This window comes from Molossus molossus, unplaced genomic scaffold (assembly GCF_014108415.1).
Source record: "Molossus molossus isolate mMolMol1 unplaced genomic scaffold, mMolMol1.p scaffold_m16_p_18, whole genome shotgun sequence".
Taxonomy (NCBI): Eukaryota; Metazoa; Chordata; class Mammalia; order Chiroptera; family Molossidae; genus Molossus; species Molossus molossus.
In genome coordinates, this window is record NW_023425353.1 from 59,673,366 (window position 1) to 59,812,770 (window position 139,405).

General features: G+C 52.8%; 6 protein-coding genes across 6 annotated transcripts in view; 3 read left to right on the top strand and 3 right to left on the bottom strand.

Moving 5' to 3' along the window:
- Window positions 1-4,138: 4,138 nt before the first annotated feature.
- Window positions 4,139-13,737, top strand: ZBTB47 (zinc finger and BTB domain containing 47). Its single transcript, XM_036266805.1, is given in 7 exon segments — window positions 4,139-4,192; window positions 7,600-8,025; window positions 8,028-9,149; window positions 10,777-10,924; window positions 12,014-12,129; window positions 12,637-12,781; window positions 13,306-13,737. Coding segments are annotated over 7 exon segments (2,319 nt in total). The 5' UTR covers window positions 4,139-4,189; the 3' UTR covers window positions 13,665-13,737.
- A 9,191-nt stretch (window positions 13,738-22,928) lies between these two features.
- KLHL40 (kelch like family member 40) lies at window positions 22,929-28,582 on the top strand. Its single transcript, XM_036267332.1, has 6 exons — window positions 22,929-24,153; window positions 25,383-25,543; window positions 25,858-25,965; window positions 26,093-26,278; window positions 27,589-27,735; window positions 28,452-28,582. The coding sequence occupies exons 1-6, from the start codon at window positions 22,996-22,998 to the stop codon at window positions 28,561-28,563; spliced, it is 1,872 nt and encodes a 623-aa protein (XP_036123225.1). The 5' UTR covers window positions 22,929-22,995; the 3' UTR covers window positions 28,564-28,582.
- A 628-nt stretch (window positions 28,583-29,210) lies between these two features.
- Window positions 29,211-38,045, bottom strand: HHATL (hedgehog acyltransferase like). Its single transcript, XM_036267333.1, has 12 exons — window positions 37,841-38,045; window positions 36,075-36,193; window positions 35,655-35,722; window positions 35,085-35,198; window positions 34,767-34,961; window positions 34,201-34,410; window positions 33,791-33,962; window positions 33,254-33,398; window positions 33,102-33,137; window positions 30,087-30,288; window positions 29,600-29,741; window positions 29,211-29,432 (listed from the first exon to the last, which is right to left on the bottom strand). The coding sequence occupies exons 2-12, from the start codon at window positions 36,178-36,180 to the stop codon at window positions 29,308-29,310; spliced, it is 1,515 nt and encodes a 504-aa protein (XP_036123226.1). The 5' UTR covers window positions 36,181-36,193; window positions 37,841-38,045; the 3' UTR covers window positions 29,211-29,307.
- Window positions 38,046-43,049: 5,004 nt separating this feature from the next.
- Window positions 43,050-88,165, bottom strand: CCDC13 (coiled-coil domain containing 13). The gene is made up of 16 exons (XM_036267240.1): window positions 88,080-88,165; window positions 79,206-79,432; window positions 77,197-77,345; window positions 73,075-73,217; window positions 71,292-71,381; window positions 67,667-67,783; window positions 66,447-66,551; window positions 63,223-63,384; window positions 60,575-60,751; window positions 60,261-60,467; window positions 58,175-58,287; window positions 57,659-57,742; window positions 55,328-55,450; window positions 46,155-46,306; window positions 43,727-43,841; window positions 43,050-43,209 (listed from the first exon to the last, which is right to left on the bottom strand). The coding sequence occupies exons 2-16, from the start codon at window positions 79,424-79,426 to the stop codon at window positions 43,050-43,052; spliced, it is 2,118 nt and encodes a 705-aa protein (XP_036123133.1). The 5' UTR covers window positions 79,427-79,432; window positions 88,080-88,165.
- An 8,601-nt stretch (window positions 88,166-96,766) lies between these two features.
- HIGD1A (HIG1 hypoxia inducible domain family member 1A) lies at window positions 96,767-104,990 on the bottom strand. Its single transcript, XM_036267465.1, has 4 exons — window positions 104,923-104,990; window positions 100,087-100,201; window positions 99,312-99,446; window positions 96,767-97,776 (listed from the first exon to the last, which is right to left on the bottom strand). Exons 2-4 carry the CDS (start codon window positions 100,181-100,183, stop codon window positions 97,727-97,729), a joined length of 282 nt encoding a protein of 93 aa, XP_036123358.1. The 5' UTR covers window positions 100,184-100,201; window positions 104,923-104,990; the 3' UTR covers window positions 96,767-97,726.
- Window positions 104,991-130,368: 25,378 nt separating this feature from the next.
- Window positions 130,369-139,405, top strand: part of ACKR2 (atypical chemokine receptor 2) — a 13,300-nt gene continuing 4,263 nt past the window's right edge. The window contains exons 1-2 of the mRNA XM_036267007.1: window positions 130,369-130,543; window positions 134,341-134,428. The gene's annotated coding sequence lies outside the window, so the exon portion shown is untranslated. The remainder of the gene's footprint in view (window positions 130,544-134,340; window positions 134,429-139,405) is intronic.

Here is a 139,405-nt window from a genome sequence, read left to right on the forward strand (position 1 = left end):
TCAGTGAGCAGCCTGCACGTTAGGCTCTGCGGCCAGGTGAGGGGTCTGGAAGAAGGAGGCCGTTGACTGCTGCCGCCCGTGGTGACAGGCCAGAGCCTGAAGTCCCTGAGAAACTCGTGATGGAAGGAGCTGGGAAGGGTGCCTAGAGGACCCCGCTCGCTCGGCAGGGAGAAGTTCGGTGATGCTGTGAAGGCGGCCTGCAGGCGCCGTGCCCTGAGAGGTGGTACCTGTTTGCCCCAGGACAGACGGGGCAGCTCCAGTCCGTGCCCGAGGCAGACAGGCAAGCAGAGCTGCACAAAGGGGCAGGAGGCTGGGATGGTCTTGAAAGATTTCCGTTGAAAGGGGCAATGCCTCCTTGCCCATACCTCCTCCTGGTGAACTGGAAAGCTCCCAGCGGGGCAGGGAAATCCCAGCTGACCTGGGCCCTGCTGGGTGGGGGAGCCTAGTTCTCCGGGTGTGGAGCTGGAGGGGGGTGGCTTATGTTCTGCCTCCACTGAGCTTGGCATTAAAGGCTACAGCTGCTGGGGGTGGGGCCCTAATTCAAACCAGCAGGTTGCTGTTCCCTCCCAGATCCCTCCCGCAGCACAGACGTCATGGCCTTGGCATTCGAGGCCTCCCTAGCTGCATCCAGGATCCTCTCCCACCGGTGGGGTCAAGGGACCCCAGGCTTCGTTAATGATTGAGCCTGGCCCTCCACGTGAAACCGCGGGCCTCCTCCCCTCCTGGAGGCAAGCCCAGGGGCCAGCGTCCCTGAACCCCTTGGCCCTGTGCTTGGTTCTAAGCACTGAATCCTTAGCAGGTCTAGGAGGGAGGAGGCCTTAGTATCCCCATTCTTCAGAGGAGCTGAGTTATAAAAGCCAAGCGATTTCTCTAGTTACCCAACTTTTAAAAGTGACAGAACTTGAACCCAGGCAGTCTGGCTCTGGGCCAAAACCCTTAAGGCCTGCCACAGAATAGCTGCTCTTCGGGGTCCTTTATGTCTTCAAAATAAAACCAAATTAGGCCAAAGGCATCGCGGCCAGTGAGATCCCTTCTCAGGGAATCTGGCCTGGTGGTAGGTTTCAGTTGCAGGAGGCCCTGGATGAACTGGGCTGAGGCGCCAGCCCAAATGGCCACTCTGCTCCCTCCTTCCCTCACCTCAGCCGCAGCAGCTACACTGCTCCAGGCTCCCCAGGGAGGCTGAGCACAGACACACACACCCCCGCCCTGGCCTGGTCTTTCCAGGTTCAGTAGGGGTGAGTCTCGTTTCTGAGCCTGGGAGGCGCTTGTTTGGGTCTGTTCCTCCTCCCCAACATGGGAGAAACTTGGGACTAAGGGATGTTGTGAGATAACCTGACTTGGCCTTAGAGGCGGGGGCGTGGCTGCTGATCTCACCAGCCCCCAGCCCCCAGTATTCGCTCCTCAAGCCCTCATCCCCATAAACTCCTGGCTCCCCACTGGGGCATGCCATTCTGGCCCACGATCCCCCTCCCCAGCAACCCAGTCTCACCCCACCCTCCAGAAAGCCTGCCTTGACTGGGCCTGAGGTGAAGCGCCCATGGCATGGCCCTTGCCATGGTCCAGAGGGCAAAGCTGCCTGTCTTCATCGGGCCAGACACTCCTGCCCGACAAACGTTTGGACTCCATGGCGTCAAATCACCGCTAGGCCCCTGCAGATGCTAACCTGCCTCCTGGCCTTTGCCGGTGTTCTCGGCCTGGAGTGCCCTTCCTCTCCCTCTGCTCTAGCTCATGTCCATTCGACCTGGGCCTCAGCTCTGAGCAGCCCCATGGGAGCCACCAGGCGAAGCTCCTCACGCAGCCTCTCCCTTCCAGTTCTAGTGTGACCCAAGTGCCAATAGCCTCTCACAGGGCTCAGGCTCTGCCCGGGCTCCCCCAGATGGGCAGGGGCCAGAGAAGCAAGGGGAACTGCTGGGGTCTTCATGGAGACGGAACACCCCGCCTCATTCCCTCCCTTTTCACCCAACCTCTTGCCCCTCCTTCGGCTTGATTGCTGCAACCAAGGCCAATCCCAGAGGGGCCAGCAGCCCTACCTTGGTCACGCTGGCCTGCCAAGCCATGACTGGGAAGTGGGCCCAGGAGTGTTCCTGGTCTTCTCTGCCAGGCTCCTCCCAGCCGTGGGGGAGGACACCTTGCCCAGCCTCCCCTTTCCTTGGCTCCTGATACTGGTGCCTGGCTGTGTGATTTGTTCTGCTCTGGGCCTCGCTGTTTTTATCCAACCAAAGGCTACATGATCCCTCCCTTGCCACCTCCCAGGCTGGCGCTGGGACCCACTGAGTCAGATGAGGAAATGGGTTGGGAGGGAAAAGGCAGAAGCTGATGGGCTAGTGTTGCATGAAAGCTGGTGTGGTCTGGCCTTTGCCTGAGACCTCTGGGAGCTGAGCCGGCCTTTATGCACCTACCAGGACCACAGAAGTGCAAAATGTTTGCAGTGACTGCCTCTGGGGACACGTGCCCATCTGTGCCCCTTCCTCTCTCCCCCTCTCTTTTCCCACCAGGTCTCTCCTGACCCTCCATCCGGCTGTGTGCATTCCTCCCTCCCCTTCCTCTTGGCACTTTTTAGTCACCCACATCTTTGCCCTCAAGGTGTTTTCTCCCGGGCTCTGGGATGCCCTCGTCATAAGAGCCTCCCCATTCTGGTCTTAGGGGAGGCCCATACAATCTTGTGTGACAGACCATCAGACTACAGGATGGTGCCTGCCTGGGATCTTGGCTTCTGCTCCATTTTCCCTTGGCACCCAGAGCCAAGTTACTCTGAACAGGCCCCAGAGTCCCTGCCCACCTATGAGTAAGGTGCATACGCAAATGGACACTGCTGCAGCTGGGCACGGGCTGGTGCGTAAGCACAAGCGCGTGTGTGTGGGGGGAGGGGTGGGAGACTGGGTGGTACTGTCAGGAGGGGGCAACAAGAGGGTGATGGAATGTGGGGCAGCAGTCAACTTGGGGTGAGGTGGGGGTGGTACATTTGAATGATGACGGCCACATGAGCGACCCGCAGAGGTCCCCTCTCCACAGTGGTGGCCCAGACACCATCTGGGTCCTGCCAGGCCCAGCGCCCTGTGGTCTGCACTCTGCTGCCTGCTCAGCCTGGCAGCATTCCTTTGTAGGCTCCTGCCAGCCCCGCCAGCCCCCTGCCCCCACTGGTGTCCATGCCAGAGCAGCATTCCGCAGGCCTGGCTGCATCTCCCCAGCAGAGGCTGAGCAAGGAGGCTACTGAGCAGCCGTCAGGTCACAGGGGGGCTGGGGGCACAGGGGGGCCGGGGCCTCTGGACCTCACTCCTCTTGTCTCTCCACCGGGTCCTGGGCCGCTCACGTTAAAGGGTTTGATCACTACAGCTGGGGTCCGGTTGTTGCTCTCTCCTGACCTAGGTGGAGCTGTGCAGCCGGAGGAGGCCGCCGGGTAGGTACAGGTCGGCCAGAGAGCCAAGTCCTGGAGGCATAGAACAAAATGAGCCCTGGGCTGCCCTGGGATGGGGTAAGGGGCCCGGCCCGTTGGGGATCCCAGACTCACCCTCGGATTAGAGCAGCCCAGGCCAGAGGGTGGGGGCGATGAGCCGGCTGGGGTGCCGGTTCTGTTCCTCAATGTGGGATCGCTCAGGGGAGCAGGTGGGAGCTTTCTGCAGCTGGTTGCGGGGGCGGGCACGCCCAGCCTCTTGATCTCGGGGCCGCCTCCTCCGCCGACCCCGCCTCTGTGGCGCAGCTGGAGGGCACCGAGGTTAGACTCCCGGACGAACTTCCCGGCGCAGGAAGGGGGCTCAGCGCGGGAGAGTGAGGCCAGAGCCCACCCGCTAGGATGGGAGGCGCGGGGCCTGGCTGCGGGCCCCGGCGGCCCGAGGCAGAGCGGGCAGCTCCGGGACGGCGTACACCACGCGTGTCCGCGCCCTCAGCCGGCACGCAGGGCGGCCTGGCCCTTTAAGCGTCCAGACGGCGGCCCCAGCTGACGCGCGGGCTCCAATCGGCGCCCCGCGCCCCCCGCCCGCCGCGCCCGAGGCTCTGGGGCCGCAGCTGCTCGGCGGCTGGACTCGCCGCGGCCCTGCGCCTCCGCCCGCCCGGCCGCGCCCCCGGGGGCCATGGTCGCGGGGCCCTGCGCGGGGGCGGCCCCCAGCGCGGCGCTTCATGGAGCGGCCCCGGCCCGGCCGCCGGGGGCAGCGCGATCCCGCGGGGCCCTGTGAGCCCCCAGCGCCACGGCACCATGGTACGCAAGGCCCTGCCTGTCCCCCCGCTTATCCGCCCACCTGCCCGCTCTGCCCTCCCGAGCGCACGGCCCGCTGGCAGGCGGTGGAGGTTGGAGGGCTCTGCCCCCTCGCCAGGGCTCCCCGACCCGCTTTTCCTGGGTCCCCGTGGGCCTGGAATGCGGCGCTCGGCAGGGAGGGGGTTAAATTCCTGGGGTGGGGGCCTGGGCGCGAGAGGCGGAGGTCTTGCTGGGCACTGGCGGAGGGGGGCGCTTCCCTGAGTCCGGAGAGCGCCGCCCTCAGACTGGGTGATGGGGGGAAGTGGGGAGGTCGGATTCCCGCCTGGGCCTTAAGCCACGTGGGCGCTGGAGCCGCCCTGCCTGGGGATTCGGGGTGCCTGGGCCAAACGGGGTGTGCTGGGGGCCGTCAAACTCCTGTGTGACCTTGGGCCGGTCTCCCGCCCTCTCTGGGCCTGTTTCCCGGGAAGGAGGGAGGCATAAGCAGAGGAGATGGAATAGACAACCCCCTCTCCAAAAGGAGGGGCCTGGAAGTCCTGAGCCTGTGCCCCTTGCTCCGATTGGGCCCACCCACTACAGCCGGGCCATGGAAAGATTGGCGTGGGGGTAAGGGGTGCCGATGGAGCCCTGGTTTCACTTAGGGCCTCCAGGAAGGCGCTGGGGCAGGTTAGGAAGGCAGTGGCTTCCTGGCCATGAGGCAGGGTATCCCTCAGGTGTACAAGCTCTGACCTAGGAGAGCACCTGGTCAGATTTTCCTGGCACCTGGCTTCCCCCCAGCCTGACTTGGGGGCAGGAGTTTGAGGGTATGAAACCCCCTGGCTGCAGGAGAACCTGCCCACTCCTCTAGTCCTGCATCTTAGCCAGGCTGGCTTGGCCTCGGGGGTGGAGTGTGTAGCTGCAGCTGGCACAGCCAGATGGGGAGGGGCATCTGCAGCTTCGGGGAACGGGCACATCTGGCTGGGGAGGCGGCACAGCTGGTGGGCCCTGTGTGGAAGGTGCCAGCCTAGGGGGCAGCTGTGTCCTGCTGAAGGGCTGCCAGTTATGGACTCAGGCTGCATCTGTGTGCCTTTTCAAAGAGGTCCAGTCACAGCGCCTGGCCCTGAGGTTCCTGGCCCCTCGGGAGACAAGGATGGTGCTGGCTTGGCGGGGGTACTGCCTGGTGAATGGAGTCTTTGGGGCAGCACTACCCACCAGGCTAACCCCTCCTCCTCTGCTGAAGCCAGAGGGCCCTGGCCAGGCATTGCCTGGGCCCTGGGTCTGGCCCTGCACACAGGAAGATTGGGCACTGCCCTTTCCCCATGGCAAGCAGACACTGGTGGGCACTCTGTGAAGGGGGAGCAGGTGGACAGGGGCCTAGTGGCCTGGATGGGCTCCCCACAATGGGCCTGGCTTTGACGAGCCTTTATCCAAGTCACTGTCTCTGCCACTCTCTGGCCACTGGAGCCCCTAAGGAGCCCCTGTTACTATTCATGTTGTTCCCTGACCTCTCACCTACAGATAGCAGCAGCTCTGGGGAGGAGGTTGTGGGGGAGTCTGAGGAAGCACAGCTGGTCCCCTGGAGGGAGGGTCTCCAGATGCCTCTTCCGGTGTTTTAAGTCATTCAAGGTCAAGAACTCTGTCTACATGCTGCAGTGTCCCGCCCAGCAGGGAAGGCAGCCTAGGCAAGGTGGGAGGCCAGGGGCTCTGCTCCTGCTCACTTTGAGACGCTCCCATCCAGAGCCTCAGTTTCCCCATCTGTGCAGTAGGAGTTGGTCCCAGGAGATGAATCAGACTGAGTCCTGGGAGGGGACTGAGAGGGGCTTGGCACCCCATCCCAGTTAGATTGGCCAGGCAGCTCTAAGACAGAGGGGCAGATGGGTGGCTTCTCAGCTGGGGACAGGAGGCACGTAGGAGAACTTGAGGAAGATGGTGTCCGTGGCCAAGGGCCTTGCCAGAGTGGGCTCTGAGTGCGTGAGTGCCGAGTGCTGCCCTGGGCTGCTGGGTGTGAAGGGGGGGGCCCAGGGCAGGTTGTCCCTGGTAGCAGCTTGAGGCCCATTCTGAGGCCCATTATTCAGATGACTAAGAAATTGAGAACAGTCACCTCTCACACATCTCCCTGCCCAGTCTAGGCCCACCCTCTGCTGCCCCAGCAGCGGAAGGACTGGCAAGGGGGCTAGAGGTGAGCTGTGGATGGATGGGACCCGGGTTTCATCCCAGGGCCTCCATGGAGGTGCTTGGGGGAGGGGAGCTGATCGCTTTGTGGCAGTGGGACAGGGTTCTCAAACAGAGGGTGCTCTGACCCGGCTGGACAGGCCTGGGGAGGGCCGGAACCTGGAACATACGGGGCTGGTCCAGCCAGGCAGGTAGCCAGCAGATATTAGTTGAGCATCTGCTGTGCGCTGGACCCATACAAGGGACTGGGCAGCCTGTCTGTGCTGCCCACCTGAGGGGAGGTCACTGGTGGAGCCGGGAAGGATGCAGCCAGTCCCCACTGTAGCAGTTCACAGGCGCTAGATGTGGTGCAAGGGCTTGACAATCCGACCGTCAAACTTCAAGGGCCCCCCGAGACTGCAGCGGCCCCAGATGGTGGCCTTCCAAGATGGGGCCATCTCAGAACCTCTGGCCCTGGACCATACCTGGCCAGCGGTCTGGGGCAGGCCTTGGGGCCAACACCCCCACAGAACCCCCGTATGAGGGGGAGGTGCAGAAGGCCAGGCCTTAATAAGGGGTTGGCTGGATCTCACTAGCCTCCTCTAGCAGGCCACCAGGACCGGTGGGGAGAAGTCCCAGGCCCTAGGCATGGATTTCTTCACAGAAGGTTTTACCTCTGCGGCACTCAGCCCCGGCAAGGCCCGCTGTTGGTGAGGTGAAGGGTTCCCTCGGGGGCCACTCCCAGGGGTACAGTAGCCAGAGGCTGGGCAGTGAGTGAGTGAGCCTGACTTCTCTTTTTGGGTGTCTGGGGTGAGCCAGGCTTGGTTCTATTTGTACGAGTGAGAGAACCCACGGAGCTCAGGAATGCCTGTGTCCCTGCTGGGTGACCCCCAATCCTGGTTTGCCCACGATGGCCCTAGTTTTAGCACTGAAAAGTCCCACATCCCAGGAAACCCGCAGGTCCCTGGCACACCTGGACAGCTGTCACCCTAGTCCCTCTCTTCCTTTTCCCTTCCCCGATGACTTCCTGTTTCACAGAGGAAGAGCTGGAGGCCCAGAAAAGTGAACTGATCCTTGGCCTCAGAAAGCCGTGGTCAGAGTTCGAGCTCTGAGGGGCAGCTGACTCGAGCTTGCATCCTGGTTTTTTCCTCCTCTCCCATGCTGGAGCTTTGGCTCCTTGTCTGCAATGTGGAGCCAGGAGTGATGGGTGGGCTGCCTCCGGGACAGTGGGTGCCACGGGGACCCTGCTGGCCTTGACCTGACCTGTGTCCTCTGCGCTGCAGTTGCTGGTTGAGAAGACAACCGACTCACCGGCGGCCGAGTTCTCGCTGGTGGAGGACGTGGCTCTGCACTTCGCCTGCTTGATGGGCCGTCTGAATGAGCAGCGCCTCTTCCAACCTGACCTCTGCGACGTGGACCTGGTGCTGGTGCCCCAGCGCAGCGTCTTCCCAGCGCACAAGGGCGTGCTGGCCGCCTACAGTCAGTTCTTCCACTCGCTCTTCACCCAGAACAAGCAGTTGCAGCGCGTGGAGCTGTCCCTGGAGGCACTGGCGCCTGGTGGCCTGCAGCAGATCCTCAACTTCATCTACACGTCCAAGCTGCTGGTCAACGCAGCCAACGTCCACGAGGTGCTCAGTGCCGCCTCGCTGCTGCAGATGGCCGACATCGCGGCGTCCTGCCAGGAGCTGCTAGACGCTCGCTCCCTGGGCCCCCCCCCGGCCCCAGCGCTGTGGCCCTGGCCCAGCCGGCCGCCAGCTGCACCCCAGCCTCGCCACCCTACTACTGCGACATCAAGCAGGAGGCCGACACCCCGGGACTGCCCAAGATCTACGCCCGAGAGGGCCCTGACCCCTACTCCGTGCGCGTCGAGGACGGGGCAGGGACTGCAGGTGGCACAGTGCCTGCCACCCTTGGGCCAGCTCAGCCCTTCTTCAAGGAGGAGAAGGAGGGTGGTGTGGAGGAGTCCGGTGGGCCCCCGGCCAGCTTGTGCAAGCTGGAGGGGGGGGAAGAGCTGGAGGAAGAGCTTGGGGGATCTGGTACCTACAGCCGCCAGGAGCAGTCCCAGATCATCGTGGAGGTGAACCTCAACAACCAGACACTGCACGTGTCCACCACACCCGAGGGCAAGCCGGGTGCTGCCTCGGGCCCGGCCACCATGGTGCTGGGCCGGGAGGATGCGCTGCAAAGACACTCAGAGGATGAGGAGGAGGAGGAGGAGGAAGAGGAGGAGGAAGAAGAGGAGGGGGGTGGCAGTGGAGGGGAGGAGGAGGAGGAAGAGGAAGGTGGCAGTCAGGGAGAGGAGGACGAGGAGGAGGAAGGGCACAGTGAACAGGAGGAGGAGGAGGAGGAGGAGGAGGAAGAAGGACACAGTGAGCAGGATCAAGAGAGCTCAGAGGAGGAGGAGGAAGAGGAGGAGGGGGAGGTGGGGGCCAGACAGGGGCCAGCGGGGCGCAGGGGCAGCCGGGCAGAGCCCCCTCCCCACAGCCGCATGGCCACGCGATCCCGGGAGAACGCCCGGCGCCGGGCCCCGCCTGAGCCCGAGGAGGCTGGGCAGCGTGGTGGAAAGAGGCCAAAGCAGCCCCCCGGAGCAGCCCCCGCACCCGCTCGAGGGCCCCAGGCCACAGACGGGTTGGGAGCCAAGGTGAAGTTGGAGGAGAAGCAGCACCACCCGTGCCAGAAGTGCCCGCGTGTTTTCAACAACCGCTGGTACCTGGAGAAACACATGAACGTGACCCACAGCCGCATGCAGATCTGCGACCAGTGTGGCAAGCGCTTCCTGCTGGAGAGCGAGCTGCTGCTGCACCGGCAGACAGACTGTGAACGGAACATCCAGGTGGGCCTCAGGGCGGCTGCGCGGGCTGGACGGGCAGGGCAGGGCCGCAGGCCAGCTGGGCCACCTGGCCCACCAGGCTGGGCCAGGCCACACTTGGGCCCTGGGCGCCCAGGGCCCTGCCGCCTCGTTGCCCAGACAGTCTGGGGAGACCAGACTCAGCCTCCTGGAGAGCAGGACAGGCCCAGCACCAGGCCCAGGTTGGTGAGAACAAGAGCTTCTGGAGGAGACACGTAGAGACGTGCTGGGCTTTGACATGTAGAAAGACTTGCAGATAGTATCGGGACAGACAGTCCCCTTGGCCAGAGGGGCAAGGGAACATGGACTTGGAGGGTGAGAGGAAGACTTGCCTGAGCACCGGAGACCGGGGACAGCCAGCTGTGAGGAGGGATGAGTCAGTGTTTTAGCAAATGCTTACGCTGTCCGAAGGCCAGCGGGACCGCGGTGTATAGTCTCACAGACTGGCAGGGCACCGAAGCACCAGATGACGGGAGGAGGAGAGGACCCAGAGGGGGGCGCTGCTTTCCACTTGCCGCAGGCTGAGTAAGGGGCTGCTGGGCAGGAAGGAGTCCCTGCATTCAGCTCTTTGGAGATGCCAGCTGGCCTGGGTCTGGGGAAGAGGGACTGGATGAGAAATTTGGGAAGAGCAGGGGCTGCGGGGACCAAGCAGGGAAACTCGGCTGGCTGCCAGGCCTTGGGCCAGCCTGAGTCTGTGCCAGTCTGGCCTCTCAGGATGTGGGCAGCGCAGGGCCAGCCAGGCTGGTTTTTACCTTTGTGGCGGAGAGGTGGTGAGGTGAGGGCAGCAGGTAGGCAGGTGCTAATTGCCTGAACTAATTGCTAATTGCAGTGCCCTGTGGAGAAAGTGTTACCTGGGGGTGACCTGGTCTCCTGCCCCACCCTCGCGTACCTGTTCCCACTTGCCTGCCTGCTGGGCTGCTCTTTGACTCTCCACCTGCCACACACTTGAGCCTCCCTTCTGAAGGGGAAAGACACTGATGCTCCTTCTGACCTGGGCAACCTGACCAACCTGACCCAGTTTCTGCTCGAGCCTGGCCTTGCCTCCAGGGCTCGGAAGTGTCCTGCAGGGATGGGCAGGACAGGGCCCAGGGGGAGAGGAGGAGGAGAGTATGACCTTAAGGTTCGCACCACCCTGCTCTGCCTGATGGGACCTGGTACCTCCTACAGCACCCCTGCCCCCAGCCAGCCCTGGGAGACCTATCTCCTTGGTGATCTCCACGGTGTCAGGGCATGGGTCCCAGCAGGGGAGGCAGCAGAGACAAGAGACAGTGCCCCAACTCTGCCCGGACCTGTTACCTGAGAAGGGCTTCTCCACATCCACTGTGGCCCCTCAGCCAGCCATGTGTCCCCCCTCTACAGAGAGATGCCTTGTGGAAATGAGTATGGAGGAGGGCCCTCCTGGAGGAGGTGACCCCTGGCCCTCGTCAAGTGCAAGGAGGAAGCGGGGCCAGGCTCCAGCCCTGGGTAGTGGGTGGGTGTTCGGGGAGGTACCATCCCCAATTCCCAGAACATCAGACCTGGCTGGTCCTTGGACTCAAGGGCTCTCTCTCCAGCACAGTTCAGGTGAGGACAGTGAGGCCCAGACCAGGCCTAACGTCCTCTCACCCCACAGTGCGTGACATGCGGCAAAGCTTTTAAGAAGCTGTGGTCCCTCCACGAGCACAACAAGATCGTGCATGGCTACGCAGAGAAGAAGTTCTCGTGTGAGATCTGCGAGAAGAAGTTCTACACCATGGCCCACGTGCGCAAGCACATGGTGGGTGAGTCTAGGCCATGGGGGATGGAGCCTGAGGACGGAGCCGGCCAGCTGTCGGTGTGCTGGGAAGGACCACCTCCAAGGGCAGTGTGAGGGGGTGAGAGGTCTCGGCAGGCAGGCCTGGGCAGCTGGCTGCAGTGGCAGGGAGGCCCTGGGGCCAGGGCTGTCATGTTCAGTTGGGCAGGTCGCACACTGCACAAGAACTCCTGGACATGATGGCAGGTGGAGACCAGAATCCAGATGGCACAGGCCCTGTCTCACTTTGACAACAACTGTGCCTCTGATTCGTTCTCACCATCGGGCCCTCACAGGACTTCATGCCCTTCTGAATGCAACCTTTCCCCTAGGGTCGCACCTGCATACAGTAAGGAGGCACCCTAAGCCCTCTGCCTTGGCATGGCCGGCCCCGCCCTCTAGGTGGGCTTGGCTGGGAGTCTTGAATCTCTGCAGCCCTCCCTTCCTTGCCTGCTCATGGACTTGGGCTCAGGGAAAAGTGGCCAAGGTGGGCCTTACTCCCTCTTCCACCAGACAGGGGCCTCCAGCGTGAACTTCCTGGGAGCTGAGACCCGGGGTTTAGGTCTCAACCAGGAGATGCTGGGCAGCCCAGGATCGGGGGTCCTTCCTGGGTTCAGGTTCACCAGCCCTGAGCTCTGCGGGGCCTCCCTGCCTCCAGCTGCTTCCTCCCGGTTCTTCTCACCTGCCGGTGGGCTCTGGGCAGTGCAGCTAAGCCCTCCACCAGCGAGGCACAGCACCACTCCTGGCCGCCTCTTGCAGGAGACACAGGCCCGCAGAGTCCGTGCAGGGAGCCAGTGGCTGGGCCAAGCTTTGCGTTGAGGCTAGTCCCGTTGGGATCCATCTCTCCCAGAAATTTTGGGGGGTAAGGCGGCCTTTGCTACTTCTCTTGGCCAGAGGCTAAAGAACCACAAGGGCCCCTACGCTTGTCTGACCAGACTTCAGAGCAGACAGACCTAGCCCCCGGGGAAGGAGGCCTGCCTAGGAGGCAGCCCCAGGTACTGGGACAGAGACTGTGAGGCAGGCCCCAGGGCAGGTGGGGTCCCCCAGAGCTGTGACAGTCATGGTGCATGCCCTGTAGCTCACACCAAGGACATGCCCTTCACCTGTGAGACCTGCGGGAAGTCCTTCAAACGTAGCATGTCTCTCAAGGTACACTCGCTGCAGCACTCTGGGGAGAAGCCCTTCCGATGTGAGGTAAGTGTACTTCTCCCCTGCTCCAGGCGCCACCCAGGGCAGGTCAGGGGTCAGGGACAGCAGCTGTTTACCAGCCAGGGGGTAGGAGGAGTCGGGCACAGGGTTCTGAAAGAGAGGCCCTCCCTCTGATGTCTGTGCCTTTGCCTCCCACTCCATTCTTACCTGGTCATCAGCTTGCCCCCGCCACCCGACTAGCCACTCCACCCCTAACCCCAACCTCACACATTCCGGGTAGGAATCTGCCTGGGCTGGGACAATGGGACAGGCTTTCTGGAGAGGTGGCCCGAGAAACATCTCAGGCAGAGGCATGGAGCTGGAGGTGGGGCAATGAGGGGGCCCTGACAACCAAGAAGGAGGGGGGCAGTTGGCTTTAAGCACAAGGCCTGCCTCCACTCTGTGGCCTTTTCCCACTTCCTGGACCCCATTCCCACCTGGGCCCTGCGCCCCGTGGTTCTTCACCTCTGCTCCTACACCGCTCCCCGGCCTCGCCCCTCACCCCACCCCCAGAACTGCAGCGAGCGCTTCCAGTACAAGTACCAGCTGCGCTCCCACATGAGCATCCACATCGGGCACAAGCAGTTCATGTGCCAGTGGTGCGGCAAGGACTTCAACATGAAGCAGTACTTCGACGAGCACATGAAGACGCACACAGGTACGGCCGCTCAGGGTGCCTGGCACCGCCTGCCCCTTCCAGCCCTGGACCTCCGTTTATCCTTTTCTTTAATCCTCACCGAGGATATTTTTCCTTGATATTTTAGAGTGGGAGGGAGGGAGGGAGGGAGGGAGGGAGGGAGGGAAGGAGGGAAGGAGGGAGAGAAACATCAGTGTAAGAAAAACACACTGATTGGTTGCCTCCAGCACTCACTGGGAATCAAATCTGCAACGCAGGTACGTGCCCTTGACTGGGAATCTAATCCGAGACCCTTCAGACCGCAGGGCGACGCTCTAACCGCTGAGCCAAACCAGCCAGGGCCTCAGTTTACCCCTCTAAGGCTTGGGGCCCTTCTCCCTGCCTCCCAGGCGGGGCAAGGCTGATGCAAAGCGGCCGGGGTGGGGAGGGTCGCAGCGGCCAGGGCTGAGCGCCCCTGTGGTTCCCGGCGCCGGGGCGGCCCTGGGCTGGGGTGTAGCATCTCCCCGCACACCCACCGCCCCTCCACCGCCCCTCCCCCACCCCAGGGGAGAAGCCGTACATCTGCGAGATCTGCGGCAAGAGCTTCACCAGCCGGCCCAACATGAAGCGGCACCGGCGCACGCACACGGGCGAGAAGCCTTACCCCTGCGACGTCTGCGGCCAGCGCTTCCGCTTCTCCAACATGCTCAAGGCCCACAAGGAGAAGTGCTTCCGCGTCAGCCACCCGCTGGCCGGCGACGGCCCCCCCTCGGCCGGCCCGCCCCCCACCCCGCCGCAGGCCGCGCTGCCGCTGCTGCCCGGGCTGCCCCAGACCCTGCCCGGCCCGCCGCACCTGCCCGGCCCGCCGCCACTCTTCCCCGCCTCTGCCAACAGCAGCGGGAGGATGAGCGACAACCAACCCTGACCCACGCACGCCCGACCTGGAGCCCGGGCCACGGGGGGCACCCCCCTGCCCGCCCCTCTTTGTGGGAGGGCCCACCGGCCTGGCACCGCCGCCCCACCCCCAGAGGTGACTGGACTTGCTCTGCTTGAGGCCCCTGCCCCTGGCAGCGGTGCAGGCGGGCGGCCCCCAGAGCTGGTGGAGGACACCTCACTCCCAAGTGCCCCCTTTCAGTGACTCCTGGAAGCCTTTTTTGGGGGGACGTGAAGGAAAAAGAGAGGAAACTATTTGCAGTGCCCCCCTCCAGGCGAGGGGGGCGCTGGAGGCAGCAGGTACAGTGGAATTGGTGGCCTGGAGACAGGTGTGACGGGTCACTCTGCCAGGCCTGAGCTGGAGGGGCTGTCCAGGTGGAGCCTGGGCCAGCCTCAGCGGCTCATCCCTGCCTCCCCTGTGCCCCCTGGCTTGCCCCCTAGTCCCGGAGGGCTTGGGGAGAAGGTGGGATGCCAGCCCCCTGGGCGCAGCTGTGCACTCAGTCTGAGGACTGGACACCAGGGCAGGGGCTTGGGACTGAATGCCCACGAGCATGCTGGGTGGGGAGTGGCGAGGTGTGAAGACTTCAGACCCAGCTCTGCACCATGTGGAGTGGGCCAGGCAGGGGCTGGACCCCAGGCGTTTGCTTTCCCCACCCGCAGCCCTGCCAGCAAGCACAGGAACCCCAACCTGCAGCGGGCGGCACCGCGGTCCCTGGGCCTCAGGGTGCTGTGGGCAGGCCCTGGGTGGGCAGATGGGTCAGCTCCCTCAGCACCGGCTCCCAGGGGCTACGGTCCAGGAGCCTGCCTGTGGCAAGGCCCTAGGAGGAGACTCGGGGAAGGGTTCTGAAGTTTCAAGGTGCTATCAGTGGGGCAGGGGCAGGGCTGGTGGCAGCCCCCACCCTCACCAGCTGCCCTGGCCATATCTCCCACACCAGAGGAGATGTGTATGTCTGTGTCCGTCTCTGCTCCCTGAAGGCAATGCCAGGCCTCACGCTCTCCTCGCCCCGCCACAGCCTGCCACGGCTAGTGTCCAGTGTCCCTGCTGGGCTGCTGGGCTGGTGGCAGGGTGCCTGTGGCATTGTTGGAGAGAGGAGCCTGCACAGTCAGGCCCTGGGGGAGGGGCAGGGTCCTGGGGGAGCCCCTACCTGTGCCCAATGCTTGCCCCCATGAGGCCGGCACTAATAGGTCACCCTTTTTTGTTGTCATTTAACATCTTTATTCCTGCCTTTGAAATGGGTAGGAAGGTTCCATAAGCTACATGTTTCGTAGTTAAGCTCTTTCCTATTGTGTTTATATGGTTTTGTTTGTTATACTCTTTGCACCTTAAACCCCCACAACTACCCCCTACACCACCACCTTCCCAGCATGGCTGGAGTGGGAAGAGGCCTGAGCCCAAGGGGGTGATGGGGGCGGCTGGGCCCTATCAGCCTAAAGGTTGAAGGGGTCGGAACCCCTCTGACCTCCTTGTGAGGCCCATGGCGCTGGGGCAGGGGGCTGGGCACATTTTAATCATCAATAAACGAAGCACTTTATTCTGTACAGATGTGGGTAGGCCCAAGGAGCCCGAGTGATTTGAGAGTCTACAATCCAGGCTGCACAGCCTGCTTGCTCTCTGGGCACAGAGCGGGCAGTGCCCTGGCCCGGAGGAGTTCGGGGCTGCAGCAGGAGCAGTACAAACCAGAGCCTACGACACCCCCCAGCGGCCCTGCTGTCCTCTGGGGGTTGAAAGCGGGCCCCTCCCCCAGAGAGGAAGGCATCCTGTCTGGCTCTCAGCTCTGTGGTTCCCCATCCCTCGCCTGGGCCTCCCAGGCCTCTGCTTTACTGTAGCTCTTTTCCTCTTCCCCCTTATCTCTGGGCTTCCATGATGTCCTCAGGGTCCCCCTTCCCCACTCCCCCACCCTTACTATTTCTAACCTCTGGTCCCAGTGCCTGGCAGCTCTGCAGAGCTGGCTCACATTTTCCCAAAAAAGTTGATCTCCCCCGATGGACTTTAGGCCGGGACCCCCATGGGTCTCACAACTCCCTGTCACTGACACCAGGGTCTACCATAGGGGCTGGTGGCCTTGTCACCTGCTAGCCCCGCTGCAGCCTTAGCAAGTCAGGCCAGACTTTGACAAGCAGAGGCCAGAGATGGGTATGAGGGAGCTGGTAGTGAAACCCTGCCCCAAAACGGGTTTCAGGTTTCCTCTTCGGGCAGGAGAGGGGTCCAGACAGCAGGCTGTGCTCTGGTCAGAATGGCCTTGTAGCCGTACAGGTGGGCACAGCCAGGCCCTCTCCTGGGAGGCGCCATCCCCGTGGGGGCAGGAGCCCTGTGTCCCTGGTGCTAAATGCTCTCTTCCCCTTGGGCCACAGCGGGTGGGAGCCCCTTTCCAGCCAGACCACAGGGTCTGAAGCAATAATGGAACCTCAGCAGGGCCAGTATGGATGGGGTTCTTGTTTTACCAGCTTTTCCATTTCCTTTTTATTTTAAAAACAAAATTAACAAGCACCTGGACATTGGACTGAGGGGACTGGGGCTTCATACCTAACCCTTGGGGCTGGTGGTTGTGGCGGGGAGGGGCTTAGGATCATCACCTCCCACTGGAGTCCGGCCATGAGCAGGTCCCTCTGTCCATCTGGACTTCTCAGCCCATTTGGCCAGACCTCGGGTCTGGAACTTGGGCCTGTCCCTGCCCCAGCTCCCCTCCCCTCTCCCCCCGGGACTTCCTGGTCTTGGGCCAGCTGGGGGTGAGTGGCCAGAGAGATGGGGGGGGGGCCTCAAGCCCCATGACCACAGTTCTGGGAGGTGGGACTGGTCTTAGCCTGAGCCTCCGACGCTAGCATGTGCTGTCACGGTGCCCTCACAGCGGTGGCAGAACGGCTCTGCCCAGGCCTGTGGACCCCTGATGTCTGGTCACATGTGGCCACCCTACAGCCACAGAGTGTGTGGGGGACAGCAGGTGGGGGAGTGAGAAGAGAGGGGAATAAAGTCAGTACAACTGTTCCTTGGCCCAGCCTCTTCTTTACATGTTCCTGCCTGGACTGTTGGCTAGAAGACTTGGACCAGAGCAAGGGGCCCGACAGCTCAGCTGAAGAATGCATGGATGTCATGCCCCGGACCCCGTCTCCCTCCCTTAGGTTGGGCTGGAATTTGGGGAGCACCCAGAGTCAAGAGCTGAGGCAAGAGCAGAGATGCACCTCCAAACTGGTGCTGGGTCTTGGGCGGGGTGCAGAATGGGCCTGGAAAAGGAGTCCTAGGGCTAATGAGGTTGAGGCCCCAAACACAGTGCCACAGGAGGCCAGGGTCCCTGCAGGTGTGGTTTCCGTGAGCAGCAGGCATGTAACCAGAGCCCCGCCCACTCATGCTCCACACTGGGGGTGCCATGATGAGCAGTGTGGACCCATCCCTCCCTCCCTGGGCGGGGGAGTCTGAAGGAGCCAGAGAGAGAAGCTGTCACGGGTGCCTGGGAGGACAAAGCTCAGATGGAAGACAGGTAGTGGCCTCTGAGAGGGAGCATGTGGCTCCCCCTGGACCTCTGAGAAGTGATTTCTTTGCACAGGTGACACATGGAGCACTGGCTCTGTACCAGGTGGGGCTCTAGGCCTGGGGATACGTGGTGAATGAGGCCGCTGTGTGATAGTTCTGGAAACGGGAGGGGTTCATTAACCAGCCAGCAGAGGTGCAGGTTCCCAGAGTGTGGACACTGTTCACACAGGCCCACCTCCTTGACGGAAAAGAACGGGCTCACTCAGATCACCCCAGAAAAAGGCTTGCTGACAGACCCAGGAGCCTGGCTGCTCCCCTTGTCTCTTGCAGGGGTCTGTCTGCTCTCTGTTTATGCTCCTTCCCCCTTGCTACCCATCCGTTTGTCTGTCTACACATCCTTTGCCTTCAGCCTCACTTCACCTTCCTCATCCTCAAAGTACCCTTGACCTTGACCAATGTGGGGATTAGTGGTACTGAACGCAGCGCAGTCGAAAATCTGCATATAACTTTTCATTTCCCCCCAACTTACCTACTAATAGCCTACTGTTGACTGGAAGCCTCATTGCTAACAATCAACACGGCCCGGCCGTTGTGGCTCAGTGGTTGAGTGCCGACCCATGCACCAAGAGGTTGCAGGTTCAATTCCTGGTCAGGACACATGTCCAGGTTGTGGGCCCGATCCCCGGTGCGGGGCAGGCAGGAGGCGGCCAATCAATGTTCTCTCCCATCGATGTTTCTATCTCTCTCCCGATCCCTTCCTTTCTCTCTAAAAATTAATAAAGAAAAACAAATTTAAAAAAAATCAATCAACATGTTTTGTATGTTGTATGTAGTATATACTGTATTCTTACAATAAAATAAGCTAGAAAAAGGAAAGTGTTATTAAGGAAATCATAAAACACATTTATAGAACTGTACATATTTATGGGGGAAAATCCATGTATAAGCAGACCATGCAGTTCAAGCCCACGTTGTTTAAGGATCAACTGTTTTTCCAAGTTCACCCTCCAGAGAGTCTTGGGCGTGCGCCATGTGAGGCTGGGAGGCTGGGTGCCGGATACTGTGGTTGGCATCTCTGTGCACTTGCTCTCCTCAGTTTTGCTCTTTGGGACCGAGCGGCTCACTAACACCTGGTGACCTGGCAGACAGGTCAGAGCAGTGCTGGCCCGCTGGACAAAGCTGGGCTGTCCTTCCTTCCAAGGCACAGCAGGGGTGTGAGATGAGGAAGTGAGGCCCCCTGACTTAGCAGTGTCCTTGGACCTACCCTGGCTTATTTTACTTAGCACGATGCCCTCAAGGTTCATCCATGTTGTAGTAGGTGTCAGGATTTCCTTCCTTTTCCGGGCTGAATAATATTCCACTGTACATGTGTCTATCCTTCCCCCACTAAATTACTCCTGACCTTTGTCAAAAATCAGTTGAGCCATTAAGTTTTAAATTTTGGTTTCTACATGTTCACTGTTAGTAGATAGAAATGCAATTGATTTTTTATGTGTTGATCTTATAGCCTCCAAACTTGCTAAACTCATTTATTAGTTCCTGGAGGTTCTTCTTTCTTTGTTTTGTTTTACAGATTCCCTGGGATTATTTCCTCTTTATTCCTTAAAGATAGTTTCATCAGATCTCGAACTCATTTTCAGTTCTTTCAGCTCTTGAAAAATGCCCTGCCTCTTTCTCCTGGCCTCCGTGGCTTCTGATGAGGAATCCACCCCCTGCCCCGAATTGGTGGCCCCTGTAGGGGAAGCGTTGTTTCTCTCTGGCTGCTTTCAAGATTTTCCTCTTTGTCTTTGGTTTTTAGTTTAAGTGTGTGTCTCGGCATGGCTTTCTTTGGGTTTATTCTGTCTGGAGTTTGCTCAGCTCTTGGAAGTTGCTGGTTTGTGTCTTTAGCCAAATTTTAGAAATTTTCGGCCATTGTAACTTCAGCTGCTCTTTCGGTCTTTCCTCTCCGGGGCCCTGCGATGCGGATGCTGGGTTCTTTGCTCTTTTTCTCCACTTCTCACTGTCTCTGTTCTGCAGATGAGGGGTGTGCACCGACTTCATCCTGCCATCTCCCCTCTCCTCCCGAGGCCCTCCAGCCAGTTTCTATTTCTGGTCTTGTTTTTCAGCTCTGCGATTTGCACTTGGTTCTTCTGTATAACTCCCATGTCTCGGCTGAGATGTTCAATTTATAGAAATTGGTTGCAAGAGAATTCATGATGTGTGGTGGAAGCATCACGGGGATGGCGACTTTCACCCCCTGGCAGACCATCCCAACCTGATTCGTCTCAGTGATCCATCCGCTGGTTCTTCCCACGCTCAGTGGTGAGTTTCCTGGTTATTAGTACAACGGTGGCTTTTCACTGTATCCTGGGCACTTTGGCTATTGTGTTAGAAGACTCTGGGTTCTTTTTTTGTTGTTGTTTAAACAAGCAATTGCCCTGCTTAGGTTTAGCATGCAGGTCTGGGCCTACTTTGTGGGCTGAGGGTCCAGTAATGATTTAATTTGTCACATGTTTCTGCTTCTGCTGCCTGAGAGAACACAGGAGGTTTCCCCAGGCCAAGTGCCCAGTGTCACGGTCCTGTGAGAAGACTCATGGGTGATGGATATGTCCTCTATACCTTAATGGTGGTTTCACAGGTGTATTTCCATACATCAAAACGCATCAAATGGCACACTTTACGCATGTGCACTTTAGTGGATGTCACTAATGCCTCAACAAAGCTATTTAAAAACAACATAAGACATCCCTGTTTGCTAGCCATCTAAAGGCCAGTTTCTGTAAAATGGGGAAACTAATACCTAGCTCGTCATTTTGGTGCGAAGATTAAATGAGTGAAAATCAAAGGGATGAAGTGAGATGACATTTTCCTTTGATTCAGCGAGAAGCAGTGGAGTCACGCTGCCCCTCGCTCTCCTCCACCCACGTCCAGTCCTCGGCAGCAGAGGTGACACAGGCCTGGCCGTGACTGGACAGGTGTTGAAATGGGGTGATGGGTACATGGGAGATCAGTAAGCCAGTCTCTCCACTTTTGCATATGTTTGCATTTTCCATAATTAGAATTAAAAAATAAACAGTGGCTCCCCGTTTCCCTGAGGGGGAAAACCAATACTGTACACTCGCACACGGTGCTGTGTGGTTCCCTCACCCTCTCCTCTCTGTCCTCATCTCCTAACCTCCTCACTCACAGCTCCAGCCCCACCGGCCTCCTGCTGTTCCTGGAATGAGCCACGTTCCTGCCCCAGGGCATTTGCTCCAGCTGTTCCCTGCCTGGAATCCTCCTTTCCCATGGATTGAACCTGATCAACTGTAGTCCTTTTAGTGAGTCCATCCTGCCTAGTCCATTTTATTTTATTTATTTATTTATTTTATCCTCACCAGAGAACATTTTTGCACTTATCTTCAGATACAGCAGGACAGAGAGAGGGAGGAAGAAGAGAGAGAGAGAAACATCGATGTGAGAGAGACACATCGAGTGGCTGCCACCCACACGACCCCAAGTGAGGCCAGGGACAAACTGCAATCAAGGTACGTGCCCCTAGTGAGTACTGAGCCCAGGACTCTCTGGTCCGTGGGCCGACGCTCTAACTGCTGAGCCAAACCGGCCAGGGCCTGACTATTCCATTTTAAATGGTTACCACCTCCACCTGTCACTGCCCATGCCCCCTTTCCTGCTGTTTGTCACCATAGCATCATCTGATGTCCTGTGTAACAATTTATTTGTTGTTGTCTTCCCCCTGGCCCCGGCGGAATGTAAGCTCCATGAAGACAGGAATTCTTGCCTGATGGGCTCACCGCTGAATCCTCAGCAGGTTCTCGATGAATGAATGAGCCACATATAAATATGCTAGAGGAATGCCTGGTAGGGAGTGAGCACTGTGGGGGCATCATTATCTAAAAATACATCCAGGAGTCATTTGGTAAATATAATTGTTCAGTCAGCACCTTCTGTCCGGGTCTTTGGAAAATGAGACTATGATTAATGGACCTTTTTTGTGTGTTAATCTGTGGGAAGCAATAAGGTAAGGATGCCCCCGGTACTTGGAGATAGGCAGGGCAGCTCTGACTCCTGGCTGGGCCACTTGTCAGCTGTGTGACTTGCCCAGGTTACCTAGCCTCTCAGAGCCTTGTGTCGCTGACAGTACTTGCTAGAAGTGCCCTGCGGTCCAGGGCTGGGCTGGAAGCCCACCACTTAACTTCCTTGTCCTTTCTGCAAGATGGACAGGGCCAGTTCCAGGACCTTCCCAGGTGCTGTGCCCTCTGGGACCTCCTGGTGGACTGAGCAAGCGATGGTCAGATGCACTGCTCAGGAGGGACAGGCAGGGACATCGCTGAGATCACAAAAGGGGAGGTGACTCAGTCTTGGCCCAGCTGAAGTCCCCTTTCCAGTCCCCCACCCCCCAAGCCTGAGCGTATAAACAAGTGACTCAGAGGAATGATGGGAGAATGCCCCATAACACCAGTGTCCTGGGGGCTAAATTTAACCCACAGCTGCAGCCTCCAGCACTTTGGAAACAAATTAATCTTGGTGGATGAGGCTGATGTGTGTGTGAAGGGGGTTGGAGTGGTCAGAAGTCCAGAGCGGTATGGGCACAGGGACTGGCTGTCCTGGGTCTCTACCCTGATCCCTTAGACTGCAGACAGGGTGCAGGGGCCCCAAAGCCAGACAGGCTCAGGCCAAGCCTAGTGTGGACCAAGACTAATGAACATAGACAGCAAAAGTCTTTTTGAACACTGGAATCCAGAATGTTAAAACCTGGGGATTTAAATGCCTAGAATAGTCAAATTCTAGGAAATTAATTTTCTAGCCTGTCTGACACCTTACAATGTTAAAACCCTGTGACTGTGTACTCTCAGGAACACAGAACCTCAGTGCTTCTGAACCTCAGCAGAGCTGAGCCGAGGCCCTCAGAGTCTAACTCCTCCACCTCTTCACTGGGTAGGAAGGGAAACTGAGGCTCAACAGACATATCTGACCTGCCCCAGGCTCCACAGAAAAATGGCCACCTTGTTTACCTAAAGCACCTTCTTGCTTTCTTGCACAGTTAAAGGAGGATCTCAGAGCTGGGGCAGAAATAATCTTCCCATTTTAAAGGTGGGACAACATGCCCAGCCGGTGTGGCTTAGTGGATTGAGCTCGTCCCATTAATAGAGGTCCTGGTTTGATTCCTGGTCAGGGCACATGCCTGGGCTGCGGGCTCAATCTCCAGTCGGGGTCATGCAGGAGGCAGCCTATCAGTGTTTCTCTCTCACATCAATGTTTCTATCTCTCTCTCCCTTCCTCTCTCTAAAACAAAAAATATATAATAAAAAATAGTGGGACAACTAGGTCCCCAGTGAGTCAATGCCTGCTCAATCAAGTTCACTGAGCACAAAGCCCAGCACACTATCCAGAGGTGGTTGGACTGAGATGTGCTCCAGAGGGGAAGACAGAGGCACCTGATGGAAAGACCTAGAAGGCATGAGTAAGGGAGACTGGAAGGTGGACTCCGATATTTGCCCCTCCCTGATGCAAGGGGCAGAGCTTGGGTCATCCTCTCCCCCAGGGGCACTGCCCAACCAAGGAATGTAGTGGAGGCCACGCTGTGCTCCATTTAGAAATGAGGCAGCAAGGCCCTCCTCTTTCCAGGCAGAAACCCCTCCTGTCCCATGAGCCCCCGAGGCTGGGTCAAGGCTGCTCTGGGAGGGGGCCTTTGCCCAGCTGTCCCCTCTGCGTCATGTGCAAGAAGCCAGGCAGCTCGCCTTACAGGGCCAGGTCCACCTCTATATATAGCCGCACAAAGACAGCTGCCTAGACTGAGCACGACCCAGCAGGAACGCAGGGAGTACAGCGCGGAGGCCCCTGGCACCCTCGGTCGCCGCACCCTCGGCCACCCGCCATGGCGCTGGGCTTGGAGCAGGCAGAGGAGCAGCGGTTGTACCAGCAGACGCTCCTGCAGGACGGGCTCAAGGACATGCTGGACCACGGCAAGTTCCTGGACTGCGTGGTGCGGGTGGGTGAGCGCGAGTTCCCGTGCCACCGCCTGGTGCTGGCCGCCTGCAGTCCCTACTTCCGGGCGCGCTTCCTGGCCGAACCAGAGCGCACGGGCGAGCTGCGCCTGGAGGACGTGTCCCCAGACGTGATGGCCCAGGTGCTGCACTACCTGTACACGTCGGAGATCTCGCTGGACGAGGCGACAGTGCAGGATTTGTTCGCTGCGGCGCACCGCTTCCAGATCCCGTCCATCTTCACCATCTGCGTGTCCTTCCTGCAGAAGCGCCTGTGTCTGTCCAACTGCCTGGCCGTCTTCCGCCTCGGCCTCCTGCTCGACTGCGCGCGCCTGGCCGTGGCCGCCCGCGACTTCATCTGCGCGCGTTTCTCGCTCGTGGCGCGCGACGCCGACTTCCTCGGGCTCTCGGCCGACGAGCTCATCGCTATCATCTCCAGCGACGACCTCAACGTGGAGAAGGAGGAGGCTGTGTTCGAGGCGGTGATGCGGTGGGCGGCCCACGGCGATGCCGAGGCCAAGGCCGAGCGCCAGCGCGCGCTGCCCACCGTCTTCGAGAGCGTGCGCTGTCGCCTGCTGCCGCGCGCCTTCCTGGAGACCCGCGTGGAGCGCCACCCTCTGGTGCGGGCCCAGCCCGAGCTGCTGCGAAAGGTGCAGATGGTGAAGGATGCCCACGAGGGCCGCCTCACCGTGCTGCGCAAGAAGAAGAAGGAGAAGGGGAAAGAGACAGCCGGGGCCAAGGCTGCTGACAAGGGCACAGGCGAAGCCAAGGCAGAGGAGAACGAGGAGGACGAGCGTGTCCTACCTGGCATCCTCAATGACACTCTGCGCTTTGGCATGTTCCTGCAGGACCTCATCTTTATGATCAGTGAGGAGGGCGCCGTGGCCTATGATCCAGGAGCCAATGAGTGTTACTGTGCCTCCCTCTCCACCCAGATCCCCAAGAACCACGTCAGCCTGGTGACTAAGGAGAACCAGGTCTTCGTGGCTGGGGGCCTCTTCTACAACGAGGACAACAAAGAGGACCCCATGAGTGCTTACTTTTTGCAGGTGCCTTGCCAGCCCTGGGAGGGGGTGGCCAGTACTGGGTGCTGGGCGCTGGGGTCAGCCTTGGGGCGCAGGAGAGACCTGTGGCTTCTTGTTGGTGAATGTCATTGGTCTAGGGAGGGATGCAGACCAGGGAGGGTCACTAACAGTCACTTGCCCGAAAGCTGAAGACAGTTATAGACAATGGACAATGAGCTGCATAACTTGGGTATCTCAGTTTCAGGGGATGTTAGCCCCGGGATGGTATGATATGTTGTTGGAGGCTCTAGCCCTGCACAGGGGTTGGGGTCAGGCACAGTGAGAAGGAGGAGCAATGTGAATATAGGGGCTCTGGGCAGGGCCTTTGCATGAGTCCAGGACTGGAGTGTGGAGCAGTGTCCCAGACAAAGGGGTCATCCTGCCTAGTCCTTCCATTATACAGATGAGAAAGCTGAGGCCCAGGAAGGACCAGTAGATGGGTTGCCCAAGTTGCAGTGTGATTGTAGGATCTCAGAGGGCAGAAATGGTTTCCTGGTGACTGGCCACGTAGGTGTGAGCCTTGCCAGTTGGGTGGGATTTGGAGACCTGAAGGGGAGGGCGGTGGGGAATGAGCCCAGTACGTGGTACACTCAGTCAGTGAGCTCAGGGGTGAGAGGGGTGACGGGTAGCTTGATGCCAGGATGAAGCTGGGAGGTGGGGGCAGCTCCACCAGTTACCAGCCAAGGCACAGGTGGGCGCACTGTTCCCTCTGAGCTTCCATTCATAAGTCGGGTATTATTCTCCTGCCTGATAAGGTTGTTTGAAGGTTGAATGGTGGGTCTGAAGTGTTCATCAGCACAGGGCTCAGCCTTCAGAAAACTTTTCAAAAAGATGAGCCCCTAGTATTATTATTACATGACTGTCCAGGTGGACAGGGCGACAGACTTACACCGCAGGTTTTAAGAGGTGAGTGGGAGGGCTGGCTGTGACGGAATGGGGTGGGTGGGGAACAGAGGGGAGGGAGGTGTCTGGGGAAGGGGAAGGGGAAGGGCCAGGGCCGCCCTGGGCCGCCGGATCCCATGGTGATCTCCGGACAGCTGCCAACCCAGGAATGGGGGCGGGGCCTCGGCTGTTCTCAACCTGATAGGAAGGGGGGCGCCGTCTACAGAAACCACCTCTGGCTGCGCTGGCCCCACCTGGAGTCCCGGCCCCTCCGTGACGGGGTGGGGGTGGGGATCCGGGAGGCGGCAGCTGACTGGACACCCGGCCTGCAGTTTGACCACCTGGACTCGGAGTGGCTGGGGATGCCGCCGCTGCCCTCGCCGCGCTGCCTCTTCGGCCTGGGGGAGGCTCTCAACGCCATCTACGTGGTCGGCGGCCGGGAGCTCAAGGACCGCGAAAGCAGCCTGGACTCGGTCATGTGCTACGACAGGCTGTGAGCCCGGGCGGGGGCGGCGGCGGGGCGGGCGGGGATGTGGGCTTGAGCTTGGAGGCAAGGGGGCGGGGGCGGGGGCGGGGGGACGCTGGTCTAGGAACGAGGGTGCGGCCGGGAGCTGGAGCGCCGCTTGCGACAGAGACCAGGTTGGGTAGGTGCGGGCAGGGAGGGCGGGATGGTTGGCAGGTGAGATGGGAGCCAGGAAATGAAGGTCTGAGGAGTTCTGGTAATGTCCGGTGCACCCCCAATACATGGTGGGTGGGTGGATACAAAGACAGAGACTGAGTGTGCTTACCCTCTCCCCTCCCCTCCAGGTCGTTCAAATGGGGTGAATCGGACCCGATGCCTTATGAGGTGTATGGCCACGCGGTGGTCTCCCACATGGACCTTGTCTATGTCATTGGCGGCAAAGGCAGCAACAGGTGAGGCTCAGGACTGGCATGAGTGCAGCGGGAGGGCTGCAGGTTAGACCGCTGTAGGGACTGGGCCAAGGGAAGGCGGTGCTCTGCTCCTGCTTCCTGGTGCCCACTCACTGCCCCCACCCCACAGGAAGTGCCTGAATAAGATGTGCGTCTATGACCCTAAGAAGTTCGAGTGGAAGGAGCTGGCACCCATGCAGACTGCCCGATCACTCTTCGGGGCCACCATCCATGATGGCCGCATTTTTGTGGCTGCTGGGGTCACAGACACAGGGCTGACCAGTTCAGTGGAGGTGTACAGCATCACAGACAACAAGTATGGCCGCTGCCTCCCTGCTTCCTCCCCTCCCTGGGCAGGACAGTGAGGGTCAAGGACTTCACTATAACCCCTGGCTGGGTGGCTTTGGGCCTATGCCGGCCCTCTCGGTGTCAGCCCCAAATAGAAGCACAGCCCCTGTCTGGGATTTTGCAGTTGAGCTTGGGCATCAGCCCAGAAATAGCCCCTCTCCCCTGATCATACTGAGATGGGCTTGCCCTACAAGGTGGGGCAAGGGTTATGGCCAGCCCCGTCTGCAGGGGAGAGCTCCCAGGAGTAGGGTGGGAGATGCCAGGTTCCTCATTCAGAGGCTCACACAAGGCTCTGGCCTGGTACCAGCGATGCAGTGGCGACCAAGCTGCCCTGCCCTGGGAGATCAGGAAGAAAACAGCTGTAGTGGGGGAAGGATGCCCGGGCAAAGGAAAGCAGGTGCCCAGGCAGTGAGCGGAAAGGCAGGCCCGCTGGAGGAAAGGCCACTGCTCAGGCAGGCGGGGCGGTGGGTGAATGGAGGCGGGAGGAGGAACGGGCTGCAGAGGCGGTGAGCGGGGCTGAGGAACCCTATCCCAAGGGCAATGAAATGCCTCTGCTGAGTTTCAAGCTCACATCTGTGTTTCCTCAGCTGCCTCATGACAGCTGGTGTAGAGAAGAGATTAGAAATTTCCCAGGATTCAGGGGTGCAGCTCTAGAGAAAGAAGTGATGGCGGCCTGGAGAGGGGGGACAGGGGGGATGCACTGAGGAAAGACTAGGCCAGGGCTGCTCACATTGCAACATGCACACGCATCTCCTGGAGATCGTGTTAAAGTGCAGATTCGATCTGCAGGTCTGGGGAGGGTCCTGAGAGTACATTTCTAACAACCCCCAGCTGATGCTGATGCTACAGGGCCATGGACCAGACTCTGAGTAGCAAGAGTTTAGGAGACAGAAGGAGAGGATGTAGGGCTTGGTTGGCTGTTGGGGGCGAGGGGGAGAAGTGGAGTGCTAGTGGAATGCCATTTATTGAAGAGCCACTGGGGTTGGGTAGAAAAAGTGAGGGTCTGGTTAGATATGCAGAGTTGAGGTATCTGGGGGTGTCCAGGAGGAGCCCACCAGGGCAGAAAGAGGGCTGAGCTGGGGGGAGATGAGGGACAAGCCCCATCAGGAGAGAGGGAATAATGGGAGAAGCTATGGCCCAAGTCCTGAGGGACGGTAGGGCAGATACATTACCCAGGAAAGAATCTGAGGCCCTGAGGCTGGGCGGCGGGGTGGGGCAGTCACTGGGCTTGCTTAGGCCCCCCCATAATGCACCTCCTCACCCCCCACCCCCCGCCAGGTGGGCATCCTTTGAGGCCTTCCCGCAGGAGCGCAGCTCGCTCAGCCTGGTCAGCCTGGCCGGCACCCTCTATGCCATCGGTGGCTTTGCCACTCTGGAGACTGAGTCCGGGGAGCTGGTCCCCACAGAGCTCAGCGACATCTGGAGGTGAGCGGGGATCATGAGCAAAGCTGATGGCCCACAGCCCCTCGGCGCAGCACCGAGGTGCCTGGCGGACTCTTCCGAGAGCCCTGGGGGGAAGGGACAGCAGCCCGTTCAGCCCTGGATCTCCCCAGTTTGGTTGGGAAGGTCTGGGTCTGCACACATGACACTGTGCCCCACTGTGGGGCCCCAACAGTGTCACAACTGGGAGCTGACCCCAAGCTTAGGGCACAGACCCATGGAAACAGGTCCCAAAATAGAGGGGCGCTGAAGAGGCAGCCAGGCCTTGCCTCTCCTCTCCCTCTTGGATGCTCTCCGGGGAGAGCTGGGGCCAGGGCTGAACCCCAGCTTCGCAGAACCATTGCTTTCCATGGCCGGTCCTTCCTGGGGGTGGAAGGCAGCGGTCTCGGCCACCCCCCTGCCGCAGGCAGCCTCTGGGAGCGCGCTGTGGGGAGAGTGGGGGGCTCCTTGGAGGGCTGAGTAGGGACATTCTACCCCTGAGGGAAGATGTGGACCCCCTGGAGTGTGTGGGCGTTCTCTGGAGGTGGGCCTTGTGGGAGCCCCCTTTCCTGAGCCGGCAATCTCCAGGAGCAGACTTCTCCAGGGCTGGGGTGGGGGTGGGGTAGAGTGGGGACTCCTCAGGGGTGGGCCTGTGCGCCCAGCCCCCCTCCTGCTGGTCCCCCCTGAACTCACTGACCAAGCTCCTCCGTGTCCCACCCCAGATATAACGAGGACGAGAAGAAGTGGGAGGGTGTCCTGCGGGAGATCGCCTACGCCGCGGGCGCCACCTTCCTCCCCGTGCGGCTCAACGTGCTGCGCCTGACCAAGATGTGACAGCCGGGGGGCCTGGACTAAGCACCATCCGGCCCGCGGGCCCACAGGCCCCGGGGCTTCCGGGAGAGGCCAGGGGCCGCCTGGATCTGCCGTGGTGGGTGAGGGCCGAGTGATGGGTGAGGGCCGAGCGGCTGCTTCGGCGGGGAAGGTAATAGCTGCCCTGTCCTAGCCTTGGGGCAGGGACTAGGGACGTTAGGCCTCTCCAGTGTCTCCATACCCACCCTGTTCTTGGTCCTTGAGCTAGAGCCACAGGGGTGGACCCCAGGCTGCATCCTGGCCCTGCCCCAGCCTGGCTGCGTGTACCAGCAAGTCCCCCACGGGGCCCAGCCTGGCTGTCAGAGGGGAGGGTCCCATCACGTGCTTTCTGCAGCCGATAAGTCTCCTTCCGTGAGAATAAAGTGCCTTCTGAGCAAGCAGCTCAGGGTCTGGCAGCAGGTGCTCCAAGTCAGCGATCAGCTGGTTTGAAGATCCGGGCCTTTCGGGTGCCCCGGGTTGATGGTCTCTGCCCTCCACGTGGGTGTCTCCCCCACACTCTGAGTGCGCCAAGAACTCGACCCTCTCCCTGAGGCCCAGAGCTCCCAGTCCCTCGTCCAGCTTAGACAAGGAACCAGGAGGCTGCTGGGGGAAAGGGAGGGACCAGCCCAACAGTGGTAGAAAAGTCTTTTATTCCCAGTCAGGCCCCATGTGGCCTGGCCTGGCCTGGGCCCAGGAGTGGCTGGGCAGAGCCGCCCTGCCCCCTCCCACCTACTCCGGCTTCAGTTTGTCCTGCTTCTGCTCCTCCTCTAGCGCCAGGGTCCGCTCTCGCTCCTTCACCAGCTGGACACCACAGTAGGTGACAAACAGGACGGCCAGTGTGGTCTGGGGAAACCCTGTGGCGGGAAGAGGTCATCGGTGCCTGGGAGCAGCGCCCCACTTGGTGACTCTTCTGTTGCCATGCCTCTCCCCCTGGGGAACTAGGGTGAGGGGGGCAGGTCCAGAGGTCACAGTCCTGGAGGTGCTGCCTGGCACGGTGTGGACCCCACGCTGCTTCCCTCACCTGTGAGCAGCAGGCGCCGGGCCACCAGCTCCGTGAACTCCAGGCTGTTCAGGCTCACAAGGTTGTACATGATGATGGCCCAGAAGTTCATGGCCCCAAAGACGGCCCGGACCCTGCGGGACATCTGCTCCGACAGGGAGGCCTGGCCGGTCCCGGAAAGTGTTGTCAGTGCCGCAAGAGGCCCGGGGGGAAGAGGACACGGAGGTCAGAGGCTCTGCTCACGTGGTCACTGAGGTCCTGGGGATAGGCCCGTGTCTCTGAGAGTCCCCCGGTCACTCTCCCTCGTTGTTAAAGACGGGGAAACTGAGGTCTGGAGAGAGGGCAGCACCTGGCCTGCGGAGCCAGGCCCGGGTGTCCCATGCCCCACAGAAGGTCGGGAGGGCCATCCTCCTGGGAACCAGGAGGGGGGTGGTGAGAGTTCTGGGCTGGGGACCACGTGTGGCTGGACGCCTTCAGAGAGCAACGGCGCTCCACCCCCTGGGCTCACCTCAATGCGTGCTAGGGGCCCCCACTCTGCCAGCTTCTGCACCCACAGCTCGAAGTTGAGGCCGAAGCAGTTAAGGACTGACCACAGGTAGACAATATCACAAGGCCCGAGCCACAGAGTGGTGATGGCAAATGTGGCCACCGAGGCCACCAGCTCTGGGACCACCGCGGAGTGCTCCCCACCAATGTGGTCATACACGTACCTGTGGGAAAGGGCAGACGGTGGGCCAAGAACACCACGGGACAGCCCTCCTCCATGCTATCCTCTGGGCACATTCTACGCGCCTGACCTCCGTGGCTCCTCTTCCTCTACCCCCTTTGGAAGGCGGAGGGCTCAGCCCGGAGCTGCAGCTCATTCAGTCCCGAGTGCTCTCAGCCACACCCGCAGCTTGGAAAACTGTCTCCCTGCGATGAGCCCCACATCTGCGTCTGTAGCCCAGCCCCCCTCCCGACTCGTCTAGCCAGCTGTCACCAGACATCTCGCTGGAGTGACAGGTTCCCCCGTCCCTACCCAGACCCACTTCATCCCCATCAGTTAGTGACACGACCCCCAGGAGCCTCAGTGCCACCTTGGATTCTCAACTCCCATCTCCACCCACATCCAAGCCAGCAAACCGGCTCCGCTCAGCCCCGACCACTGCTCGCCACCGTCCTGGAGATCACTGCACCTCTCTTAGTGGTCTCCCCGCTTCTGCCTTCGCCCCCGCCCTCTGGTCCCCACACGGCAGCCAGAGGCGTCCTTGAGGAGTGTAACTGGGGTCACATCACTTCTACAAGCAAACCTCCCAACGCCCTCCACCCCCATTACAGTGAAAATAAACTCAACTTCCTTACTGAGCCCTCTGGCTTCTGCCTGCCTCCTTGACCTCGTCACCACCACTCTGGCCTCGATGGCCTTTCTGTCCCTCAGGCACAGCTGTTCCTGCCTTAAGGTCTTTGCACCTGCTGTCCCTTCTGTCTCCAGTGACCTTCCCCACATTCCCTATCACTCAAGGCTCAGTTCAAATCTCTCACAGCGGTCTGCCAGGCCCTGTGGCCGGCTTCCGTCCTACTCCACCATGTGTTTTTCACACTGCCTACCACTCTCTAAAATTATTTGTTTGTTACCTGTTTGTGGTCTGTTTCTCCCCACTAGACTGTAAGCGCCATGAGTTCGGGGACTTTGCCATGCTCACTGCTGTATCCCCAGTGCCTAGAACAGTGCCTGGCACATAGTAGGTGCTTAATAAATATTTGTTCAATGAGTTCAGTAGAAGACCCATTGAGTAACGTCCTTGACCTCATTCCCGATGGTTCCTTTTCCACTCCATCTCAGCCGCCCACTGCATGGCCACACCCCAACTTTGCCACCACCTGAAATGTCGCTCATTCCTAATTCCCATTCTCCACCCGGCCCCTGCTGGCCTGGTCTCCCAGCTCCAGTTCTCCAATCTCTTTGACCCCCACCCTTCCTCATCTTGGGACCCCTTCCTTTTTTTTTTTTTTTTTGGTACGTGCCCCTAGGGGGAACCGAACCTGGGACTCTCTAGTCCACAGGCAGATGCTCCAACAGCTGAGCCAAACTGGCCAGGGCTTGGGACCCCTTCTCAACATGTTTCTGTTCAGAGTCATCACTATAGTAACCTAAATCCCCTGACTGCTCTCTCCTTCCTTCTCTGCTTTGGGGGAGCTCCCTCCTCACCTGCGCCCAAGGGCGAGAATCTCACCTTCACATATTAGACTCCGCAACCCACTCTCTGCAACCCCACCTGGGCTGGCAGCCAGGTTTTCTCGAGTCAGCTGGTCCCCGGCTCTGCAGTGCATACGCCACCCTTATCTCCCCTTGCCAAGTGTGAGTGGGTGTGGGGGGATCCAGGCAGGAGGGTGGAGGACACACAGATGCTCCCTCCCTCCCTGCCCTCAACCCTGCCTCTCTCAGCTAATGACCTTGCCTCCTACTTCATGGAGAAACCCGGAGCCTTCAGGGGGAACCCCACCCCCTTCTACATGAACCTGCACCCTTCCGCATCCCACTGGCTTCTCATCCTCCTCCCTGACCCGAAGCCAGGCCTCTGCTGATTCCGTCTCCTCCCTCCTCAGGGACCTCACTCCATCAGCCAGTCCTCTGTCCTGCATCACCAGCTTGGTCCTCTCTGTGGAATAATCCCCAGCGCCCAAGCGCGTTCCACTGTGTCTTGTCTGTAAAACACCCCACAGCTCCGTCGGCCACTGCTCTTCTTCCCCGTCAGTGCCCGGCTTCTTCCAGGAGTCGTCCGTGCAAGGTTCCCTACAGTCCCTCAGTCCCTCCTCGGTCCTCACCTGTCCCCGCCTCTCCAGTGAAGGGCTGAACACCCCAGGCCCAACGCTCAGTCTCCAGCTTCCTTGACCCAGCAGCACCTGACCCAGGTGTCCCCACACACCTGGAGGGTCTGCCCTGGTTCCAGGAAGTCACATGGCCTTGGCTTCTCTGCGGCTCCTGTACCACCTGTCAGTCTTTCCTGCTCCGTCTTCCCCCCACAGAGCTCCTCTGGTCTGCTCTCGGCTACCCCTTCGTTACTCCTCTCCCCCGCCCTCTCGCCTCAGGACCCCAAGGCCAGAAGACCACCCACTCCCATAATGCTCAGAGTTCCATCCTCCTCCAGACCTCTCTGACCCCCTCCCCGAATTTCCACAAGTGTGTCTCCCAGATTCCAACCAGACATTTCTCAGCTGAACCCCGTTCTGGAAACCACCCGGCAACCCTCCCAGGCTGCAGATGAGATCTGGGAGCATCTCCCTCATTTCCTGATGCCTGCAATCCAAGGCCAAGGCCTGTCCGGCGTCCTGATGTGTCTCTACCCCGAGTGTGTCTCTTACTTCAGGCCCCGCCCAACAACTAACCTTTGTCCTCAGCTAGCCCTCTGCTGTGACCTCCTCATTGCCCATCTCGCGTTCTCTGGGCCACAGGTGATCTTTTAAGACATGGAGCAGCCTCTGCACTGCCTGCTCGAACCCCTGGCGCCATAACCGTGACCATCCCCCACCCCACGCCACTCACTTGCAAAGCCAGTCGTTGATGCCACGGTCAAAGTGCCTGCGGGGGGAGGGCGGCTGAGTGTGAGCTCACCGGGAGCAGGGCTCCTGGGACCCAGGGGAGGAGGCCCAGGGAAGGAGGGGACCCTGGGGCGTGTCCCCCATCCCCGCACTCACGTTTCCGAGAAGACGTAGAGCGCCGTGATGCACTTGGGGGGCTGGGGCGGGTCCAGGTGGTCCAGGCGCGCCACGGTGCTGACCACCCCAAAGAGGACGGCCGCCTTCACCCAGTCGTACACCAGGTTGGAGTAGGCCAGGCCCGCTGGGGACAGCGTGCTGTCACTGCCTGGGGGGTCGCACTGGCCCCCCCCAGACACCCAAATCTAGGGGGACTCTTCCAGGTCCTGAGGGAGGTCCTGCTGCCCAGATTGCTCCCGGGGGCATCCCGCTCCCCACTTCTTGGGCCCTGGCCGCCCCAGGGAGACCCCATCCCGCTGTGGAGGTCAGCCTGAGGCCCCAGCAGGAGGAAGGGACTCTGTCCGACACGAGTCTGGCTTCACAGGACAGAGTGAACAAGTCCCACACATTTCAAGGAGCAGGCCCCCGCCCCCGCACCTCACCTAGGTGCCTCCCCGGAGCCACACTGCGGGGCACCGAGGTCTGCCTTCCCGGGGTGGCCCAGACCCATCCCCGCGCTGGGCCCCGGGCACCCACCGAGGGCACTGTCCGGAAGGCGGTTGGCGTACTTGAGGTCACTGGGGATGGTGAGGATGTAGAAGAAGTGAAAGAAGATGTCCACAGCCATGATGGCCACCACGCTGAGGCCCGCCTGGGCCCGGATGTGCCAGAGCTCGCCCTCCCGCCTCACCGGCTCCGCCTGGCTCACCTGCGGGGTGCCGAGTGCGGGAATGGGGGTCACCAGCTGCTGGGGGGAAGCACCCCAGGAGGGTTCACAGCCTGCTAGGGGAGTCTCATTTGAGCAGGAGAGTCTGTGTGGGAGGAGACACATCCCCATCTTGTGATCCCTGTCCTGGGGTCTGAGGAAGGGGTCATGCCGGAGGACAGGCGCCACTGTCTGGGAGGCAGTCAGCCCAGCTCTGGGCGCCCCCAGCGGGTCCCCTCACCTGGGCATGGAAGCGATCAAAGGTCATGATGGGCCCGAAGAAGAAGAAGGGCAGGTAGAAGTTGTACTTGAGCAAGTCCGCGAGGGAGTAGCGGCGATCGGGGTGGGCGCAGCTCTCCAGGGCGAAGCTGGTGCAGCGCAGCACCGTGAAGCCGCTGCCCCCCTGGAACAGCACCTCTTGAAGATCAAAAGTGCCTGTTACAAACCCGTTCTGGATGGGAGAGAACAGGCCGCCGCTCACCAGGTGCCCCTCGTCTCTGGGAAGCCCGCCCAGCTTCCCGCAGGGCTGGTCCTGCCCCCTCCTCCCTGCAGATGCAGTCAACGTGGGCCACTCAGGCCCCTTCATGGTGAGTGCTGGCGTAGAGCAGGGAATGAGCTGGACACGTCCCTGCTGCGTGGAGGTGACCACCTTGCAGACAAGGCACACTCCATGGTCAAAGGCTGGGAGATAGCGGGAAAGTGAAGGGCAGGCTCGGGGAGACTTGGGAGGGAAAGGCTTCGGACAGGGTGAGAGGTGTTTGAGGTCCTATCCCTGTACCCTCTCCCCTGCCCCTCCCTGTCGCACACCTGCCAGGAGATTAGGGGGTCCAGCTTGAAGGAGGCAAGGCTGGCCATGCCGAGGCTGAGACAGAGCCAGGGCTGACCCAGGAGTGAGGCCACATAGAGGCTGACACAGTGGCCGAGCAGCAGCAGAAGGTACCAAGGGCCCATCGTGCCCACCACGGCCAGGGCCCCGTACACAGCATACATCCAGGAGCGGAGCTGTGGGCAGGGAGAAGGCTTCATTCACCTAGGCACACACACGGGGTGGGACCCGGCATGGAGCTCCCGACCCTCATTGCTGAGGAGGAGCTGGTGGGGGAGGCTGGGATGGCTCATGCTCACCTGGGGGGTGACCATTGTGCAGAGTTTAGCAAACAGCACATGTCCGGAGAGGATGAAGATGATGACGTTGCGGAAGGAGGTGAACCACATCACCCACTCGAAGTCAGCTACATCCTGGGGTGGCCGGGAAGGTTAGGGTGGGGCAGGGGGCAGGACGGGCGGGCACTCAGGCTGGTGGATCCCAGCACCGCCCAGCCCTGCATCCTCCTTATGCCTTAGAGCAGAGACAGCGGCGGGCCCTGCCTTCCCCTCTGAGGGAAGTGCCAGGCAGGGAGACAGAGAGGAATGAGGGGCACCGTGCGGGCCGCCCTGTCCCATGAAGCCCCCCTGTCCCCAGCACACTGCCCGACGGGAAACATGACTGCGCTGCTCCTGGGAAGAATGGGGCTGGAGGCCTCTGCTAAGACAGGTCTCCATTGTTTCCTGCATGAGCAGGGTCTGGTGCTGGAGCTCAAACCAGAGACCTTCCCGTTCTGAGCCCCCTGAACCTCTGGAACAGGGGAGCATCGGGACAGGTGTGGGATCAGAGATGTGCCCGGGGGCAGGGACCCTGGGGTGTGCAGGACCTACCATCTTCCGACCAATGTACTCCCAGCCGGGGCGCACAGACTCCTGGAAGGCCTTCCTGTGGGCCCCATCTGAGAACAGAGCGCGGCCTCAGGGGGGGACCGTCCCACGGCTCTCAGGCCTGCACGAGGGGACCCCACCTGGGGAAGTCTGTTCTCTCTGCCTCTCTTCTCTGAGGCTCACTGTGTGTCTGGGCCCAGGTCTCCCTAGGTGTCTGAGTCTCTCTCTCTCTGCGCCTCTGTGTCCAGGTCTCCGTCAGAGTCCCTGCACCTGTGTCTCCCTGTGCCTGTACCTGGCTCAGCCCAGTCCCCCCGGCTGAGACTCCTCTGGGTCTGGAGCCTCTAAGTTGCTGGCTTTGCTAGTCGGAACTCCGAGGACCCCAGGAAAAGGCCCCGCTCCCCTGCCCAGGAGCCCAGCTGTTACCTTGTGAAGCCTCCAGGAGGCCCCGGCCCGCGTAGGCCAGGGCCCCGCTCAGCACCAAGGAGTACAGGCCCAGCTCGGCTGCCGGCAGTGCCGTGGTGACGCCCATAGCCTGGATGCAGCTGGCGGAGACAGGTGGGTGAGGGCCCCACTGACCCCCCAGCCCTGCCCGGCCCCGCCTTATGGCCCCCACTGAGGTGGTGAGGACCCCATTCTTGAGAATGCCCCTCTTGCCTCTTCAGGGTCTTATGCCATCATTCTCCCCTCTCCTCACTCCCAACGCCCCCCAGCCCCCCACCCCCCACCCCAGCTGCTGCTCTAGCTCCTGCCTTAAGCTCTCGAACCGAACCGCAGTCTCCACCCGCAGCCGGCCTTCCTCACCTTCTCTCACTTCCCATACCTTGCGGGTGGGCTGGTCCCCACCTTCTGCTCAAACTGCTTCTGCCACGGCTCAGGGGCCCTTCATGTGGAGAAGCCCCATGGGCATCCCCTGAAACATGTTTCTGGCCCTCAGGGTCCCCACCCCCTCAGTAAGCCTCCCTCAGATCCTGACAAAGCCCCACTCCCTCCCTGCCCCCTTCTCTGACTTCCACCCACTCCCGAGTTGCCTTTACTTGCTGTGACCTCCCCAGGTCAGGCCCCCAGCACCAAGCCTCTAGCCTCTTACTGACCCTTTCCCCCAGCCTGCTATGTCCCTGGTCCCTGCCTGTGTCCGTGGCCACAGGGGCCCACTCTCACTGTTCTGTGCATTCAAGCCCCGGATGCTGGCTGGAGGCTGTGCTATTTGAAGAGCTGCCTTGGGGTAGCAGGAGTGGGGCCGGCGGCACCCGGGAGGGCCTGGCTGCTGTCCAAGGTGCTGACCAGTGTCAGGCTCAGGGTGAGCCTAGCTACTCCCTTCCACCAGCGGCTGGTGTGTCCCCAGGAGCTCTGCTGGGCCATCGCTGGGACCTCAGCTAGCACCCATTCCCTTCCTATCTGGTTCCAGCCTGGCCGGGACCTTCTCAAGGGCCCCAAGAGTAACAGACTCAGGGCCCACATTAAAGGAAGGGACGTCTTGGTGTCCCCTTGGCTGGGCTGGGACCAAGAGGTAGCAAGTGTCTCCCACCCCAGATCCCCTCCCAGATCTCCCTCACCAAGTCCGAAAACAGCTCTCCTAGGCCCCCGGTGTGGACATTCTCCCTGTCACACAGATGGAGGGGTCGTGGAGCAGAGAGACGCAGGGACTGTCAAGGTCACACAGCAAAACAAATGGGTGTTTTCAGCAAGTGTTCCCAGTGAACCCCTCTGAGGTCACAAACAGGAAAGGCCATTGCTGCCCCTTCCCAAACCAGGGGTTGCTGCACGGCCGGCCTGAGGGCTGAGCGGCCTCCTCGCCGGCCAGTGGGGGTAGGGAGGCCCCAAGGATCAGGTTAATGGAGCAGGAGCTTGAAACCGGAGCACCGTGAAGAGCCTGCGAAATAGCTTTGTCAGCTGCCTCCCACTCGCCACTTTCCAATTTTAGCTCCCCGTGGCCGGTGCGGGTGTCCCCAGTGAGGCCTCTGTGAGCAGGGCCAGGGCTGGCCCCCAGCCTGGGACCTCTCCCGATAGACCCCCAGACCTGGGCCAGCTTGTGGACACAGGAGTCCCCCCAGTCCCCCGGTCCTGTTGGCCTCAGGTGTACACCTGGGGTAAAAGCCCACCTTGGGACCTGAGGTCCAAGATGGGGAGCCTGGGGTGGGCTCTGAAGGCTCAAGGATCCCAGAGTGGCTGCATCCCCGACTGGCACTGACCTTGAGGAGGCTGTGAGGGACCCTGGCACACTGCCCACCTCGGGGCTCCGGGGTCCTGCGTCCGATCGTTTGTCCGTCCGACCAGTTGGGCTCTGGGGCCACGGTGGGGTGTGTCCAGCCCTAGGGTCCCCACCCCCTGGAGGCTATGAGCGGTGAGTGGTGACAGCAGGAGAAGGGGGAGGAGGAGGGCAGGGAGGAGGTGGCCTTCCTGGAGCGGAGCTGAGCGGAGTGGAGCAGAGCCGAGAGCGCAGAGCTGCTGGCCACAGGGAGCTGCAGGGAGGATCTCGGGGGGGGGGTGGCTGACGGGGGTGGGAAGGGGTGGCCAGTGGCTCCGACAGGGACATCTGGGCCTCACTTAACCTGCCTCTCCTGTTCATAGAGCCTGTGCCTCCCTGTCACTGCCAGCTAGAACTCTCCTCTTCCGGGAAGCCTTCCGGGTGGTCCCTGCTGGTTCCCCACCTGTGCTCCCTGCTCCCACCACAGACACACACACACACACACACACACACACACGCACGTACACACACACATGCACGTGCACACACACACACGCACGCACATACACACACAGGCACATTCTTGCACACTCAGCTCCATGAATTCCAGCCTGCATCTTTACAAGTGAACCCCAAGGGGTGACCCAGGCAGACCGTCCAGCCCCCTGCCCTGGTCCATTTCACTATGCCAAAGTCCTGGCTGGACAGGCCTCAGGCGTGGGGGAGGATTGACGTGCCCAGTGGGATTGGAACGGGCATGAGACATGTGGCTGCGGGGTCCCCCATACTCCAGCCCTGTCCTACGGAGAGCTGCCCAGGTGGAGGGGTGCTGGTAGGGTCACTTGCCCAGGCTTGAGTGGGTACTTGGAGTGGCTGGCATCCTCTCCATGGCAGGGTGGAGGCAAAGTTTCTAACCAACTGGGACTTTTCGGGGGGGGGGGCTCACTCTGGGAAGGTGCAGCCAAGGCCTCAGCCAGCCTACCTGAAGGGGCCACTCTGAGAAGACAGGTACCTCCGATGGTCCCGCACTGGGACAGGAGCCTCAGAGTCTAGGGGGAACTATCCCTGTATGTGCGCGGGGGCCAGGGCTTAGGGTCTGGGGTTAGAAGTTGCTGTGACTGTAATCACAGCACAGATCCTGGAGCCTCTGCTGATCCCAACCCCAGCCATAGGCTCAGGTACAACTGAGGAAGAAGGGGCTGCCCCCTACCTCCCGCGGGGGCAGTTCCAGGGCCCCGAGCAAGGCCTGGGAAGGGGAGCGAGGCAATGAGCTTTCTCCCAAGCACGCAGACACGCTGGCCCAGAGGAAGACGCCAGGAGACCCCAGCGCACACTGCCCACGGCACTGGAGGCTGCATTGCTGGTCCCTGACCCTGAGAAGCGCGGAGAGCAATCATTGCCGTCGGGGCTGGGCGAGGGCTGCAGTGCGGACCGTGGGCACTCGAGGAGGCCAGCATCAGGGAGGGTGCCTGGCCCGGGGTGGAAGGCCACCTGAGCAGAGTCCCGAGGCAGCCCATGTGAGTTAGGAGTGTTGATCACAGTAGCCAGGCATGGTTCTAAGGCTGTACACGGATTAACTCTTTTTCATGTCGCAGCCTGGAGGGAAGGCGTTACCATCAGCCCCCGTTGACAGGAGAACTGACGCTCCAGGAGGTCAGCAGTGAGGCAGCCCCATAAGCTCCTGGAGCTGAGGGCCCTGCAGGGATGGGGACCCAGCTCCCCACACCAGGTGCGGGCTGAGGCCAGCGTGGTCGGCCATCCGGCTGGTGCCCTCAGAGGCTCGGCGAGCCTGGTTCAGGGATGCAGACGGTGGTCCAGCCAATACACTGGACCTGAGCGGCTCCTCACTGGTGGGACCACTTTCCCGAGCCTCGGAGCCTCACCTGCAAGGGGCAGACTTCTGGTCCTGACCACACTGGGTTCCTGAGGGGTTTGACAACTCACTCCATGACAGGGGCTTGGCTCCCCGAATTGCTCAAAGAGGCCGAAACCCCCTCACTCGAGAGGCCCAGAGAAGCAGGACTCACACACAGCAGATGCTCGGGGTGCCCCCCACAGTGGGCCTGCAGGGGCCTGGCATGTGGGATGGCAGGAGGTGCAGGGGCGCAGTGTGAGGGTTGCGGGAGGAGACAGGGAGGAGACAGGGAGGAGGGAGTGCTGGCACGGCCAGTCCACGGAAGAGGGGAAGCCCACGGGCTAGACCAGCGCAGGGACCTGAGCGCTACAAGGAGAGGTGTGGCGGGCAGTTCCTTTGCATCACTTAGGTTTGTTTTCGTTGCAGTTCAAAGTACAAATGTGGGGAAAATATCCTGTGTGTGGACAATTGCTTTGTTGTTGGCCGTGTGTGGGGTCTGTGAGCATATGTTTTGTGTTGCGTGTTGTCTACGGCATGTGCTGGGTGTGCATGTGTGTGTGTGGTGTGTGTGAGGCCCAGGGCTGTCGGAGAGGTGGCCCGTGAGGAGAGGGGTCGCAGGCTTCCTCGTGGGGCGGCGGTGGGCTGGCTGGGGGAGGACACAAGGAGGAGAAGCCTGTTCTGGACACTGGATGTGGGACCCAGAGGAGGGACCCCGGTGCAGCGGAATGTGTCTGGGGCTTGCATCAGCCTGAGCCACACCGCAGTCTTGTCCAGCTCAGCTGCGGTGCCAGAGGCCCCCACAGGGACAGTGGCCAAGCCACACCCATGGCTCAAGCAGGTCTCGCCTGTCAGTTCCGGAACCTGAGCGTCCAGGCCGGGGAACAGCCAGGGAGAGGCCTCACGTGAGGCCTCTTTGATTGTCCTTGCCCCTCCCCCTACCACGCAGTGGCTCTGGGCAGGGTGTTCTCATCTCTGAAAGGCAAGTCCTGCCCACCTGCTGCCCACTTGCCTGAGGGCTGTGGAACATTCTCCTCAGGGTCCCAAGGATGCTGCCCAGGAGGGGCATGGCCATTAACCTGGACAGACGGCCAGCCCCTCCCCACTTAGCCCACCTGGGTGAGATCCCTCAGGGCCCAGTCCTTGGCCCCTTTACAAACCCCCTTCCCTTAAAAACCCTGCTCCCAGGCTCCCCTGAACTGGGCAATGGGCCCGGAGCCGCAGCAGGGACAGCGGGGCTCTGAGGTGCCCCCTTCTCTTTGCACTCCCCCCACCCCCACCCTCTGGCTCCACCATGGCCCTCTGCTGCACTGGCTGCACCAGGAGCTCCCGGAGTAGGAGCAAGTCTGACTGCCCGAGAGGCTGGTGTCAGTGGCACCCACTGACCCTGATGGCCGGCGGCTCAGCGGATGGTGGCCTGGGACTTCTTGGAGCTCAGGGATGGAGTCTGCCTCACCCAGGACCCATGCCTGGGGCAGAGGAGCCGTTTGGTCTGTTGAACTCACAGGGTAGTGCTAATGCCAGCTGCTCCTCTAGCACTTGACACTGTTGAACTCAGTGACTCCTGCAGGGAGACTCCGATGGGGGCTGGAGCAGACCGGTGCTCAGCTGGGGTGCTGATGGCAGGTGCCCGCTCCCCAGCAGAGCCCCAGGCTGCCTGTAGACCTGTAAGTTGAACCAGTAGTCACACCCACCTCCGGCCTAAGCAAGGACTGAACGCCCAGACCGATCTCTGGAGATGCAGCTGAAGGGTTTGCCCCAGAACGTCTGCACGGGCTCACTATGTGTGACTGCACCGCCCCCTCTCGCAGAGATCCTCCTTCATCAGTGTGGGCTGAAACCCGTCTGCGGGGACACGTCCCTTGTACAGGGGTAAACAGCAAGCTAGGAATCAGCAAAATGTCTGCGTTCTTCTGTGACACCTGCAGCAGCCCTGGAGGGAGGGCCCTGGTACTGTCCCGTCTCACAGATCACGAATGGAGGCTGGGGGGGGAGGGGTAAGGAGCATGCCCAAGGCCACAGGGCTGGGGAGAGCGAGCGGGGAACGGGGACTGCCCCATGCACCCCACCCGTTCAGGCCCCGTGACTGATGGCCCTTCCTCTCTCAGACTCAGCCCTGAGCCTTGAGTGGTCAGGGTGTGAGCCAGGCCACCCTGTACTCCCCTGAGGGGACCCCAGCTTATCCGCCATCCCGGAGGAGGATGGCTGGTCTCTGCCTGCTTCTCCCCTTCGCCTGCAGGTGAAGGTCCCAACTGCTGGGCCTGGTGCTCTGATGCCGAGTTCGGCCCACTCCCTGTGTCACACGGTCCTCCTGTGTGGAGAGCCTGAGTGTGCAGCTGGGCCTGTGTGTGGGTGCGCGCGGACACTGTGGCTGGCGCTCCCGAGGCTGGGAATGCATACGCATCTGCATGTGTGTGTGGGCCTGCGTGTGCACAGGTGTGGCCAGGTATCTGGGAGCGGTCCTGGGCTCTCTCCTGCAGCAGTGCCCCCCACCCCAAGGCGGCGCACCGTGCCTTCACCTGGACTCCTGCCCAAGCTCCAGCCCAGCCTCACCTCTGCCCTCATCCACCAGCAGCCCCTGGAAGCACATGGAGGCACCTCTTGGAGCAGCTGGCTTGAGGGGGGGCTGCCCAGCATAGGGGGGGGTGTGCCTGCCCTGGCTACTCTGCTTCGAAGGAGACCCTGCTTTTGCAGTTAGGCGGGTCAGAGTTAAATATTAACTCAGCTTCTTTCTGTGAGCCAGTTTCCCACGTGTAAACAGAATGACAGTCCCCTGGGGTACGAGAGGACTAGACGGGCTCAGGTTTCCATAGTAGATCCTCACTCATTGGGAGCTGCAGCGATTATGAAAATAATCATTATTATTACAAGTCTGGGGTCTGCATCTAAGGAAGAGCCCTGAGGAGTGTCCCGACAAGGTGGCCGGGAGCATCGTGCCCCCAGATCTGCAGAGGGTGGGGATGCCCACAGGTGGAGCCATGGGGGTGGTACAGGGGTGCCCTGGTGAGGGGCAGGTGGGCTGGGTGCCCTGGGGGATGATCCCAGCCCGAAGCTCAAGGGCTCTTCTGTGCACATGACGTGTGGGCATGCAGGGCTCCAGCGGGGCCCTGGGACAAGGGAATGAGCACCTGTCCGGGAGAGGGTACGGTTCCAGGCCAGCTGGTTGTCCCAGAGCCCCCGCTGAGGCTGGGCAGGCTGCTGGGCCTCTCCTCTGCCGCGGCCACGCCGGCCCAGGGCTCCTCCAGGCCTGTACTTCGCCCTCCTGGCCTGAAATGTTGGATCTGTCACCTCGAGGAGCCTTTTCAGGAGCAGGGGCTGAGCTGGCCGCCCAGTCTGGCCAGAGTGACATTGGGCTGCTGTCCTAGCGCTTGTCTGCCTTCTTCTGCCTGAGGGCCTTCAGGAAGACCCCTTTCACCTGGTCCAGGGTCTCGTGGTACACTCGGAAGTCCTCCTCCTTTCCCCGCAGGGCGCTGCCCAGGGCAGCCCTCAGCATCTCATTCTCCTCCGCCTGGATGGCCAGCCTGGACATGGAGAGAGGGCTCAGTGGGGGGCGAGCTGGTGTGTGTGTGTGTGTGTGTGTGTGTGTGTGCTCACGCGCACAGAGGGCCCCGGGGGCTGTCAGCGGGGCTCTGTGACCCGCCCATCCTCCCACAGCCCTGGGGAATATCGCCCACAGCCCCGGGCCTGGCACCAGGTAGCTCTCCAAATGCTGGCTGTCTCGAGGATGCTACTAATTTGTAGAGGTTCCCCTCCCTCCTTCCCCATCACTACATGGACTCTGAAAGGTTTAGCTGAGTGAGAAAAGTGGGTTCAGCAGCCCAAGCTTAATAAAACTTCTCTTAGGACTTTGGGGTTTTCAGGGTCATGGCTGAGACTCTGCCTCCTGATGGCCAGTCACTGAATTACAGGCCTACCACCCGCGGCTCAGCAGGACCAGCCTCGGGGCAAACAGAAGTCAAAAGGGGGGGAGGTGATCCTTCTGCTCACTGGAGCACCTCCACCCGGACAACGCCACCCTCAGGAGGACAGGGCGGGCACCTGGTGGTCAGCTCCTCGATCTGGGACTCCATGGGCATGCTGGAGAGCTGGGTGAAAGATGGGTCCTTCCTCTCGCCCCCATTCGGGTTGTGCCTGGTGTTAGAGGTGGGCAGACCTGTGGGCAGTCACAAACACTTTCTGTGATGAGGCCATGGCCCTGTGCTAACAGTCACCTTCCCCTCCCCAACTGCCCACTTCCTGTGTCGGCCTGTTGAAACACTGGATCTCCTTCAAGGCCCACCTCCCTCTGGAAGCCCTCCCTGATACCTGCTCTGCATTCCCCCGACACTGGCTATGGCCTCTGCTATATAGCCCCAACTTTGCACCAAGGTGGTTCCTCGTTGCTCCGCCCATCTTTGTATTTTACAAGTTTCTGGAAGGGGGCGGGGCCTGAGTCAGGCAGTCACTGCAGCTGGCTCCCTCCCCCGTCCCCATCCTGGCAGCAGCTCCATCCACACACACAGAGGGTCCAGGGTGGCTGGGGTCAGGGCCTGGAATGCTCAGGGAAAGAAATCAAAGCCCAGCTGTGGGAACCGGGGCATGATCACAGCACCAGAAAACCTCTGTGCTGAAAAAGCCCCCAGACGGCGGTCCCCAGGGTGGTGGCTCAGGGAGAACCACCTGACATCAGCACACCTGGCTTCCCCCCTGCTGTGTGGCTTCACATAAACCATCAACTTCTTTGAGCTGCTTTCCCCACCTGTCCGATGAGGACAGTAGTTCTTGCATGCAGAACTCCGCAGGGCCTGAGTGAATTCACGCTTGGCCCGCAAGGCCCTGTCGATGGACCACCTCAGCACCCCACGGCTCCTCTGACCTCACCCCATGCTCCCCTCCCCTCTCTTGCTCAGGCTTCACTGCTTCCTTACGGTCCCTCCAGGCTGCCAGCCAAGCCCCCAGCACAGTGCCTTTGCACGTGCTCTTCCCTCCGGTATCTGTGCGCCTCTTCCCTCCCACTTCCGCCATCTCTGCTCAGATGTCACCTCGTTAGGAGATTTGCTGGCCGCCCCATGAAAACAGCAGCTCTCTCGGACCACCTGCCCTTTCTCTGCTTCAAGCCATAGCACCTGCCGCGTCTAACCTGTCCTGTCTGTCACTGCGTTTGCTCCCTGCCTTCTTCACTGGAACTGCCTCGAGGGACCAAATCCCAGAATCAGGTCTCCTCGTTTTACAGAGTGGGAACTGTGCCCTGCAGAGGTGCTGCTCTGCCCATGTCACGGGCCAGCAGGGGCACAGGTCACATGACACTCTCGCTCAGGAAGGGGCCCCTCAGTTGAGGCAGGATTGGGGCAGCTTTTCCTGCCTTGGTTCAGCACCCCCAGGGTGGGAGGGCTGCTCAGCAGGAGGTGAGCCTAAGGCCTGGAGACACCACATCCTTGGGGACCCGTTCCTGAGGGCCCAGGAGTGCCAGCAAGGCTCAGGCCCAGGACCTTCCTCAGCCTGGATTCTCGCAGCACCTGGAAGACCCCCCGAGCCCTGGGCCCTGCTGCTGGGAGGAGGGAGAAGGGCACAACTCCCTTTTGTCTCCTGTTCTGATCTCTGGGCTGGGAACAAGGTCTGAGCGTCCTTGGCTGGGCGGGGCTTGAGAGGCAGGGCAGTGGAGACACTGCAGAGCTCCGGAGGGTTGGGACGGGATGTCCGAGGCAGGCACAGCCCTCCACACGGGAGATTCTGGCTCCCTGGGAGTCAGACACCCCAGAAAGGCTTCTGGCTCTGGCATCCTGCACCCCCAGCTTGCCCGGCCCCACGAGATGCTCACACTGCTGATCTGGAGACCACGGTGCTAGAGCAACAGAACTTTCGGTTCAGGACGATCTCGCCCCTCCGCAGCTGGGTGTGCTCACATGGCCAGGGGCTGGCCAAGGCCATGAAAGCAGAGGTGGCACGAGCGACCTTAGGGTCACGCGCTCACAAGGCCAGCAGCAGGTTGGCCCCTTCCCTTCTCCCCTTTGTGCTGCTGGTGGGGACAATGACGCAGCCCCTCAGACCCTGAGATGAAGCTGAAGGCTGAGGGTGGTGGCAGGAGCCCACGGCCCCAGGCCTGGGCACCGGCCCCTTCAGCCTGCTGAGACCGCTGCGGGAGGCCCAGGGGACTCCCTGCTGGGCAGCCTCGGCTGCTCTGGCTCCCAGCAGTCCAGCTTTGCCCCACAGCCAGTCAGCTCAGGACCGAGGGGGGTGGCTGAGGACATTCAGCCAGGGCACTGCCACCTCATCCCACGGGCTTGCAGGCGAGCTGGGGGTGGCACCCTGGGGCCCCTGGTTGTGAACGGAGGCCAGGGGAAGAGGACGCGCAGCAGCAGGGACAGGCCGAGCGCCACCCTGATGGAGGCCTCTGCATCCCACGTGGTCCTCCATGGGGCTGCTGACGGGCTCCTCCGCGAGCCGCCAGGCTTCCCGCGCCGGCCACTGGGCCTCTGGGCAGCCCTACCTGCTCTGCTCCTGGACGCGGCTCTCGGGGCGGCCGTGCCCCCGGGCTCCAGGCGCATCTTCTCCAGATGCTGCTCCAGCACCACGGTGCGCTGCCGCTCCTCCTGCAGCCGCCTCTCCGACTCCAGAAGCTTGCCGCTGCTCTCCTCCACCCTGGGGACGCCGGGACCCAGAGGGACTGACTGCCTGACTCAGGCTCAGCCATGCGCCCGGCCAGGGCAGCCACCCCACCTGCTCTGGCTCTCAGCGAGGTGGGCGCAGCTTACACTGGTGGTGGGACGGGTTCTTCCTTACTTTTGTTGCAGTGACACAGGAACATGCGTTTTAAAATCCTGTCTTTCCCTCTAAGGCTGAAAAGGAAACAAATCGGCACCCTCCCCCCTCCCAATTCCTGCTCCCCAGAAGCAAGCACTTCTAACCCTTACAGCTGTTGCTTTCTTTACTGCCTTGTTTCCATAGATGCTCAGGCTGCTGTTTTAATTTTTTTAGAGAGAGAGAGAGGGAAGGAGGGGAGTGGAAGGGGGGGAGAGAGAGAGAGAGACATGGATTTGCTGTTCCACTTATTTATGCATTCAGTGGTTGCTTCCTGTATGTGCCCTGACCAGGTATGGAGCCTACAACCTTGGTGTATCAAGACAATGTTCTAACCAACTGAGCTACCCAACCTGGGCAATGCTGCTATTTTTGAGGTTTAAGGATAAACATAACAGCTTAAAATGACACGGATTTATTCTCGCTCAGCTCTGTAGGTCAGAGGGTCCGCAGTCGCTGCTGGTGTCCCGGCTCCAGGTTCTCCAAGCCAGAACCAAGGCGCTCGCTGACCTGCGCTCTGACCTGGAGGTTCTGGGGGACACTCCGCTTCCAGGTTCATTAAGGCTGTTGGAAGAATTCAGTTTCAACTGAAGGACTGAGGCCCCTGATTCCTGCTAGTAGTTGGCTGGGTCATTGTCGTCTCTTAGAGGCCATTCGGCCCCCTCCCTCGTCAAAGGCAGACAGAGACCCTGCTCAGCCCCTGGGTCTCCATGCCTTCTGCACGGCTCTCTCAGACCTGCTGGAGAAATTTCTGTTTTTAAGGGCTCAAGTGATTACACTGGGCCGACCTGGCAATCCAGGATAATCTCCCTGTTTTAGGGTCCATAACAATAATGATATCTGCAGAGTCCCTTTGCCTATGATATACAGTATGCATGGGCACAGGAACGGAGACAGTGTCCTGGGGACAAAATCCGGCCTGCCGCAGGGGTTACATTAGACATGCAATGGTTACAATTCCTTCCTTTTCTTCTCTTTCTTTCTTTTTTTTTTTGGTACGTGCCCCAACCGCTGAGCCAAACCGGCCAGGGCCTACAATTCCTTTCTTAATTATTGCTTTTCTTGGAGTTGTGATTGCTTTCAGTTGCTTACTATTTATGGTTATTAAAATTGTTCTTGTCTATATGCCTGTCATGAATTCGGGGACCATGAAGACCTTGTTATTTCACATGAAAGATTTGTTTAATCTCACTGGGGCCAGGGGTGTGGCCTTTGCGACTCGGGTGATACCACAGGTTCATCTGGAAGCCGGACTCCCCGAGATTTAGCCCAGGCAAAGCTCACACACACACATGCAGATCAGAGTGGCTGCCGGGGAATTCACAGGGTTGCAGGAAGTGGTCTTTGCACCTTGGTGAAGAGTCAAGAAGGAACCAAATGGTGACAGTTTTGAAAAGTATACAGCTGTTAACACAAAACAGTACACGGACACAGTACACAGCCTCTTAACACAAGTCAGTGGAGCATGCTCCTTGAAACTTTATCTGCAAAAGCAAAAAGACTCCAACCACCTAAAGGTCCATCCACAGGGGAGACAGAACAAGAGGTAGCGTATTTGTACCGTGGAATATGAGAGAACATGAGACAGCCACGCGGGTCGGCACAGTGCCCGCCAGCGTGATGGGCACGTGTGCTATTTAAATTGAAATTAATGATCATCGGACGGAATTAAAAATTCAGTTGCTTGGTCACACCAGCCGCATGGAAGTGCTCAAAGCCCCACGTGGCTAATGACCACTTCACTGGCCGGCACGGTGGACATCGCGTCACGGGACGTCTGCCGGCTGGCACTGCTCTGGCAACGAGAAAGCACGAGGCAGAGCCACCGTGCAGACGCCACAGACCAAGTCCTGGGACTGGCGAAAAGGAGCAAGAGCCACAGGAATCCGTAGAACACCCTTTGTCAGTAACTGGACCTTCAATCAGAGTGGATCAACCTAATACAATACTCTGTGGCCATAAAAAGAATCTATACTGACATAGAGAATATCTGCGATGTATTACTAAGTGCAATAGGAGCAGAAGATTGTGCATAATATATGACCTCATTAAAAATTTATAATATAAAACGTAAAAGCAAATAAGCACGGATGCTCGTGACCTACGCGGAGGAACTGAGGGGGGACTACCATCTGTGGGAGCGGGGCTTTCGTTGGTTTGTTACATCGGTCACGAAAGCTTGCGTTTCGTTTACGTTTGTATTCCATCCGTGATGGGGGAGTCATAAATGAAACTGACAGCGAACACCACATAAAATGCTAAAGCATTTCATGAATTCCCACAAACTTCAGGAACAACCGAACTCCGGATTTCTCCCTGCTCCTGTAATGACTCCATTCTGACCCTCAGTTCCTGCACGTCCGCACCCTGGCAGACTCTTTCAACATAAGGGCCTTGAGAAACCCGAAGAAGACTGTGAAGATAAGGGGTTAATGATGGCCTTGGGAAACTCAGAGGAACCATGAGAAAAAGGAGATTAATGGTTGCCCTGACCTCTAACAAGCTCCTCTCTCCCCTTCTCTGTATCAGCCTCCTTAATGGTGCCAAAGCGGCGCCAAGAGAATGTATTATTTTTTTTCTGTAGTTTGTGCTTTAAAAGCGGGCAGCAAAGAAGGCAGGTTGCTGAGGATTTGGGGAGAGCCCCCGCCCGCCGATATAATCAAATGCTCCTTTACAGTTCGGCTGTGCGTCTCTGGTTATCTCGCTGACACCTTACTCCACTCCCGCAATGTGCCTCTTGATCAGTGTCACCATCACTCCTGCTTGGCCGTGGCCTGGGAGCCGCCCGCCTCCTCCGCTGCTTCCAGGTCTGACCATCAGGGGCCCACAGCTTTCCCTGCAGACAGTGCAGAGCCAGCTCCCCTCCTCGCCTGCGCAGCCGCGTCAGCTTCCGCTCCGACCCTCTCGGACCCACTGGTGCTCCCAGGACTCCCCTGGAGCGGCCTATGTTCTCACCGGCTCTTCTTCAGTAGCTGAGCTAAGGCAGCGGGACTCTCGTTTGTCAATGGCTTTGAGTGAGGTCCTAGCAGCTCTCCAACACCGTGTGCATCAACCTCATGAAACTCCAGATATTTTTAAAGATCTGCCCTTTTTTAAAGTTCATTTTTAAAATTTATTTTGTTAATCCTCACCTGAGGAAGGGAGGGGAAGAGAGAGAGAGAGAGAGAGAGAGAGAGGTAGAGAGAAACATCGATGTGAGAGGGACACATCGATCGATTGACAGCCCCCCTAGACTAGAGCTGGTGGTCGAACCTGCCACTGAGGTATGTACCCTTGACCAGAAATCAAACCAGTGACTCTTGGGGGCATGGACCAACGCTCTAACCACTGAGCCACACCAGCCAGGGCAGATCTGCCCTTATTACTTTGTAATTGATTTTTATCTATTTTAAGAGTTTGATGAAATGGATAGAATGGCAATGGGAAGTGATAACTATCAAGTGATCAAGTCATTAGTGAATATTTTGTTGTTAATCCTTACCCAAGGATATTTTTTCATTGATTTTTTTTTTAGAGAGAGTGGGAGAGAGGGAGGGAGAGGGGGAGAGAGGGAGGGAGAGACATTGATGTGAGAGAGACACACAGATTGGCTGCCTCCCACACGACTCTGACCAGGGCTCGGGATCGATCACACAACCCAAGTATGTGCCCTTGACAGGAATAGAACCTGCAACCCTTTGGTCCACAGGCCGACAGTCTTAACTGCTGAGCCAAAAAGTTTGCTTACAAGGACTGTAACCGTTGGAATAGTGATAAAGAATTCTCAGATAAGGACGTCCCCATACCCAGGAATCAATTTAGTACAAATGATATAAGATCTCTATGAAGGCCCTGGCCGGTTTGGCTCAGCGGTTAGAGCGTCCGCCTGTGGTCCGGAGAGACCCGGGTTCGGTTCCCGCTAGGGGCATGTACCTCGGTTGCAGTTTGTCCCCGGCCCTGGTTGGTCGTGCGGGTGGCAGCCACTCGATGTGGCCCTTTCACATCGATGTTTCCCTCTCTCTTTCTTCCTCTCTCTCCCTCCCACTCTGTCTGTACAAAAAATGGAAAAATGTCTTCGGATGAGGATAAAAAAAAAAAAATCTCTATGAAGATCAATAGTACATAAAGAGCTCTTTAGAGATCTAAAGAAAACATAGAAACAAGTCACTAAAAATATACGATAGTATAATAGGCAGTTAACAGAACAGAACATGAAAAAGGCCATGAACGTGTGAAAAATATATACATCCCCACTTTTGGTTATTGCAAAGCAGGTAAAAACAACAATGAGATATTGCTGTTCCTTTTCAGTTTGGCAAAAATGTTAACAACTGATAAAACTTAGCATGGGGAAGAAATGGTCAATAGTTACCATTATTGGGGGGGAATGTAAATGGATTAATTTTAAAAGGGCAAGTTGCCATTATTTGTGAACATCCTTTTAAACGTGCATATTCTTTGATTCAGAGATTCCATTGTTAGAAATTTATGACAATGGACTTACTCCCACAAAAATGTAGAGATGTGTCTAGTATGAGCCCATCTTTTAATTATACAAATGTGCACATATTGTGCATATACATATACACATATATATTCATACATATTTTTGGATGTGCAAAGAAAACATTTTGGAAGTTCTAACAGTTCTTTTCTATGAGGAACAGAAAATTGTGGGGGTTGGAAAAGGAGGCTTTTTGTAAGAAGTACACGTTTGTCATAGTAAAACGAATAAAACTTCCAATCACATAACTCCGGGGTTTTAATGCCAGTGTGAGAGCAGAGGACGTGAACGTGGGCTCAGAGAAGACAGCTGCAAGCCAGCTCTCTGCGTAGTTCTCGAGGCCCGAGCGCCTGGTTTCTGGTCTGAGTCTCCACCCAGCCAGGGAAGTGGCGAGAAGTCCTGCCATCCACCAGGCCCGCGGTGGGGGGAGCACGGATCATGAGACAACTGAAAACAAGGCCAGCACTCAGGGTTTCGGAAACCCCAAACCAGTAAATTAGCATACATTACCAATCAGAGACCACTGAAACCCCAGAAGGCCCCCAGAAACAAAAGCAGAACCATTCTGGAGGGGCACTTTCATGACCTAAGAACGGCAACAAGAAAAAATACTCTGAAGTTAAACTCACAAAATCAAACAACAATACAAACCACACGGGAGATACTTCACCATAGGGGGAGTCAACGGACGTTTCTTAGCATCCTAAGTAGTGAAGACGAGAGAGCAACTTAAAGGGACTGAGCTTAAAATTATTAAAAAGAGAAAGGCAAGAAATCTTATTGAAAGAACAAATGCTTAAGAAAGGGAACAGGGGGTTCGATAGAAAGAAGAATGGCTAGAAATAAAAAATGCAGTTATTAAAACAGATTTCATGGCAGCCAAAGTGCAACGCAAGAGAATGAGTAAGTCAGAAGACAGATGTGAAAAAAAAAACCACCCAGTAATCAGCCTCAAATATTAAGAATGTTTAAGAGTGGGAAAAAGGAAAAGAAGGTGGAACACACGTTGACTAGGAATTTTCGGTGAAAAGAATAGGGACAAAGGGGGGCTGGGGAGGAAATACGTAGATGGAAGTCCTAAGGGTGGAAAGCACACTATTTCCTAAAGAGAAGAATAAAGTATCTGGACACATCATAGTGAAACTTCAAAATGTCAGAACAGAGAAGCTCTGAAAAAGCAGCCAGAGAGAAAGGGCACAGCTACAAAGTAACAACATCAAAGGAGAGCACTTTTCTTTTTAGCAACAGCCGGTGCTCAAAGACAAGACTGTCACAGCCTCCCAGGCTGAGAAAAAACACCCATCTATCTAGAATTCTATGCCCAATTATACTCTGGCTCTGGAGAAAGGCATAACAAAGACATTTAAAAATAAACAAAGACTCAGAGTTTGCCCTTCACATGGTCTCGCTGAACTAAATAAAGGGTGCACTTCAGTAAACAAAACAAAACAAAACTGAGCCCGAAAGGAAGATTGAGCAAGTAACATTGAGAAGACTTCTTCAAGCACATTGGCAAAAGTAAATGAATACTGACTATTTTTTTTAACGGGACAGATTTGGAGGGTTAATTTCAGAGTGTTTAAAAAAAGAATATGGGAGGGAAATATTAGAAAATAGTAACACGAAGACACATGTAGGGAAATCACAGCACTTTCTAAATTTATTCTGTTGCTCAAGAAGAAAATAAAAAACCCCACTGACCTTTGACTGTCTGAGTTTTATGTTAGCAGTTAAGGGTAAGCACTGGAAGAACAGCGATAGAATGTGTAACTTCCAAACGTGTATACAAGACAAGGAAATAAAACTTGCTCCATCCAATACTATAAGAGAGAAGAATGAAGAAAAAAAGAGCAAAGAAAACATATGCCAAGTAGAAAATCAATTCAGATGCTCAAAATATTTCTAAATATTACAAAAATGAGACTGTATTAAACGTTACCGTTCAAATACAAATTCTTACATGGAATTTACAAACAAAGCAAACTATATGCCTTTTAAAGAGTCCGGCCCGTGTGGCTCAGTGGTTGAGCATCGACCCATGCACCAAGAGGTCGCCGGTTTGATTCCCGGCCAGGACACATGCCCAGGTTGTGGGCCTGATCCCCACTGGGGGGCATGCAGGAGGTGGCCAATCAATGTTCTCTCTCATCAATGTTTCTATCACTCCCCCCCTCTCCCTTCCTCTCTCTCTAAAATCAATAAAGAAAAAAAAAATAAACAAAAATAATAGTGACATCTGTCATGGCTGACTAACGGGGCTAGCACCTCCTATCGTAAACAACTAGAAACACGGAACGTGAGAACAGTCCTGTTTTCACACACTGCACACTGGACACAGGCCTTGAGGGGCGGGAAACAGGGCTTTCAGCCTGAGGCCCCTGCCTGCACATGGGGCATGCGGGGGGCCCAAGCCCAGCACAGCAGTCTCACTGGGGTGCAGGAATAAGATCGGGTAGGGCTGAAGCAGTCAGAATTTGTAAGCAGAGTCCAAGAGAAGGGGGAGCTGCACATGGAAAGCCCTCCCCCTGCGCCAGACTGGGACAGACTCTGCAGGTGAAGAGAGGAGTGGACACTGAGAGTCTCTGGAAAGGAAGGTCCTGCAGTTCGGGGTGAGAAATCCAACAGACTGGAGGGGATCTGAGTTCGGAGAGGGCCGGGCTCCCCTCTCCTTGTCAGGGCCCGGGGAGGCAGCAATGGTCCAGAGCAGAAAAGGCCAATGGTCCGGGACAGCCTCACAGAGCTCCCCCACACCCCAAAGTGACACAGAGCAGCAGAGTGAACCCCATGAGGTCTGGGGTGTCAGCTGGGCGAGGATCACAGGTGTGGGGCTCTGAGAGGGAGTGCCTCCTTCAGGGTTGAGCCCCAGGCGCCTTGCTTGCTGCACCCCGATCCCAGCTCTGCGTGGAGAGGCCCTGGGAGGCGAGGTGTCACGTGGACAAGAGGCCACGTGAGGAGAACTGAGCAGCCCCCAGCTCCAGCGGAATGGGGCCAGGGGAGTGATCCTGGCTGGCTTGTGTGAAGCAGAATCAAGCAGGCAAGCCACAGAGTCATGAGGAGGAATAAACCAAGGTGTTTGAAGCCACTACACTTGGGGTGGTTTCTAATGCAGAAATAGATCACTGGGCCACCTTGGTTCACAAAAGCCCGAAACCCAGGAGCAACTCAAAGGGAACGGGGGAGAAAGCCCGAGTGGAGTGTTTCTTCCACCCGATGGGCCGCGGGCCGAACTACCCACACCCCTGCATTACAGACGACGATTGCTGTTAGTTTTCTCACAGGCCCAGTGCGTCTGAAGATCAGGCCCTCCCTGCGCACTGCAGGAGAAGATGACAGAGAGCACCGACTGCTTCTCACTGCCCGCTGGGCCCGGGGACCGCTCCCCAGCTCCCCTACCCCCCTGGCAGCGGTATTCTTTCTTCTCTCTGGCATACCGCCCCTCCTCCATCTGTGAGCACCTGCAAGTACTTCCGACCGGTGCCTGGCCTGTGTCCAGGGAGGGGCCCGAGAGCGACCAGGCTGGCTAGGCCTTCTCTCCCAGAACCACAGGACTGGAACCAAATGCCTCTGGGTCTTCACCCTTCCCGCGGCCCAGGGGACACGGCCAGGGTTCCTGCTACCAAGACTCCTGGGCCTTCTTGGGCTGCTCTCCTGCTCTGGTCTGGGAGTTGGCCAGCATCCTTTGAATATCTGCCTTTCCCTTCACTTGGCCAGAATTGGTTTCTCCTGCCTGTCACCAGAGCCCTGACTGACATGTGATATGGCCGAATAGGGCGGGAACTCACAGTGTCCTGTGTATTCTCACTGTGGGGTCACGTGGTTGGGCCATGTGTTGGCACGGGCACCTGCATTTCCTGCCAAAAGGGTCACTTGAGTGAGGAGCGCTGATTTATCTGAATGGAAGCCTGTCAACAACCCCTTGGAGAAAACCACCTCCTGGTTCCCTGCCTTGGGCCACTCGCTCCCTGGCCTCCCGGACACTAGCTGCTCCCTTCCTCTGCATCCCTGACGCCGGTCTCGCCCGAGTGCCGCCCAGGACAGTGCCGCGCTCACCACACTTAACTACTGGCGGTTGCTTTGACTGACTTAACTACTCCGGGGAGCCTCTCCCAAGACTCCCACCTCATGCCCACTGCCTGCAACAGCTCCACAGGACAGGGCCAGCCAGTGATGACAGGGCGCCAAGTTGTGGGGCACTTGGGTGGGGACGTGCGCTGTGTCTGGGAACGCCCTGGCCCAACACTGTGGGAGCCGAACTCTCCAGTCAGGTGGAGGCAGCCGTGGACGAGGCCTGGCCCCATCCCCGAGAGATGCCCTGTGCCAGGCTGTCCACCCCAACCCACTCAGGCCCATGCAAGTGAGTCCCTGAGCCCACGAGTTACCGTTTCTGCAGGACTGCGACAAACTGGGTGAGCCGGTCGCGTTCCACCTCGGTGGCCTGCCAAAGGGCCTTGAGCTCGGTCACCTGGGCTTGCCAGCCTTTTTGTTCTGGGGAGTCCGAGAACCTGGGGGCAGGATGGGGCAGGAGGTCATTTGAGGGGTTACGCGAAGACGCACTGTGACGGTGGCAGAGTTGAAGGGCATTCAGGGGTCCTCAGAGATGGCCAGAGAGAAGGAATCCACCTAGTCCCTCCTGGCCTTCCTGGTCCTCCCTGGCTCCCCTCAGCCCTCCGTTCTTGGCCCTGCTGAAGTCTCCGGACCTCAGTGACCTGGCTGCACACCCAGCCCCACCAGGGCTACAGTGGCATCAGCCTCTCTGCTCATCCAGTCCCTGTAGGGCCTTGGAATCAGTCTGGCGGCTACAGAAGTTGGCTTTTGGGGACCTGGGGTGCCCTGGGTACCTGTGTGGCCTGGGGCCTGGCTTCCCTGCCCAGTGCCAGCCTGCTCCAGCCCTCCTGCACATCTGGTTTGGACCCGAGCCCAGCCAAGTCTGGAAGCCCAGACACCTGGCTTTGTGACTTGGTCTGTTTTCCCCAGACCTGATTCAGGCCATTGCTGCTTCCCTCCTGACCACTGGGCCTGCCGAGCAGCCCTTCACTGCTGGCTGGGGTCAGGACAGAAGATACGCTCTGCCCTCCCCGCAACCCCCAAAGCCACGTGTGAATCCCACACTGCCCTCTGCTGTGCCCTCTCCTTTCCCAGTGAGACCCTGGTGACCCTGGCTTTGCTCTTCCAACATCAGGGGACGCAGGACACGAGCCCAGAGGCTAACGCGCTCTGCGGTCTTGGGCAGGTCTCTTTCCCCCTCTGCCCCAGGTGTCCCTCTGCACAGGGATGGGGATGGTTGACACAGGCTCTGAGGATGGAGGCTTCTCCATGTTCCGACTCATAAATATCCTCTAAGGCCTTGCTGCTCAGAGTGTGGTCTCTGAGTCGGGGCTGGGCCATCACCCGTGATCTTGTTGGAAACTCAGGATCCCAGTCCCTGGCCCAGACCTGCTGCCAAATCCAAACCTACATCTAACCCGGCAGATCCCAGCTGGTCTGTGTGTGCACCAGTCAGGAAAGCCTTCTAGTCGTGTCCATGGTCTCCCACGTCGGGGTGAGCGGCAGGAGGAAGGAGCCGGTTCCCTCACCCCCTGCTCCCAGGCACCCCCCAGTCTCCAGGCCGTCCCTGACAGACACCTTCTCTGCGGTCACCCCGCCCATGCACACTGGTCCTGCCACCGACGCGAGGGGACTGGAGGCTCCATGAAGGCAGGCCCGCAGGCGGTCGGGCTCAGTAAATGTCTGTGTGCTGTGGAGAAACAGCGTGGGGACCAGCAGGTGGGTGGCCCAGCACACTGGCTCCCACATCCATGTAATGTAAAGGTCACAGCCACAGGGGCCGGGAGCAACCTCAAGGGGTGACCTTGTCCGTCTCCCTGCTCCTGCTGCTGTGACTAAAGCCTCCGGAGGCAGAGCCTCCCCGCTCTCTGCGGCTGGCAGAGGACCGCGGGATGAGCCCTAAGGCTCAGGGTTGGCCCCTCCCTGCCAGGTGCCCCTTGACTCCAGGATGAGTGGGGCAGCCGCAGGGCTGGCCTTGGCCCACCGTCCAAGTGCTGGCAAATGTCGAGCCAGAAGTGTCTCAGGCTCTTCTCGGGAAACAAGCCCCGAGCGGACCCATTTCCCCAGAGCCACACAGCAGGTCCAAGGTGGGACCCGCCCCCCAGCGGCTCTGACAGAACCTGAGCTGAGGTGCCCGCGGGGTGGGGAGCAGGTGGGGCGCGCGGACAGCGGGGCACGGTCCCAGCGGACAGTGGGCAGGGCTCAGGACAGGGCTGAGGCAGGACAGAGCCACCCTTTGTCTGCGAGCTGGCAGGGAGAACAAAGAGCCTTTTTGCACTGAGGCTTGATTCTGTCACAAAGATGGGGCCAGAGGACTGAGGGTATCAGTGCCTTCAGGCGGGAAGGCATGTGACGTGGATTCTCCCCTGGAGACCGGCTCTCAGGGGCAAGAGAAGACAAGGGCAGGTGCGGGCTGCAGGCCCTGGCGCCTCCTGTCCCCTGAGGCCGCAGGGACACCAGTCTGCAAATCAGAGGCCAAGGCCAGTTCTGAAGCCTGTCGCCCGGGGCAAGGCACTGGCCTCCAGACCGCCCATGACCTCGCGTAACCTTGGAAGAGCTCCTGGACTTGGTCTGGCCTCAGTTTCCCCTCCTTTCAATGGGAGGCAGTCCCAGCCGCGCAGTCAAGACTGGGAAGGACTGAGCGTCCGCGGCTCCTGGGTTCTCACCTGGGCGAGGCCCCGTGAGGACTGGGCTGGGAAGGCCACGTGAGAGCCGATTCCACGAGCGTGTGGCCCAGGCTGGTCACAGAGCTGTGTGAGGGCAGAAGGGCTGTCACACGGGCGGGCAGGCCGGGCCTCCCCAGCTGGGCGGTGCCCGCGGAGGGGCCAGTGCCGCTTCGTCGCAGCCTGTGCGTCTGCCGCTCTTCTTTCCAGAACTCTTGCTCAAAACGAGAGAACCAGGAGACATCAGAGCCTCGAACAATTCAACCCAGGTCTGTGCTGTGAACCCAGAGGCAGGTGAGTTCCGAGAGGCCTTTACAGGGAGCGCTCTGGAGGTCGCGCCTGGCCCGATGCTCCTTCCTGCAGAGGCGGCGCTAACGGAACGGGGGAGGCCGGGACTGGAGGGGCCACACCACGGCCATCTTCGAACTGCGCCCTCGGCTTCCCAGCCGCCGCGGGAACGTCCTTCCTTCGGAATAATTCACGTGCACTCCCGACCCCTCCAGCCCGGCTCGTACTCACCGAGAAGGCCCGGGCCTGCCCACGTGATCGCCTGCCGAGGCCGGGGGCTTGGCGTGGACGGAGCTGACCTCGGGCCCACTGGATCCCTCTCCCACTCCTTCAGTTCGATGGTACTGCAAGGACAGACAGGGGTCCATTCTCAGGGCCTGGCTCAGAGGCCCGGACAAGGCAGGAGGGGCCTTGGCTCGGCTTCGGGGCTGCCAGGGGACATGAAAGAGCTTCTTTTCAGGAGTGAAAGTGAGGCCGCTTGGCGGAGGCCCTGCCTGCATGACAATGACATCGAATAAAGCCTCCTTCAGAAAGGAGCCACATGGTGCGAGGACAGTGACCGGGCCAGAAAGCTGCCCTACATTCTGGTCCCAAAGGGAAGTGCAAGGCCTGTGGGCGGTCACACACTGATGTCCTGCGTGGGCCCCCCCGCAGCCCCGCCTACACGGCCAGGTGTGACCTGAGGCCACCTGCCTCTGCTGGCTGGACGCTTGGGTCTTCCCGACCCCTGGAGCCGGAGCGTCTAGCAGGGCTGAGAACCTTGGGGCGGGCTGGCTTCCCAGGCCTCTCCCCCTCCCCGTCTCAGGACGGCTGGCTGGTGAGGGCCAGCTGAAGAAGGAACACTGGGGGACCCCAGCAGGAGGCCAACAAGGAGTGGACAAGCAACCTGGCACCCCAGCCCCAGCCGCCCTGAGGAAACTCGCAGCATCGCCGACTTGTCTGGTGGGGAGTGTTTGCCCCAGGCGGCTGGGGACCTTGGAGGGGAGGCTCAGTCCTCTTTAGTGTACCTGGAGCCAGGAGAATGGCGAGGTGAAGATGCTGCAATGTCCCGTGTGCCCCTTCAGACGTCGCTCCCAGGGGCCTGGGTGAGGAGCAGGGTGAGGCCTCAAGGAGACGCCCCACTCACTGTCACACATGCTCTGTCCCCAGGCCTTCCTTGCCCCCGGCTCTCCTTCAGCCTCCCCTCCACAGCCAACCCTGTGGCCCGGCTGCCCTGGAGGTGACGGCTGCGGGACAAACGCCTACACCAGCCCAGGCTCAGGGCTCCCTGGGCGCCCGAGCCTCCGCCCGGACCACAGAGCCCTGCGAACAGAGCGGGGTTGCTCTGAGACACGCCGCGGCGGTGCCAGCCAGCCTGGCGGGGCGGCTCCTCTGCCACTGGAGGCCTGTGTGAATGTCTAGGAACCCTTCTCCCAGAGGCCACCGAGTTCCCTGCCCCCAGTGCCACCGTCGCCCTAGGAAGGGGCCACGCTCCTAGCAGCCCCAGCGGCACCCAGGGCATCCGAGGCGGCAGGACATCTTCAGGAAGGAGCTCGTGCACTGGACATCATGTCTTGAGTGTCCACTGTGATGGGTGCCACCTTAGTCTGTGTCTCAACGGGAGTTTGGGGGACAACCAGACAACGGTCACATGGTGTAACAAAAGTTTGGCTTGGGGATGTACAGGGAGTTCAGAGAGAGCCCAGGAGGGGTACATAACAGAGAACGGGGGCCCTGGCACCTCCTGGAGGCGCTCATACTAAGCGCTGAGGGGCAGCTGGCCAGGCAGGGCGGTGGGGGAGGGGAGTCATGTGCACAGGCCTGGAGTGGGAACGGGCAGGGCGTGTGAGGAGCTAAATGACATCCCTGCGGCCAGAGTGTGGGGGAAGGGAGGGTGGCAGCATGAGCTGGTCACGTGGTGCCCTGCCAGCTGGAGGAGGAAGTGTGGCTCCCACTACCTGGAATGTGAATGTGAAGGCTGGCGCTCTAGCCACCACCTTGGATCATGAGGATAAGGGCCACCGCTGGGGAGGGAGAGGGTGAGCTGGAAGGAGCCCAGAACCTCGAGGAGTGGCTGAGGGCAAGGATGATGGGGAGCCGTGGACAGTTTTATGCAGAGCAGGGAGACAATCCGTTTGTACCTGAGAGGGGAGGGGTGTGCAGAATGGCTGGGGAGCCAGATGGAATCAGGGGGCCAAAGTGGAGCCAGTAGGGTGTGGGGTCACTCGGACAAAGGCAGGTGAAAGATGTGCAAGTGGCTGAGATGTCTCTGCATGGTGGTGGGTGGACCGGCCAGGACTTGGGAGCGGGTGCTGGGCCGAGCCGGTGCCCTCCTCACCTGCACACCGCGCTGCCCCAGCTCCAGCTCCAGCTGCCGCACCTTGGCCTCCCGCTCGGCCACCATGGCCTGCAGCTGGGCGACCAGGCTGCTGCTCTGCTGAGCCTCGTTGTTGAGCTGCTGGTCCAGGCGGTGCTGGGATGCGCGCGTCTTCTCCTCCTGCAGACTCAGGCTCCCCAGGATCTCCTGCAGCTGCTTCAGCTGGTCCTGGGGCCAAGCGGGAGGGCAGGAGGGTCGCCGTGACCCGTGGTTCAGGAAGGACAAGGGAAGACTGGGAGGGGTTGGGGCTGCCTTGCCTGAGCGCTGGGCCGTACCATGAGGGCATCAATGAGCTCATCGTCATGCCGGCCCTTTTCCACTAGGGTCCCCATTTGACTCCTGAGGGTCTTCACTTCGCCGGACAGCACCTTGTTCCGGGACCTCACGCCCTCGAACTTCTTTTTCAGCTCGTCAAGCTCTCTCTGGAGGGCATCCCGCTCACCAGCGAGTTTCTGGAACCAGAAAGTGCAGTCCTGGGCAGCGGGCTGAGCGGGCCCTCATCCACACCCTGCTCCTCGCTCCCACTCACCGGGGAGGCCCAGCAGGGGACGGGGGCTTGTCGAAGGCCACAGAGCAAGTCAGTGGAGCCGGGGCCCTGACTCCAGCCCTCGCTGGAGCACACGGCAAACGTCACCAGTGGGTGACAGCACTCCTTCCCTCAGCTCAAGCACAAGGTGATCAGGCAGCTGTCCCTGCTCTGCCAGAGTCAGACGTGAGAGGAGACGCCCTGGCCCCCTCGGGGTCTGTCCTCACCCCCACCCTGCCTGAGCACTCAGTTAGGGTTCAGGCTGAAGTGCCCACCGCGGGCTAGCATGAGAAAGGAGGCCCCGCCCACCACTCCATCAGCTCACTCCCTCAAGCACAGCACCCCAGACTCCTCGGCTAATCAGCCAGACTGGGACTCAGCGCTGCAAACGCCTTTGGAGCCTCTCGTTCATTCATTCCTTCTCCAACACTTCCCGAGGGCCCACTATGTGCCTGGCATTGTTATAGGAGCTGGGCTACAGGCGAGAACCAGAGTCCTCGTCCCCAAGGAGCTGATACCCTCCTGGGGGAGACAGATGGCAATAACCGCTCACTGAGAAGGGAGAGGGAATGCAGTGCTATCGTCAGGGGAGGTCTCTCTGAAAAGGGGGCATCTGAGCGGAGACTGAAGGAGAAGAAAGTAAGTGCAAAGGCCCTGGGGTGGAACATGTATGGCTGGAGCCCAGTGAGCGAGGGGCCGAGGCCAGATTAGAGTAAACCCTCAGAGCCGAGACTGAAACACCGAGGAGGGTGAGGAGCAGCAGATGCCAGAATCTGACTTGGTCCTGGTTAGTTATTGCTGGAAAAGACTCTCAGATCCTTGGCGAAGGGAGTTACAGAGATGAAGACCAGGAGAACGTGAGGGATCCACCACCACAGCTCTTCGCAGGGAGGCAGGCGTTGCTCCCCAGTCGCTCTGCTGTCCGCACGCCCCAGGCCCTGGGGGCGCCCAGCAGGAAGTGCACACAGGAAACCACTTCCTACTGCACACACTGTGGCTTCGAATGGTCTGCTAGGTCCCCCATACCCTGTGTGAACGTGTCCGTCCGCCAAGGTGCTCCCCAAACCCAGCATTTTCATATCTCCACTCCCATCTCCCTGGAAACCTCTCTGTGTCCCCTGCCAGCCCATCACGCTCACTGGAAGTCCTTTGTCATCCTTCCTCCTTCCGTCCCTTCCTCATCAGCCACTGAGCCCCATAAGGCCAACCCTCAACATCCCAGGGTCCCGGCCCTCCACTTGAGTCCTACCATCTTGGTGCAGGTCCTTGGTCATGTCTCCTGCCTCCCATGCCCCCTCGACCACCCCCAGGCCTGACCCTGTGACCTTTCCAAAACACATGCTGACCTCGGCCCTCCACAACTTAACACTCTGCCGGCTCTCCACTGCCTTTGAGAGAAAAGCCCAAATCCCTGGCCAGCACATAGGGTCCTGCTGGCCCGGCCCGTCTCACCGTTCCCTTCCTGAACCTGCTGGTCTAGGAATACGGGAGGTACCGCGTGGCGCTGGTCAGTCTTCCGAGCACAGGGCCCAGCACAGGGTGCTCACAAACGGAAGCCTCCCTGTTAGGACTCGCCGTTAGGAAGCCCATGGCCGGGGTCACCGAAGCGACTCCCTCGGGCTGCCAGCACCTCCTCCTCAAGGAAGCCCCTACTCCCCACTCTCAGATGGAGTTTGGGGAGGCTGACCCATTCCCCAGTCCTGGGGTCAGATACGTGAAGCTTGGCCAATCAAAGCATCCTGTACCCGCAGCTACAGCGATTGGCTGAGCTAAGATGGGGACAGGCCTAAGCCAGGCAATGACACTTGATTCTGGGGCTTAACTCTTGGGGGCAGGAATCCCTCTGTGGGGCTGGCTGGAGGATGGCAGCTGGGACCCTCAGGAGTCCCCATGGGTGAGAGTGAAGCTAACCCTGGTGCTGAGACCAGGCCCCAACTCTCTGGACCCACCCGTGCCGGAGCTAGGCCACCTCCAGACTGGTCAGCCACAAGGGCCGACACCCCTCATGGCTCAGCCTGGCAGTCTGGCTCCTGACCGCCCCTGTGGGCAGGGAGGGCAGGCCCTGGGCTGACGCCAGCCTGCCCTCCCTCGGCAGCCCGGGCGCCCCTCCTCTAGAGCCACCCAGCTCTGCACAGCTCTGGGGCTGGACGCCTTCCTCTCCCTTCACAGAGCGAGTTTCACATCCAGCGTCTCCCAGTGGGCAGGATGGGGCCACCCCGAGTTCATGCGATGGGCTCAGGGTGAGGATCCAGTCAGGCGGCTCGGCTGGGTGGACAGGACGTGAGGATCATGTGCAGAGGTGACCCCGCCATCCCTGGCCCGCCGCGGTCTCCTGCCGCTACGCCCTGCAGGGGCGGTCCTGGTCCCCCCTCTCCACCCCCCCCGGGCATGCATTACCTCCCAGCCTTCCTGTTTTTCCCTTTCCAGGTTACGGATCCTCAGCAGGTTTTTCTCCTGTGCCGACATCTTCCTCGGGTCTGGACAGACAGACAGCTCGTCGCTGGCCGTTCCCACAGACCGGCTCTGGGTCTGCCCCAGCTGCTTCTCCAGCTCTCGAACCTGAGGGTGGCGAGACTCGTTGTTCCACAACCAGGCTGCAGTCAGACTCGACCCCGCGGAGAGGCCGCCCTGAGGTGTGACGGGAGACCCCGCCAGACAGAGGGCACCACAGAGCCAGATGGATGTGGAAGCCCCATATGAGAGGGACCAGGGTGGGGAGGGATCTGAGGTGGCACCTTGAGCAAAACAAGAAGACACTAGAAAAGAGAAACTTCAAAGTAAATGAGAAAAATCCCCCATCTCTGAGAGTCTTGAGGCCAAGAAGCAGATGGGGGCCCCAGGAACCTGGGAAGGAGCTGTGGGAGGGTCTCAGGACAAGGAAGACCACCCAAGATGTGCTGTGCTCCTCGGGAGGCCCCAGGTCCTGGCCCCTGGCAAGAGAGGCTGTAGAGGAGATGGGGGGAGGCCGAGACCAGCTCAGGGCCGCACTGGCTGTGTGACCTGCACAGATTACTCACCTTCTCTGAACCTCAGGTCTGTCATCTGTGAAATGGCCCTGAGGGTATACCCTGAACTTGTCTGAGCCTCTTGGAATGACAAAGCTTGGGACCCACTCCACACAAACACGTCAGACCTCCAGGGGAAGGGTCCTGGGCCTGCGTTTTGAACAAGAGCCTTGAGCAACCCTAAGGCCTCAGCACTGGACCCAGTCCTCACAGACTCTCCGCAAGGGGCCGGTAGATGGTTTATAGCACTGGGGTCGAAGTGGACAATTCCTAGGGTCCTTCTAACTCTGGTTCCCATGTCAACACAACATAAACGATGGAACAAAGTTGGGAAGCCTGCGCCTGGGCAAAATTCACCAGGCTCACCAGGCAAGGGCAGCGGTACGGCTGTGAAAGCACATGTCAGCGCCCTCGTGTGGCATTGTGTGGTAATTCCATTAAGCGTTAAAGAACACAGGATTACTTTTAATGATTTATTTGCACAATTTAACAATGACTGTGTTAAGTGCTTATTATGTCCAAGCACCGTGCTTTACAAAGGCTATTTCATTTAACCCATCACAACCCATGAGCAAAGGACTAGCGTTTCCATTTCACAAGTGAGGAGACTAAGGCACAGAGACGTGATTTGCCCAAGGTCACAGAACTTGTGGATCAGTGACTCAGGCCAGACTCACACTTGGGTCTCTTGAACCCCAAGGCCACACGCTGGTCATTAATTACAGTTTTTTGGAGACCTTTCCCCCTTCATGTTGGCTTCCAAGACCCCACAGGAGACTCTGAGGATAAAAGCCACCCAGGAGTTGTGACCCTGAAGTCCCTAGGGTTAAGGCAACGTGCTTGGCAACTGTGGCAGTCACACACCTGCTGGTCTTTCTTGGTTTGAAGACAAAAAAGAGGAACCCAAGCTCAGCTGACCTCGGTACAGCGCTTCCTCCACGCCCAGCACTGTGTTGGGCATTTTAAACACACTGACTCCTTGGTCCTCCCGACGCCCCATGGGCAGGTCCCATCATAACCCACTGTGCGCAGGGCCCTCCCGACGCCCCGTGGGCAGGTTCCATCATAACCCACTGTGCGCAGGGCCCTCCCGACACCCCGTGGGCAGGTTCCATCATAACCCACTGTGCGCAGGGCCCTCCCGACGGCCCCATGGGCAGGTCCCATCATAACCCACTGTGCGCAGGGCCCTCCCGACGCCCCGTGGGCAGGTTCCATCATAACCCACTGTGCGCAGGGCCCTCCCGACACCCCGTGGGCAGGTTCCATCATAACCCACTGTGCGCAGGGCCCTCCCGACACCCCGTGGGCAGGTTCCATCATAACCCACTGTGCGCAGGGCCCTCCCGACACCCCGTGGGCAGGTTCCATCATAACCCACTGTGCACAGGGCCCTCCCGACACCCCGTGGGCAGGTTCCATCATAACCCACTGTGCGCAGGGTCCTCCCGATGCCCCGTGGGCAGGTCCCATCATGACCCACTGTGCGCAGGGTCCTCCCGACGGCCCCGTGGGCAGGTCCCATCATAACCCACTGTGCGCAGGGCCCTCCCGACGGCCCCGTGGGCAGGTCCCATCATAACCCACTGTGCGCAGGGCCCTCCCGACGCCCCGTGGGCAGGTTCCATCATAACCCACTGTGCACAGGGCCCTCCCGACACCCCGTGGGCAGGTTCCATCATAACCCACTGTGCGCAGGGTCCTCCCGATGCCCCGTGGGCAGGTCCCATCATGACCCACTGTGCGCAGGGTCCTCCCGACGGCCCCGTGGGCAGGTCCCATCATAACCCACTGTGCGCAGGGCCCTCCCGACTCCCCGTGGGCAGGCTCCATCATAACCCACTGTGCGCAGGGCCCTCCCGACGGCCCCGTGGGCAGGTCCCATCATAACCCACTGTGCGCAGGGTCCCCCGGACGGCCCCATGGGCAGGTCCCATCATAACCCACTGTGCGCAGGGACCTCCCGACGGGCCGTGGGCAGGTCCCATCATAACCCACTGTGCACAGGGTCCTCCCGACGGCCCGTGGGCAGGTCCCATCATAACCCACTGTGCGCAGGGCCCTCCCGACGGCCCCATGGGCAGGTTCCATCATAACCCACTGTGCACAGACGAGCAAACCGAGGCACAGAGCTGTGGTAACTTCCCGGGGCCACACCACTGTGAGCGGAGAGCCAGGACTTGAGCCCAAGCAGTCGGGCTCTGGAGCCCCTGCTCAGCCTCCAAATATTTAGAACACAAAGAGGGAGACAAAGCTGAGTTTTTACTGGGTCATTAAGACTTTCAAAAGTCTACAAGCATCTGGACAAAACTGGGAGAAGCCTACAAGTACACTGTCACGCAAATGTACATGAACTAAGAAAAAATGTGCCTGGAGTCGAATAAATCAAAGGCTTTGGCTCTGCAAAGCACCAGTTCCTGGCACATGGTAACTGTTACATAAATGACTGTTCATTAAATAACAAATTAAAATCAGGCTGGCTGGGGAGAATGTGAAATGACGACCCTGCAGGAGGCCTTTTTTGGGTCCTGTATCTTGATGTGGGTCCGTGTGGGTCTTTCTGGGACATTTCAAGCCCCGTGTTTAGGGCCAGGAGAAGTCTGATGACTCACTCACCTTGCTCTGCAAAACGAGAATCTGTTGAGCCCGACCCCTCCAGGTCCCTGGCGAGGACAGGAGCTGCTGGATGTTCACGTCTTCCCCAGCCTCACTGGCCAGCACCTGGAAGGGGCGGGGCCTTCGGTGGGACCTGCTGCCCCTTCAGAGCGGGGTTGGGTGCGCGGGGCTCCCAGCAGGCCCAGCCTCTGCCTCACAACCTTCCTGCGCCCCGGAGGCCAGCTGGCCCGCTGCAGGAGCAGCTGTCCCTGAGACGGCAGTGGGCCCTCATCCTCAGCATTTCTGGGAGATGCTTAGCGCAGAGGAGGGACTGCCGACAACGCCCAGGTGGGGCCCCTGGCTCTCAACATATTTGGGATGAGTGAACCACAACACTGACCAAAATCTGCTTCCTTCCTTTGGTCACCTAGGACTGAGCTCGCGTGGGCGGCTGCCGGAAGCCCTTGCCACAGGGTCTCGCCCTCTGTGGAAAGCCACCGACAGGGGCCATGTCTGAGTGCAGCAAGGAAGAGGGGCCTCGGAATGTCAGTCGGGGACGGTCAGTTCCGGGGGGGCCCAGTGTTGGGCTGTGGACGGGGGGTTCGGGCCCCACCTGCAGGCTTGCGTCCTGGGCCCCTGGAGCCCGGCACGGAAACCTGATCTAGTGCACCGTCTCCCGCGCTGCTTGTTTCTACAATAGAGCGCTGTTTTGGAAATCTTGGCTGGTCTGAGTGGTTCCAGCAGGAAAGACAAATGCCAGAGAATTCACTGTGTAAATAAAATAAATAATGAACCAGCTGGGCCTGCATCCCAAGCCCGAATATTTTCCTTTGAAAGGGGACTTTAATACACAAACAACCTATTCATTTTCTAATATTACAGACAGCTGAGGACAGGAGGCAGGTCTTGTCAGGCTTCCAAGTCCAAGGTGGCTTATGAAGGAGAGACCCAGGATCTATTGGGGTGCACTCAGCACAAGGAAGATTTTAAGGACTCTCCCTGGGTGGACAGCAGGCACCACAGGGCCTGCATGCCAGCCCCCTCGGGCAGCCGGTGACCCCACGCGCCACATGGGTCTGCTTTCAGGGCTGGTGGAAGGAAGTTGCTGGAGCTGGAGCCTGACCCAGAGCAAGCAGCGTGATGCTCACGGGGCCAAGCCCTCACTGGTCCTGAATGAACCCACTGTCCCTGTCCTGTCCCTTCCCGATCCAGCCAACACCTGAAGCCTGGCCCTGAAATACCTTCTGGGCCATCCGCAGCTCCTGCTTCAGAGACTGGACCTGGTTGCGGAGGTCACTCATCTTCAGGTTTGCGGCTGCCAGCCGGTCCTGCAGGGCCTTCACCTCGGGGGTCTCCGGCTGGTTGGGAAAGAGGATGGGAAGCAGTCACATGGTGCCCAAATAGTAATAATAACCATAACCCCCATTTCTCCCAGCACGGGCTGGGCGTCATCTATGTGCTCAGCAAGGAGCATCTCACTTAGTCCAGACCCCTGTGAGGTAGGTTCTAGTGCCAGCCCCGTAGAGATGCAGGTGGAGGCTGGTGGGGGGGGTCCCCTCGGCTCAGCGCTGGCTGGGAAAGGAGGTGTGGGTGTGAATCCCACAGCCCGACACATGCTCGAGTCCCAGGCCCTTCCTGGTGTGGACTCTGCTGTGCTCAGAGACCAATGGCAGGGCTCAACCATCGTCACTGAGAATAAAGAGAAAATTAGTTCCTTTGCAGAAGGCAACACCAGCTTGGCAGGAGGGCCACGACCAGCCAAACGTGGGGTCTCCCTCTCCTGGAGTCCTCAGCCCGGGCCTTGGGCTCTCTTTCCTGGCAGCGAGCTCACTGGACAGAAATAAGGACCCCGTTTAATTCCCAAACGCTCCATTTCTGTGGCTTGAGCAGCTGCGCCCACCATGAAAACTGCCCGCTGGGCCTCTTGGCGATGGTTTTTGTTTTTTAAATAATGTTTGATTTAAACGACTTGAATGTAAATTTTTTTCCAATGTGCTACCCATTTCTCTGTTTTCAGTAGACGTTCCTGAGACTCACAGAAGTTTGGTGTGAAAGGTACTCCAAGTGCAGCCCTTTCAAACCCCTCCCTTAAGTGAGACAGTGAGGGGCAGAGAGGGGAAGTAACCTGCCCTGGGGCACACAGCGGGTGGGGGACCGAGGGGGACTAGAAGCCTGCCTGTCCCCTGCCTGGCTGACTCCGCACTCACACCGCTGCCCCAGCCTCACTGAGCAGGAATGTGGCTGCTGGGCTGGGGTCCCATCTGCCTGTCCCGACAGGCAAGGGGGGCTGGGCTTCTGGAAGCAGGGCGGGGCCTGCAGTGGGTCCTGCGCTTTCCTGAGCAGACACAACCAAACCTCCATGTGAACGCGTGTGGAAGGCAGAGCTGAGTGGGCTGGGGCTGGAAGGTTCCACGGACCCCAAAGGCTCTAGGCTGCCCCACCGAGAGCCACTGGGCGCATCTGGTGTCCTCGTCTGTGAAGTGGGTATAAAACGTGTCCCTGTCCTGCTTCCATAGCCCCCATGAGGCTGAACAGAACCAAAGTGGGCAGAATCTGCAGGCTGGGCACTGAGATGAACCCCAATGTACCCTCCATGTTCTGTGTGTCCTCGCCGTCTGGCTGCCTGCCACCCTTCTCATGGCTGCTGTTTCTGTCCTCCCTGCTCCCACGCTGCTTCGGGTCTGCCGTGGAGCGGGAGCAGCCCTGCCTGTCAGACTGGCCCTGCCGGGCGGTGGCGTGGGAGCTGGGAGTGTGCACGAGCCTCCCGTGTGCCCGCGCTGCCCTGCTCAGAGCATGGGAAGAGCTAGACAGGACCTGGATCCAGAACCCGGGCGATGACACGTCTCTCCAACCCGCTTCCACGTCTGTAAAATGGGGGCATGTAATACCAGCCTCCCAGGGCCAGTGAGTGTCCATAGGGTAACACAAGTAAAGGGTGCTGTCTGGGGCAGACTGTGCCAGAGGGCAATGCCAAGGGGCTTAGCCTGACGTGGGTGGGCAGCCGGTAAAGGGGGCAGAGGTCCAGCTGGTGCTCTGGTCAGAGCTGGGCCCGTGTGCAGCCATCACCCCCCTGCTCTGCCAGCCCAGTGCCCCCATTGGAAGCTGCGCCAACCCTACCTCCTGCCATTTCAGAGCTGTTTCGCCCAGAGTGAAATTCCACAGGCTTTGTGGGGGACTCTGCGTGGGCTGCTTTCTTCGAGGGGCAACTGAAGGGGTAACTGGAGCCCGGGTATGAGAGCACAGCGCCAGCGCTCACACCCCTCCTGCGGCCGGAGGGAGGCCCTGCTCCCTGGGAGCCTGGAGCTCTGGGCTGGAGTGTGCAGCGAGCCTGCAGCCCGGGCGGCCGGAACAGTCTACTGAGGGGGGCATCGCTTTTGTTCCTTCTCCGCTCAGAAGATGCCCAGAAACACACGGTTCAGCCCATCACCCCTCTTCCGTCAGAAACCGTCCGGCTCCCGCAGCCGCAGCAGAGGGTCGAACTCCTGCACCAGCTGCCATTCAAGGCCTCCCTCCGCGGCGACCCCACCCCTACATTGTTTGGCTCACAGTCCCCTCCTCCTCCTCAGGGGCTCCGGGCTGCAGGCCAACGTTATCCAGTTGACAGCAGCTAGCAAACGGGACAGAAATACTGACTGCTCCCCGGCCTCTGCGCCTCAGCTTCCCCGCGAGGAGGCCCTCCCCGCCCGCCTTTCCAGCAAGGTCCGACTCAGGATCCCTCCTCAGGCCACCTCCCAGCCACCTCCGAGGAGGGGTGCGCTCCTCCGCGACCTCAGAGCCCCCCCTCTCTTGAAGGCCCTGTCCCCTCCTTCCTTCAATATGGCTACTCATCTCCCCCTTGGCTGCCCCTGGACAGAGGCCCTGGCCAGATTCTTCGGGCCACAGGGCTCAGGAAGTCCTGTCAGGCTCGACAAGTGCCTGGACGAGCACGTTCCCGTCCAGGGGGCTCCAGCCAGGGACCTGGGGGTGCTCAATGCTCTGGATAAACCAGGGGCCACTGAGCACGTCCCTCGGAGCCCGGAGAGGCTCTGCACACTCGGTCAGCCCCTGCTGAGGGCCCAGCCCCTCCCCTGCCTCCCCAGCAAGGAGCCAGGTTCATGTGAGACTGGCCCCCAGGAGACGTACCCGGCCCTGGCACCCAAGAGGCCCCCATGCACATGGGATGGAACTCTCCTCAGGACAGGGGGAGGAACCGGGGGGAGGGGCTGGGAAGGGGGCACTGAGCTGCGAGTCCCGAGGCCTGGAACCTGATCACCCACTGCCCTGGCTTCCCAGGGGGCCTCCTGGGGTGTTCTGGAGGCCGGTGCTGTCAACGACCTGCTTGGTCTGGGCCCTCCCTGCAGCCCGGGTCAGATGGCCTTTCATGGAGCTGCAGTTCACATCTCCCGGGTTTGGTCGCCGGCTCAGTGGAAGGGCATTTCAGGAACGAGCCCCGTCCCCAGTGGTCACATTCACTCTGTGGCCTTGGAGCGCCTCCAGGAGGAAACTTCTCACAAAATAAACCGCCCCTCACGCTGGGTCGTGGGCAGCAGTGAGGCCCCGTCCCCGGGTGACGGGGTCGGCTGTCTCCCCACTGAGGATGCTGGGCTGCGAGGGGGCGGCCAGTGGGGCCAGGCCCCCGCTCCTGATCCTGAACTCTAGGCTTCCAGGGTCCTCGGGCCCCTCCCACCCTCCCTCTCTGGGGCTGAGTCAGAGTCAGACCCTCACTGGCCCCCGCGGGGCCACTGCTTGGCCACTGCTCCCTGTCAGCTGCTCTGCAGACACTGTGATGGTGGCACTGGCTCCCCGGGCGGGGGCAGATCCCGGGCAGAGGCACCTACAGTCCCATGGAAGAGGGGGACCCAGGCAGGTGGCTAAGAGAATTCATACCAAGGCTCTGTCTCCTGTCTGGGCTCTCGGCGGCTTAGCTCCTGCGTCCGTCGCCCCCTTGGCTGGCAGCCTGGCCAGGGCCGTCTGCAGCTGAAAAAGCAAACCTCACACTGAATATTTAATTCTTCTCGGCACCTGCGTGCCCAGTGAATAGGCTGGAGCCACCCCAGGTGGTGGCTACCGATCTCAGTGGCTGCCCTCCAGCACACGCTGGGGTCTTCAGTGGCAGGACCCTCACTCACTGACTGTGCCAGGGGACAGGGTTTAATGGACGGTCTGCCCCTCCCCCCGATCACAGAGCAGTGGCCCTGGTTTCACTGACAACGTAATAAATGAGAACACTGCCCTGGCCGGCTTGGCTCGGCGGTTGGGGCCTCGGCCTGTGGACTGAGGGGTTGCGGGTTCAATTCCCGGTCAAGGGCACATGCCTGGGTTGCAGGTTCGATCCCTAGGCCCCATTTGGGGTCGCGCAGGAGGCAACCAGTCAACTTGTCTCTCTCACATCGATGTTTCTCTGTTTCTGTCTCTTTCTTCCTCCTTCTCTTTCATTCTATCTAGAAATCAAGGGTCTGTACCCTGGAGTTCTAACAGCCTGGGAGGGGAGGGGAGAGGAATTACAGACTTCATGTTTCAGGGCAGGACACACAGAGGGTCCTGCTATACGGGCCCAAGGCCTAGTGGCCAAGTCCATCATCATATCCAGACAGCCCACCGACACTTTACTGGTCTTCATACAAAGACCAAACCCAGTCTAACAAGGCTCTCTGACCCCATCTGGGTCACTCTCAGCCACTGGTCTCCTTTCAGACCTCCTTCCCCACTCAGGGCCTTAACCCTGCGGGGCATCTGCACGGAGGCCCCTCCCCCACCTCTCCCAGGCTGCCCATCGCATCCTCCGGCCTCCACCGTGCATGCTCTCTCCTGAGGCCCTGGCTGCTGGTCTATCTCCCAGGGGGCAAGGACCAGGCCTGTTTTGCTCCCCACAGTCTCCCCGGGGCCTGGCACAGAGCCTGAGATGGTTCTCAAAGATTTGTTCTAGAACAGGCAGCTCTGATCCCACGCCAAGCACACGACCGCGGGGCAGTCTGCAGAGCCACAGACCTGGACTGGAAATCCGGCGCCAGCACATACTGTGTGGCTTGAGAAAGCCTCCCCGCCCAGCCTCGGCTCCTTGGGCCGTGTGAGGAGGAGCCGCGTGGGTTCTGCCTGGCACCTGGGTTCCGTTCCAGGTCCTCAGGGACCGTGAACTGCTTGGCTGTGCCCCTGCCCCACTGGAGGGCGGGGGGCGGGGGCAGAAGGAGGAAGGTGGAGAGACGTGACACCAGCTGGCGGATGCTCCTGGCTCTGGCTTCAGATGGGCAGGGATGCCTGTCAATGTGTTTAACAAACATGTATCCAGCGCTTACCACATGTCGGTCCTGTTCTAAGCTTTTTGCGACGTGAGGTCATTTAGTCCTCAGAACACCCTGGGTGGGGGCTGTTGTCACTGCCATGTGACAGATGGGGGAGACTAAGGCACAGAGCACTGACAACTTGCTCAAAGTCCCACACTGAGTCAGCGATGGGGCTGATCCGCACCCGGGCAGTCAGGCCGCAAGTCCAGGCCCTAACCCCTGTGCCGGCTGCCTTCCGTGGCCTCTGTCCCCCTTGCTTCCCGACACTTCCCCCTCAGGAAGTGACAGAGACGGAGGGGCTCACTGCAGCACTGGCCCACAGGCCCTTCAGGAGGGGCCAAAGCGCCCAAGTGCGAGGCCCCCAGAGGGAGCGGGACCAAGGCCCTCACTTCCTGCTCCAGCTCCTGGACACGACTGCGAAGCTGCTTCATCCTGGTTTTCGCAACCTCCGACTCCGCCATCAGCACCCGGTTCCTTTTGGACAGCTCGACGATCTTGGTGGCGATCACGTCCCCAGCCACACCGGCTGACCCTGAAATGAAGAAAAACGGTGAGGTCAGTTCAAAACACAGGCCCACGCCGCCAACTCATGGGACTGGACCCAGACCCGGGGCTTTAAACGCTCAGCTGCCTGGTGTGAATATTAACGGAGGGGCAGAGGCTCGGGGGCACTGCATCGCCACACACCTGGGCACTCCGAAACCCAACTGCAGCGAGTGCAACGCAACCACTCAGAGACTCGGCATATTCTGGAGAAATCAGAACCCTGGGAAGCAGCCCTGGCCGATCTGGCTCAGCAGTTAGAGCGTCAGCCCTCGGACCAAAGAGTCACGGGTTTGATTCCCGGTCAAGGGCACGGACTTGGGTGGTAGGCTCAATCCCCGGCCCTGGTTGAGGTCATGTGGGAGGCAACTAGTCGGTGTCTCTCTCTCACATTGATGTTTCTCTCTCTCTCCCTCTCCCTCCCTCCCACTCTATCTGAAAAATCAATAGAAAAATATCCTTGGATGAAAATTAAAAAAAAAAAATAGGGAAGCAGAGTTTTAATCCTGTGGGAGATAAACTGATTGTGTCAATTCTTCATGCCCTCCTCAGTGATAGGGCTACATAGCCGCACCTCATGCCCTGAGACTCTGCTGTGCCCTCCAGGGAGAAGGGTGTACCCCCTGTACCTCTCTATGCCTGCCTGACTCTGGGCTCAACCAAGGACTTGTTTTGGCCAATGGGATGTTCGCAGACAAGGGGGAGGCGGAGGCCGGAGAAGCTCCTGAGCAGGTGAACTGGCCCTTTTCACTTACGCCACCTCCACAGGAACAACACGCCAGGCCGGCGCCTGCTCCCGGGGAGGAAGACAGACACAGGGAACAAGCTGACCCGCCCTAGCCCAGCCTGGCCTAGCCCAGCCGATCCCCACCAACCCCCGGATGTTTGGGCTAAATCAGTGCTTACTGCTGAACACTGCTGAGATCACATGGTTGCTTCTTACACAGAACTTTGTGGTTACACCTAATAATATGAACTCATGTGTTCACTGAGTTTCTACCAAGTGTTGAACCCTTTGGGTGTAGGGATTTGACGGTGAATAAAAAAGACTTACAGAGTTTACATTTTAGCAGGGGAGGCAGACAATAAAAAACAAACATACGTATGTATTCTAATACCTGGGAGGAATAAGTCCTGTGCAGTACATGATGCTGGGATGAGAGCTACGGGGTGATGCTATTTTAGGAGCGGTCAGGGAAGGCCTCTCTGAGGACGTACGTGTGAACAGAGCCCGGATGAATGAAGTGAGGGATCGGCCACGCAGAACAGTGTTCTCAGCAGAGGAAATAGCAAGTGCAAAGGTCCGGAGGCAGGAAAGTGCTTAGAGTGTCTGAGGAAGTAGCCAAGGGCAAGGGCAGGAGTCTGTAGGGGGCGGCCGGAGGGATGTAAACAGGGGAGGCTGTGCGGTGTGGGACCCTAGAGAAGGCAGGTGGGGGGGGCTGGCCAGGTGGCCTTGCAGGCCCTCGCCTTCTCTGGAGGGCGTTGGGTTGAATGCCCTCGAGTTCCCTGTACGCTCTGACGTCTCAGCGGGGGTCACTGGCAGAGACACCTTCTCAGGATGACTTTTGAGACTGTAACTCGTCTCAGAACAAGACTGAGGTGGACGGTGAATAGGGTACAGGACTCCGCCCAGGCTCGTGCTGCCGGCCCTGCCGGACAAGACGAGGACGTGCACGGAGAAAGGACCCAGGACACGGGGAGGGAGCCAGGCCTAGGACTACGATGGTCTAGTGCGCATCCTCTGGGTAATGTCTTCCTCCCAGGACTCCAAAGCCGTGCAAATCCTGGAACCAGACATCAGAAAGGGGTCTAAGACCTGCCCTTTCTAATCCAAAGGCAGAAAGGGGGGAGGGAGAGAAGGGAAAGAACCTCTGGGCATCTGTTCTCTCTCTCCAACCCAGTCTCCAGACAGACCCTTGGGCTGCCCCTGTGCCAATGGGCAGTGAGTGGACAAGCACAGACGTGCCGGGCACCTGGGGAAATACAGGAGGCTCTGTGGGCCTCCTGACGGTCTTTGAAGTATGTGCAATGGTTGAAAGCAATGATAACACCATCTATAGATTTTCAATTTATAGAGAAATAATACACATAAAAACTGCACCAGAGCGGGGAGGGTAAAGCAACCCACACGGAGATCAAGTTTCTTCGTTCCACTTGAGGTGATGAAATATTAACTCTAAGGAGACTGTGAAAAGTTAAGGATGTATTTGCAACCACTAGAGCAATCACTAATAAACAGTACAAAGAAATATAGTTTAAAAACACTAAACTTTGGCAATCACTAAAAATCCCACCAAAGGAAAAGCAGTTTGCCAGCTGCCAGCAGCCCGTCACTTGTGGCCGCGTCTGAACACGTGGACTGGGACTTTGGTCCAGATGGCGCGTGGGTGACCGGCATCGCCTCCTCCACAGCCACGTCAAGATGACAACTAGACTACAGAACAGCCATCATTCAGAACCGCCTGACTCGAGCTGAATGGAAGTCCTGCAACTACGGAATTAAAGAAGAAGCCACATGGAGACTGGTAGGAGGGCGGAGGCGTGGATGGGCTGTGTCAGGGGGGACACCTCAGCTGGGAAGGTCCTCCCCAAGGAGCAAGGGGTCCCCGTCCCACGCCAGGCCCCCGGCTCAGGGTTCTGTGCCAGGAAGAGAAGCCCCATGATTTCTGACTATAAAAACCAGCAGGAACTGAGGCTGAGGGAGGCTGAGGCTTCTCTTAAAGGGCCCGCACGCAGACTTGCTCGGACTCACACTCCCTCCCTCCGGGCCCCAGCTCGGGGGAGGCAGCTTGAAAGGCACCAGAGACTACGGGCAGAAGTGCGTTGTCTGGCTGAGGTGAGAGCTGGAGGGCAGCTTTCTCCCGGACAGACGGACAGACGGACAGACGCGCTGGCAGGTGGGGGTCTGCTCTCCCTTGAAGCCAGCCTCTTCCCTGCAGCCTGCCCAAGGGCCAGCTGCCCCTTCACATCTGAGCGCCAGGGTATGTGTTTCTGTTCCTCACAACACTAAGCCTGGTCTTCAGCATTTTGTTTTAAACAGAAAAGGCCAAAGCATGGGGGGCTCAGTAGACTGCCGAGGGCCATTAGGATACCAAAGTCCCTTGCTGTTTAATTCGGCACTGGTCCTCTGGCTGCACCACCCTGAAAGGCATTTCAGATCAAAGGCAGGGAGGGACAGGATGGCAGATGTTGGGTGAGGCCTGCTGCTCTCTGTGACTGGCGACATTGACTCGGTGGTTTATTAGTCAGCCATCTGGGAGTTGCTCAATGGGCGCACATGGAGCAGAGGCCAAGGTCCCCACCAGATCTGCAGGGCCAAGTTCTAGCTCAGAACCACAGAGCCAACGTCCAGCCCACACCCACAGGGCTAAGGTCAATCTTAAACCCACAAAGCCATAGTCCCCACCAGACCCATGAGGCCAAGGTCTCCACCAACAGAGCCAAGGTCCAGCCTGGACCTGAAGGGCCAAGGTCTGTTCTAGACTGTGCGGGGTCCTAGGAAGTCCCCGGAAACAGCTAGCGCCCCTGTCTCGCCCACCTTTCTGGAGCAGCAAGTAGAGTAAATGCCTGTTTCTACTGGGGCGTTCTCACATCCACGCTTCAATGTCAGGGCCAGAGCACCAACAAAAATGGGTCCCGCTGGCCCACATACATGCAGCAGGCACCATGCAGAACCCTGTCACGAGTCCCAGCCGAGTCACCAGCACTGGCCAGGAACCGCTGCCCAGCAGTCCTCCCGCCTCCTGGGGAGCCGACTGCTTGGCCCGCGCTCTCCCTCTCCCCTCTCCCGCATTTCTAGGACTCGTCTGAGCGGGCTTGGCCACAGCTGACCCTTGGCACTCTCTCTTGGGCACCTGCCCTCTGGAAGCTGCTGTTTGCCCTGCTGGGTGGGCTCCGTGACAGCTGGGCCTGGACCTCAGGGCACCTGGACTTTGGGGCTGGGACTGTCGCAACAATGGTGGAGCTACCTGTGAAGACAGATCTGTCCTCTTCTATCTTTTTCTGGAGGTGTTTGATCTCGAAGTCCCTTTCCTTCAGCAGCTTGTACACCCGCCCATTCTCGTCCACTGTTTCCCTGAGCTGGTGGCGCAGCTGTTCAACCTCGGCTTCAAGAACCCTGCAAGGCAAAGGCAGGGTTACCGCTCCTGTGCAGGGACTGTGGCCAGGGCCGGGGCCACTGCCCAGGCTGGTTGTATCTTGCGGGGCACTAGGTGGTGATAAGAACAGGTCTGTACAAAATAGTAATGAGAAATTAAAGGAACCTTCACTGAGCAGATTTTAATACAACAGTCTCAAAACAGAACGATTCAGCACAGAGGCGCCGAGCACGTGCGAGCGCATACATGCACACGTGCACACACACACATGCACATGCACATGCACAAGCGCACACGTGAAAGGAAGAAGTGTGAATAACATGGTTTACTGTAGATCCAACAGAGAGCCATGTAAAACCCCACTCAGAGAGTTCATTGTCCTTTGAAGCATCCACGGAAGCTGCATCACAATGTATTAATATACTCTACAAAGGCAATCTTAGCAAATTCCAAATAATGGACATCATACAGACCATTTTCTTTCCTGGAAATTGACTAAAATTAGAAATTAGTATTCAAAATATAGCAAAAATTAAATTAAATTTAAAAACAGCAAATCTATCATATGTTTGAAACTAAAAACAACACACTCCTAACTTGTGGATGGAGAAGAAATCGTAATATATATTGCAAAGCATTTAGAATGGACTGCAGAAGCAATATATATCAAAACGCGCGAAATGCAGCTGAAGGCATACATCGAAGGAAATTTACAGTCTTCATTGTAGACACATATTAGAAGACCAAACAAAATCTGTCTAAGCCTTAAGTTAAGGCTAGGTCTCTAGGTTTTAGGGAAACTGACAGAAAATGAGAACAGGTGGCTGGTTTTGTATGTTACAAATCGTCTGTACGGCTCTTTTCAGAACACAAATAACTTGTGACGGTGGGTCTGTGATCACTTCCATTGATACAAATAGAACAGGCTCCCTAGAGACAGCTGCCCAGAAAGTAAATGAGTTATAGAAGTTACAGGTTATAGAAATTATTAGATAACAGCTATTATTGTTGTTAATCTACCGATGGCTCAAGTCTCCATCAATTCATTTCCTGCTTTGGAAAAAGATCATTTGCAAATAGGTCTGGGGTTAACTTAGGGCTAACATTTAAGAGCTATATGAATTGTTTCAATTATTGAGAGATTTTTATTTTTTCCCAATTAACATTTTTTAGTAGAACATTTTGAGAATTGAGAAACCATAAGAAGTAGAATTTAAAGATGGAGAAAATAGATTCTGGGTGAAGCCAGAAGCAAAGAGATAGCTCAACAACTGTTGTGATTTTTATGTAAAACGACAAGCAGAGAATTTTGTATCAATACAGACTCCTGCTTCCAATAACTGGTATAGATCAATATGCATCTATGTGGAGTCAAATTCAGAGCAAAGTGAGAAGGTTCTGGACTCTTTTCAACTTTTACACCAACTGTAAAACAGCAAGGAACCCACCAGGACCTTCTGCAGGACAGACAGGTTTAAGTGTTGAAACTGGCATGAGAGAACTATCCCAGATGAGATTTGAAGCAAAGAGTTTCGATGAACCATCAGAGTCAGCCAACCAGCTCCTCAGAAACCCAAACACAGTTTCCACAAGAAACTACATAAGAAAATTCAAGTGAATTTTCAAAATTTTGATGAGTTACAAAATTTCAGTTTGACTTTAAATGACTTTTAAGCACATTTCATATCAAATTTTGTCCACAGGAGCACGGATGCTCTATCTGATGCAGGGGTCTTCAATAACAACCTCTGTGTCAACACCTCTGTGTCTCAACTTACAGTCGCACATCTGGTCACCCAGACTGTCTACCTGCCTGCTATCATTCCTCCCCACCTCCCGCCCCCCGGGGTGCTCCTGGGACAGTTCAAACTCACATTGACCTCTGTTCAAAGCTGTTTTGCGAGTTTTGCTCCCCGGCTTGGAAAAGGCTGAGGCCATCCAAGGCCTCCGAGGGCTCTTTTGGGTCATCGACTCTGTTACTGAGGCTCAGTTCCTTTTCCATCTTCTTCTCCATCTGCTTCTGGAGCCTCTTGAGCTGCATCTCCTGCATGGCCTTGAACTGCAGCCGCAAGGTGTCCTGCGAGCTTTCCTCCGCAGCCATCTTGCCCTAGGAGCAGGAAAGAGGCCTGAGCTGAAGCAAACGCCACACTGTGCACATTTCCAGGAGGGCTCAGTACAGAGTCAGCCCGGTCTACACCCCCAACCCTGGTGTTGGCTGCTCCGCTTTGGGTGTGGCCATGCAGAAGCTTGGAAGACCACCCCCTTCTCTATCCCCTGAAGCCAAAGCTGAGCTGAGCACCCTCCTCTAGCCCTGACTGTGCCACCAGGCTGCAAATGGCATCAGAACACTCCCCATCACTCAGACTCAGACTCACCCCTTCCTGACCTAAAACAGTGGCTCTCGACTCCCAGGAGCTCCTAAAATAGGGCAATGCTTGGGCACATCCCTGGACCAATTAAATCCCAATTCCTACAATGACACTTAATCATTACTTTTTAAATTGAGGTATAATTTTGAGGTATAATCTCCATATAATAAAGTACATAAATCCTGAGTATACAGCTCAATGAATCTTTACATGAGTATACACTCCTCTGGTGACCCCCAGATCAAGGTGTAGGGTAGTTCCAGTCCCTGAGCAGGGCGTCTGTGTCCTCTCCCAAGGTAACCACTATTCTGACTTCTGCCATTGAAGATGAGTTCTGTCTGTTTTCTTTTTAATCAGCTCCCTTAAAGTATGATGATGTATACAAGATAAAAGACACCAATTTTATGTGTGCAAATGAGTTTTCACAAACATATATACCTGTGCAAATCACCACCACCATCATGATAGAACATTTTTCTCACACCAAAAGTTCATCTGTGCCCCTTTGCAATAGATTTCCCTGCCAGGCCCAACCCCACGCAAACTTTGATCTGTTTTCATCACTACAGTTTTGTCTTTTCTATAATTTCATATAACTGAAATCATACAGTAGGCAGTGGTATGTGTCTTTTTGTTTTGTTTTGGGTTCTTTTTTTGTTCCTTTTGGAGATTCACCATGTTACATTCTTCACTAGTTATTCTTTTTTTATAGCTGGGTAGTATTCCATTGTATAGATATACTAGTTTGTTCACAAATTCACCTGTTATTGGACACCTGAGCTGTTTTCATTTTTGGCTACTATGAATAAAGCTGTTATGAATCATTAATATTCGTATACAATAAAGTCTTTGTGTGAACATATGTTTTTATTTCTCTTGGGCAAATAGCTAGAGTTGGAAATGCCTGGTTATAGGATAAATTCATGTTAGCTTTATAAGAAACTGCTAAATTGTTTTCCAGAGTGGTGGTAGCACTTATATTCCCATCAGTGGTGCATGAGAGTTCCAGTTGCTCTGCATCCTTGTCAACACTTGGTATGGTCAGTATAAATTTTAGCCTTTTCAGTGGGTATGTAGTGCTACCTCAGTGTGGTTTTAATTTGCATTTTCCTAATGACAAATTACGTTGAGTATCTTTTCATGTGCTTACTGGCCATTTGCACATCTTCTTTTGTGATGTGTCTGTTCACATTTTTTGCCCATTTAAAAAATCATATTGTATTATTATTGAGTTCCTTATACATTCTGGATGTTTGTATATTTATGAACTTCACATAAATAGAATAATAGAACACAAACAATGGAATTTTAAAACTCTCCCCACATGCTTTTCAAATGTAGCCAGTGTTAAGCATCCCTGATTTAAATCAAACTCATCACGTCATCAACCCACCATCCGATTAGTCATAAATCTTGTTGATTCTCCGTAATGTCTTCAAATCTGTCCCCACATTCCTATCCCCACTGATATCTCTCATTATTGTGCACATGGCTACCTCAGGGCATTTGCACTAGCTGTTCCCTCTCCTTGGAATGTTCTCTTCCCAGACATCCACCTTGCTCACCTTATCACAGAGGCCTTTCTCACCATTCCATTGTAGAAAGCATTCCTACCCTCACTCCGATGACCTTGCCCAGTTTTATCTTTCTCCATTGCACTTAGCTTCACCTGAAACATTATATATTTATTGGTTGATTGCTTTTCTAGCTCCCTGCCAGCCCCACAATGGCAGGCACTGTGTGATGTTCACTGCTGAATCTGCAGTGCCTATCCCAGGGCCTGGTGTGTAGCAGGCATGAAGCCAGTACTTGGTAAACGAGGGACGGACGAATGGTTTTGTCCTCAGGACAGCTCGAACAGGCTCTACTGCCCTGGCTGCCCGCCCCTCTCCCTACCTCCCTTGCAGTCTAGCCAGCTTCCACTGATGGCTACTTTCTCTAAAGCACAGTTGGAGCCTGATACGCCCCTATGCTAAAAGCATCAGTCGATGCCCATCAGACCCAATCCAAAGGCATTCAAGGCTTTGGCGGATTTGGTCTCAGTCTCTCCTTCCAGCCGGTTCCCCTACACAAGGCCGGTTCTGCATCACCTTGCTCCTACACCCCACAGAAAAAGTCTGATTTGCCTAAATGAAGAATATTGCACCCAGCCCTCTTTTTCCATAAAGGGCCAGAGAGTAAATATTTTAAGCCATGTGGTCCCTGTTGCAACCACTGTACTCTGCAGTGAAGACACCGGAATGAGTGGGTGTGGCTGTCCCAATAAAACTTTATTTAAAAACTAGGCAGTGAGCCGGATTTGAACTATGGGCCTTAGTTTGCCGACCTGGTTTAAAGGAATTTCAGCTTAAGAGGTGTCTAGAGATGGACGAAAACCCTACTATGCCTCTTATTTGAAAATGTAACTAATAGAGTTTAAAAATAAATTTATCCTGTGATTTCCTATTTTTTTGGGTTATAAGAGGGAGGACCATATACCTCATTTGCCAAATTGGGTCACCTTGGAGAACACAACAGAGAGCTATGAATAACTATTCTGGGTCAACAGCGAGTCAGAACAGCAACCCGGAGGCTGTGACCAGCACGTAAAGCAGCCGCTGGCGTCCCTGCTGCACGCTGGATCCACCCAGGGAGCTTTACACATTCTGATGCCGTCCCTGGCGCGGGGAGTCTGACATCATTGGTCAGGGTGCAGCCTGGGTGCTGGATGCTGCTGGTTTGGCTCCTGTATACGAAGCCTGGCCCAAGCTGAGACTGAATATGGGGTTCAAGGTGAACCTGGCTTGGTACCAGCTGTGTGAGTCTAAAAAATGTCTGCACCTCTCCAGGCCTCAGCCCCTTGTTCAGTAAGCAGGAGATGATGACATGGAGGCCACATGTCCTGTGAGAGGACAAATGCAAAGGGGGTGTGAAAACTGTCAGGTAGGCATTGGTAGAAACAAAATACTATTATTTCCTCCCTTCCTGGTGGTCTCTCTGGAGAACTCCCTTCCTCCTCCTCTTGTCCCACATCACAGTGATTCTTGTGACCCTTCAGCAGAAAGTCTTCCCTGGCTGCTGTGCCCACAGTGACCAAGCCTCATGACAGCTGCCTCCAGCCTCTGCAGCCACTGCCTCACATTACAAGGTCACCTCCTCTGTGCCTCGTCTTCACCTGCTTCAGAAGATGGTGACATCAGGCTCACCCCAGTAGCCCCCCAGTATCTTCCTATCTCTCTGGCTACCTGCTTCCCTCCTTAGCTGCCTGGGTCTTGTCTTGTTCCTACTGCACACAACCACCTGGAACCTTTCCAAAACCAGATCTAAGTGGCTCCTGCCTCCGCAAGACCTGCCAGGACTCATCACGTACACTCTGGCTCCGAGGGCAGCATCCATCTACCCTACAGACATTTTTGTTCCCGGGCCAGGGACTGAACCTGCAACCCAGGTACGTGCTCTTGACCAGGAACTGGACCCATGACCCTTTGGTGCACCGGCTGACACTCTAACCACGGAGCCGTACCGGCTAGGGCTGTGGATTTCAATTAAAACCAGACTTCTAGCTTCTTTTGTAAAAGTTTACGGATCTGCAATGCTGAGCCCGTGGTCTCATGGCCCCACTTGGACACAGCTGCTGGACAGAGCGAGTGCCCTCTGGGCAGGGTGTGCTTTTCCCCTCATCCTGGTCCCTACCACTCCCAGATGCTGCAGCTGGCACGTCAGCTGCCTGTTATTATTGTAGTAAACGCTGTTCCCTCTCTTACACTTGCTGGATTCACCGCTTCCATTTCCCATCAGCCCCTGCAGATGTTTGGGTTTGTGACTCCTGCTAAGGCTCAAGCCTGGAGGCGTCTCAAAGGCTTGCTTCAGCCACTCTACCTGTCTGGGATGACTTCCTCCCTCCCCAGCTCCCCACAGCAGCCCATCTCCTTCCCACGAACTCCTGCTCAGCCATTCGGTTTCCCCTGGGGGCACTCTGTGGACTCCTAGAATCCTTCAGGTGTCCCTTGATCACTAAACTTACCTCAATGTACTATAACCATCTGTGACTATTTCTATCCTTTCGCTTTGCTGAGAGGCCTCTTAAAGGCAGGGGTCTTATGCCTTATTTATTTTTTAATTCTTCACATCCTGCCCAGCATAGGCCTTCAATTAATATTTGAATGAATGAATGTAGCAGGTATTCAAGGATGAGAGAAAGAATAAATGAATGAGTAAAGGAATGAATGAACACAGTAACAAGTCTTTTTCCTTTTCTATTCCCAACATGCATTTGGAGTCAATGGGGGACAGGTTCTTCTAGAAAGCACACTGTTTCCCAGGCAAATTACTCAATCTCCCTGTTTACTCATCTGTAAAATGGGACGGTAATCATTAAACACTTCACAGGGTGGTTGTGAGGATTAAGTGAGAGAACGAATGGAAAGCATGTAATACAGTGCCGAGCATAGAAGCACGCCTGAGAATTCAGCTGTCATCTTACTCATCGTATGAAATGCGATGTCCTTGGCCCAATAAGCCTCTGGAAGACAGACAGCATGCCTGCTCTCACAGGACACCTCGGTCCCCAGAGATTAGCATCTGCTCTGTGATATGCTTGCAGCCAGAGGAGATGTGGGAATAATTGCTCTGGGTTGTGGCCTGGGCATCTGTCTATTTTCGATCTTCCCACACAAGTCTAATGATGAGTCAGACTGGAGAGTAAGAGGTGTGGGAGCCCTGAGAGACTGGCCGGGAGACCCCAGGAGAGGCGTCCTCAGCCAGCCGCAAGCTGAGTGATGAAGAAACAGACACGAGCAATTGGAAATTGAAATTAGAACATAATACCATTTATACTCACATAAAAAATGGAAATACTGCCCTGGCAGGTTTGGCTCAGCAGTTACAACTGAAGGGTCTTGGGTTTGATTCCCAGTCAAGGGCACATACCTGGGTTGCGGGTTCGATCCCCAGCCCTGGTTGGGGTCGTGTGGGAGGCAACCAATTGATGTGTCTCTATTGCATCAATATTTCTCTATCACTCCCTCTTTCCTTCTCCCTCCCTTCCACTCTATCTAAAAATCAATGGATAAATATCCTTGGATGAGGATTAAAAAAAAAAAAGAAAATACTTAGGTATATATCTAACAATACATGCATAAGATCCTTATGTGGAAAACTATAACATTCAGACTGAAGAAATCAAATAATTAAATAGATATTCTATGTACATGGATAGGAAGACTCAATATTGTTAACATGTCAGTTCTTCCCAAATTGATCCATAGGTTCAACACAATCATAAGAAAAATCCCAGCAAGGTACTTTGTGGATAATGACAAATTGATTCTAAAGTTTATATGAAAAGACATAGACTCAGAGTAGCCAACACAATATGAAAAGAAACAAAGTGGCCAGTTTGATGCTTCAGTTTCAGGACTTACTATAATGCTGCAGTAATCAAGACAGTGTGGTATTTGTGAAAGAACAGACAACCAGATAAAGAGAAAAGACTAGAGAACCCAGAATTAGACCTATAAAAAGAGAGTCAACTGATCTTTGACAAAGAAGCAAAGGCAATTCAATGAAGAAAAAGTATGCTTTACAACAAATGGTGTGGGATAACTGCAAAAAAAATGAATCTAGACACGGACCTTACACCCTTCACAAGAATGAACTCAAAATGGATCACAGACCTATGTCTAAATGCTAAACTCTAAAAATTCTAGAAGATAATCTAGAAAATCTAGATGACCTTGGGTTTGGCAATGAGTTTTTAGATATAATACCAAAAGCATGATCCATGAAAGAAAAATTTGACAAGTTGGATTTCATTAGTAATAAAAACTTCTGCTCTGCAAAAGGCACTGCTAAGGAAATGAAGACAAACCTCAGGAAATCTGTAAAATACACATCTGATAAAGGACTGTATCCAAAATATAAAGAACTCTTAAAACTTAACAATATAGAAACAATCCAGTTAAAAAGTGAGCAAAAGCCCTGGCCGGTTTGGCTCAGTAGTAGAGCGCTGGCCTGCAGACCAAAGAGTCGTGGGTTTGATTCCAGTCAAGGGCACATATTTTGGTTGCGGATCGGTACCCCGCCCTGGTCGGGTAGTGCAGGAGGCAATCAGTTGATGTATCTCTCTCACATCAATGTTTCTCTCTCTCTCTCTCTCTCTCTCTCTCTCTCTCTCTCCCACTCTATCTGAAGATAAAATGGAAAAAAGTATCCTTGGGTGAGGATTAAAAAAAAAAATTAAGCAAAGGATGTGAACATACACCTGACCAGAGAAGACATACAGATGGCAGGTAAATATATGAAAAGTTCAAAATTATATGTCATTAGAAATTACAAATTAAAACAACAATGAGATACCACTACACACTACTAGAATGGCTAAAATCCAAAACACTGACACCACCAAATGCTGGCAAGGATGTGAAGCAACAGGAACTCTCAGTCATTGCTGGTGGAAATACAAAACGGTACAGCCACTTTGAAAGATAGTTGGCAGTTTCTTTCAAAGTTCAATATAGTCTCACCACATGATCCAGCAATCATATTTCCCCAATGAGCTGAAAACTTAAGTCTCCACAGCTCTGGCCGGTTTGGCTCAGCGGTTAGCGCGTCGGCCTGAGGTCCGGTTCGGTTCCCGCTAAGGGCATGTACCTTGGTTACAGTTTGTCCCCGGCCCTGGTTGGGTCATGAGGGTGGCAGCCACTCGATGCGTGCCTTCATGTCAATGTTTCTCTCTTTCTCTCTCCCTCCCACTCTATCTGAACAAAATATGGAAAAATGTCCTCGGGTGAGGATAAAAAAACAAAACTTAAAACTTTTTGTTACAGTCTCCACAAAAAACTATAAGCAAGTGTTTATAGCAGCTTTATTCACAATACCAAAAATCAGAAGCAATCAAGATGTCCTTCAATAGGTGACTAGATAAACAAATTGGTACACCTATACACAGGAATATTATTCATTGATGGAAAGAAATGAGTGTCAAGCCACAGAAAGACATAAAGGAAACTTAGATGCACATTGCTAAGTGAAGAAGCCAGTCTGAAAGGCTGCATACTATATGGTTGCAGCTATATAACATTTTGCAAAAGGCAAACCTGTAGAGAGGAGTAAACAGATCAGTGGTTGCAGGGGTTGGGTAGAGGGAAGGGGGGAATTAACAGTGGAGCAAGGGGGTTGGGAGGGTTTAGGGCAGTGAAACTATTCTGAATGGTGAATACAGGACATCATGCATTTGGCAAAACCCATAGACTTACACCATATAAAAGAGTGAACCCTAAAATGTAAACTATAAACTTATAGAGTTAATAATAACATTGTAAGATCATCAATGGTAAAAAATATACCACACCAAATACAAGATGTTAATAATGGGGGTAAGGGGAGAAGAATACATGGGGTCTCTCTGTATTTTCTGTTCAGTATTTCTGTAAATCTAAAATTTCTTTAAGAAATAAGGCCTAATTTTTTAAAGTTAAGGCTAAGGTTGCGTGGAAGAAACTCTCAGCTCAGGAAAGACTTAGAGCCATGGAATGGGGGGAGTGGCACTCACCCACCACGGCACTTCCTGTGGTGAAGCAAAGCTTCCAGAGGACAGGGCACAGGGACCGGTGAGGAGGAGCTGACCATCCAGACATGGGCTTCCCTTGCCCCCACCAGCCTGCCACTTTCTCTTTCTCCCCCTTCCTTCCTCCCTTCCTTCTGTATTATTATTATTATCATTATTATTTTACTATGTTGTCATCTTGTATTCCCAGCAACCGCCTAGGGTCCTGGGGGTGGAGTGGAGCCGGCCCCGAGAAGGCTAGTTGTGCGCCCTGTAGGACAAGGCTCACGGACTGCCTGCCAGGCCAGCATCAACGCAGGGATGGGCTGGGGTTGGGGACGGGATGAAGGTGACTGGGTCGTCAAGCAGGACTCTCGACTAGTCCTCGGTCCCGTGGGGACCGGCCCTGGGGCGGGGGGGCGGGGAGCGGATGCCACCAGGTCGCAGTTCCCGCTCCACCCGGTGCGGCGCGCGCGCGGCCTCGGCAGCAGAGACCAGAAGAGGGCGCCGGAGTCAGGCGGACCAGAGTTGGAGGTCTGACTGCCACCTACGATGTGGCTTTGGGCAGGCGACCCACCTTTTGAGCCTCACTAACCCTTGTACCTCGCGGAAAGTAGGTGCCTGGAGAGGCAGGAGGCTGTGCGTGAAGATTCCCAGAACAAAGGGCGGAGAGTCCTCGCTCTGCGTCCGGCGTCCGGAGAGCGTCCGGCCCGTGCAGCGCGCCCGGGCGAGCGTGTGCGCCCCGGCTCCGCCCAGGCCCCGAGTCCGCGGGCTCCCCGCGCCCCAGCCCGCGCCCTTCCCCCGCCCCGCACTTAGCGGTCACTGCGCTCCTGCCTGCGGGGACACCGCAGCTTGGTCACCTCTTCCGGACGCTTCTCGCGCTGCCCCGGCAACTGTCACCAGGGAAACCAGCTACACCACCGGCGTAACGTCACCGCGATTCTACGGTGGCCGAGAGGACGTTCAGGACGTGACAGCGGCTCCGCCGGTCCAGGGTACGCGGTGGAAATGGGCGCGGTGGGCTGGAAGCGGGTGTCGCGCGTCTGAGAGTTAAATTTGGTCGGGTGGCCGCTTCTGGAACATATATTGAAAGTTTTGTGGATCAGACGTTCTGCGCGGAGGTGCACATGCCGCAGTCCTGCAGGGGGGTTGGAGACGGAACGATCCCACCACGAATGTCTTTGGAAAATGTTGTGGGGAAAGGTCATGTTGTGATGGCGAGTGCAAACAGCAGGACACAGAATCGCTCTTGCTAAAAATAAGTTGTGTTTTTAAAAACTGGGCATAGAAACCAGACTGAGAGGGATGCATAGAAATAGTAAAAGTTGTTGTATTTGGCTGTTGGAACTGCTGGGCTGTTTTTGTTTGCACTTTAGAGGATTTTAAATATGATAAACATGGTTTATCTTCATAGTGGAAAACATTTGTTTTTAAAAAAGGTACTTCCCAGTTTAAGGCACTACTATATTCAGGGCTATATGGGGGTGGGAGACAAATTTCTAGGAAAGGAGATCTGAGGAAGCTTTCCAAATACAAAGGCCTGGATAAATATTTGGATATCTCATAGTTGTTTTTCTTTCTTTCTTAAGGCATTCATAGTTATTTTTCTTTCTTTTTCCCTCATAAGGCATTCACTCAGACATGAACGAATATTCGGCACCAGACCACATTTTGCAGAACTCAGAGCACAACATCATGACAGTTACATAATCCACCTATTTTATTCAGATTTCCCCAATTGACTTGTATTCATGTGTGCATTTAGTTCTATACAATTTTATCACATGTGTAGGTTTGAACACCAAAGACACTGAACCAAAGTCAAGACACTGTACATCACAAGGATCCCCCTTTTTGGGCTTTTATAACCACACTCAATTCCCTTTTGTCCGCCATGCCCAAGCCCTAACCCCTGGTGACTGCTAATCTGTCCTCCATTTCTAGGGCAGTGAAACTTTGTCATTTCAAAAAAGTTGTGTGAATGGACTAATATAGTATGTAGCCATTTGGGGTTAACTTTTTTTTCTCTCAGAATAATTCTCTGGAGTTTTATCCAAGTTGTATCAATAATGTCTTTATTTTTGTTGCTGAGTGGTTTTCCATGGTATGGATGTCCCATGGTTTGTTTAACCATTCACCCATTGACGGACTTCTACACTGTTTCCATTTTAGGGCTATTACGAGTAAAGCTGATATGAACATTCTTGTACAGGTTTTTGAGTGGAGCCTAAGTTTTCATTTTTGGAATGCCCAGGAGTACAGTTGTATGGTAATCATATGTTTAGTTTTACAAGAAACAGCCAACCTGTTCTGTAGAGTAGCTGTACCATTTTACATTCCCCTTCACATCTTTACCAGTGTTTGATGTCACTATGTTTTATTTTAGCCATTCTAATACATGTGTAGTGACATTGTGGTTCTAATGTGCATGGTGGATAATGGTATTGAGCATTTTTTTTCATTGTGCTTGCCATTTGTATATCCTCTTTGGTGAATTGTCTCTTCATGCCTTTTGCCCAATTTCTAACTGTTGAGTTTTGAGAATTTTTTATATTCTAGATACTAGTCCTTTCTTGGGTATGTGGTTTGCAAAATTTTTCCCAGCCTATCTTTTTTTTTTTTGTTCAGGTAGAGTGGGAGGGAGAGAGAGGAACAGAGAGAGAGAGAGAAACATCGATGTGAAAGGAACACATCGAGTGGCTGCCACCCGCACAACCGACCAGGGCCGGGGACAAACTGCAACTGAGGTACATGCCCTTAGCGGGAACCGAACCCGGGTCTCTCCGGACCGCAGGCTGACGCTCTAACCGCTGAGCCAAACCGGCCAGGGCTCCCAGCCTATCTTTTAATTCTCTTTACAATTTTAAAATTTTTTATTAGATCCAATTTATCAATTTATTTCTCTTTTGGGTTGTGCTTTTGGTGTCAAGTGTAAGAACACCTTGCCTAGCCTTGGATCCCAAAGACTTCTTGTGATTCTCTAAAAGTATCAGAGTTTTATGTTCATGATTTATTTTGATGCGATTTTTGTATAAGGTGTGAGATTTGGGTTGAGTTTTGTTTTATTTTTTTACCTGTAGATGTCCAGCACCATTTGTTGAAAGGTATCCTTCCTCCACTGAATTGCTTTTGAACCTTTGTCAAAAATCAGTTGCGCAAACTCAACAATAACAAAAAATCCAGTTGGAAAATGGGCAAAGGACTTGAATAAACATTCCTCCAAAGAAGACATTCAAGTGCTCATTAGCATATGAAAAGATGCTCAGCATCACTAGCCATTAAGGAAATGCAAATCAAAACCACAATGAGGCCCTGGCCAGTTTGGCTCAGCGGATCAGAGAATCCTGGATTTGATTCCTGCTAGGGGCACATACCAAAAAAAAAACCCAAAAAACAAAAAACCCACAGTGAAATACCATTCCATACCCATTCGGCTGGTTAGGATTAAAAACATTGAGCCCAGCTTATGTGGCTCAGTGGTTGGGCATCGACCCATGCACAGGTTCAATTCCTGGTCAAGGCACATGCCCAGAATGTGGGCCTGATCCCCAGTGGGGGTCATGCAGGAGGCAGCCAATCAGTGTTCTCTCTCATTGATGTTTCTATCTTTCTCTCCTTTTCCCTTCTTCTTGCTCTCTCCTATCAATAAAGAAAAAAAATTTCCTTTAATCGAAAATAACAAGAGTTGGCTAGGATGTGGAAAAGTTGGAACCCTAAGGTATTACTGGAGGGAATGTAAAATGGTGTTGCTTCTGCAGAAAAGTTTGGTAGTCCCTCGAATTGTTAAATGGAATTACCATATGCTCCAGCAATTTCACCTCTGGGTATATGCCCCAAATATGAAAGCAGGGACTTAAATACGTTTACACCAATGTTCATAACAGCATTATTCACAATAGCCAAAAGCTGGAAACAACCCAAGTGTCCATCAACAGATGAATGAACAAACAAAATGTGGTATGTCCATGCAATGAAATATTATTTGGCCATAAAAAGGAATGGAATTCTGGTCATGTTACAGAATGGATGAACCTTGAAAACATGTGAAATATCCCAAACACAGAAAGCCAAATATTGTATTTTTCCCCCTGGTAGGTACCTTGAACATGCAAATTCAGAGACAGAAAGTAGAACACAGGTTGCCAGGAGCGAGGGAAAAGGGCAGTGGAGTTACTGGTAACGGTTATTAAATTTCTGTTTGGGATAACAAAAGGTTCTGGACACAGATGGTGATAATGGTTGTATAGCATTGTAAGTGTATGCATTGTCACTAAATTGTACACTTAAAAATGGTTAAATGGTAAATTTTGTTATGTATATTTTACAATAAAATTTTTTAAAAATTAGTTGGGTCAAATTATTAAATGTTTTAAAAATATTAGTATGGACCTAATTGCTCTTTTTTTCTAATTCCCAAATTAGGTCCTTCCCACAGTTCAAAATAGCTCCAAATGGGACCTTTAGCCCAGTCAATGTGGCTCAGTGGTTGAGCGTCATCCCCAAAATGTCGCTGGTTTGATTCCCAGTCAGGGTATATGCCCGGGTTGCAGGCTCAATCACCAGTCGGGGCCATGCGAGAGGCAGCCAATCAATGTTTCTATCTCGCTCTCCCTCTCCCGTCCTCTCTCTCTCTAAAAATCAATAAAAACATATTTAAAATAATAATAATAATAAAATATTATCCATGCTTATTTATTTTTAAAAAGCTAAGGTCACCAAGTAGATTATCCTTCACTGAAACTATATTCTTTCCCCAAAATAAGTAAATATAAACAGTTAGTGATTCTACTCTTACTATGATAAGCAAAATTGAAATAAACTCCGTCAGAAGTACGAATACCTGGGTTTTATATCTCTGGCATTAGTAAAGTTATAAACCTCAACTCTCTTCTTTTTTTTTTTTTTTTTTTTTTAATCCTCACCTGAGGACATTTTTCCATTTTTTGTTCAGATAGAGAGGGAGGGAGAGAGAGGAAGAGAGAGAGAGAGAGAGAAACATCGACGTGAAGGGACACATCGAGTGGCTGCCACCCGCACAACCAACCAGGGCCGGGGACAAACTGCAACCGAGGTACGTACCCTTAGCGGGAACCGAACCCCGGTCTCTCTGTACCGCAGGCCGACGCTCTAACCGCTGAGCCAAACCGGCCAGGGCTCGACTCTTCTTAAGACATGACTAGTATCCTTATTACCATTATCACCAAGTTGGTCGTGAAAGTGCTTTGTAAACTGGAACGCTGTTCAGTTGTCATGTTTTACTATAGATTTAGCCGTTTTGCCTCAAAATGAAAGTAAGCTTTGCTGCGCTTCACACCAGGCTCCGTTGGCTCCCCCATCTCGGAGCTCTGCGCTATGGACCTCAGCCCTGCAGGTCCAACATCGAATTTGGTCGTTGTACCAGGAGTTTCTCTTGGGGCTACACCTACGCCAGTCATGGTGTTAACCACAGCACTAAGCCACCAGTTTACTTTAGGGGATTAGGACCTTTATCCAGAACCTCTCCCTTCCTGGAATTAGACATCCAGGAAGCCAAAAGTCATCAGAAAAATACTGTGGGTTTGGATTCAGAGCAAACAGAGGCAAATTGCCTTGAGCTATTTTTGCCCCAGGGTTGTCTTATTAAATATTTGTCACAGCAGGGAGCTCCCACAGATAAAAATTGTCCACTTTTTTCAGGTTCAAGTTCCTTCTGGCTGGAAGGTGCCAGATACGTCCTCAGTGTTGCCTCTTGAGCTCACCAAGGATTTGGGCTTTTGTTGGCCACCAGCCCTTTACTCTATACCATTTTGGCTACAGTCAAGTCTTATTTTATCCACGGAGCTATTTTGTCTAAGATGTGTTTGTATATATGGTGATCTCATTCATCATACGTCGAGTTATTAGGAAACTCAATGTTCTGCCAAGACTCATTAGTCTTTAGTTCCAAGGGACCTCTCAGATGGATGAAATCTACCCTGGCTCTCCTTCCAGCCCTTAGCACAGTGCATTGGTAATATAGTTTATATTTCCCCCACTTTTCTCAGTTTCTCTTAATTCATATCTCTATCTTTCAAAACACATGGGTGAAAATCAACTGGTCTCAGTGATAATCGCGCCCCCACCCCACCCCCAATCAGGTCCCTGCAATCAAGACCATTTGTATATAGGAACCTCTTCATCTTATAAAGGCCAAAACAAGTATTGGTTGAAGATTTTCATTTATGAAAAAATCTGAGGATAGCCCCGGCCAGTGTGCCTCAGTTGGCTGGGCGACATCGCGTGCAGTGGGGTTGCTGGTTGATTACTGGTCAGGGCACATGCCTGGGTTCCACGCTCGATCCCCAGTAGGGGGCGTGCAGGAGGCTCCTATCCATGTTCTCCTCTTACCTCGATGTGTCTTTCTCTCTCCCTCTCTAAAAATTAATTTTAAAATATCTTTTTTTTTTTTTTTTTAAATCTGAGGATAAAGTAGCTAAAGTATATTGGAAAAAACATACTGTACTTAGGAGCTGGATGAGGAGCGTGTTATGTGGCAGAGGGTGGAGATGAAGGAAGAGGAAGGACAGGTATTTCGTGAACAGGCATGACTTCATGTACCTGCCTTCCCTTCCATCATGCGGTCTTCCCACGTGACCAAGGGTCTCAGGTTCTGGATTTGTGCCCCAGCTCTGTCCCTTTTTACTTGTACGGCCTTGAATAAACTACAGCTTTCCTTGTTGAAAAAGTCACGATAATATGTACTTCAGCCCTGGCCAGTTCGGCTCAGTGGTTAGAGTGTCAGCCTGCGGACCAAAGAATCATGGGTTCGATTCTGGTCAAGGGCATGTACTTCGGTTGTGGTTCGTCCCCAGCCCTGGCCGGGGTCGTGCAAGAGGCAACCAGTGGATGTGTCCCTCTCATGTCAATGTTTCTCTCTCTCTCCCTCCTCCCTCCCACTCTATCTGAAGGTAAATGGAAAAATATCCTCAGGTGAGGATTAAAAAAAAAATACTTCAGTGAGGAATTAATGGAAAAGAGTATTAGGACTTCACATATAGCAAAGCAGTGTATATAAGTCAGGTATTATAGTGGGACATGCTGTTTTAAACTCAAATATGGCACAAAAAAAAAGGTAAAGTTCATTGCGGCCTAAAGTAATTTTAGAAGCTTTATCGGAAGCACTGGGTGGTCTGTAAGGGAAGGCCTGCAGAGTCCCCCGGGAGTGACGGGCACACTCGGGAAAGGGGGCGAGCATGGCGAGGGTCAGGGCAGTGGCGGGCACAGGGCTTGGCATCAGTGGTACCGCTGGAGCAGGTGGCAGAACCTAGGAAAAGGTTTCAAGTGGTGGCAACAAGGAGAGGAAAAGGACAAACGTGAATGTCGAGAGGCTTTGCTTGGGAAAACTAGCAGGACTCAGTGACTGGCTTAATGGTGATGAACGACCGGAGGACGGAAGGACGCTGGAGATGAGCCCAGTGACAGCGGGATGGAGGGCATCCCTGACGGAAACGGCTGAGGGGGAAGCACCATGGGGAAGACACCGAGTGTGGTTGAGACAAGCTGAGTTTAGGTAGTAGGACTCTAGCCCAAAGGTATGGCGGCATTTCCACCTGCAGTCACACTGGGGACAGGAAAAAGACCCAACACTGTTTTAAGAAGCTCAGAATACTCTAGAGGACCTCGTCCTACATTCCTCGGAGGGGAGCAAATGGACGCTGGCCTCCACTCTGGAACCATTCATCACTGCTGAGTTTAGGAGAAAACCGTCTGACTTCCGCCAGGAACACATCTTTGCCTCGTTGCAGTGACTAAGGGGAGAGCAGGCTCTAAGACGAAAGCGAGGATGCATGAGCCACGCTGTCTCTCCCAGGAACTCACGTCGGGTGAACCAGTCGTGGAGAAAGTGGCACCTGGCCAGGCTGGGGCATGCATGTTCGGTTTCCTTTCTGTCTCCCATTCTACTTGCAGAGCTTTCAAGCAGGATCAAGTATAACTCTCCGAGTGGCATTTCCTCATCTGAGGCAGAGCCACGGCCTACATGTCCACTCCTCTACTCCAACATTCGGGCTGATACAGGAGTGAACCAGAGTCATCACCAGATGTCACTGTTGCTCATGAACTAGACATAGGTTACTTCTTTGGGGACGGCAGGATCTTGAATGCGAAAAAACAAACCCTACTTATTCCAGTTAATTCAACGAAGACTTATTGAACACCTTATGAGCCGGTGCTGTGGATGAAAGGTTTCCAAGCCCTCACAGACTACTGGAGAGAGGCGCAGGAGCAGTCACACCCCAGCGCTTCAGTAACAGGCAAGAGTGAGCCAAGGAATCGAACCCTCAGTGAAAAGTCAGCATACGGTCTCCTCACCGTAGGACAGCATTTCCTCAGGGAGGCCCTCTGGCTCCAACCCTGGATTAGGCCCCCAGCCAGATGTTCCTGCTGCACCCTACACCTAGTATGCACCATGCTTTTGGCAATCACTTATTTAACGCCAGCTTTCCCTGCTAGGCTGTGTTGAGGGCAGGGCCCATGTAGCTCCTGTGCTGTTGCATCCCCAAGCTCCATAAGGGTAACAGCAACGATCCACTGAGTTTACTAATTGGCAGGTGCTATGCTAAGCCTTTGCATTTGCCATTGCACGTTCACCTAGTCCTCCACCCTTCTTCAGACAAGCAACCCCTCATTTTCTCTTGATCACATGATGTTTACTACCATCTCATCACCCCATTCTTGCTTTTCTCTCTGTCCACTGGCATTTGTCTAGATCAGTTTCTCCCAAATTAGTGTTTATTTTCACAAAATCTATAATATACTCATCATCTATTAAAATGACAATTTTCTGAAACTTGTTCCCAAGTTTGTTCTTCTACAGAAGGCTTATCCTTCGTGAAACAACTGATAGGACTGCCTACAAGCATTTCCTATAACTTATATTGGAAGCTGACTAAAGTTCCCAAGTAGTAGCTCCTTTTTTAAATCATTTTCTCATAGGCCCATATAATGATCTGTAAGATAAATAGGGCCATAGAAACTACCTGGACCAATTTCTCACTTCACAGTTAGGAGAAGACTGAGAAAACATTGATTTGGTCCAGGTTATACAGTCAGTGGTGAGCCAAGATCACGCTATAACTTCTTGTCTGATTTTATTTATGACATAAATAAAACTAATGCAACCACTCCAGCATTAATTTCACAAAGGCCAACATTTCAAGTCTCTAACACCTGCTGGCATCTACCACTTGACTACACAGGTTCCAGTCCCAGACCTCCAGCCTGCTCTAGTGAGCTTGGGTTAGTTACTTAAACTATTCACGCCTCAGTCTCCTCCTCTGTGAAATAATAACTCCTAACGCTTAGGGTTGTCAGGACACTTAAATGACATTATACTTGAAAAGTGCTTATAGCAGGGTGTAGCACACAGCAAATGCTCAATAAATGTTAGCCATCATTCCTGTTTGGTAGATATTCTTTAACCGTGGTTCCTACCAAAGGTACAAAACGCTCTCCCTTGTTTCTGGGAACTTAATTCTTATGCTATTTTGAGAAATAATTGATTTTTCCAAATTGAAATAAATACAAGACATTTGATGTGTTCGCTTATTTTAATAACACTACATTTACCATGTTATCACCATGGAATGTAAATTTGGGTTAGAATTTCACAAGTGCAATAAAAGCCTTCTGTAGTACACAAAAGTTTGTGTATATGTCTGACCAGAGCTTGCTTTTAAATCATCACTCACTTCCATTATAGGCAATTTGTTTAGTTTAACATTTATGATTCCTACAGAGAAAATGAACAGATTGCACATATTTAAAAACTGTTTTTCATGACCTTTGCGTTAGTACTTAAAATACATATTTTTATTTCAAGATGACATTTAAAAACTATCTAATATAACAGCAGCAAAAATATAATTCTGCAATTACAAAAGAACTAAACTGGGATCCATAATACAAGTGTGATTCTAAAATAAATACTACCTTCTAGCAGCTGTTATTAGCATTTTAGGTCTGGTTTAAACATACACACACACACGTTCAGTTGTGGGGAGGCTTGTAACGTTATACGCCATGTACTTGTTCTGAAAGGGTTAAGAGCCAACCAGCCCTGTTTAAAAACTGAAGTACTCATTCAGTCCACAAGGCAGGCAGGAATAAATTAACTGGGCAAATAGGATTCCTACATAACATCAAACGCATGTGATATTCTGCAGCAAGTGAGTACTTTAGGATTGGCAAGTTGTCTTCTTTAGCACTAATTTCACCAGAAGAATTTAACAAGGTGGACATTTTATCATTTAAAAGTGACATGTTTCTTATGTGCTAATCTGACTCCCCTGAATGACCTAGCTAGTAAACTAGTCATTAGTAATTCAGTCACCTGCAAATTAAACCTGCAAGAAAGGAAGCCAATATTCAAATTACCATGTAATTGTCTCACCCACTCAAACGATTTATTTTCAACATAACATATAACCTCAATATGAGATGTCTAACGATAGCAAACATCACCAACAAGACCAAGACAGCATCTCTTCTTCTAAGGTTTAGGTTTTGCCCAGAATTCCTTATACATAGAGTAGCCCATACCTAAAGAAAAAGAATACTGGTTAAGCATTTAAATATTGTTTTCAACTTAAGAAAATAAAAAACAGTTCATTAAATAACTAAAAGTAGCACCTTTGCTATCATGCAATCTTTACAAGGGGAACAAGACCCAAGGTTGCTTACACTCCTGCCTTCTTGAAACGATTTACGTTTCTAAAATTCTTTTTATAATTTTCCAAGTAGCTTGAGGAAACTATAGGCCAGTATGACTAGCTCAGACTGTTCAATATTTATCTGGCAACTTTAAAAGGCGTTGTTCTGTCCAACCGGTGTGGCTCAATGGTTGAGCATCAACCCGTGCACCAAGAGGTCGCCAGTTCACCCTGGCTGGTTTGGCTCAGCGGTTAGAGCGGCCGCCTGCGGTCCAGAGAGACCCAGGTTTGGTTCCCACTAAGGGCGTGTACCTCGGATGCAATTTGTTCCCGGCCCTGGTTGGTCGTGCAGGTGGTAGCCACTCGATGTGTCCCTTTCACATCGATGTTTCTCTCTCTCTCTCTCTCTCTCTCCCTTCCACTCTACCTGAACAAAAAATCGAAGAATGTCCTTGGGTGAGGATTAAAAAAAAAAAAGAGGTCGCCAGTTCGATTCCCGGTCAGAGCACATGCCCAGGTTATGGCCAAATCCCCAGTGAGGGGCATGCAGGAGGCGGCCAATTGATAGATGTTTCTATCGTTCCCTTTCCCCTCCTCTCTCTATAAAATCAATAAAGAAAAAGAAAAGGCTCTTGCTACATAATACCAGATAAAGCCAATGAATCATAAAGCCAATGCAAACATGTAATACCTACACTTAAAAAAACCCTTTCAACCTTCAACTCAATAAAACAGCAATCATATGTCTCTCCCAGATAATGGATCTTACTTCCAATCCTATATGCATATCTAGACTCTTCAGTGAAATTATAAACTCAGTGATGGATAGGATTGTCTTTCTTCCTTTAAAACCTTAGTAAGCCCTGGCCGGTTTGGCTCAGCAGTTAGAGCATTGGCCCATGGGTTTGATTCTGGTCAAGGGCATGTACCTTGGTTGCAGTTCATCCCCGGTCCTAGTGGGGGTCATGTGGGAGGCAACCAGTTGATGTGGCTCTATCACATCGATGTTTCTCTGTCTCTCCCTCCCTCTCTCTCACTCCATCTGATAATAGGTAGAAAAATATCCTCAGGTGAGGAATAAGTAAATAAATAAAATAAAATAAAACCTTAGTAAGATATATATAGGGTGGGGAAAGTATAGGGTTACAGTTGTGAGTACATGAAACAGAGTTTATTCTTTTATTATTTATTATTATATTATTTTGCATATGAACTGTAAACCTACTTTTGCCCCATCCTATATCATAATTTGTAAAATTATGTCACTACTTGAACTATTTTTTATTAGTTTACTTTTCCAAGAAAATAAATATAAGTGATATTGAAAACTGCTTCAAAGTTAGCTAAAAGTATGTACCTCGTTTTATTAACAAAGAAATTCATAAATGGGGAACCACAAATTTAAAATTTCCTGGAGGAACCTACCAAGAGTCATTGCTCCCACAACAAAGCCTTGGGCTGCCACGCGCATGTGGATCAGGTGGATGGACATTTTAGTATTCCCCCTGCTCTTCAATTTATATAATCCATATGCAACGATTGCTGCAAAACCCGCCATTCCTGAGAAACAAACAGTCGCAATTATGTCAGATACATGGGGGCAGGGAACCAAGATGATTTTACCATCAATCAATGTACTTTCTACCATTTTTATACAAATGCTATGAGACCAATAATTAGCTAACACACACATTATGTTTTTAATCCCCCCGAACTAAAATTCCAAAGATGGTCACAAAAAGTAGCTGATTCATAAAGTCAAGATCTTTAAAATGTGGGCTTGTGAAGCCAGTAGATAAATTTCTTTGAGAGAGCCAGGGGAACTCATCCTTTCTGTCCTCCTTCCCTCTCTGAAGGGAATCAACTGATATAACAGAGACTGTAATAAACATTAACTGTGAGTAGAATAGCATTTTTAAAAAGTCTCATGAGTCCTTCCTGCACATCACCGAGAGACTAAGGACTGTCTTGGGGTCCCCCAACACATGCACTGAAATAAAAGTCAATAAAACAAGAAGTCTAAATACACAGAAGAATTTTTATAATGAGAGTTATATCATGCCAATACCAGCATATTTCAAGCATACATGAAAGAATATTTGAAAATAATGCTTATGGATGTGCTTGATGAATGAGTCAATCACATGTCGATTGTGTTACAGCATATAACAGATTATCAGAATGTCAAAGTCAAACTCACCAATAGGGACAAATGGTGCCTCTCTAGCTTTTCGGATAAATTTAGATCCTTGACCTTCATCATATGAAGAAAGAGAAACGTCTGTGTCGGTTGACATAGTGATTGAAGAATCTTCCTGAAAGAGAAGTTAGTTCCATGAGGTTTTGCAATTAAAAGCAACTAGAATATTAAATGATTGGATGTACTAAAAATAATCTTAACTTCCATAAAAACCTGGTATATGCTATCCACAAACTATAAAAAATGTTTTCAGAAGTTTCTCCATATAACCAGTTCCTTTTTAGCACAACATTGTTGATAACAGTGAATTTTTAAATTACTTTGTCAATTAAAATAGCAGCTATTAATTTTCTGACTGTCTTTGTCTTTTTTTAATTTATTTTTTGGTTAATCCTCACCCAAGGATGTTTCTTCATTGATTTTTAGATAGACTGGGAGGGAGGGAGGGAGGAAGAGAGAGAGAAACATTGATGTGAGAGATACACATCAATCTGTTGCCACCTGCACAACTCTGACTGGGGCCAGGGATTGAATCTTCAACCCAGGTATGTTCGGTCCGAAGGCCGATGCTCTAATCACTGAGCAAGACCAGTCAGGGCTTCATGCTTTTTATTTTATTTATTCTCCTTTACTAATTTTTAGGGAGAGAGGAATGGAGAAGGAGAGAGAGAGAGATGGAAACATCGATTGGCCACCTTCAGCATGTCCCCCACTGGGGACCGGGCCCACAACCTGGGCATGTGCTCCAACTGGGAATTGAACCAGCGACCTCTTGATGCATGGGTCAACATTCAACTACTGAGCCACAGTGGCCAGGCAGGGCTTCATCCTTTTTAAAAAAACTTTATTTTTTCTTCATCCTTAATCAACTTGACAACTTTAAATTATGCAAGCCAAAACAATACTCCTTATTGCCACTTTAATGTCATGTAGAAAATCCTACTAAGCACTTTTAAGTGTGCTTTTAACTACAACTAACTTATTTACTCCAACATGCTACCTGGCTTCAGTTCTTGCCTCTGAATCATTTCCAACCTGTTACACTAATCTCTATTATTGATGGTGGCTGTCTGTGGGGAAGATTACAGTTATTATGAATAGCCAAATTTCTACTTGGCTCATCATTTACATCTTTTAAGGACAAAGCTTTTAAATACTATTGCTAGAAATGTCTCCTTTTAAACATAACTTATGTTCAACTGAACTAATATAGACTTTTCGTTTTTTATGATTTAGGGTTATAATTTTTAACTATATTACAGCATAAAAATCAAACTATTCTCAGGGTCTTCTTAATAAAAGAATATCTCCTAAGCTTTAGCTCTGTCTTCTTTTACATATTTTATATTCCCTGGGCTTCCCTCTTAAAATTCTCTACTTTCTTTTATAATATTATTCCTTTAAATGATGTTTTTAAAAAGGCAAGATACTAGCCTGATCATACAAATAAGGGGGCAGAAAAAAAGATTCATGTTGATTATCACAGGGACTAAAGGCTCCATTTCCCCATTTCAATTATCTTCCTTTACATAGGAAGTTAACAGGTGTTTCATCACAATGACAAATTCAATTTCACCTTAGTCACAGTAACTATGTTTACACTTCTTCATGAGCTGATTTGAACTGCCCATAAACATTACCCACAGATAAAATAAGTGAGTCAAATACTGTATGTAAGTGCACAAGCCTCTGATTGGTGTCAATTAAAATAATGTCAAAAGTCAACTGCCTATCCCACTATACATGTAAAATCTTACCTTCACTTCTGGGTGTTTCATGCGCATCACACTCCCTTCGATAAGCAGCTCTCAGTCAATAGTTTGCTATTCAAGGGTTATTAGTAATAGCTAAGGCCCTCACAGAAAACCCAAATCTAGAGGTGCAGCTTACTCCTTAGTTTGAAAAGTGAAATAATCCCTCCAGGCCCTCATCACTCCACTGGAAGGAGTTGATTCCGTCATCTGACAGAGAAGACAACCTTAATCCAGAGGAGTTTTGCAGTATCACAGAGCTAAATAAAAGAAAGATTAGAACTAGACTTTTTCTCCTTTTTTGTACTCTATTACCTGCTAATTGAATAAACCCCTACTTACTGAGCTTTTTATTACTATAAACAAGGTTAAACAAGCCCAAAGTTCAGGATGCTTACTACATTATCTGAAGAGATATCACATAAACACAAACAATTTGTGGTCAAAAATTAGAGTTTTAAAAAAAGAGACATGACAGGGTGTGATCACTTGCCAATAGCATAACAGAGACGAAATGGAATTTAGAGTGTTCTATCTTTTAGCTAAAGTAGGTTTGGGAAGTTTCACAGAGATATTTGAGAATGGCCTTCAAGAAACCACATAAATGGATTAGATGGAAATTAAACATTAGATTTATTTTAGGCTAGTATGTTTATTAGTTGCCTTCATAACTAACCATAAACTTCTCAAAGGCATAACTCTTATCATAAATTTTCCTTCCACCTCACTTGCAAAACCCACATTCAAATCACATAAAATATCTCATAGATGATCTCTATGCCTCCAAACCTTTGCACAAACTGATTCTTCTGTTTAACACTTTTCCCTTTCCATCTCCTTCATATACTCTCTTTCCTGGCTAACACCTCCCACTTTTCAGGTTCTTATCTTAATTGACCTCCTCTAGAAGGTCTTCTTTGATTTTTTAAGTTTATGAAAAGTGTTTTGGTTATGCAGTCCCATAAAATGTTATGTTTTCTCTATCATAACTTTCTTATAAATGCCTATTTAATTGTTTCTCTTGCTAGAATCCTTTAAGTCCGGAGGCTACAACCTGCTCTGCTTTTATCTATCTCCATTGCCTGGCACAATGCTCTACATGTAGTAGTACACCACAAAATGTTGAATAAATTTAAAAGTAATATTTTTCAACAACTAAAATTATTCTCAGGTAATTTATTTAGGAATATTTAGTGAAAAAATAACAATTACACACATTGTAGAGTTTAATTGGTAAGAAGACTGCCAAATCATATATACTTAAGTGCTTATTTGTTTTTTAATTCTTATGTTTTGTCTATAAAAGAAGAAATGATAACCTCAGTAAGTCTTGGTTTCTTACAACCACAAGAGACAAAACTGTTATATATCACAATCCACTTTTAAAATCTAGCACATTTGCCCTGGCCGGTTTGGCTCAGCAGTTAGAGCGGCAGCCCTGGGACCAGTGAGTTGCAGGTTCCATTCCACTCAAGGGATTGTACCTGGGTTGCAGTTAGTTCCTGGCCCTGGTTTGGGTGTGTGGGAAGCAACCAACGGATGTGTCCCTTTCATGTTGTTTTTTCTCTCTCTCTCTCTCCCTCCCACTCTATCTAAAGATAAATGGAAAAATATCCTCTGGTGAGGATTAAAAAAAAAAAAAAAAAATCTAGCACCTTCTTTTGCAGATATAAAATCGTGTTTTCTTCCTTTGCCTTTACATATTCCTAAACTAAGAAGTCATTTAGGAACTGTCTTTAAAAACAAGAAAGTAGGTAGTTTTTCCTCTACACTCTAACATCTGAGTCACTACAAATGTCCAAGAGGCAATGGAACAAAAGTTGAACAGGTGCAAAAGAGAAGCACCAGTAACCAGATATTCAGAGCCAGCATAAAAAACCACGAATTATTCTGTACACCGAGTTAAGATGCAAATAACTGAAAACCTTTCCAAATGCAAAGGAACCTAAACAGGCAGAAAGGAAGATGAGCTGCCCGGCATCAGGTGATGCAACAGGCTTAAGGACCGTCACAGCCTGTCATTTTGGTCTCAGGAACCACCATTTAACAGCAATGATCTCAAATTTTGATTTTACATCAGTCACCTGCAGGCTTGTTTAAAAATGGCTGCCAAGGCCCCAGCCTGAAGATTCTGACTCAGAGGGTCTGGAGCAGGGCCCCAGGAGTGTGCGTCTGCAGAACCCTCCCCGGCCGGGCTCTGGTGCACACGGAAGTTAAAAGAAGCCCTGGTACACAGGACTCAAACAGGTTCGTCATGCTGGGCCCTGTTCCTTCAACCTGTCACAACTTTTCATCCCAACCGGTCCTGCTCGAACGTGCCTTTGGTAGGGATTACCCTGAAAAGGGAAAGAGATGCTTCCACACCGGTAATAAAAAGAGAAGGGCGAGCAACACTGCCGAGTCGTTTGGGCTGCTCCCATTTCTAAACCCAGGCTCTGTTTTGTAATCTCGAACCGGAAGAGGTGTAAATTCCGTCACAGATGCTTGAGACCTGCGGCGTCACCTTCCTGGGGCAGGAGAGGGTCGCCGAGGGTGGGAGGAAACACGGGGTCGGGAAGAAGGGGGAGCGGGGACTGGAAGGTCATGTGGTTTACGCCCTCCCCTCAACCTTTCCACCTTCCTCCCCTTTCTCTTCCTGTGACCTTGTCAGGACTCCATGGCCGGAGCGCTCGGCCTCCCGATCCCTCCTCACCCACCGCCCGGCCCCGCTCTCAAGCCTCCGCGCGCCGGGTCCGCTGCGCCCCCCGGCCCTCTACGTGTCATTCATTACTGTCCCGTCCGTGAGTCTTCCCTCTCCGCCACGTTTCACTGCACAAGCGTTTGCCTCATCTCCGCGTTGGCGCCGTGTCCCCTCCCCCGACAGGGCGCCAGGCCTTGTCTCTGGACCCCCAACCTCTATGAACCACGCGGTCCAGCCAGAGCCCCACCAACTACACCTCGTCCCCTTCACCCTAGGCCTCGCCCCGCTCCCAGCCTCGTGGCCCCCCTTTCCCGAGGTGCTCTCGGCCCAGCCAACGCGACCCCACGTCCTCCCGCCCCAGGTCGGGCGTCCCCCACTCCCAGTGCCTATTCACACTTCACTTACGGGAAACAACAGGACTTCTCAAACCCCAACCAGCTCTGGACCCCGCCCGCGCGCGCCGTCGGGTCAGCTTCTCCCGCCCCGCCCACAGCCGGCTCCAGCCAATCAGGAGGTCGGTGCCTGCCCGGTGGGTGCGTGCGTGTGCGCGGTGGGTGGAGCGGCCCGGAGCGGGTCACCGATTGGCTAGGACGCTGCGCCGCGGCTCCGAGCCCCGGGCTCTGGCTTGGGGATTTCGTCAGAGCTGAGCGCTCGGCGTGTGGGCTCTGTGCGAGGGCGCTCCGGGCCCGCTGGCTCCCGGCCCCGCGGTGCTGCGGATTTCTCTCGCCCTTTCTCCCTGGGGGGCGGCAGTGAGCCGTGCGAACGCCGTGTGCGGAGCGCAGCCGGGCGGTGCTGGGGATGCGGCCCTTCGGTCGCAGCCAGTCCTTGGGAGGCCGCGGTGAAGGGGGACGCCGACGGCGGTGGGGCGGAATCCGTCACGAACACGCGCTGTCGTACCTCCGGTGGAGCCTTGGTGGAACTTCCACTCCAGTGGGGAGCAGTCATTCATTAATCAGTCTCTCAGATCGGGGGAGGTTTCTCCGTGGGAAGAGTGTCAGAGGCTGCCCCTGGGACAGTGACCTTCCAGGGACAGGGGCCCTAATTTATTGGTAAAGAGACATCCAGTAACCATTGGGCGAATTGATGCAAAGTATCAGTGACAAAGGGGGGGACTACATCTGTGACTCAATTTAGAATCTCAGTATAACCACAAAACCACGCAGGTTGCCACGGGCGCTGTCATACCGTTGGCAACTAAGTGCCACGGGCTCAGGATCTCGAAACTCTTTGGTCTCATAATTGAGTTAAGGCGCATGCGGGTAACCTTCACGCTATGTTGGAGAAATGAAAAACCCCATACCTTTCTTGGTATTCGTTGAGCTCCTTGCAGGAGCTCATGTTTTGTTTGGTTCGTGCCAGTGTCTTCCCTGAACACTGTTTTTGAGTTAAGTGGCAGCCCAGTAATGTGAAATGCAGTACCTGGAGGACTTCAAAGGTAAGTAGGGATAATCAGGGACTCATTTAAGATAATTAAAACGATAAAATGGCCGGACACACTTAACTATGAAGGTAAACCAGAAGTTATTAAGTCTCTTTATTCTGGAAATACAAAGGTTAACTGCAGCAGTGACCACAGCATATTCATTCCTGAAGGGGATTTATACAAATCAAAATAATGTTAGCTAATTTGCTGATTTCTAGGGAAGGAGAGTTGGCTCAGGCAGACCTGAGTCTCAGGTTCACCACATACTACCCATGACCTTGGGTTGACCTTTCAAAATCACTTTCTCTATTTGTAAAATGGTGATAATAGTAGTGATGTTTAATAAGGAAATGCATGTAGGGTGTTAGCTCAGTGCCAGGCATGCAGTTTTAGCTGTTGCTTTAAAAATTCCTGTGCCACACATTGTGGGGAAAGAGCCAGACCCTGCCCTGTTTGTGTGAGAAAGGAGTTTTTTTTCTGATAAGTATGTAGAAACCAAAGGCTTGGTAAATGATGATGATAAATATCTGAAATAGACAGATAATTCAGTTTTGTTGTGGTTAATTCTCACCCGCAGGTGTTTTTTCTTTGAGGTTTTTTTTTTAGAGAGAGAGTGAAAGGAAGAGAGGGAGAAAGAGAGAAACATCAATGTGAGAGAGACACATGGATTGGTTGCCTCCTGCACAACCCGAACTGGGGCCGGGGATTGAACTGTAACTCAGGTATGTGCCCTTGACTGGGAATCAAACTTGAGACCCTTCGGTCTTTGGGGCCAATGCTCTAACTGCTGAGCCAAATCAGCCAGAGCCCGATGATGCAGGCTTTTTAATGGAGATTATTCTGCTACACTTTATTCCATATGTTACAAAAAAACAATAGTGACAACTGCCAAACTATTACATCTTTCATAATATAGACATAATTGGTAGCAAATATACATGTATTATTCCATTCTCCTTTGTGCCATAATTGGTTCAGACTTTAATTATTTGGCTTTTTACCCTGGTCGGTTTGGCTCATTGGTTAGAGCCTAAGCCCAAGGATCGAAGGTTCATGGGTTAGATTCCCTGTCAAGGGCATGTACCTGGGTTGCAGGTTTGATCCCTGGCCCCGGGGTTGGTACATGTGTGGGAGGCAACCAATCGATGTGTCTCTCTCACATTGATGTTTCTCTCTCCCCTCCCTCCTTTCTACTCTATCTAAAAACCAATGAGCCCTGGGTGGTTTTGCTCAGCAGTTAGAGCGTCAGCCTGCGGTAGAGAGAGACCCAGGTTCGGTTCCCGCTAAGGGCACGTACCTCGGTTGCAGTTTGTCCCTGGCCCTGGTTGGGTTGTGCAGGTGGCAACCACTCGATGTGTCCCTTTCTCGTCGATGTTTCTCTCTCTCTCTCCCTCCCACTCTATCTGAACAACAACAACAACAAAAATGGAAAAATGTCCTCGGGTGAGGATTGAAAAAAAAAAAACAATGAAAAAATTTCCTTGGGTGAGGATTAACAAACAAACAAACACCCAACTCTATCTTATTTAACAGCATGAATCTTCCTTTGATACCTTTCTTTTGATTCTCCCTCCAATCTGGTCATTCTTTCTTCCTTATTGTCACTGAATTCACTTCCTCTGCCCCTTAAATATTAGTGTTTTCCAGGGTTCTATGCTTATTCTGTTTCCTTTGTATTCCCTTCTCTTCTTTTGGGGTGATCTCATGTACCCTTCTGGTTTTTTACTCTCATCTGTCTACTGATGTTCTCTTCTCTCTCTCTGCCATATTTCCTGTTTTTCTCTGCCATATTTCTTGACTGAGCTCCAAAAATATACAGGGTGGAGCAAAAGTAGGTTTAAGGTTGTGAGTACATGACACAGTTTATTCTTAAATTATTATTTATTAATTATTGTAGTATTTTCCATATAAACAACTGTAAACATGCTTTTGCCCCACCCTGTACATTCACGTGTGTGTTGGACATCTATACCTTGGTGTTCCACAGATTCCATAAAGTGTCCATAAGTGAAATGAATCATCTCTCTTCTCTTCTTCCCCCTGCTCTGGACACCCCATAAGCTGGCAATTTTTCCTAAACTCCCCGACTTGGTTGGTGGAACTGCTGTCCATCCCATTAACCGAACATGAAACCTGGCAGATCCCTGCTGCTGTTTCCTCTTGTCTGCATCCCACCAGTGACACGTGAACAGAGAACTGAATGATGATGGCCAGCCCTACAAAGATCTAGGGGAAGATTTATGGCAGAGATGAGACTTTACTCTCACAGTACTTTATACTCATAATACTGTGCTCTGACCAGTCTGGCCCAGATTTACCCAATGCACTGATATTGAGAGGATCATTTATACAGGAAAGCACTTCAGCAGATCAAATAAGGAAATACAGTTGTATCAGTTTAGGCTTGACTGTTTTCACCGACAATGTTTTCAAACAAAAAGCTCTGAGGTTGTCACTGAAAAATGGATCTTGGATTCATTGCAGGTGCTCAAAGTTCCTTTGTGTTCTTCCTCTTAGTTATTTGTGTGTGTGTGTGTGGGGGGGGGGGTTGGGGGAGCAGGGGAGATGAGCACATGGGGTGGTGGGCACAGAACTCTAACATAGCTGATGCTTTTCTACCTCTTCTCCTTGTTTTGAAGATATTTAGTTTTGGGATTAACAGAACAACCATGTCTTCTTAAAAATTTATATATTTTTGCCTGGCCAGTGTGGCTCAATGGATTGAGCATTGTCCCATGCACCAAGAGGTCACCAATTTGATTCCTTGGCTCAATCTTCAGTAGGGAGCATGCAGGAGGCAGCCAATCAATGTTTCTCTCTCATCGATTTTTCTATCTTTCCCTCTCCCTCTAAAAAAAATAATAATAATAAAAACATTTTTTTAAAAAAACTTATATACTTTTATATCCCATATATTTTGTTATTAAATGCCTTTCCGTAGAGAATGAATAGGCAGATTTTGGTCTTTTTAATCTTTAGTTTTATGTGGTTTATATCCTGATTTTTAAAATTAGAAAATTTTTAATCTTTTATAATCAATAGAACTAAAAAGATTGACCTATTTTTATAATGTGTATTTGTACAGGTATGGGACTAGATTATACAGAAACAGAATTGATTACTGGAAGCAAACACTTTCTGTTTACCCCAAATAGCTCTTTCCACCAGGAATGATAAACATGATTTTTTTTTTTTATTAAAAAATTTTTTTTTCTTTATTGATTTTAGAGAAAGGAAGGGAGAAGGAGAGAGAGATGGAAACATTGATGAGAGAGAACATTGATTGGCCACCTCCTGTATGTCGCCCACTGGGAATCAGGCCCACCACCTGGGCATGTGTCCTGACCGGGAATCGAACCTGCGACCTCTTGGTGCATGGGTCGATACTCAACTGCTGAGCCACACTGGCTGCACTTTTTAATTGATAAACATGATTTTCTACCTGGACTCCCTGGCTGGTTCCTGACACTTGGTAAGGTGCTGAGTACTGTGGTTGTGTATGGACATTAAGTTACAAGCACCCTGGCAGCAAAACCTCTGTTACATTTTCGCCCACTGCGCCTGATGGTGGTCTCCAGGAAATACTGGTCGAATGACTCAGGCTCTGTCTCTGCAGAGGTGAGTACCTGAGTTCAGTGACACTGGCTGCCTGTGGGCTCCTGTGCCTTTTTAATTCTCTTGATCACCCACCATTTACACACTTCTGAAAAGAACCCCTTCTCTTCTTCTCCACTGCCTTGGATACTGATGGCCTCTCTGCTTTCTCCCACTCTGTCTCTCCCAGCAACGATTTAGGGTTGTTTTTACAGTCTGCTAATTCACTAAGAAATATGTGTCTCTTCTGGTAATAGGTTTTTATTGACTGATCTCCAGGCTCTCCAAGTCATTTTGCCCTCATACTGAGTGCAAAGCACCATCTGTTTATCTTGATGGCTTAATGAATTGAGGGCTCATAAATGAATGTAGCTGACATCTAAATTAGATCCAGTCACAGTAAGGACAAAATAATGGATGGAAAAATCACTTTTAATGCTCTGGGAGAAAAATGGATTATACAAAGAGACACTTCACTCCAATTGGTGACTCTGACTGACTCTCCCTATGCTGATGCTTTTGTTTAGGGACAGGAACCTGCCTGCCCTGTTCAGGGAAAACTGGATACGATTATCTACCTGACCCAAGTTCACTCAGTGAATCAGCAGTCAATTACCAGCCATCAGAGCCCTACCTCTTTGCTTTATAAGGGCCAGTAAAGGTTTTCAAGGATAATGAGCGTTAAAGTAACCATTAGAAAAGTGAGCCAATAACCTGAGCCTGTTGCCTAGCACGATGTGGCTGACCAGAGAGAAATCACTGACAGCAAGATAGCCTGGTGTTAAGTGAACTGTACAGATCGTGAGTTCTCCAGAACCTAGATTGGTTGTTGTTTCAAGGCAGTCTGCCAATAGTTTAAAAAAACCACTTTTTTGTTAATATGCTCTTACACTTAGCTGGGATCTAGACTCCTCGTGATCCATGGGCTGTAGTGAGTGAGTTGTCTGTGGCCTCCCCCTTACCTGCAAGTATCTTACACCAGAAGCAAGCAGAGCTGCAAGCAGCTATCCAGACGGCCTGCTATACAACACTGGCACATGCTCAGTGCCTACTGTTCTCTAAGCACACTGCTATGCACTTGAAATACTGAAGTGTCACTGACCATTAGAAGAATTCCATCAAGTAAATCATTATCCCCATTTTACACAGGAGGAAACAGGTTTAGCATGGTTAAGTAACTTGCTTGGGTTTCCACAGAGGCAGAGGTAGGATTTGAATCCAGTCCTGTTTAGCTCATGCTCTTTGGCAACACTGTTGTCTCTGTAGTCTTTCTTTTCCCTGCCCATGCCTGTTCTCTCTTACCTTCCATTTCTCCTATCAGAAATGATCAATCACAACTTGATTGAAATATATATATGTGTGCGTATGTATGTATGTATATCCACAAACACATGTACTTTCATAGATAGATAGATAGATAGATAGATAGATAGATATTATCACTATTTGTAAGTAGATATAGGTATAAACAAATTTAAAAAATGTTAATGATGGTTTTATCGAAGTAGAATAATTTGTGATTTTCATTTTTTTCTTTGTGTTTTTGTGTGTTTATCAAACTAAATTTATATATTTTGATTAGAAAACAATTTTTTAAATCTTTCACATTCTTTCAAGTTATATGCCACTCTCTGAATAAAATCTTCCCTGATCTCCAAGCTGATGCTACCTTTTCCTCTTTTGAAACACGCTCTGTTTCCCTAGCATTTTGTATTTTCCTGAGTCATTTCCAGTATTTTACTTTGTATTTTGTGTAACTTCTGTTTCCCAGGGCCCACAACTTCAAAGGGGGAAACGTTGGGGAGGTACAGCTAACAATAAAAATGGTAACAGAATAGTCATTAATCTGTTTTCACCACAAAGGCTAGGTTCTTCCTGGTATATCTACCATATCCCGGACTTATGTCACTTCCCATCACTGTGGTCTTGGCTGTGTCTCTGCCACATTGCTGTTCCTATGACGTGAGTCAGCCATCATGCTCTGGTGTTTGTGCGTAATGCTATCCCTGTGTATCCCTTGGTGTTAAGCTAGACCCCATTATTCCATCAGGGCCCACACGGTCCAGGCTGTGCCTCCAATCTTCTTCACTTTGCTGAAGGACCATCTCCTCCCACCTAGGTTGTACTTTTTCAAAGTTATCCCTTTGCCCTGGCCGGTTTGGCTCAGCAATTAGAGTGTCAGCCCACGGACCAAAGAGTCTCGGCTTCAATTCCGGTCAAGGGCACGCACCTCAGTTGTGGTTCATTCCTGGCCCTGGTCCTGGTCAGGGTCATGCAGAAGGCAGCCAGTCGATGTGTCCCTCACACGTTGATGTTTCTCTCTCTCTCCCTCCCACTCTATCTGAAGATAAGTGGAAAAATATCATCCAGTGAGGACTAAAAATATAAATAAAAATAAAATAAAAGTTATCCCTTCCTCTTGTTAATCTCTGATAAAACCTATGTGACAACTCTTATGTCTGAGTTTTTCTGTTTCTTACAGCATTCCCTCCCCTGCCCCCATCGCCTAGAGGAACTTGTGCTAAGCTAGGTCAGGAGTCAGAGTAATCCGATTCAGCCCTTCCCTCTCCTCAGTCAAGGGCCCCAGATGGAAGGGTGCACTACCGTTCTCTCTCTCTCATCTGGGAGATCAAGGTGTGATTGCATTCTACAGTTTATTCAGGTGTTCTCCTGGGCAGCCTGTTAGCCTTCCATCTCTGCAGGCGTTCTCCTTCCGGGGAGGCCTGTCTGCGGTGCCTGAACTGGAGCCTGGTGGCTTGCTCTGACATGCCCAGGGCCTGGGTAGGCAGCAGAGCCAATCCTCTTTGGGTTATAGGTCCACTGTGTCCTCTTCTAAGCCTCTCCATTAGCGTCTGAGAGGAGCTGAGCACCATCTAGCTTTGTACACACTGAAGCAACTAGCACAGTTTCACAGGATGGCGAGAACGCCATACGCTTTTGCAGAATGAATTACTAAAATCTACTTAATTTTGTGCTCTGCTTTTCTCCCTTAACATTATTGCAGCAAATGATCAAATAAAGGTAATTAGTCCCACTTTGTTCTGTACTCATTATATCACACTTATTCTGATTTCATGACTTACCTGAGTTTTAAAACATTGAGGTATAATTCACATACCATAAAACTTTCCCTTTTAAAGCATACAGTTTAGTGTTTTTAATATATTCACAAAGTTGTACAACTATCACCACTATCTAATTCCAGAACAACATTTTCATCACGCTAAATATGGCTGATGCCCATTAACTATCACTTCTGTTGCTATTCCTGCCCCTTGGTCCCCCTTCCTCCCCACCCACCAGCAGCCACTAATCTATTTTCTTTCTCTATGGATTTACTTATTGTGGACATTTTATTAAAATGGAATCATAAAATATGTTGACTTTTATATCTGTTATCTCTCACTTGGCACAGTGTCTTCAGGGCTCATCCATTTGGTAACATGTGTAGGTGTTTTCATTCCTTTTAAATGGCTAAAGAATGTCCACTGCATGGATACACCACACTTCATTTACTTCATTTATCTATTCGTCAACTGGTGTACATTTGGATTGTTTGTGTTTTTTGACTACTATGAATAAAGTTATTGGGAACGGTCATGTACATTTTGACATATGATTTTATTTTTCTTGGTTATATGATAACTCTATGCTTAATTCTTTAAGGAACTGCCAAATTGTTTTCCAAAGTAGTTGAACAGTTTTATATTCTGAGCAACAATATATAAGGGTTCCAGTTTCTCCATATCCTGAACAACATGTTACTGTCCTTTTTTTTTATTATAGCCATTCCAACTGGCCCACAGTTGTATATAATAGTGGACTAAATGAACGGTATCATCATCACAGTCATCATGGTCACATTTATTGACTGCCAGTCAAAATACTACCAGACAAAGCACGCCCAGGAATGGGGAGCATCAAGCCATCTGATATTGGTGAATTAGAGAAGGGACAGAGCAGGTCTCCCGTCTGTCCCTCGGTTAGGGTGGAAGAGTGCGTGAACTCTGGATGGAGAGAAGGGGAAAAGAATTGACAGTGAGAGGGCCTCAGAGATTGGAATATGTGTAAGATATACTGTTTGATCAATGCAGAGTATCTAGAAGGCTGTAAACCTGGGCTTTGGCAAGGCACAGGAAAATTGCTGACTATGTGTCCACATGGGTGTGTCATGACTCTCAGAGCTTTCAAACAGGAAGATTAGCCCACTAAGTGCAAATAAGTCATCCAATGACTCTGTGTACTCTAAGCAGTAGCCCTTTGAGCTAATGACTAAGACAATCCACCTATGACTTACCAAGATTATTCTCTTCCCTGGGAGGTCAGGGGAGAAAATGGGAGTTGTGGGCCAGGAATGATGGGCAGTTCCGGGTGGGCCAGAGTAAATCACCTTCCCCAATGCTAATACCTGGAGATCAGGCCAAGGGCTTTTGCTTCTGCTGCTTATTCTCTTCACCTTTTCCCCAATTCTGGTTTTGTCTGTTCTCTCATCCTTTGACTATTCTGATAGGGCCCTGGAGTTGAAACAGCTCTAACTTTATAGATAGGGACCCTGAGGCCCAGAGGGGAGAAGGGACTTGCCCTTATTCCTGCCCTGATTTCAGAGTTGGGACTGGGAGAAGGGCCCCTGGACCACCAGCCCCTTGCACTCTGCCCTCCGCCACGAGGCTTACCTCTTTGAGTCTTCTCCCCAGTGTACCAACCGAGAGGCCAAAGGTCACAGAACGGGACGTGGCAGGAACTTGAAGGAGTTGTCCCTCAACTGTAAAGTGCCCTGGGGAACATAGGGAGAAGCAGGAGGAGTTGGGGGTTAGAGGTTCACCTTCCATGACCCTATTCTCAAGAGAAAATCCAATTTTAAGTCACATTTAAAAAATTGGAAACTCTGAACTAACAAACTCTGTGACCTTTTCATAGATCTCTTAATATTTTATTAAGCAGATACTGGGACCTCTTTTCAAATGTTTTATTTGTAGTACCCATTTTTAAATAGCGTTGTAAAAGTTTGCTGACTTACACCTAAGTTCATATTTCTCTCCCTTGATGAATGTGATGGGGACTCATCTTTCCTGCCTGAATGTCCCAATGACTCTCCTTCTCTGATGACCACAAGGCCATCATGAAGGGGAGCTTAGGTTGTATCCATGTATCAAAGGAAGTGTGTAATTTCCATGTATAAAGAATTGGAGGTGCTGATCTCTGACCTCTGGCTGGTGAACACTCCTCTACTACCTTCTGCAATGCAATCCCTATAAATAAAAAAATCTTGCTTTTAAATTTTGTCTGTATCCCTAGCCAATTTTGCTCAGCGGTTAGAGCTTTGGTCCGTGGACCAAAGAGTCGCAGGTTCAATTCTGGTCAAGGGCACATGCCTCAGTTCTGGTTCAGTCTCCAGCCCTGGTCAGGGTCATGCAGGAGACACCCAATCGACGTGTCTCTCTCACATCGATGTTTCTCTCCCTCCCTCCCTTCCACTCTATCTGAGGATCAATAGAAAAATATCCTCAGGTGAGGATTCAAAAAAAAAAATTAAATTTTGTCTGTACCCTCTTCCCCCAACAATTTGGCATAGTCAACAAGATGTGGAGCAACACAGACTCCAACAAAAGCATAGATGTAATTAATGCAGGATGAAACAAGTGCCCACCCGGTGAGATCTTACTTTTGGGTCCTCCTCCCTCGCCTTCCACTCCTGGTGATGCTGTATCTAAGTTCTGTCCCTGGGCCGGTTTTCTTTTCATAAAGGCTTTGGTTCCTCAGACAAGCATCATAAACTAAACCTGTTTGACTGTCTATATCTGGTCTCTCTTATACCCCTCTCCTCTCAGACCCCTCAAAAGCAGGTGTACTCTGTTTCTTTTTAGGCTGAATAAATGTTCCATGGATGCTCCTGTCTGGGAACTCCAACTTCCCCTGAGTCAGTTAATTTTAACCATTTTGGTCCCACTTCTGTATAATTTGGGATTGGTGTACCAGAGAGGACCCAGAATTTCTGAGATTGATCCTGGGACCATCATTTCTTGAAATGTTTAAGGGGAAAAAAAGGAAACTCTCACCATGGCCACATTGAGTCAGAGATCTGTGAGAAAATGAGGCCTAAAAAATAAAAAACTAAATCCTGAATTGCCACCCAGCAGAAGTTGAAAACCTCATTAAGTATATTGGTAAAATTCTTTTCTGGGAAGTTATTTATGTTCCTGTAAAAAACCCCTGATAGCAAAATATCAAGCTTTCTACCTTTAGAGAGGGTGTGCCAGTTGTCACATTCCAAATCCACCCTTCATTGCTTTCCTTGTGATTGCAGAACATCTCTTCCTTGCCAGAGGCTCAATACTGCCAGTAGGGGGTGCTAGAGGACAAATTTCATCCATTCGAGAAAGTGGTTTCCAAACCTCTAGCTTCTGCCTACTAAGAACCTCAGTCGTGGGGGACTCCTGCTTGCTAGGCAAGGCCCATAGTATTCTACCTGCCAGGCTCAGCTTCTGACTAGGTACCAACTCTGGCCCAGAAGACCCATTGAACTTCTCTGTCGTCCAGTGGCTGCAATCACACTCTCTCCAAAGAGACTTGTCCCGGCCTCAGAGAGGCTCCTTCCCCTTCCAAGTTAGTTCCTTCTTTGAGTACTTTCTTTCCCTTTGCCATAGGGTATTTTTCAGAGTTTGCTTTTATTCCCTCATAGTAGTTCCCTTTAAATAGTTCATAACTCTTTATATTAACCTTTCCTTTTTCAAATTATTGTGGTTACTGTCTCCTCACTGTCCTTTCATGGGCCGTGATGCTGAAAATGCAGTCACATGTCAAGGCCTCAGCAGCCATGTGTGGCTAGTGGCTATTGTATGGGGCAGTGTAGCTCTAAATCATGGTTTGATCTCACATGGTTAATGGGGACGACACTTTGGGAGACAGTTTTTAAAAGCATAAAAAATATTGGACTTAATTCTATCTTAACTCAGTATTGATCATATTGATATTGTATTTTTTTAAAAATTTTTCTTTTCCTTTATTTATTTTTGAGAGAGAGGAAGGGAGAGGGAGAGAGAGATAGAAACATCAATGAGAGAGAACATTGATTGGCTGCCTCTTGCATGTCCTCCACTGGGGATCGGGCCCACTACCTGGGCATGTACCTTGACTGGGAATCGAATTGGTGACCTCTAGGTGCATGGGTCGACATTCAACCACTGAGTCACACTGGCCAGGCGATATTGTATTTTTTAAACCATTTTCTTGTATTAGATACAAATGAACATAGTTGTGATTATGAGTATTATTTTAGGAATCAAGATTTTCAGTATAAAAGAAAAGTACAATTACAGAATCAAGAATTTAAGTAGGAACACTGTTGGGCATTACTATTGAGCTTGTTACTCAGTCTTGTTGATATTCACCCATGCGTTGGTATCATGAAGAATACAGAAATTGTTAAAAATAGCATTTAGGAGATATTTTCCGACTCAAAGGGAATATTAGTAGAATGAGCCTATAAATTCTGACCTTGAGTCAGATGAAACCATGTGAAATATCCAAAATTCAGTTGGATCTAATTTCAAAGATCCTTAGGTGTTATACAGTTCTATGAATATGACAGACTGCACAATTCCATCAGGTCTTCATATCTTTATTTATTTTTTATTATTTTTTTATCCTCACCCAAGGATATTTTTTCTATTTATCTTCAGATAGAGTGGGAGAGAGAGAGAGAGAGAAATATTGATGTGAGAGGGTCACATCGACTGGTTGCCTCCCGCACAACCCCAACCAGGACCAGGGATGAACCACAACTGAGGTATGTGCCCTTGACCAGAATTGAACCTGAAAGTCATTGGTCTGCGGGCTAACACTCTAACCACTGAGTAAAACTGGCCAGGGCAGGTCTTCATATCTTAAATGCAAAAGATGCTCTGGAACATTAAGTTCAAGGGTCTCTAGAGAAATTTACATATCTTTACTTTTTTATGTGAAGATATCTATGTATCTTAACATATATACATTTATATATCTTAAGATTTCAAAACTCAATCAAGTATGCAACTTGGCTGAGATCACGGAATGAAATGGGCTTGCCTCTGGCAGGGAACTGCCTTGGTACAATTCCCAGGAGCTTATGTTATCGCAGTCACTTCTAGTTCTTAGAATTTGCCTCCTTGAATTCTCTAGCCCACTCACTGCTCACCTCCCACTGCTGTTCCCTGCCCTTGCAAATCCGTCAGGAGGCACAGACTGCCTGGTTGTTGTTCTTGTGGAGGTGAGTGGCCATTGATAGCCCAGATTCATTCATTCTTTACCAGTTGTACAGTGGTGGCTGGCTTACTTTTGGTGTCTTATGGCCTCTTCCCGCAGACTCTTGGTCACCCTTGAGCTTGCTCTAGCATCAAACTTGAATCAGATCAAACTTCCAGCTTCCATGAAATACAGAGTGCCAAGAGGTGTGTTCAACATGCTGAGGGTGCATTCAGCACAACCCAGGCTGTGGGGAACTTCACATGCAGGGTGAACAATGTTACTTCAGTAAGTAAATTGTGAGGAAAAGCAAAAAGATGGAGGTGGAGAGGTAGCCTATAAACTTTTAAAGATTTAAAAAGCGCATCAACTACTCACAGTATGTGGACCTTGTTTGGATCCTGATTTGAACAAAAAAACTCAAGGGAAAATTTTATGAGGCCAGTAACGGGATATTTGATGATATTAAGGAATTGGTGTTAACTTTTTTAGGTGTGACCATGGTCAAAGTCCCTATCTTTTAAAGGTACATACTCAAATAATACAGATTACCTGATAATGATGTCTGGTATTTGCTTCAAAATAATACAGGAAGGGTTAAGTGGATGGAAGTGTAGGTGAAAAAGATTAGTCACTAGTTGATAATTGATGAAGCTGATGATGGATGCAGAGGAGTTCATTGTACTATTCTGGCACTTTTGGGGGTATATGATTGAAAATTTCCACAATAAATAGCTTAATAAAATGACAAAACTTATCTGACGAGGAGAAGAAAATGTCTGGATTTGGAAGGGAAGTGCAGTAAGCCAACTGGCTGGGGGGGGGGGGTAGGAGTGGGGGAGTCAGGATACCTAGGCCTGGGCAGACACTTGGGGAGGGCCTCCTGGATGGACAGATGGGGGGACAAGGTGAAGGAGTGGTCAGGCAAGGCTTCCATTTCTTTTTTTTTATCCTCATCTGAGGACATTTTTCCATTTTTTGTTCAGATAGAGTGGGAGGGAGAGAGAGGAAGAGAGAGCGAGAGAGAAACATTGACATGAAAGGGACACATTGAGTGGCTGCCACCTGCACAACCCAACCAGGGCCGGGGACAAACTGCAACCGAGGTATATGCCCTTAGTGGGAACCAAACCCAGGTCTCTCTGGACCGCAGGCCGATGCTCTAACCACTGAGCAAAACTGGCCAGGGCAAGGCTTCCATTTCTAAGCATTGATTGGCAGCCAGTGTTTCTGTTTCCAAGACTCTGAAAGTGTTTGATCCATTTACATTTAATGTTATTATTTATAGGTACTTATTTATTGCCATTTTAATTCTTTATGCCCATGTCATTCTGTCTGTCTGTCTCTCTCTTTCTCTTTCTTCTTATTGTTACAGCAGTCCCTTTAACATTTTTTGCAATGCTGGTTTGGTGGTAATAAACTCCTTTAGCTTTTTTTTTTTTTTTTTTTTTTTGTCTGGGAAGGTCTTTATTTCACCTTCTATTTTGAATGATAGCCTTTCTGGATAGAGTAGTCTTGGTTTCAGATCCTTGCTTTTCATTATTTTGAATACCTCATGCCATTCCCTTCTGGCCTCCAGTGTTTCTGTTGAGAAATCAGCTGACAGCCTTATGGGAGTTCCTTTGTAGGTAACAAATTGCTCTTCTCTTGCTGCCTTTAAGATTCTTTCTTTGTCTTTAATTTTTGGCATTTTAGTTATGATGTGTCTTTGGATTCCTCTTGCTTGTTTTCTGAAGCTGGCTACAGGATTTATTAGTTTTGAGCCTCTTTGGAGGGTCTCTGGTGCAGGCAAATGGCAAATGTTGTTTGTGACTGGCCCTGAGTAACCTGTTTGGAATTATCAGTGATCCACAGCTTGTGGCTCCCTCTGCTGGAGCTAGGTGCATGTGGAAAGGACCAAGCCACTCACCAAAGTATGCTTTTACTAAACCCAGGCCCAGGAGCAGGTAAGGCAAAGACTCAAAGCACCTAGAGATCTGTCTCTGGCTGCAGGCTATCTATTAGACTATTAGACTCAGTAACTTAATGAGCCTCTGGCTGTAGGCATCAGCAGGGCCTAAGCTCCACAGCATGGGGCATGAGGGATTCCAATAGGTGGGGCTATTGCCCCCCCGCCCCCCAAGGCTAACGCTGTGTTGATGGGAAAGCTCTGCCTGAAAAAGATGGTTTCTGCAGCATGGGGGAATGACTCAGCACAAGGATCCCGGCAGATGTCCTGTCAGCTCTCTCCCCAGAGCCACCAACCCTAGACTATCCTCATGCAGCTCTAGTCCACTCCGCCCTCCCTCTGCCAGAGCCTAAGTTTAGTGGCTGCAAATGAAATTCTGTGCATTGGCCCTTTAAGAGTGTGCCTCTGTTTCTAGTCATCTCTCTTTGCCAGACAGAACCCCTTGTGCCTTACACAGCCAGATGTTATGGGGGCCCCACTATCAATTCTATTACTCTGAGCTGAGGAGCTCAGCTTAGGGTTTAGACCCCGACTTCTTAGGGGTAACCCCCACAGCTAAGATATCCTTCCAGAACTTCAGCTGCTGCCTGTGGGAGCACAGCTAGCCCTCTCGGACTTTCACACTTCCTATACTCTCAATGTGCACTTTTTATGTCCTTGGTTATAGGTTTCTCTCCAGCTAGTCTTCAGTTAGTTGTTCAAGATTATTTTTCTATATTTTAGTAGTAATTCCAGTTTTGTCCTGGGAGAAGGTCAAGGTAGTTTCCCACTTAATCTGCCACCATAACTTTAGATCCATACTCAAAATTTTTAAGAGAATGTCATAGAGAGAAACACAGCCATCATGGAGCCCTCAGAGACAGGATCTAATATATTTACATTCAAAGTAATTCTTGATAGGTATGTAGTTATTGTCATTTTACTATTCATAATTTTATATTCTTTTTCTTCCTCCTCCTCCTCCCCCTTTCCCTCTCCTTCTCCTCCCTAATGAAGTCCTTTTAACATTTCTTGTAACACTGGTTTGATGATGATAAACTCCTTTAGCATTTTCTTGTCTGTGAAGCTCTTTATTTTGCCTTCAAATTTAAAAGATAACTTTGCTGTGTAGAGTAATCTTGGTTGTTGGTCCTTGTTTTTCATTACTTTGAATAGCTCCTGCTAATTTCTTCTGGTCTGCAAAGTTTCTGTTGAGAAATCAGCTGACAGTCCTATAAGAGTTCCCTTGTAGGTAACTAACTGCTTTTCTCTTGCTGCTTTTAAGATTCTCTCTTTGTCTTTGACTTTTGGCATTTTAATTGTGATGTGTCTTGGTGTGGGCCTCTTTGGGTTCAGCTTGTTGGGACTCTCTGTGCTTCCTGGACTTATGTGTCTTTTTTTTTTTCACCTAGTTAGGGAAATTTTCAGTCATTATTTTTTCAAATAGGCTTGCAATCCTTTGCTCTCTCTCTCCTCCCTCTGGTACCCCTATTATGTGAATGTTGGTATGCTTGATGTTGTCCCAGAGGCTCTTTTAACAATCCTTGTTTTGTTTTTTATTCTTTTTTTCTTTTTGCTGTTTTGATTGGGTGCTTTCTACTATTTTGTCTTACAAATCAGTGATTCAGTCTTCTGCTTCATCTAACCTGATATTGATTCCCTCTAAAGGGCTATAAACATTTGAATATAAGTTATTTCATTGTATTTTTATTTATGTAAAATAAATCCAGAGATTTATTTACAGGCTAGACTTCCCTGTTCCTGAGTTTGTGTTGACATCAGGTCACATTAAAAATAAAAATGAGGCATTTTTTCCCTTTGATTATTGGATAGACCAGTTGTTAAGGAGACACCCTAGTGGGAAATCTCAGGGAATGCTTTTGGCGCTACCCATTTCATCTCTGTTTTACCTGGTCAGTACAGCTGATGACCTATTATGAGGCTTCCAGTACTAGGATGTGAGGCATGGGACAAAGTGTCAATTCAGTTATTAGAAATCTGTAATTTAGAATAAGTCAGAGTTCTTTCTATGAATTTTTAAGATGAAACTTATTTGTAAATGTATCAGAACAAAACAATGATTGCCTTTAAATGACCAAAAACAACAACAAAACGACATGGTCACAGATTTGATAATGTAGTTGATATAGAACCCTGCCCTTTCTGCAAGACATAACATTCCAAAATAACAGTTAGAATTATAAATGAAAGTATATCAAAATTTTGTAGACATTTGGAGATCTTTTATATAATCTCTAGAACATCTATTTTAATAATAAAAGTATATGTACACAAATAAAATATAGTTATTATTATTATTAATCCTCACCTGAAGATATTTTTCCATTTATCTTCAGATAGAGTGGGAGAGGGAGAGGGAGAGGAAGAGGGAGGGAGGGAGGGAGGGAGAAAAAGAGAGAGAGAAAAAGAGAGAGAGAGAAAGAGAGAGAAACATTGATGTGAGAGAGACACATTGACTGGTTGCCTCCAGCATGACCCCCACCGGGGCCGGGGACTAAACTACAACCAAGGTGCATGCCCTTGACTGGAATCAAATCCTAGACTCTTTCATCCGAGGGCTGATGCTTTAACCGCTGAGCTAAACCGGCCAGGATAAGTTATTATTTCTTTATTTGACAAAGCTTCCCATATATTCTCAAACATGCTAAATAAGCCTGATGTCTCGTTTGTAAGGAGAAATAATAAATCCTGGAGCTATTGCAGGATCCCTTTGGAATAACTCAAAGCCATTTCTAGGTTAAGAAGAAGTCTTTTAACATTTAAATTCTGGGAAGCTTCTCAAACATATTTGACTTAAGGATTATATATTGTTATGAAATAACATTTATTTATTTATTTATTTATTTAAGGTAATAATAAAAGGTATTAAATATAAGTACAGGCTAGCAAAACGTTTGATTCTTAGAACTGAAAAAGATGATTTTTTGAAAGTTAATCAAGTATCTGATTTACAATATGACACAAAATTATTTTAATAAAACAAAACAAATATAGGAAAAACTTTTTTGCTTGTAACCAACTGAAAAGGAATTAAACCAGTTCTGTATTTTGTATTTTCTATTGCTAAAATCATATAATTTCTTTTCACCTAATTAGAACTCTTACTTTTCAGAAACCTTAATTTTAAATGACAACAAAGTAATTATTTAGTACTCTTTAGATTGACAAACATATTTATAACTTCTAGAAATAGGTTTTTTTCCATTGGTAAACACACACTTTCAAGAGACATACTTCCAATAAAGAATAAGACATTTATTATTAGCCTCAAACTTGTTTATTAGTTTCTCTGTAATAAAAAGCCAAAAGTAGGTGAACTCAGATTAATATTTCAGAATTTTGTTATTTGAAAATATTTGGATATTTAATAATTTAACTCAGCAAAACATCAAAGTTCCAAGTCACCAAAGACTTTGAAAAAATATATATATAACTATTACTGAAAAGTTAAAAAAAAAAACACCCTTAATTATAGTTATATTTATTTATTATTTCTTAAAAACTTGATGAGCCCCGGCCAGTTTGGCTCAGCGGTTAGAGCGTCGGCCTGCAGTCCGGAGAGACCCGGGTTCGGTTCCCGCTAAGGGCACGTACTTCGGTTGCAGTTTGTCCCCGGCCCTGGTTGGTTGTGCGGGTGGCAGCCACTCGATGTGTCCCTTCACGTCGATGTTTCTCTCTCTCTCTCCTTCCTCTCTCTCCCTCCCACTCTATCTGTACAAAAAATGGAAAAATATCCTCGGGTGAGGATAAAAAAAAAAAAAAAACTTGATGAGATTTGTTTTGTTGTTATTGCTAATCCTCACCCAAGGATATGTTTTTCCACTGAATTTTAGAGAGAGTGGAAGGGAGTAGGGGAGAGAGAGAGAGATAAACAGACAGAGAGAAACATCGATGTGAGAGAGACATATTGATTGCTGCCTTCTGCATGCGCCCCGATCAGGGCCGAGGATCAAACCTGCAACCCAGGTTCGTGACTGCTCTTATCGATCCACATTCCAGAGGCTCCATGCACGGCCCCCGCAGGGCCAAACCCTAAGGGACAAATTCCAGCTGCAACAGGCAGATATAAAAGACACGAGCCCCTACATTGAGCGCGGCTTCTAGGACTCGACCCCCGGAGTCTGTGAACCCGCCCGGAGTGCACCCAATAAAGCCTGATCCCTGTTTATTCGGCTGATTGGCTCTCCAGTCTCTTCTCTGTTTTATTCGGCGGCGCCCCCGATTCCTTACACACATGATCCTGAAAAAAACATTTGAGACAGTTTTTATTTTTTACTCTATGCATAAAGAGTGTTATTAATCATTGTGGAGAAGGCGAAGTTTTTTACTTATTTGTCCTTGACAACTTTTTAACGAGGTTGGAGAAAAGAGCCATTTCAGTTTAAAAAATACTCGTTTTTTTCTTCTTTCACATTGAGGGGGGACAGTCCAGTCATTTTTGTCGCTCCCACAGCCTGCACAGGGTTTGGGGGTGGCATTCAGTTCCCTTCTTGTTCCTGGGACTGCAGCAGCTTCTGGGCCTCCAATAGAAGGGTTAAGGGTGTTTAAAAGACTCATTATTTTTTCCTTTAATTTTAATTACCCAGTAGGAAGACCCGGTAAGACTCTCAGTGAACGTTGCAAAGGCCGCGAGTGAGCCGTGGAAACAAAGAAAGTCGGCCCAGTTGAAGGAATCACACATGTAGCATCCCAAGGGGTATTCAAATGGGAGAGAGGGAACCCCAATGACAGCAGGTGAGATGGGGCATGACAAGGATGAAGTTGTCAAAACTGGTGTGAAAAATGCTTTAGATGGAGGACCTGGAGTTAGAGTCGAAAGGGTTAGTAACGTTTCAAAGGGTAAACGTAAAAGCTTGCAAAAGGTGGGAACTGTGGAAGATGCGTTGCTCACGTGACCTTTGCCCAGCCTTCTGTTGAGTATGGATTACCAGATTAGCCGAAAGACAATGAATCACCCAGCAGATGCCGGACGTGATACCGGACCAGTCCGACTGCAAAGTGGACAATGGGCCAGGCGGAGTACGTCAGCAGAACTGCCACAAGCTAGAAGCAGAGTATATAACTTACACCCCAACTGTTGTTTGTGGCTAACCCCTTTTGGGGGTCAGCCTGCCCACACCCCGGCGCATGCAATAAAAACGTTTTGCTCTACATTGGCCTTGCGTTGTGTATGTGATCTCCCGCCGGCTCAGACCTTTCAATGGTATGAGTCAGAGAGAAAAAAACAAAGGAAAAGCATATCATGGACTTGTCTACCCATGCCCAGAGGATGGTTTTAGCGAGAACTGGATATTAACCAGAGGCCCCAGGGGATGGATTTATCTCAGTCAGACAGGGACTCATCCACACTGGCCAGCCAAGGGGAAAGGAAGGAGTCCCTTTGGACAGCAGGGTGATCAGGTCCTGACTCACCCACCCCATCACCCAGGTGTGTGCGGGTGATTCCGTGTCCAGAGGGCAGGCTCACTGTTCATCTCAGCATTGACGAGACCCATCTGGAAGAAGGGTTGCTCCGCAGTTGAAAGGTAGGTTTCCCCAGCACCGCTGCTGGGAAGTGACAGGAGGGTGAATTAGAGAGAGGTAAGAAAGAGAAAACAACTCCAGTGCCCCACGTTGGGCGCCAGAATGGGAGGCAACACGGACAGGCCCAGAGCGGGTCTGCCTCATTCCAGCTTATGGTGTGTGGGTTCTTGACTTCAGGGAGGAAAGATGTTGCAGCTCAAGTCCAGATGGGTTTGAGAGTAAGTGTATTAATGTTGGGACAGCAAAACGAAGGAAGAAATGAGGGTAGAAGGAACAACAGGGAAGGGCCAGGCGGTACTCTGCTTTGGCCTCCTGAAATGTTACCAGGAAGAAGTGAGCCCAGGGGGCTGTTTAGCTCGCTGGGAGTCCGAGAAAAGCGAGATTTGGAGAGAAGATCAGGGGGTGAGCCCGAGTCGAGCTGCTGCTGCCCACTGCTCCCCTGGTTGCAAGTCTTGTGGGGGACCCTTAGAAATAAAAAATTCATGCCCAAAAAAGGGCATGGGTGTGCTTAGAACGAGCCGCATTAAGTCTTTGTCCTGAGGGTTTTTTCTTCTTCTTCTTCTTTTTTTTTTTTTTCCTGCAGGTGAGGATTTTAGGGAAGGATTTTAGTAGAATATTCATCAGCTTTCCAGGTACATTTTTAATATGCTGATGCATCAAAATGAGCATAGGGAAATTTGGGATTATTCTTTGGTCTGTTTTACTATTTGGCTTTTATTTTAGGTCTGTCTGTTTTTGTTTTGTTTTTTTATCCTCACCCGAGGACATTTTTTTGTTTTTTGTTCAGATAGAGTGGGAGGGAGCGAGTGAGAGAGAGAGAGAGAGAGAGAAACATCGACATGAAAGGGACACATCGAGTGGCTGCCACCCACATGACCCAACGAGGGCCGGGGACAAACTGCAACTGAGGTACGTGCCCTTAGTGGGAACCGAACCCGGGTCTCTCTGGACCGCAGGCTGAGGCTCTAACTGCTGAGCCAAACCAGCCAGGGCGGTCTGTCTGGTTTTAATGTGTTTTTTGTTAGTTGTTCCCCAACTTCACCTGTCCTCGGGTTTAGCAGGCACAGATGGATGACTTGGGTCTTTGTTGTCTACTTTCCCAGGCCAGGGTGATTTAAACTATGTATTTTCTGGTTAGGGAGGAGGGTACGAACTATTGGCTCTCAAATGTCCTTGGTTAGGGACGATAAGGTTTGTGATTCACAAGCTGGCTGAAAGTTGCCCAAACTGTTGGGCCTTAATTTTCTTGGTTCAGTTTCCCCATTCCACTTGCCCAGGAGTTTTCCTAGCTTCTTACTCTCCTGCTCCACTCTTACCATGTTACCTTGTTTAGCCTTAATTATAAGAGCTTCTGTTCAGCTACTCTTCAGTGGTGGCTATTCTATAATTTAGTTATAATTTTGATGTGGTCATAGGAGGAGGGGAGCCCAGTTTAACTATTCCGCCGTCTTCCTTGCAAATCTTCGAGCAAAGAATTGAGTCCAGAGGCTTCTCCTATAAGTCCCCCTCCTCCTTGACTAGTTTTTCTTGCTGCTGTGCACTGCTCTCTCGACTTTTTAGTTTTTTAATCCTCGCCCAAGGATATGCTTATTGATCTGAGAGAGACACACAGGATCGGGGTGGGTTTGTGGAGAGCAGGATGACTGACTGAGGCGGTGGGGTGACCTGGGCCTACCTGGCCAGGCTCAGCCCTTCCTGGAACACCCTAATCTTGTAGCCTTGACCTACTTCCCCTGACTGAAATCTGCCCAGTTTCAGGAAAGAAGCCCAGCCCTTGCTGGGAAGATGGCTCAGTGAGTTTCAGGGAAACATGGCTGCAAAGGCTCTGAGCTCCCCCCGCAACCTGCCCTGTGTACCAGGGAGTAGGTGTTTGGTGAGCCCTGGCTGCAAATTCCGCTCAACAGGAAACAGATGGGTTGTGATTGCAAAAGAGGATGACATAACTTGAACAGCAAAATAAATAATAATGACAATGGGATAAAATTAATGCCCATGAGTCCATACTGATATAAATAAATGAATATGTAGGAAGAAAGGTTAACTTTTTCTTACAATAAGATTCCAGTTAATAAATGTAGAAAGAGTGTTGGGAATAGAGAACCACCATTTGGCAAACATCACAGTACTAATCGTCAGAAAGTATCATCAACAGATACTAAAGTGATCAGGCAAAAGTAGGATAAGAGGCAGGCTATTTGATTAGTTTCAGATTACCTCCCCTCGAGATGCTTAGTAATTACACATGAATAAATAGTAATTTCACAGTGGAAAATTCTGGCAGACACTTTACTGAGAGATCAACATTGTCATTGTTGACATTGTCACTCCTGAACCATGTTGAAACCACGTACCTCAGGTATGATGCACTGAGAAGGACACAGTGTCACTTCTGAGGTGTATCTGCCTGAAAGCATAATCTCTAATTATGAAGAAGCATTAGACCAAAATTTAGGGACATTCTACAGTTCTCTTCAAAACTGTCATGGTGCCCTGGCTGTTTGGCTCAGCAGTTGGAGCGTCGGCCTGTGGACCTAAGAGTCGCGGGTTTGAGTCCCAGTAAAGGGCACGTACTTCGGTTGTGGGTTCAATCCCTGGCCCCTGCTGGGGACATGTAGGAAGCAGCCGATTAATGTGTCTCTTTCACATCTCTCTCTCTCTCTCTCCCCCTTCCATCCTCCCTCCCACTCTATCTAAAAAGCAATAGAAAAATATTCTTGGGTGAGGTTAAAAAAAGCAAAACAAACAAAAAACTGTCATGGTTATGAAAGCCAAAGCAGGATTAGGGAACTGTTATGGAATGGAAAGATTAAGGAGACACAGCAACCAAATGCAATGTGAGATTCTGCTTTAGATCCTGGACCAGAGAAAGGACACAGGTAGGACGTTGGTAACATTGAAATAAAGTCTGTAGATTAGTTAATAGTATTGTGTCAATGTTAATTTCCTGGCTTAGAGTATTGTACTGTGGTTTGTAAGATGTTAACATTAAGGGAAGCTGGTTGACAGGTCTGCAGGAATTCTTTGTGCTATTTTTGCAAGTCTAAGTATTATTTTGAAATAAAAAGGTTTAAAAAGAGGCGTAGGGTATGAGCAAAGAGCCCAGGTTCTAGGACTCAGCTGTCCCTCAGGATGGAACCAGGTCTCTGTGGCTGTGGTTGAGCGGTTGCTGGGCCTTATTCTCCCTGCTGGTAACTAGCACGTGGTCTCGAGACTTGGAGACCCACCCGCTTGGAAACCCTCCTCCCCTCTGTTGGAGTGAGAACCCGTCACAGGCTTGGCCTCCGCTCTAGGTGGCCTGTGGATTCTAAGAAAAAGCAAATGTCTAGGTCCTCGTGCACCTCTCTGGGAACATGCAGCTTCATGCCTGGCTGAGGAAGGCACCGTCACCACCACCAGTGTGATCTGAAAACTGAGGTTCAGAGAAGCCGCCATCTCTAGGTCACACAGAGGCCCCGCTCTGTGTGATCCCGGTGCCGGCGCCTCTAACCACCTGGCACTATTCGATTACGGCTCAGTTCAGGTAGAGGCAACAGCGTTCACCAAGCACCTGCTGTGCGTCAGGCTGGCCCTGAGGCCAGGGGTGAAGGTGGCTGAGACAGTGACCCTGGACCAAAGGTGCTGTCCTGGGTAGAGGTCCCCTCATCCTGCCAAACATACAGCAGACAGTGTATCACACACATATCCTTGCGTTCAGGCTCTGCTCTTGCCCAGCCCGGGGCTCGGGCTGGTGGCTCAGATATAGTAATTGCCCTGGACGCTCCTGGCCCAGTCGGGCAGCAGACAAGTAGATAGGCAGCTAGCTACACAGAGAGAGGCACTCGCTGCATTGAAGGTGGTCGGGGAGAGGAGCAGGGGAAAGAGGGAAGAGGGTTTAGAAAGCCTAGGGGGTGAGAAGATTGCAGACACTGTACCGCTTGGGGAGCTGTCATCAGAGAAGCAGAGGTGGGGAAGATGGGGGAGGATCCTGCTGGGGAGGTGTCCAGGATCAACAAAGCTGGAGGTTGGGGGGCTGCCTAGATAAGGTGTTATGAAACTCAAGGGGTTCGCTGCTTGTCCAAAGCTCTGTCTCCCCAAAGGGAGGTTTAACCATGGCTCATATACACTATTTGGTCAATTATAGTTGATTTATTCTTTGCAGTTGGCTACACCCATCAGGTTGAGTTCCTGTCAAGCTCACTGTGTTTACAACTGCACCTGCAAAATAATGTGCAAGCTAGACCAGGGTGTTAGCTCCCCTAAAGACAAGGATGCAGCAAGGGATGGATGGGGAGGAGCCGTCACATTAGAATCTTCTTCCTATGTGATCCAGGACACCTAGCCATGACTTTTTGTCAGGAATCACTTATCAAGATGCTAGATCTATCCAGGACTTTGAAGGACAGGTAGGCTCTGGGCAGGGAGTGATTATGCAGGAAGCCCAGTGGATGAAACAGCAGACCCAGAGGGGGAAGGGGTACCAGCGATGAGTCTGCACACTATCCAGCCGGTGTCCCAGGGTTCCTCAAGCACAGTGTTGCTTGCCACGAGGCCAAGTGAAGAGGGCACCTTGGCCTGGGAGGGGGCACAGCTCAGAGGAAGTCTTGTAACAACTCTCTGCATTGCTCTCATGGGACAGTGCACTCCCCCCCCCCCCCCCCGTGAGGGCAGGAGGCACTCCTAGGGAGTACAAACTGTGTGTGTGTGAGTGTACATGCATGTACACACGCATGCGGGACGAGGGTAAGGTCAAACACGCAAGGCCACACTGTCCGGCCCCACACAGCACAAGGCACCCTAGGATCAGACACCCTGTTAGAAACCATCTCCTAGGGGCCGGCGTCATAGCTGCAGCTCAGAGACCAGAGCCCTTCAGAAAGTCAGCACACAGGGAGAAAGCACCACTTATCACAGCCTCTTTGTCCCCCTTGAGATGTGCAGACGGGTCACCTTGGGTGTGTGTAACTCACAGATTCCATCTCCCCCACTCTGGCTCCTCCACCCCTTGTCCCTGGTCAGAAACTGTTGGGGATCTTCCAGAGGTGTGGTTATGGATACATGTTTTCCAAAATAACCAGACTATGCTGGGGAGTGGATACTCCTTCCTGAGAGGGGGAGCGGTCATTTGAGCTTAACTTAGTTCAGCGGAACAGTCCGTGGCTATGCAGCGAGGTGGGGCTGGGGCAGGCACACACTGGTGCTTTTCAGGCTCAAAGCAGGATGTGTGAAGGATGTTGTCCAGAGAGGGGAAGAGCTAGGAGGAAGAGCACTCCCTCTGCACTTTCCCCAGGAAGAAGGACCAGGCGCTGCTGCTCTCCTGTGCGCTGGGTGTACATCCCCAGGTGAGTGGGCCTGGCCCTGCCCAGGTACTGCAGGGGAGACTGGACCCAGTGGCCTGAGCATGGGTAAATGTGGGGGGAGAGGGAGGTGCTAGCGGGTCGCTGTGGAGCTCACTCTCTAGGGCAACTGTTAGATCAGTTGCCCCGGTAGCTGGGGGGAGAGGGGGTCTGCTGGCCCCTCCCCACTTTACTCTGATTTTGAGAATCTGCTTTGTGGATTCTGAAAACCCTTGAGTTGGTATCAGGTGTGGCTGGGGGACCTCAGGCATTTCCTCTCCTCTATGGGCCTCAGTTTCCCCAGCTGGACTATGATGCGGACAGATGGATGATCCTTAAGGATCTCTCCTAGGGCTGAGGTTGCTCAGCTCTGTGTATTTCTGCACATGTCCACCCTCCTTGTTCTCCCTGTCCTCTCATGACCGTCCTCGCCACGTTCTTCGTCCCTCCTACCTCGTACAGCCCCAGGATTCTCCCTGACCCATCCCAGACGGCACCAAGGGTCCTTTCCGGGCCGGTAAGGGAACCAATAGTTATGAGTTACGTACTCAATTATTATGAAAACTCCACCAAGGAGGCATTTTATAGGTGATAAAACTAAGGTTCAGAGAGGTTAAGTAATTTCCCCAGGGTTATTCAGCCATTAAGAAGTAGACCAATTTATGCCGTCTGCCCTTCCACGCTGTCCCATGCTGAGTGTACCACCTCCTTGGGGGCGTTGGTTGTGTTTCATTTTGAACTAGCACAAATGCTGAAATACAAATGCAAAGAGGTCTGGTGGTAGAATTTCAGGCAACAATGACAGAGGCAAGAACAAAAAGCAAGAATAATTGGGGAAAGATGTCAAAATCTGTTTCTTTTGCTGCAGTAGCTTCTTGAAGAGTCAGTCTGTAAAACTGGTTTTTATTAACTGAAGTAAGCTTTGGGAGGATGGGTTGCCTATGATTTATCAATGTCACAAACTTCCCCGTTTCCTGATAAGAGGCAGGAAAACACTGAGTGGTGTGGGGTCCCAGGGAGTGTGGGGAACAGGCGGGCCTCATGTCTTCCAGGGAGTAGGAGGCACCATCAATCAGGAGGCACTGGGTGGCCCTGCTGGAGACCGGACAAGGCCACTCTCTTCCAGCCAGACTCTGATTCTACAAATCTTTGGAGGTTTGTGCAGCCGACAGGCCCTGGGCATGAAGAAAGATGAGATACACCAAAACGTTCCCAAAGGTTATCGGGGTCGGGGGAAGGGAGTATAGGATTATGGGGTGTTTTTTAACCTCTCTTCTATTTTTAAAGAATAATTTTTCTTTATTGATTTTAGAGAGGAAGGGAGAATGAGAGAGAGAGAGAGAGAGAGACATTGATGAGAAAGAACATGGATTAGCTGCCTCCTGCATGCCCCCCACTGGGGATCGGGCCCACAACCTGGGCATGTGCCCTGACCAGGAATCGAACCCGCAACCTCCTAGTGCATGGGTCGACACTAACCACTGAGCCACACCGGCCAGCCTCTCTTCTGCTTTTTTCTTGTATTAGCATATTTTACACTGAGCATATATTACTACTGTAACGAGGGAAAATACATGGTAAAGAGGGAAGAAAGAGAGTGTGTGTTCAGTGGTCCAGGACTCAGTCAGTGGTAGGACTCCAGGGTCAGCTCTGCCTAGCTTGTGGGGTGGCCCCAGGCTTCTCGTGAAACCAGGGAGGTGACCCGTGCTGTCCCTTCACCAGGGAGCCAGGAAGACCTGTGAGGACTGGGTATAAAAAAGCCTCAGGGCCCTGGTCGATTTGGCTCAGCGGTTAGAGCGTTGGCCCGCGGACCAGAGAGTCCAGGGTTCGGTTCCCGCTAAGGGCACGTATGTTGGTTGCAGTTTGTCCCCGGCCCAGTTGGGGTCGTGTGGGTGGCAACCAGTCAATGTGTCTCTCTCATGTCAATGTTTCTCTCTCTCTCTTCCCCCCTCTCTCCCTCCTGCTGTATCTGAAGATGAATGCAAAAATGTCCTTGGGTAAGGATAAAGAAAAAAAAAAAGCCTCAGGAAGTACAAGCCCCGTGTAAATGTCTGGGTGCTGTTGTCTTCATTGTGTTTTTTACCTCGCACTGAATCCAAATGCAGCAGTTCCCATGGTGGGCCATGCAGAGGGCCGCTGTCCTGTGCCTCTGAGGAGAGGGCTCAGCTCCCAGGGTGTGGTTCAGGCTCAGGCTCCAGAGCTGACTGCAGGCACTTGACTTCCAGTCTTGAAGTCCACTTGCTGTGGGTCTTGGAGACATTACTCACCCTCTCTGAGCTTCATTTTCTCATTTGTAAAATAGGAATAATAATAGGACTTGTCCCATAAGGTTGTCATGAGCAGTGAGTGCCTTGATGTGTAACATATAGAGCTTGGTGGAGGGGACCGCAACTGGCTTGTTATTTTCCTTGAGAAAATAAAGTAACTCAGTGTTTACTTGAGCGGTAAAGTAACTCAGTGTTTAAGAGCGTGCCTCTGGCTTTCAGCTCCCGGCTCTACTGCTCGCTTGCTCTGTGGCACTGGGCCAGTTCCCTAACCTCTCTGTGCCTGTGTCCTCCGCTGTAAAACAGGGTTAATAATAGTATTTAACTCCCATAAGGTAAATGAGAGAATAAAGGAATTAATACATGGAAAGGCCCTTTCCCCAGCCTCCTGCACCCTGTCAGGGTTCCACGGTGTTAGCTGTTAAAATGATTGTTCCAGACTCAATCCTCACAGAGTCCTGTCTTTATTCTATGGATGAGAAAACAGGTCTGTGGACGTTAGAGGCCCCAGAAGGAAGCCTCAGCTTTGTCTGGTGCTGGCAGGGCTGAGAGGTGAAGCGGCGCCCCCGCCCCGCCCTGAGCTGGTCATTCATGAATTCTCTCCCTGCGAGTCATTCCCGCGCACTGGGCTCCTTCCCTCGCGTCCTCTCTTGTGGCTGTCAGGTCCTCTTCCTGTTTTTCATTCCCACACCATCAATCTCTCAGCCAGCCTTCTATCAGACACCCCGAACAATAGCAGCCTGGTCTCCTGTCACATCTCCATGTCTAAGTCCCCATCCTTTTCCTCTCCTTTTTAATGAGCTAGCCCGGATCCTGGACCCGGTTTCAAATCCAGCTCTGCGACTTAATAGCTGTGTGGCCTTGGGAAGTTCCTTAGCCTCTCTGAAAGTCATTCTCCTCCCATGTAAAATAGAGATAATAATTGTACTGTTACCAGACACCAACTGGGTCTGAGGCTGCCTATCACTACTTGAGCCAAATTAAGTAAAGATAGGGTTGAATCATATGTGAGCGTTTATCCCAGTAATGCTGAAACAATGGAGAGAGCAGCAGGTCACCCTGGAAATTCTGCTCTGACCCCCTTGACAACTGGCTGATTATATACAGGTGAGGGAGACAGCTATGTGTAGCTGGGAGCTACAAATGTAACAGGGGAAGGAGAGGGTGGGGTCTGCAGTCTGGCCTTCAGGAACTCGAAGTCTGATAACAAAGTGGCTAATCTTCTATGACGTTATAAACAGCTTAGCCTATTCCTGGGACTGCAGACGGGTCAGCAGTCCTGAGGCAAACTCCTGGAGGGGGCCTGGGTTCAGGCATAGCAACCAAGTCAAGGCATGTCCTGTCCTTGATCTGCTCTTCAAATGTGTCTTCTTTTCTGAGGAATGGACCCATCTGGGCTCATTACAGTCGTGTTTTTCTTTTTGAAACACATCCTCCAGTTTCCCAGGGTCTGTAAGAAGACCTCTGATCTATGATGAATAAGGTGAATAATCAAACAACTGTGGTTCTATCCTTATTACATGCCCTTCCTCCTGTCAGTACCTGCGTCGGAGTGTCCTTGCAAGGCTGAAACGAACTGACGTGTGTAAACTTCTGAGAACAGAGCCTGGCCCATAGTAAGCACCAGGTAAGTGGTGGGCATTATCATTATTTTGGTTACCGCTAGATACACAGCAGAGTTGAGTAGCTGGTGCTTCCCCAGTTCCAGAAGGAGGAAAGTAGAGACCCCAGCACTGTAAACCGTTCCCGCAAAGGCAGCCTAGCACGAGAGCACTCTCTGCAGCCAGACCGGTGGTCGTGGTGTGAGCTATCTCACCGCTCCTGCCTCAGTCCTGCCACAGCTGTGCTGGGCGTGCAAGCTGGAAATGCCAGAGTTATAGGCAGAGGGGACCCGTCCCGGGCTGAGCCAGGGTGGTGTCCAGTTGGGAACTTGTTCCGCCCCCGTCCTCCCGAGGCAGCTGGGAGAGCCTGAGGGCAGGAGCTGGGAGGCCACAGGGCATATTCCATGACCCTGGTCCAGGGAAGCTGCTCAGCTGGAAGTGGCATTTGAGCATGACTCAAGTGGAAATAGCGGGGCCTCTGGGCCAGTCACGCTGCACGGTCACGGGCTCCCAAGGCTGCTGGGCAGAGCTGGCCCAGGCTGAGAAAACAACTCTCAGGAGCGTCTTGGCTCAGCTGTGTGCAGAGTACCAGTGGGGAGGCAGCAAACCAGATAAGGGGAAATGAGGAGAGAGAAGGGAGGGAGAGGGGTGACTGCTGATTAACTCCACGGTCGTCTGATGCCTGCTTCTGGCCCTGTGCTGGTGAGTTCCAACCCCTGGGACACGCCCGTCTGTCACAGGAGGCCAGTGGATCCTTAAAAGGTGACTCTGGCCCAGCTGGTGTGGCTCAGTGGATTGAGCATCATCCCATGGACTGGGAGGTCCCAGTTCGATTCCCGGTCAGGGCACATGCCCAGTGGGGGGCATGCAGGAGGCGACCAATCAATGTTCTCTCTCATCTATGTTTCTCTCTCTCTCTCCTGTCCTCTCTCTCTAAAATCAAGAAAGAAAAAATATTTTAAAAAAAGATATTTAAAAAAAAAGGTGACTGTGCTCTCAGGAGGTGGGTACTGAGGCTGACGAGTGACCTGTGAGTGCTTGCGGGGTTGGGGCAGGGTTTATACTAGGTCAGCGGCCCTGGCAGGCTTCTGGGAAGGGAGGGTTTAGATCACATTTTATTTATTTATTTTTTTATCCTCATCTGAGAACATTTTTTCATTTTCTGTTCAGATAGAGTAGGAGGGAGAGACAGAGAGAAAAACATCGACGTGAAAGGGACACATCGAGTGGCTGCCATCCACACAACCCAACCAGGGCTGAGGACAAACTGCAACCGAGGTACGTGCCCTTAGTGGGAACCGAACCCTGGTCTCTCTGGACCGCAGGCTGATGCTCTAACCACTGCGCCAAACCAGCCAGGGCTAGATCACATTTTAAAGGATATGATTTTTAAGTTGTAAGGAAACCAACAAAACTGAGAGCCCACTAGAAGTGATCTCAAATGTTAGGCTTTGTTTTACATTTTGAAAGCTGGTGTGGCTATTGTTTATTTGTCCACTAGTCTCAGCAGCACTGTGGCCAGCACACTCAGCATGGTGTCTGTGGACACTGAGAGGGGACTTCCACGTGACCTTGTCCTCACGAGCTCTTGGCTCAGGAGGAGGGCGGCGGTGGGATGTATGGAAGGTGGAGAGGGACGGTGGTGGGAGACAGGCAGGGAGATAGCGAGACAGTTGGCGTTTGGTCAGGCTCCACGGGGGTCCCGAGAAGGGTTATGCTCCCGTGGTCGTGGGTGGGGGTCACGCAGGAGAGAGGGGAAGCTCCGATTTGTAGCACTTTCCATGGCGTAAGTATTCCTGCCCTGACCAATTTCAAGCCTCCCACGTAAATGGATGTGGAGTTGGTTAATTCTGTGACTGTGCTGAACGCCTCCCAGACGTTGCTGAGCTGGCTCCAGGTCACAGCTGACTTTGAATCTTTCCTGCCACTCATCATGAGGCTAGAAGTCTCACTACCAGAGGCCCATCCTTCAAATCCAGCATTGGTCATGTTGAAAGGGGGAGCTGGGGGAAAGGGACACCAGGTCTACCTTGTGTTGTTCAGGACATCCAAGCCTGGGTCCATCATTTGCTGATGCAACGCCATGGAAAGTTGGGCTTCATCTCTCCAAGCCTCAAGTTTCCCCATCTGAAAAGTGGGGGTCATAACAACACTGCTTCCCAGAACGATGGTAAAGGAGATTACATGAGAAATGGCATGGGAGGCGTTCAGCACAGTCACAGAATTAGCCAACTCTACATCCGTTTACGTGGGAGGATTGAAACTGGTCAGGACAGGAATACTTACACCATGGAAAGTGCTGCAAATCGGAGCCTCCCCTCTCTCCTTCGTGACGCCCACCCACCACCATGGGAGTGTGTAGCTCATCGAAGGAGCTCAGCTAACGTGACTCCTTCCTGTGCGGGCAGATGCATGTAGCATTATCCTCTCTCTTGTTTCCTCCCCTGAGACTTCTCTGAGAGGCCTTGAGATCCTCGGGAAGAGGCATCCTCTCTGGCCAGAAATTCTCGCTAAGTCAAAGCTGGAGCCAGCCGAGGCCAGCAGCCTCAGGAAGTCACCGAGAGGATGATGTTATTGCCCTAGAGATAAGCTGTGGTTTGCCTCTGTGCCCTGGGCTTCACTGTCGGGGAAGCTCAGCTGCCCTTGTCCTTGCTATCCCTCCCTTAGAAAGCCTCCCTCTCTAGCCTGTGTATAGTTTTCTGGGTTTCCCAGAAGTTTTACTACAGAGCTTCATCCAGGTTGTCTTACTACCTGGTAATTCATAGTAGAATGTGAATAACCGATGCCCTCATTCATTCCTCTTAAGGTGTTCCTGGCTAAACAGTGGGTTCAGGCAATAAGGAAAAGTGAGAACAAAAAGGGAAAAACCAGGGTGGAGCTAGAGGGACAGTTGGGGTGGAGGGAACCAGGAACATGGGTTCATGGCTCAGTCCAGCCACTGACTACACACTGTATGCTTTGCACAAGTTGCTCCCCTTCTTTGAGTCAGTTTCCCCACCTGTAGGTTGAAGAAGGAAGATAGGATGTACTCTCTCTCACTCCCTCAGCCTGAGATTCGGAGGCACAAAAAGTCACAGGAAATATGTTACCTATTGCAACTGTATCAAAAACCACAAAATCAGTGGCTTAAAGCAAGACAAAAGTATCATCTTAATGTTCCAGAGGTCAGGAGTCGACAAGGGGTCAGCAGCTGCACTGTGACCCGTGCCTCCTCCAGCTTCAGGGGGACGCCTGCGTTCATTGTGCCCCATCGCTCACTTCCGCTTCCGCTGTCACACCTTTTCCCACTCGCTGTGCCTGCCTCCTTCCGATGAGGACCCTTGCGATTGCACTGGGTGATCTAGGATACTCTCCCCATCTTGAGATCCTTACCTTAATCACATGTGAAATCCCTTTTGATGTAGAAGTGAACATATTCACAGGCTGCAGAAACTAGGAGGTGGAGATCTTTGTGAAACCGTTACCTGCTGCGTTTTGCAAGGAGGCTCGGTGAAGCCTAGGGGGCATTAACGGTGGGCTCAGCAGAGGCTAGAGCAGCCAGTGAGGACAATGTCCTGGGCAACCAAGACCTGAGCCCAGGTCACTCCTCTCGCTTTTGGTAAGCTGGGTCAGAGCAGAGGATGAGGTGGGGCCAGACAAGGCACCGCTCCTGAAGTCTGAAGCCCCCGGACTCAGATGCAGCTCAACCAGTGACTTCCTATGTGATTGTGAAAAAGTTGCTTTGCTCCTGGGTTAGGTGCTGCTGACAGTTCCTTGTAGTTTGCCTTCCAGCACGGCCACAGTGCTATGAAGATGCTGGCCAGTTACCGTGTGAGCTGGGGGTAGTGGTTGCTACTGTTGATGAAAGTGATGGCAGGGGCTGGCTGCTGGCCTCAGAGGTCAAGAGGACCTGGAAAGATTCCCAGAGTGGAAGGTCAGGAGGCCAGAGGCCCTGAGAGGTAAGGGGACAGAGGGTTCCAGGTGGTATGGTCTAACCTAGGCCCTGCTGACCCTGACATCTGGCTTCGATCAAAGCAGTCATCAGGCTGGGTTGTTTATTAAAGCAAAAGTCAAGGACCTTGAGAAAACATGTCAGGATCAAGTTCAGTGCTGACAGACCAGAACTGCTGGTGTTTAATTAGCGATAACTCCTGACAAATGTATCCAGATCAGGTCCAAGTGCAGAGGGGCACCTCCTTCTCTCAACCGCAGCAGCTCACAGACTCCCCGCACCAGCCATGCGTGGGGGTGTTCTCGCTGCTGCCCAGGAAGGGGAAGGGCTCAGGGACAGGAGACCTCAGATGCCCAGAAGCGGAATGGAGAGCCAGGAAAGGAAGGCACAGGGCCAAGTTCCTGAGGCCGGTCAAGGGCAGAGCCTGGCCCTGGATAAAGCCACCCACTCTGAGCTCCTGGAATGCCGACAGGGTGTGGGTGTGGGTGGTTTTCTCGAACATCTGGCCCAGATGCCATGTGACAGGAGCCCAAGGGTGGGACCAAGGCGTAGGAGGACTCCGGGGCTCCCCTGGGAGAGGCCCCGCCTCAGCAGCATCGGATATTTCCATCAACTATGAGATCACGGGGTCAAGGAAACTAGAAGGGTCAGCTGAAATGTGAGTCAACATTCATTTCAAAATCCTACCTGGAAAAAAATATAGACAAAACTTCTATTAGGAAGGACTGGGGAAAATATTTACAGCATCTATAAACAGCTGAACTTCTTACTATATAAAACCTTTTATAGAATGAGAATCCCACCCAGTGAAACAAATCGTTCACAGAACAAATACAAACTGGTTGAACATATGAGAAAGTTCAATCTCACTGAAATCAAAGAGTAACAGCTGGAATGCAGAGGAACAGGTGGGGCTGGTTTCTGTTTCTCTTTGTGGCCCAGGCTCATCAGCAGCTTCCGGGCTCCTCTCTGGCGGCTGTGCAGGGTGACCTGCTTGGGCCACATGCTCCTTTCTGTTTCCTTCCTCTCTCTTTCTCATAACCTGTCCCATTGCTGAGCAACCTAGGGCACT

What these genes read in the sequence shown, in the direction of transcription:
- CCDC13 (XM_036267240.1), bottom strand. Translation starts at nt 79,426, where the DNA reads ATGGCTGCGGAGGAAAGCTCGCAGGACACCTTGCGGCTGCAGTTCAAG. An exon ending in CAAAACAGCTTTGAACAGAG is followed by an intron (nt 77,346 to 79,205) that starts GTCAATGTGAGT and finishes TTTGCCTTGCAG; the next exon opens with GGTTCTTGAAGCCGAGGTTG. An exon ending in ATCGAGGAGCTGACCACCAG is followed by an intron (nt 43,210 to 43,726) that starts GTGCCCGCCCTG and finishes CTCCATGTCCAG; the next exon opens with GCTGGCCATCCAGGCGGAGG.
- HIGD1A (XM_036267465.1), bottom strand. Translation starts at nt 100,183, where the DNA reads ATGTCAACCGACACAGACGTTTCTCTTTCTTCATATGATGAAGGTCAA. An exon ending in GGCACCATTTGTCCCTATTG is followed by an intron (nt 99,447 to 100,086) that starts GTGAGTTTGACT and finishes TTTGTTTCTCAG; the next exon opens with GAATGGCGGGTTTTGCAGCA. An exon ending in TGTGGGAGCAATGACTCTTG is followed by an intron (nt 97,777 to 99,311) that starts GTAGGTTCCTCC and finishes CTTTTTCTTTAG; the next exon opens with GTATGGGCTACTCTATGTAT.
- HHATL (XM_036267333.1), bottom strand. Translation starts at nt 36,180, where the DNA reads ATGGGCGTCACCACGGCACTGCCGGCAGCCGAGCTGGGCCTGTACTCC. An exon ending in TTGATCGCTTCCATGCCCAG is followed by an intron (nt 33,963 to 34,200) that starts GTGAGGGGACCC and finishes GGCACCCCGCAG; the next exon opens with GTGAGCCAGGCGGAGCCGGT. An exon ending in GGCCCCTAGCACGCATTGAG is followed by an intron (nt 29,742 to 30,086) that starts GTGAGCCCAGGG and finishes GGGACCGGCCAG; the next exon opens with GCCTCCCTGTCGGAGCAGAT.
- KLHL40 (XM_036267332.1), top strand. Translation starts at nt 22,996, where the DNA reads ATGGCGCTGGGCTTGGAGCAGGCAGAGGAGCAGCGGTTGTACCAGCAG. An exon ending in GTCATGTGCTACGACAGGCT is followed by an intron (nt 25,544 to 25,857) that starts GTGAGCCCGGGC and finishes CCTCCCCTCCAG; the next exon opens with GTCGTTCAAATGGGGTGAAT. An exon ending in GAGCTCAGCGACATCTGGAG is followed by an intron (nt 27,736 to 28,451) that starts GTGAGCGGGGAT and finishes GTCCCACCCCAG; the next exon opens with ATATAACGAGGACGAGAAGA.